Below are 144,179 nucleotides of genomic sequence, written 5' to 3' on the forward strand. Positions count from 1 at the left end.
CAATTATTTTTTTCTTCAAAGGGAGCATTAAAGAATTTTTTTGTTCTGCTGTTGCCTGATAACTGTTTTACCTATCCATACAGGAAGTAGGCTTCTCAATTACCAAATTGTTATTTTCAACAGAAGTGGAGTTTGTGATCAGTAATCTGTTTCATAACTGTGAAATTGCTTTCTTGTCCTTTCTGTAGTGTCAGATTTTTGCATACTCTTGAAGCTGATCGTCAACTCTCCTTCATAAAAAACAAACTGGAAACCCTTCCTCAAAATTTTTTTGAACTTTAGCAGAGAAGGTTGGAGATTTGGTGAAATTTACTGATTTTTTTTTTTCATTTGGTGTGGGAGGTCACTTTCAAATTCACACCAGCAAAACTCCCAAGTTTTCTGCTTACATCTTTCCTCACATTACACCAGAATCTATGCTTGTGCAGTTGGTCAGTGAAACTTTCATTACTAGACCTGGCTGAAAAGTAAAAAAAAAAAACCATCAGTCAGAAAAGAAAAAAAAAATTACCTATATTATTATCTCTGCACTTAAACCTGTCAATTAGCTGGACTTATATGGGAAAGTGTTGAAAAACATGTAACTTATACACCAAGTATAGGGTGAGTTTTCTTCCTCAGCTGAATTGTGTCTCACCTCAATCTGCCTCCAAGAAACTCATGTATCCACAAGACACCACTTGGAAAGCTTCTTACTTTGGTCTTTGAGGTACAAAAAGGATGTGAAAAACTATTCACAGGCAGGTCTTCCCTGACCACATGTTTGAGATGATTCAGTTGTGCTGTTGAGCTCACCACCAGCAAATGTGCACACAAGCACGTATCAATGGCTACTGATTTACATATCTTGGACCATGAAGGGAGGAGAAAACAGCATGTGCTTGAGGGAGATGCAGGGGAATAGAAAGTTTAATGCCTTTAGGATGTCAAGGCAATATGCTTGGAGGTCTCCATATGTTTGCAAGACACTGCTCATTTACTGCCCTCTTGTAACTCTGTGTTACTTCTTCTCTCAGGCAGTGATGCCAGTTGTGCTGTTTTTCCCTGATCTCTGAATTAGCCAGCATTTTCACCTCACTCACGGTAAATTGCATTGCCCTCAGCACCAGTGGGTGCATAACTTGGCACGTACATATTTTTTTAATATGATTCTTTAAGGTATTAATATGCAAATGAGCTCAAGGATGAAATAGACTGCAGGACTAACTTCTAGCATTACTAAGGACAGGTTTAGTGCCATATTTGGAACCCAAAATTTCATAGGACTGCATTTAAGATGCTCTTTTTTCCCTTTAATAAGATTACTTTTTCCACCAAGGTATCTTCCACTAATATACATTGTGTATCCCAGGATATTGTATTTTGGGCTGAGGGCTCAGTAATTGCATGGATTTGCTCAAAAGAAAGTTGAGGCCATAAATCCTAGCTGACTGAGAGCTAGTGTAGACCTTTAACTAACTCTATGATTGTGCTGATAGCAATATTACTTTAAACTTTCATCCTACAGAGGGGAAAATACTTAAAAAGTACAGATCTGCATCAGCTCATTGGCCAGATTCTCAGGAGGTTAAGTTAAAAACCACTCCTTTGCCATGTATAGTTTAACATAGAGTAGTGTTTTTCTTGTCAGGCTCAGAAACATATATGCTCTGCCAGGGTTTGAAGGAAGGAAGGAAAAATATGAAAAAAAATCTGATGATGAACAGATGTAAAGAAACAAAGCAAATTTTTTTCTCACAGCTCAGCTTAAAGATCTACCTAGATATTACATTAACTTTGTGACTCTATGTACCCAGAACTTGCTATATTGATGCCCATTCTTCTGTTATTTACTTATTGCCTCATTTAGCAGAGCTACATTATGTCCAGAACTACATAATGTCAAGATTTTTCAAGTTGTTACTGAAGTGAATCATGATCTTAGTTGGCCTGACTTCATTAATTCCTGAGATGTGGTTGTGAGCAGAGACTTTGTTAGAGTACCTCTTCTTCCTGTGAGACACTAATCTCTAGAGTCAAAACTCACCTTGCACAGATGCTGAAGCTATTTTTGTATATCCAAAGTTAATCCAGCTCTGAGCTACAGTAATGATAATATATCCCTTTAACAACAGGCGTGGAAACTTTACTCTGTTCTCTCCGTAGCATGTATTCAATTGCACATATTGGGTATCTGGCAGACCAGTATCTGATGAAGTGCTATCATTCTTCCTCAAAGTTATTTCACTTTAAATAAGACAAAGATCCAAATCAAAGATTTTTTTGCATAAGGCCAATTTGAGTTTTCATTAGTGCTTAAGCTCTAGTTAATGAACATTAATTAACAAGGATGATTATATTATAGACTGGACACATCCATTTTTAATTAGTCATGTTTAAGGAGCAAATATTTGAGTCATGGGACAAATATGTAAATAGTATTTGCACTATAATTTGTAATTGCATGAAAAATTTAAATTTAAATGTGAAGCCCAATATTCTAATCTCAAGCAACGATCAGCATTATTCACTAATGTGAAACATATAGTAATGCTTAGAATATTCTCCTAATCTTGTTCACTGGCATTTTAGAGACAGAGTTGTATCCAGGACTTTGTGTTTAAGAGTCTTTGATGAACTTTTTTTTCTAGGAACTTCTCTAGCTGCTTTTTGAACCCATCTTTACTTTGGGCCACCACAATGTCCTGTGGCAATGAGTTCCAATTTCCTATGTGGTGTCTGAAATGATCCTTCTTTTTGTTCATATTCAGAATGCTGCCTGGATTTTCACTTGATGCTCCATAATCACTTGGTGTGCACCTTTTCTGTGCTATTCCTGACTTTACAGAGATCTGTTCTTCCTCCTCACTCCCAGCTCTGTCTCTGAGTATTTAGAAACTTCTCAGATGGGAGCAGTTTCATAACTTCGATTATCTCTGATGTACTTTTTCACTCTTTCTGAGCTGGGTGAGGAGGCAGAACTGCCCAAAGAGTTCAGTACAATGACATTTTCTATTTACTCTTTCTTCTCCATTGATTTACCCAGGAAAAAGGGTCATTCTCCCATGTGAATACCATGGTGTGCCTCCATACCTTGTGGGAGGCTTGGCATTCCTTCTACCATACCTAGCATGGAACATCTGTTTTGAGCCATTATCAGCTCTTCAAAATCAAATGAACTCACATTTAATCCATTAAAAGATGGGCTTACTAGTCAATTAATTCACAAACTAGTAGTTCTCTGGGGCTGACCCAACAGCCAGTATAGGCCCTTGTTTCTAAATGAGGGTGGCCATATGCATGCCCTGCTGGAAATGGTTCCTGGTCTCAGACAGTTCCTTAGCTATGACTGGGAATTGCCTGGGAGAGGCGTGCCTGTGCAAAACTTTTCCAAGGACTCCTTCAACAATTTAGCAATACAGAAACTTCAGTTCCAATGCCCAGCAACAGTTCTAGGCATGGATTTACTTGTACAGAGAGAAGCTCAAGGGCGGTTAAGATTGGCACTGCGGTGTACGTGCTCAGTGGGTGCAAGTCCTCTCAAATCTCTGACGTTGCCTCCATGTGTATTTGCTCTGTATTTGGAGTGGAAGAAAAATGTTCAGAAATTAGATGAGTCCACCTCTTTTCCTCTGCAGTATATCTAGAACACTTAGGAGATATCATAGCATAAGCGAGCAATGCTTAGGAGTGAGAAAGTGAAACCCAGGTCCTATTTATGTAAAATATATATTTTAAAAAGGAGATGATTCATGTTAATAAGCAATTAAGTATTTATAAGGTAATCCAGGAATCAAGATCAGGTGTTGCAGAGGGGAGCAGAGGATTTTCTCTGATTTAAGATTAGGAATAATCAGGATTAGATACAGACATTAAACCTTTGGAGGACACAAGTTCTGCAGAGTTAGCATAACCAGAAATCAGATTTGCTTAGTAGCCTGTTAAAGAATTTTTAATATACATACTCATATACACGAGTATGCATAGGGATAGATACCTCTTCAAAGCTCTATGTAAATATTTATGTAAGGGCATAATTTGTAAGTAAATAGATCAATATTAATTCCTTCGTGGCTGGATTCACAAGGAATCTGATGCCCTTGCTATAAATGGAAAACTGACCAAAATTATTATTCAATATCCATTTCAGTTTTTTCAAGGAGATTGCTTTTAAGGACAGGGACAAAAAAAATAACATATTTCTCTCATATAAATATGGCTGCATGTAACTTCATAGATTAATATGTTTAGATGATAATTGTTGTTTCTTGATTAATTATTTAGGTACAGTATGAAAATCAGAGTTTCTGATTAAAATAGCTATTGTCTGTTTTTATGAATAGTCAAAAACTAGGTCACTGCAAGAACTGGAAACATCTCAGTGGTGTGTCATAGGTCTGTCATATTCTATATTTTTATGTGTAGATAATACAGTATATTGTTAATGTGAGATCTGGCATGTCTTATTCTAGCACACTCCAATTTAAGTTGTGTCAGCTGAGAAACTTGCCAAGGGAAGTAAAAGCCAAGCACAGTCTGTGGGTGCTAGGCTGCCTTAGCAATTGTTATGTGGCAGCTCAGAAGTCTCCTGCCCTCATGCCCTAAACCTCCTTGCATATGAACATGAAAGTTTTAAAACTCTAGGTTTCTGCTTTGTACCTCTGGGTGAGCTTCACAGAGCATGGTCCTGGTGCTCCATGTAGCCCTGCAATTCAGACAGGATGTGTGGCCTGAGAATGAGGCTCTTCTGGTAGTGTTTTGTTCATGGGAAACTCATTCCAGTCCCTGGAAGACAGTGGTAGGCAATAAAGTAAACTCCTCTGTAGTACTTATCTCCCTGTAGCCTTCTGCTGCTGCAGTTGCCTGTGCATCTCTGCCTGTTTGTCCCACAGGGCCACCTACCACCATGGGCCTACCATGTCCTTGCTCTGTGCTGTCAGGTGCCTTCTCTGGCACCCCATGCATATTACAGGCAGCAGCTCACTGGAGAGGGTCACTTTTCCTCATTTCTGTAACTCAAGTTACAAATAACCAATGTACCAGAAAACTTCGCCAAATGGTCAGTGGCTGTGTGGCACTCTTTGGCTATGGCTACATTTTCTGGCACTTTACAAAAGCTGTTTTTATCATGGCTTTATTTTCCATGAGTTTAATCTTTTTATACCTATGTTGTCTTCAGAAAAGCTGAGCCATAAATAGGGAGGGTTTGTCCAAAGCATACGAAACAGACCATTCATCTCACTGACTTCTCTTAGATGGACCCAAAGAGCTCAGAGAGGAAAATGAGAAAGAGCGTAAAATAATAGCTCAGAGTGATGTAAATAATTCTGCTTCTTGTCCTGCACATCCCTTCCTTTCTTTCCAGGATTCCTACCCTCTCCTTGCTCTGAGGAAGTTATTGAGATGATGACATAAGCAAGTGTGACAAGACTATGCTATTATTTTTCCCAACCATATATAGGTTTTAGAATATAAACTCTTCATTTACAAAGTTGCTTTCACTCATAGAGCTGAATTTTTGGCAACAGGCACAACCCAACAACAAACTTCTCTGAAAGATAATAGCTATCATAAGAAAGAAAAAAATACTATAAAAATAAAAAATAATAATGTTACCATTTATTATCATTATATACTTGTGTTCTAGTGCTCAGGGTTTGTCAGGTGTTTTGAAAGTAACAGAGCAGGAATGACCTTTCCTTCCAAATCTAGATACGTCAAATCAACCTTGAAAATTGATGCTTGTTCAACTACGCCTTGGCCCATGATCCCAAGCCATGGTACCAAACAAACAGCTACCTACAGGTTGTATCTCCAAACTAACCTGCATGTGTTTAGTGGCTCCAGAATCCCACAGACCAGGTGGAGCTGAAAACCCAACTAATCAGCTACATGGAGAAGGGAGGACAAGGGTGGCCACAAACATGAGGAGCATCCAGCAGTATATGCTGTAAACAGACTCCTGAGCTATTGTTTTGCCCCTTACCAGGTCCCTTGTTGCACAGGAACCTTGACATGTGTCCAAATTCAGGGAGAAAAAAAGTGACTGATGAAGATGTTGAGAGGTCTGAAAATTTCAAAATCCAAGTATGGGTTTCATGCAGTACAGGAAAACACATAAAAAAAAAGAAATCTGAAAAACCAGCTTTTTTGTGGTTTCTTTTGGAAGCTAAAACCGGGATAACACCCAGAATCCTATCCTTCCAATGTCTTGTGTGTTAAAAAGAAACCTTATCTTAAAGTACACAACATCCCCATTTGCATGGCTAGCTCTTCAGGCACACTGCTAAGCCATATCCTGCCCTCTGGGAAACACGCTAGTGCAAGGAGGAAAACTGGTAACACTGCATTTAGCTCATCAGGTTTGGGTTGTTTGTTTTCTGCCTCTAAGTGCGTGTTTGGAAGGACCCAAGAGATACTGGAAACCGAAACAGGATGAGGGTAGTGGTTATGGGTGGGCAAGTTTTTAAAATAAAAGTGGCAGAATAGGAAGATAAGGAATGTGATGGGTAATCTTAGGAATGCAGGGCAGGAAATGCATTGTGAATTAATGTCTTGCCATGGGGGAAGGTATACATCATCTATCATCTTCACTGTCAATGGTTAAAACTGATGTTGAAAGAATCATTGCTCTATAACTTTGTCTTAAAACAGTAAAACTAGAAAATCATTCTGAGAACGGGTGAGCAAGTGAATAACATTTAAGAAGCTGATTAAGCATCAGGCAAGGAAAGAATACTCTTTTAATTCAATACATTAACTCTATTAGCTGTCTTCAATGAAACTTGAACTCGGATTTTATTGACTAATGTAATGATACCCATGAAACCAAGTGTTTCAGGAGCTTCTAGTGTAAGAGTTGGTGTGCAACACTACTTGATTTTGTGACATGAACAAGCTCTTTAAATGGCAAATTCTAATAGACTGTGGTTATAAATGTTGAAAAATATAAATATAATTGACTAGTCTGAAAAATTGACTTTTTTTTTAATATTGGAGCAGAAGTATCTATGTCAGATATATTTTTAGATAAGTTCTGGTATTTCATTGTCTTGCTGACATTTTGTATTGCTTCAGTGGTACTCATTATAAAATAATTGATGATTATTAAATCGATGTACCTTAACTCCTGAGTCTGTGATTCTATATCCCTCATGACTGTGGTAGTGGCCAATATGTCTAGTTGCTTTCCAGAGTAGAAAGTACACCTGAATGAATTGATTATGTACCAAAAACCCAGATAGATTCCAGGTAAATTACAAGATAGAAGTTGAGAGAAACAAGAAAAAACAGATTTTCATCCTTTACCTTTTTTCTTTTAATATTTGCAAGGATTATTGTAAGTAAAGGATACTGTTATAATAAATGTATCAGGAAAAAGCTTTAACATCCCCAAACATTTTACCTCCTAAATTTTGAAACATCCTGACATAACACATTCATTTTATAAAGCGTAGAACATAGCAGAACATGAGTCATCTTTCAGCGAGGCATACAAATAACTTACATTTGCAGCCACGCTTGTCCCAGATGGCAGGTGACTGTCAGCCACGGGATGCAGATTTAGGGTACTGGAGGTTCCACATGAGTGCATAATCTCCTTCTTGCCCTGTATGGGTGCATTTTGTGTGTCCCTGTTTTGAGATTAGTATTAGGCAGTTGCAGGGTGGTCTCTCTGCTTTCTGTCCTCTTCTTACCACTGGAAAGACCAGAGCCAACAGCACCTTTAATCTGCATATTAGGACGCCTGCTCTCTTCAGAGATCAGAAGCAAATGCCCCAAGGGAGACTGCCAACCATCAAACAGTGCATTATGAAACCTGAAGACACAGAGAGTGAATTAAATTTTAACACAGTAACTTTAGTAAAAGTGCTTTCACTTAGTAGCTGAATGCCAAGAGTCAGTCAACTTCAGTTAAGTTGTTTTGTAAGGCTGGAGGTGTGAGGTGCAGGGGAGGCTGACAGCCTGTGTGAGAACCCTGTAAGATGGCCTGTCTGCAGCAAGCCAGTGAAGGAACCAAAGACTTAGGGTTTAGTTTCCTGGTAAGTGTTGTGGTGCCTTGGGATATTTCAGCTACCAGATGATTTCTAAGGGTTTTAATTGTGTTTTGGGCAACCTACCTGTGATTGCCAAGGAAGCAAATGCTGCAGCTTGCCATTGCATCTCACAGCAAAAGAACCAAAAGCAAATCTGGGTCAAAGCATCTTTTGGTGTTTTGTCTGTTTCTTTTTCAGAGCATGGCTAGGATCCTGCTGGGAAATTGCCCATTTTGGCAAGGTCTCTGTGCAGATCCTTGGTATCACTTCAACGTTCTTAAGCACAACTGAAAGACTGTACAGACTGCAGAAATAAAGGGTTCAGCAGAGGCACAGAAGCAGTCAGCAATGTTGCTGCAGAACAGAGCAGAGCAAAGCAGCACAGCATGAGCAACCAGCAGAAAGAAGAACGGGAGGTTGTGACTTGATAGCAGTAGCTAATGGTAAACCTGGTGAGCAAACTGGTAAGAAACACAAAAATAGTGCTGCTGTGAGTAGCTAGAGGTAAATAGAGCATCCCTCAAAAAAAAAAAAAAAAAAGCAATGGAGAGCACAACTCCATTGTCAGGTCTCAAATGGTGAACTATGAGGAAATGGATTGCAAAGTGTTCCAGAAACAATGATCAATATCTGTCACTTGGATGTCTCCAAATCTGGACTGGAAATGGAAATTGGACTTTCTTACTATCTTACATGCATTAGAACATGGTCAAGAATATCAGGAAAATAAAAATAGCTTTACAGAAAAAAGCACAAAGTCCATGTAGTCCATATTGAAGCTCTGACAGACGATGCTCAGAGAAATAGTGTGAAAAAAGGGCAAGTGTGGAGTGACAAATCCCTGCCATGTCCTTCCTTCTAGTCTCTAGCAGAAGGATTAAATCTTCAGCTTTTTTTCTAGCAAAAACAAATATTCATGGGGGCTGTATTTGGATGTGATCGTTCATATTTCCGAATATGTTTATGACTAGGAATATTATTCTTAGATTACTTTCTCTACAAATACTTCAACATGATGAATACCTAGTTACTTATCAGAAAGGAGCCAATCAGAATAATCTACTGTAATTCATTAAGACTGACATCTTGTGGTTGCTTTTTGTATGCCGCCTTCTGCCCGAGTTTCTTAGGAAAGACTGAACTTCTCTCTTTTCTTAAACGGCTACTGTACATCCTCTTTATGTTACTGAGGGCGTATTAGCTACATGATTCTGAAAATTATTCAGTAACCCCAACAGGGAGCTGAGAAAAGAATTAATGATGAAATCAAAATTTAATTATCCTTTCTTTTTTCTCTTTTCCTCCGGAGCTTTATGGTGTTGAATGTACAAAAGCACTTTACCACTGCAATCACAGCCCTCTTAATTGTGTCTCTGTTTACATGCTAATATTTTTCAGCTTAAATATTTTTAAAACTGTTAGCAGTCTTATCCTAGAACACTAAACAAACTTTAAAGCACTGGTTAGAGTAACAAGGGAGTCTAGTTTGAAAATCTCTTTAATAATGTTTTGTCTTTTGTGAGTTAAAAGTTACAGCATCCAGCAGAATGTGTGTAGTGACACCTGCCTTTGCATGTATTTAATCAAGACAGTTATTGGGCACATAGCTGTGCTCCCCAAAGTTTCATCATGTATTTTAATGTGGTGCAAGTGTAAAAGACACACCTCCTATGTCTGCAAAATAGAGAATACTATTATTGCCAGTCCAAAGAGTATAGCGATTTCCACATCATTTTTTTAGTCTCAGGGATGGTGTTATGAGACTATAAATTCACATTCTTCTGAATTTAGAAGTAGAATTTTCTTTCTTAGACAGCAATTTGCAATGGGCAATGTGTTGATATAAAGCTGGAAAGTAATTTGGACATTTATCTGAAACTTTTCAGTCTTCTATTAGTACTTGGTTAGCTTTTCACAGGCATCAACAACTCCTGCAGCAATGCTTTACACAAGGTCTGGGCTATCCAGGGGAGTCCACCTGTGTAGCATCAGCAGCAAGTAGCAGAGAAACGGTAGAAAAAATATCTCCAATTATTTTATCAAGTAAGTATAGAACAACCCCGTATTTTCTCATGTGTGTGTAGTTAATTCATTTATTTATTTCCTTGAGAAAAGAAAGGAAATTGCTTTCCTTTGAAGTTTTCTGAGTGATGGAATGCTTCCTTGTCTCCCAACAACTAAAAATAGCCCAGTTTTAATACACTTCCAAAATGGACATTAGTTACTCAGGACCAAATTAATAGATTTTGCTTGTCCTTCAAAGGAGAATCAGTTTTAGAATGAGAGCAATAGTGTCAGCCTGAATGCAATTTTTACAGAGTTGACAAGGACCTGAAACAGGGAGAGAGAATGAAAATCTCAGAGTATCACAAATTTGCAGCAAATGCAACAAAATAACTGGTTCCACTGTTCATTCAACAGGTTCAGGTTGTTGTTCAGGATGTAACATAGTATTTCAGCATTTTTGACCTTCCAGGTTTCCTCACTGTGATCTCTGCATGAGAGTAGGGTTGGTGACTTACAGGACCTTAAGTCATGATTACTGTGGCAGAATTGTAAATTTGCATGTTCTAGAAACATGAGAGAATATAAAGAAATTGCCAAAATGATCTGGAGAAAAAAGACCCCTAACATCTGTAGAGAACAGTTGCTGCACAGAATAAAGTTGCAAACACAACTAAACAGAGAGGTGGTAGGAAAAACATGACAGTCAGAAAGAATCTTGCAAGAATGGCATCACCAACATTAGACAGACAAGGACAGAATGATTATTGACTTCTTACTGGCCAAGCATGCGTTTAAATAGTTGGCTCTTCCCTGACTCCACCTAAACTAATACTGAGATGAGCACAATGATTAGCAGAAAAAAGGCTTATTTTTAGGTCTTACACAGCCTTTGGTATTTTTTCCCTTAAAAATGCTTTGTGCAGAAGATAGATTTTACTAAAAGAAGAGTGATGATGTTTTTTAAATATGAGACATATTTAAAGCTGTAAGCTTTTCAAGCTCCAGTAAAGACAATGCAAACTTAGGGGCTATGACATTATGAAAATAGTTCAAACTATCTTCACTCTAATCCTTGAGCCCTGTGGATTTGTTTTGAGACACAGTAAAGCTTCCTTTTGAAAAATTAATACAAGAGAAATGTAGCACAAATATAGCAGAAATATAACGGAACTGGCAAGAGCTGCTTCAGACCAGGGGTATGGATGAATTAGACAGTTTAAAAATACATCTTTAAGCCTGGACACATTATTTTTGAGACATTTCAGCAACTCAGCTTTAAGGAAATGCAGGTAGGCATCAAGCAGCACTAACTGCTCCACAGAGAATAGAAATGGATGCTGCACAAAACTGTAATTGATGGTCCTTTAGTTTAGAAATGTTGAGAGTCAGTGTATGTCATGTGGTGGTGAGGCACTGGCACAAGTTGCCCAGCCCCATCCCTGGAGGTGTTCAAGAGCAGGCTGGATGGAGCTCTGAGTGACCTGGTCTAGTGGAGGTGTCCCTGCCCATGGCGGGGGTGGGGGTGTGGAGCTAGATCATCTTTATGATCCCTTCCAACCCAAACCATTCTATGATTCTATGAAGAATAGTCCCCTCAAGAACTGAGGGAAAGCAGTTGTTTTCTGTGAATATCTTATGTTCTTTGATGGTAACACGGGGAGGAAGAAGGTAGCTGAAGTAGGTCTCTGTGAATTAAGTTGATCTCTACTATAATTCTGCAAAGGTACTCTTTTATGTAACATCATCTTCATCACAGGCAAGTCCCTGCACAAAATATGTAGGCAGTTTCCAACCTTAGTCTGCTGGCATGTCAAGAAGAAGCTGATTCAGCCCACAAGGAGCACATGGCTATTGGAAATAATGGCTCTAAGCCATATTCTGAAGATATGCTGACTCTCAGCACTGCAATGCAGTGGAGAAGAAAATCTCTCTTGGCAGAGCTGCTTCCAGGAAGAACTCAAATTGCACTTTGAATTCACTGCTAGGGAAGGGAATCAAGGCAAATGGAATTGCAGGGGGAAGCACATTGGATCATGCCTGCCTGTCTGGAGTATCCCATAAAAATATCATGATTTTTTCATATTTTTAGTTCATTTCTTGATAAAAAGTGGACTACCATACTATCTTGGCTTGTGTCAGAAACAGTGGGGCCAGCAGGACTAGGGAAATGAACATCCCTCTGTACTCAGCACTGGTGAGGCTGCACTTTGAATCCTTTGTTTAGTTTTGGGCCCCTCACTACAAGAAGGACATTGAGGCACTGAAGTGTGTCCAGAGAAGGGCACTGAAGCTGGTGAAGGGTCTGGAGCACAAGTCTTACAAGGAATGGCTGAGGGAGCTGGGGTTGTTTAGCCTGGAGAAAAGGAGGCTTGGGCTTATTCCTTTCTACAACTACCTGAAAGGAGATTGTAGTGAGGTGGGGGTTGGTCTCATCTCCCAAGGGACATAGTTTAGTGGTGGACTAAGCAGTGCTGGGTTAATGGTTGGACTTGATGATCTTAGAATTCTTTGCAGACAAAAAAAAAATGATAGTCTTTTACCTATTTGTAAATATTTAATGATATTTGTCCTTTCTGCAGTGATTCGATCTTTTCTTAAAGGAGTCCTCATAGTTTCCCTGTAACTGAATAGGGTGTGTTAAACTGAATCTGAACTTAAGCAGAACCTCAATTTTTTTTTTTTTTTTTTTTTTTTTTTTTAGGTAAAAGAAGACAACAGACTTTAGATTAAATGCACTTTCCCACACGTTGAATTTGTTCCTACATTTTGGTGTCCAGTGATGACCAAAGGTCCTATTTAGGACTGGATGCTTGGGCTCAGCACTGGTCAGAGAATATTTTTTGTGAGTACCTACCAATCTAATGATAGACAAAATACAAGAACAAACAAGATCCAAAGTTTACTGAAGTCCTTATGCCACAAATTTCTCTGGGGATTTAAAAGTGGAAAAATCAATATCAATTTCTCTCTTTCTTCTATGCTCTAGGCTAACTAGCATAAAGTTCTTACAATTTTTTATGCCTGTGTGAAGAATGTACAGAGGAAAAAAACAGAGTGAAAGAGCTGAATGTTTTTAGTTCTACTTAGTACTGCATTCCATTTCTGACAACAATCTGTATTTCTCCCAATCCTGAAAACAAAATATTTTTTATCTCTAAAGAAGACTTTTCTTGTAGCATAACAAATGCCATGAGCTCCACGGTTTTAACTGTTTTGACGGTATTATCTTTTCTGAAAAGAAAGACAGCTTATCTGCCGTGAGAATGCTCACACCAACGAACTTCCTGCATGAGCCAAAGACAGGACTGATAATTGACTTGACTTCATTCACTGCGAAAGACAAGTTTGACCAACTGCTTGTAGGCAGTTGAACGTGACATTTTTAGACATGTAAGTGCATCAGACAGACATATTAGGGTTTCCTTATCTTATGAAGGGAACTCTGCTGACTGCATTCAGTGAAGAAGTACCTTAAAAGCTGTAAATGGTAAATTGGGAATCTTAATCTTTTCTTGAGATGTCTGTTTTTTCCTTGACACCAAGGAAATTAATAAAATTTGAAAGCATTGATGATACTAGTAATTGTGGAGCTAATTATACTACTTGCAACTAATTTTACTCACTTAAAAGCTTTTCATTTGAGACCTAGTCTTACTACAGGTGTCTTATAGACACCTGAGAAGGTGTTTCATCCTAGTGCAATACCCATTTCTAAACTAGATGGAATTAATTACCATCTAGAGGTGCTTATTCTCCGTGTCAGTCAATATAGGTGTGGAGTGTAGCAATACAACCGGAAAAGCACATCGTTCAAGTAGGAATTTCCCAGGACATACTGAAAGCTCATAGGGTCAAGATGAGATTTTTTTCAGATGATGAAGCCTATTATAGTCTACTGAAAAGAAAAACCCCTAGCCATTTATGCAGCCCTCAAACCAGCTGGGTAGATCCTGAGTTTAAGCCAGCCTCTGAAAGTGATACTGAACTTTGTGACCATCGACACTGACCACCGAGATCATGTCACCCCTACCTGAATTGCTTTTTGGCCTCCACTGGATTTTCTTTCCTCGAATTTTTATATAGTCATCAATTAAGGGAGTTGTTGACTGTCAGGGGATCTTTTCCTTGAAGACTTCATGCTGCAGCGGAAAGAATAGGGCTACAAAGCTGCAAATGCCCATCGACGCGTCCTGTCTGTTTGGGAAACTTAGCGCGCACGGGCGGGATCACCCGGCAAGGGCGGCTTCAAAAGGCGGCACTTTTTTTTTTTTTTTTTCTCCTCAAAACCCGTAACAAGCAGATGTTTAAAGCCCCGTTTTCCCTGGGTTTTGCCAACTCGCCCGGCTGTTTCGCTGCCCCGGTGAGCGGGCACTCCGAGCTACGCGGCCCGCCCCCGGGTCCGCCCCCGCGCATGCGCGTAGACGCCCGTGGCGGCGGCGGCGGCGGCCTGGGCGGCCCTGGGGCTGCCTCCGTCGGGATGGGCTGAGGGGAGGTGGCGGCAGCGGGGGGTGTTCGCGGCTCCGGGCTGGGCGCTCCGAGGATGGAGAGAGCCATGGAGCAGCTCAACCGGCTGACGAGGTCCCTGCGCCGCGCCCGGACCGTGGAGCTGCCGGACGGTAGGAGAGGGGCCCTGACGTGGCGGTTCGTCTCGGCTCCGCGGCGGCCTCCGCGCCCGGCCCAGCCGGGGTGAGCTGAGGCACTGGGAAGGATGGGAACGGGCTTCCTCCCACCGCCTCTGAGAGGCTGTTTTTATTTGTGGTGGTGATAACAACAGCGGCTTCCCCGTCCCCTTCCTTCCTTCTTTCCTTCCTTCTCTCCTTTCCTCACCCGGTGCAGAGGGTCCTTGCCGGCTGCTCGCCCGGGCGAGCGGGTGCTCGGGAGTGCTCGCCACTCTTTTCATCTGGTTTTAAATCCTTCGTTAGGTGTTTCTTCGATGGCAGACTAGCGATGACAAATCTTTGTTTTTTTAACAGTGCTGAATTTTGTTTTAAAAGGTATTATAGGTGTCACCTATCACAGCCTAATTTTTGGCTCTAGACTACTTACCATGGGTGCTAGTCCCTAGTATCGGGATGGATTTGAAAATACAGCTTAAGGCTCTTATGGGAAGTGGTTTAGTGTTCAAGGCAGGTCCAGCTTTTGGGGAGGGCTAACTCTGTAAAACTTTTGGATGTGCAAAATTTCTGACTGACATATATGCAAAAGTCCATGACACACATTCTTGTGAGTCATTTGCTGTCATTGTACTTTCTTCAGAGTTTAGTTTTATGGATGGGTCTTTTTCTACCTGTTTGCTAGCTCTCATCTCTGGTGGTAGAAGAGAGGGAGTAACGTTCTGTTCTCTCTGTGCATTCCCTGTTTGGACTTCCTGTTGTCCTCCTGCACTGAGCTGCTACACCCTTCACTTATTGTCACCTGTCACAGTTTAGGTGTTTGCCAGTGCAGTCGCTCATAAATTTCACAAAATTGACAAGCAAGCTTCAGATGGCTTTTGCTGTTGCTTGTAAGCCTTTGAATGGCAGCAGTGAAATTGGTGTAATGCTCTTAAGCTCAGACTTACAGAAATAATGGAGTAGCACCAGTTTAACTAATTGAAGATGGTAATACAAATAATGCTTTGTACAACCTATGTCAGTTGGAGCTGCTTTAAATTTACTCCAGTACTAGTGTAGGTGAATTGATTCCGATTTTAATCTTCCTGTCTTGGACATTATTATCTTACACTTTGGAGGTAATTGTGTCTATGGTAGTGGCAGTGTAGGTGCAAGCCCTGAGACTTTTGAAAGCAGTACTTCTGTTGTCTTGTACTGCAGAAGGAATGTCAGTTCTGTGCATTCTCTAGGAATTGCAGTTGGACTGATATAAGGACATAAATGGGTTTAAGATACTGAAGTTTCAAATTGCATTCCAATAAGGTCTCTGTTCAATGGCCATCAAACTTTGGATCGGTCTTAGTTCATTTTGTATCTTCTTTTCTGACTGTGGTGTTCCTTAGGCTCGTGCAGGTCTGCCCAGACTCTTCTTGAGAAGCAGGTTTGGGTTACAGTATTTTGCTCCAAGCACGTACTGACAGGATCATCCTAGAATATTCCACACCAGTCTGGTATGGTTTGTAGTTTCGTGGCTTTTTGTGTGCTGTGTCTGGACTCTTGTATTATGATTTCCCCCCAGACTCCTCTACATTTGAATAGCTTTAATGTAAAAGATACATAATTTACTCCTCCATCCTTAAAGTAAGAGTTATGGTACTCTCTTAGGAAATGGAGATGTATGTTTGAACTTTCCTTGTGCTGAAGAAGGTGCTAAATCTAGGTATTGAACTTCCTTTGCATGTGCCGTAGCCATTAGGGTATTATGTGGACAGTGCTGACATTTCTTTAAGGTTGTGATCTCTGCCAAATTCATGACAATATCTCTGATGAGATGAATGAAGGATTCTAGATGATGAATTTCCAGTGATTTTTTTTTTTCTTTTGTTTAAAGCAAGTCTTACCACCTGAGTCCAGTACCAGTGAATATCTTGAGCTGACCTTGCAAATAGAAAATAGTATAACTCTTTTATCACTCTTCTGAAGTGTCCTTCAGCAGCTGCTTTCTGGACACTTGAGAGCTTGACACAGATTTCTGGATTGCACTGTTAAGGCTCAGTGCCTGAAAACCAGGTCTTGCAACCCAAAGCTCTGACTGCATATTGTGTGCCTTTTTTTGTCTTTAGATATTCAAAACTGGAAACGCAAGCAAGTTAGATAACAACTAAGTTCTCTAAGTGTGAGAGGTGTATAATGCTTTTTCTCTACCTACTGTCATGTAGCTTAAGTCAATAGGAGTTTGTTTGTTAGTAGGGGCAATATTCACCAAAAATAGCCACAAATGCTCCTTAGTCCCATACCCTTTTAATAATTTCTGTACAGAAAAACTCTGGGAAAATCTGCATGTGCTCCACAGTGTAATTTCTGTTAATAGAATAGCAAATGGCTTAGTTTTGTAACTGTACCGTAAACGCCTTTTATGGCCCACGTACACTCATATTTAACTATTATCTTTTTCTAGATCACTATACCTGAATTACAGGTCAATTTAATTAGGATGAAGTATTAAGTGCTTCATTTAAGTGTGCTGGTATTTTTAAGTTTGGGGTTTTTTTTTTCCTCTTTAATAGGGCGTGATTGTGAAAATATATGTAAGGATGTCATGCTTAAATTTAGATGATGTTCTCAAGTTCTGTTTTTTTATTTCATTTCGGAAGTTTAATCTTTCTGCCAAGAGATCTGTGAAACACTCAAAGAAGATTTTTCTTTTTTTTAAATTTGTGTATACTGAGAGCTAATCATGGATACATTTTTAAAAAGTCATCAAGTATTTTTCACAATTGATATCTTTATGTAGCATCTGTTTAACTGTATTCAGGACTCCCTCCCTCCCAGCAGTCAAATTCTAGTGTTGTGTGGTGGGGATGGAGGTATCTGATGCTCACAGAACTCTGCCATAAGGAACAATCTGTAGAGAGTTTGAAGTCTTGAACTTGGTAATGGTTAGAGTGACTCTCTACAGCTTTTAATTGTGATTTGGTGTTTTGAGAGGTTTGTGTCTCTTGCGCCATGTGCTTGCTGTAAGCAACATTGAGTTTTTTGAATTTATTTTTAAATTTTTATAACAGATGGAATGTAATTTAAATTCGAATATGACTTACCTGTGTTCAGCGTTCAAAGGTAATAACAGATTAGCATTGCTTCTTTCTTTCGTTAGCTATGGACAGACTGCTTCCAAATAGCAGAGAGCAGCACTAATCTTGGAGCATTGTAGAATGATAATAGTGAATAGCACAGCTGCAGCATCATAAGTTTATTTGATTCCACTTGATAACTCTGAAGAATCTGTGTTTAATATTCAGTAAATGTCACCTTACCTATCTGGTGGAAGTAGTGCATGTACAGAGGCATGGTATGTACAAGGCATGACGTGCTATACTTGTTTAATTCTTCCTGTTCTGATTGCTTAGTAACTTTGGTATTTGGATTAATGAAGGTGATGAGGAAAAACCTCAAAATAAAACTTTTATGAGAACAGTCCTCTGTTTCTATATCCTGAATCCATATACCTGGGTTCTCAAAAAGCATAGCCCCTTCTGTCATAAATTGGCATCTGTGTGAACAATCTGTGGAGATTGTACTCCCAGCAATGGGTAGTTTGCTTGAAGGGGAAAAATATAATAATTATACATAATAAAATTAATAACTATTACACATTAATATTATTTGTAATTATTATACATTAAAACCTTTTAAATTATGTCAAATGAATTCTTTAAAAATAGTATTTTACTTCTGGAAGTCTGTAAGTGACCAAACAGGCTAATCACATCCATGCATGAGCTGGTATGTGCAGCAGTAGTAATGACAGAGACTGTATAGGTGAATGTCAGTCTGTTCCCACCACTGATGTGAATCTTTGTGCTCTGGCCTTTTTTTATTGCCTTCAAATGTGAAATGTGAAACTGATTAGAGATTGAAGTAAAACCTACTGCCTTCAGGTGATCAAGGATAGAGACAAAAGTGAATCGTTATGAAGTAACTCAATTCAAAGAAATCACTATTACAAACTCAATATCAGGACTGTGGAATTCACCTTGGAACACAGGAAATTTCCTTATTTTTAAAATGAACTATTCAAGTGTTATAGTTTTGGTTTTTTTTCTTTTTTTTTTGTTAATGCACATTTCCTAAAAACTTTGATTTAGTTAGCAGAGTTGTCAATTCAAAAAAAATGATCCTCCACTGAAAATTCTGTAATTTTTACTTTGTAAAAGAAAAAAAGCCACACTGAAATTTCATGTATTGAAACTGTTGTCTCCTTTATCTAAGTATGATGGCTTTTCCTTTATAATGAAACTTCATATGTGAATGATCTGTATAAAAAGAATGATCTGTTGAACAGTGGACACTTAAAAAGGTAAATAAGTGTTACTAGATAAGTTTTATGTAAAAGATTTCTTTATAGTAATGGAGTAATTTAATTTCTTCTCAGATAATGAAACTGCTGTCTATACACTGATGCCGATGGTTATGGCTGACCAGCACAGGTGAGAGCTTCTTTAAATGTACCTTTTTTTTTTTTTTTAAGGTCTGACAATCCCAGCATGTTTACTAAAGTTGTAGCTTCTGAATTGCTTAGTTATCTTCTATATCTGAAGTGAGTCACTGACTGTGTGTGTCCCAGCATACTTTTGCCTGAGAAGACTGTTTTGTTTTATGCCACAAACTGGAGCTGGGATTTGTTTTGTTGATGCACATAGGGAAATTCGCCCTAGGATTAGTACAAAAGTGTTATTTTGTAACTGTATCTTAGCTCTGAGTGTGTATTTATTGACAACATAGAAACTCTTAGTGTCATCAGATGTCTCAGAATGACATGGAATAAGAGTTGGACAATGAGATAGATACTGCTGGGATTCCTCAGATGAGCAGCTGTTTCTCTTGCTCAGTTGTCCTCAAAGCGGTTGGGATTGGAGGCTGCATAATGCCAGCTAAGTGGTGCTAACTTCCAATGAATTTTGCAGGGAAGCAGGTAGTAATTCTTACTGAAACAGTAAACTATTTATCTGATCAGGATAAACATTTTTTCTGCTGCATAATATTTTGTTGAGATTCTATGTAAGGGTTTAAAATTATGTGATTGGACCATTACTGGAAGTTGAAGGGTCCTTCAATTTTTTTGTCCTGTTGGCATATCATGTAACCTTCTACTTCATTATTGTGATTTCACATACCAGTCTTCCCTCTGAACTTTAGCTATGTTTGTGAAAGCTGCTGGATATCTGGTTGGGGTGTCTGTGGTGAGATAAGGAGGAAAACGTGAATTAATTTTTTTTCAAACGAAGCTATTAAAATGCGTGTTTTCTGTATTTGTAAAGAAGTGATGTGGTTGTCTGCTCTAATTCTTACCAGTTTACATTTGAAACAGTTGCCCACTATCACAGTTCTTTTTTTTTTTTTATGTACAAGGAGGAAGTAGAAAGGTGTTGTTAATCAGCAAGTGCTTGAAAACCGTTTGATCTCTTGATCAGAAATCAGTTGAAGGGAAAAGAAATAGCGATAAGTAAGAAACAGAGTACTTGTGCACAACTTACAGTATAAACTTTTTGGCTACTGTGAGCTATATTTTAAATTAAAAGTGTGTTTCTGTTTGAAGGTCTGTCTCAGAGCTGCTATCAAATTCAAAATTTGATGTGAATTATGCCTTTGGACGTGTGAAGAGAAGTTTGCTTCATATTGCAGCAAAGTAAGACTTACTTGAGTCCAGTCCAGAAGTTAACAATGAAAATATTACCACAAATCTAAGGCACCAATGTAAGCTGGAAAACACTTTAGTATCAGTTAACATTTTCTTTTCATACTTCCTTTTTGCATTTTGTTGTTCTTCTAGCAATGTGCCCGACTCATTGAGAGGACAGATTTTACATATGATACCAAATGGCTTTCCAAATTTTAGTGAAGGAAGTCTTGCTAGATACTTTTTTGCCTTTCTGTGAAGTCTCAAGTCTGTGAATAAATACAGCCATGATACGTATCCTGTGTAGCTGGGTTAATCTTACCTTGGTAGAGTTAGAGAAATCTTCTCTGCAGATGCTGATTGTTTTTGAAGTATTTTAAAACAGTAGGGAGCACTTGGATGTTCATTGGGAAGCAGCCGTTCCAAAGTACTTCATGTGACCATAACTGCAGGGAATACAACTTGGGTACTCACTTCTAATAAGTTTTTGTATCCTGGATAGTGGGCTTAAGTGCAAATTTTATAGCCTTGACCGAGGTTATTTATTATTAATGTAGCACTTCAATGGGGATAACTCTGTATTGCCAAGAAACAGGTTAACAACCTAAGTAGAAATGAACCAGATCGTTTTTGACTTGACCTTTCATGAAACTAAACTTTAAACTAATGAACAAATGCTCTATATTTGAGTACCCTTTTAAATATCCTGAAAATTCTTACATTTAAATTGTTGAAAAAAAAAAGGCAAAAATAAAAGAAATAATAGTAGTATTGTGTATAAATAGGTGGCATTTGGTCACAATAAAGGTAGAAATTCCAGCTTCCTGAGCAGACTGTTTTAGAAATATCTGTTTCCCAAACATTTAATTTCAGAATTACATGTTGCTTATATAAAATTTACTTAAGGAAGTACTTAAAAATGCAAGCAAATTTTTAGCATACACCTAAGTGTATTTGAAAATATACTGTGTATTGATTCTGAAACACAAGAAATGGTGTTACACTTAATTTCTGGATTGTCTTTTATGTTGACTAGTTGTTGGGTCACAAAGCCATCATCAAGCTGCTGGTTTTGCAACATATTTTACAACTAGTCTTTGGTTTCTTTCTGTTGCTGTGTTGCAGTTCTGACACTGGGAAGATTTGTAACAATGGATAAACTGGTCATGACGGACAGAAAAATATGCTTATTTTTTCAGTCAGCTTTTCCTCTTGTAGAATTCAGGAGCCAAATAAACATATAATGCAGAGTTTCTGTCTTCTTGGTGGCCTTGGTTATCCTGAAGAGCTGTCATATTACGAAAAGTAAAAGGGAGTTACAGGTTCAACGTTAATAGCAAAGAAATAATTGTACGAGTTTTAGATATTTAAACTTTAAGATGTAACTTCCAGACCCTGAAGTGTAACAAACCCCAAAATACTGGAATTGTTATTTAAGAGAAAATATTAATTGATTAAAGATAAGGGATGTGAGAGAAAACAGTAAGCAAAACTTTTAAAACAGTTTATAGTTACAGAGTTACCAGTCTTAAAGATTCACTGTTGGTTTTTAAAGCCATTAAAATCACGTAGAAGGCTAGCGTCTATTAATTACAATTGATTGTAATTTAAGTGACTTACAGTCATTTAAGTGACTTTCTCACTCCATTTAAGTGACTTTCCTTTAGCTTTGTGTAAGTTGAACTATGAGGGTGTAAAACAATTTTATGTTAAGATTTTCTACTGAGTGTAATCTGTACATGGTATTGCTGTTGTATTTATGTCAATGCAGATTTGGTTTGTAAATATCCTTGTTACAGTTTTTCCCTTTCTTATTTTGTTCTTAGCTGTGGATCAGTTGAATGCCTTGTTCTATTATTAAAAAAAGGAGCAAATCCAAACTATCAGGACATTTCAGGATGTACTCCTCTCCATTTAGCAGCAAGGAATGGGTAAGAAAAAAGCTTTTAAAACTCTTAGAAGATTTTATGCATAATGCACTTAAGCTGGCAGGTTCTGTAATATTTTTGTGTGGTTCAAACAAAATACTTTGGTTTTCACTTTGGAAAATAGGGATGATACACGTATAGAGAAGATGGAGGTTTAAATCCATACTTTGAGTATTCAGAAAATATTTTTTTTATAAATGGCAAGTCATGTCTGAAATACCAGTTTCAATGCTAGACATTTTAGTGTTTTCTGTTAAGCAGGGGCATAATCATTCGTACAACAGTGATCGAACGAGGGACGTGTTCTCCTTCCAGTTAGCTGAGAAGAAAAGATTTTGGAGGTCTTGGAAGGGTTCAGAGACTTCAGATTTTTCTCAGATAGTGTCTCCAAGGAAAGTTTTACTGCAAGGAAAGGAATATAAAGTTGGCTTGCACGATATTAGGAGAGGGTGAAAAAAACCCATCCAAACCAGTGAGCATGTACCTTTTTAAGATCCTATTTCTTGAATTGTAGCATGTGAGAACGTGCAGCTGTAATGTTGCCTTTCTTTTTAAAGCATATATGTGTTACAATAACTGAATTGTATCACAGCTGGTACTTCAAATGAGGAGGAGAGAGTGTTTAGTGGCTTCTAGGTATGTGGGAAGACAATTTGCAGAAGAAAGAAGCAGCCAAGTGGTACCTGATGAAATGCAGAAATACACACAGGAGACAGTTATGTGGAAATGAGGTATAAGAAAGGTGTGAGAGGTACCAAATAAAAAGGAAAAGTAAGAATTCTTAAGGGTAAAGCACTTAAAGCATTAAAGAATATTAAAAGACCAAACAAAACATGAATTAGGAAAGCATACCTCTACTTTCATTAAGACAGTAATTGCACTGCCAAAGATTTGCATAGTGTTACAATGACTGTTTCATTAAGTAATGATTTAGTGTTCACTGAAGTGTACAGATGGTGGTGAACTTCATGGACTTCTCTTAGCTAAACTCTGACTTCTTGTCTTGAAAGTGTAGCTCATGCAGAGCTGAAGCTGTTAAAGTAGTGGTTAAGTACTTCTGGACTTTCCACAAAAACAACTGTAGTTTTAGTCCCGTGCTGCTCTATGCTACTCTTGCACTGTAGGAGTCTCTGCTGTGATGGTCCACTTCTCTTCTTGACATGCATAGTACTGTACTCCTTATAAACTGAAACTTAACTGCTATACTTTGCACATTGATGAATTAGAGTGAGCAGAGCTCTAAGAAGGTATTTAGTCTTTGTAAGTGATTTTCCCTGGCTGGGTTTTAATGTATTCTTTTGCTTATAGCCAGAAGAAATGTATGAGCAAGCTGCTGGAATACAGTGCAGATGTCAACATTTGTAATAACGAAGGCCTGACTGCAGTAAGTGCTGTTGATTATCATGATGTTCTTAAAAGGCATGAAGAGTTTGAAGATGCTCATTTTTCAAGCGTTTGCCATCTTACTTTTAAAACAAAACTGCTGCGTGTCCAGTACCTTCAAGGATCAAATGATGTGATCAAAATGCCTAAGCATGTGATAGTATTCTTCAAAACTTCTCTTTGTGAAAGTGTTGACAATAATACAGTCAGGTTTAAAGTCATATTTATGAAATACTTGTATCATTGCTAAAGAAAACATGTATATCATAATTTTGTACTTAGATTCATTGGTTGGCTGTCAATGGACGAACAGAATTGCTTCATGATCTTGTTCAACATGTCAGTAATGTAGATGTTGAAGATGCAATGGGACAAACAGCCCTTCATGTAGCTTGTCAAAACGGACACAAGACAGTAAGTTTCTAAATTCTATGAGCACAATGGATTTTTTTAAGAACTTTGTAATGCCTCAAAGTTGTTGTGGTTTTTTTTATAAGCTTCAGACTAGTAATGCACATAATAAGGTTAGAAGGGTGAAGAATGCTGTTGTTTGTCTTAGCGTCAGCTACATACACTTCCATGGGAACAACTTACTTATTCTTGTGGAGATGATGGATCTCAGGGTTTATGGGAGTTTAGGTGACTTACTGTTCAGCTGTTCTGTACTACTATTATTGGCTTGTTGATAGTAAGTTTTTATGTAATGTTAAACGTTTGAAAATGTTCTTCCTTACTTTTTGGAATGTGTTTAATTCATAATTGTGCCACCTATTATATGCTTTTGAAGTCTAAAATGATCGTAATGTACTGCGAGTGAAAAATGAACGAAGAGTTGTGTCAGTTAAATATTTAACATTTGAAGTACACAAGTTCAAATAAACTCTTCTATTATTGATACATGTGAATAATTTTTACACCTGGCCTTGCATTAGGGCTGACTATTTATATACAGAGTACAGTTCTGGATGCTTTACTTGAACTGCATTAGAGCCATATAGAGTTATACAGGTTGTCTCCAGAACTATTTACTTAAAAAAAAAAAAAAAAAATCATTCTACCCAGATCCTTTCTGTTGTCATTGTTAGCACTTGATTTCGGAAGACCAAATTCTGAGAAACCATTATCTATAGACTTACCTAATTCATGTGACTGGAATATAACAAAAGTATGTTTGAGAGTCTGCTCAGTGTTTTCGTGTTTTAGAATTTGCTTACATATTTCTTCTAGCCTAGTCTGAGTTTGAAACTTCAACTAGTGATAAGGCTGTATATGGTTTACTTCTCTAAAAAGTGTCATTTTTATTTTTAAATAGCTTGTAGATCCAGGAATCTTTGGTATTAGCTGAAATTCAATAAAAGATATTGTTATTAAAGTAGGAAGTTCAAAGGAAGCTTTATGAGCTCTGATAGCCGTGATTTTCCATTTCATGTTTAGGAATTTTGGTCTTGAGGTTCATTATGGAAAATTAAATCCTTCAGCGTAAATAACATGCATGGTATTAAATAGTTGGAAGCCAATAGGCTTTTCCATTGCTCTTTTCCTAATGCTGGTATTTTCTTCTCTTCTAGACAGTGCAGTGTTTGCTAGACAGCGGTGCAGATATAAACAGGCCGAATGTTTCTGGGGCAACTCCGCTTTATTTTGCTTGCAGGTTGTATATTCTTAACTTTTGAATACTGTGCTAAAGGTGAAATAATTTTTTTCCTGTTTTGCAATAACAATCGTTAGAAGGCACAAAATTTAAAAAACATGAAAGCTAACTTTTATTTAATCTTGCCTCATGTTTGAATGTGATTTGGTGTCTTATCTATTTATCTTAGTACTGCAGGCTTATATACCTCTTTCTAACAGACATGTTAAACACACAGCTGTGCATGTTCTAGCATGAGTTATAAATCAATGACTGCTGAACTATTTTCTGAAAAATGAGTTGTACCAACTTAGGTTATTTTGAGTACACTAAAACCACAGTCTTTATAAGGCAAGTTTGTCTGTGCATTAATATACATTATGGTATTACAGTGTACACAAAATGGGCATATATATATGCCTTAAAATTACAATATTGAATTAGAATTATATTGTTGCTTTGATCAGTTCTGTTTTATTCACAGTTTAGTTTAATTTCAAAACTAATCACATATGATAAATGACCTTCTGTTCTTATGAGAACATTTCCGCTGTTTCGTAGAACATTTACAATTTTTATAATCCCTGTGCTTTGGATACAGGTTAAATAGTCCGCTTAAGATTAAATGTTAATAAAAACAAAAGGAGAAATGGACTGACCTGCTGGCCTGCCAGGAGTTATGTTCTAGGAGCTGTGGTCTCTGGAGATAGTGTATGTTGATGCTTGGCAGTTGAGAAGGAGAAAATAAATAGCTGTTATCCTTGGTGCTTGGTTTAGGGCCTGGTATTGGCACCTGCTTTAAAAGAAGTAGCCAGCTTGCCTCTGCTTAAAGGTTTTTGGTAAGAAGGGAATGTGTTGAAAGTACAGCAGTGATGTTCTTTTAGAAGTTAACAGTTGGAGCAGCTGGCAGGGTACAATGAACAGGATGTGTACTACAGTGAACCTTGGAAGAAAGGTTATAGACCCCTGACGATAGAGCAGGACATGAAGATGTGGTAGCAGTGGCTACCTCCAGGTGATAGCTGGAGAAAGGGTATCAGTACTCAAAGTTTTTGAGTCTGAAACACCTATTTTGTCAAGATGTTGGGTTGTGCACTTAGCATAGAGAATTACAGCGAAGATGGTGCCAGTAGGTCGTTAGTCTTAGCTCCTTTCTGACTCTGAATGTTTATTTGCACTGGAACAAAGTCTGGTACTTTAGGTTAACCTGTTGGTATCCTGGGCTGGAAGGACGGAAATAATAACTCATCTGGGAGCTTTTGAGAGATCAGTGAAGCTACCTCTTGTTCCTCAGCTGTTGATTGTCACTTTTCTTGTGCCCTTTCTGAACTGATAGTGTAGGCAGCCTCAGTGTGTTCCAGGATGTGTAAAGAGTGTACTGCAAACTAGCTTGAGATATAAAACTTCACTGAAAAAACTTGCATCTGTAACCTTAATTGCTGTGTGTTTTGTATCAGTCTTTCATTTCACCCCTTAGATGCTTCTGTGTTATATTTGGCAGTATGTGCATTGAATACTGGTGAAGGCAATAGTCAGCTAGTCTTTCAATGTGTTTTTAATGAAGTAAACATCTGATCATTGCTACCCAATTTCTCATTTTCATCCAAGAAAGGATTTGGGAAAGTGTTGAGAGATATAAATAATCTTTGGTCTTATTTTCTAGTCAATGGTGGCATGTTGGAATAGTTGTTTGTGAAATTCTCGACTCAAGGAAACTAAGTGTCCTATACAACCTATAAATAGATGAGTGAGACTGTGAAATAGACTTTGACTGCAAAAATAAAACTCAACACATTTAAAGGCCAGGCAAAATATTTACAGGTATTGGTTAAAAGAAGTCAGAACCACTAGAGTGATATATTGAATTCTTATGCAAAAAAAAAAAAAAAAAAAAGATTTTTTTATCAATAAAAAAGTGTTACTAATGTTTTTTTGATGGTTAGAGCACAATTAGATTATTTTTCCCCAAATCTGGTAGAAGTGAGCAAAGAACTCAGTGAAGAGAACTTTCTCTGTCAAGTAAGTTAGAGTATGAATTGAGGAAGAGCTCTCTTTTTGCAGGAAATGCAGCTCATAGATATTTATGAGGCTAGACTAAGATGAATCATTTCTGAATGAAGAGGGTGACTCTGGCTTGATAAATGGCCCTTACCTAATTTTGCACTGTTCTTTTGCAGTGGCCTTGACAGGCAGTAGATGAATCTGAGGCATTATTTTCCATCCTGTGTTCTGCTCAGTTTCATAACTATTTGTTTTCTTCTAGCTTATGTTGGTTTTGTTTGTTAGGTGCAGATTTATGACTAATAATGGGGCATAAATGCTGTATTAACTGTGTTCTCTTCTTTTGAATAGCCATGGTCAGAGAGACACTGCACAAATTCTTTTGATGAGAGGAGCCAAATATTTACCAGACAAGAATGGTGTGACTCCACTGGATCTCTGTGTACAGGTGTGAAGTTAACGACACTCTTTTTCTGTGAACTTCTGTGACTTACTAAGGTGTCATCTGATCAGTGTTACCATTTCAGTTTTTAAGGCCTCTGAAAGACAGTTGTCCTTTGGCAAAACAAATGCAAACCCCATTTTTTCTGTCACTAAATTGATCCTGCAGGCAGGTTCCTAATTTGTACCCTTTGCATAAGTCTAATGCAAGAATTGACCTAATGAGAAAGAGTTTACTGAACTCCACTTGGCTAGAAAGTTTGGGAATCCTTGGTATAATGCTAACAGACTATTTAGGTGCTTAAATGTTTACAAGCAAGAGGTAAAAGCAAGCAGAAAGGGCTAATTTTTTTTTTTAATTTCAACTAATAGATTTTAATTTCTCTTGAAGAGATATTAGTAATAAAAACAAGCACAGCTTACATGATACAGACTACTGCTTTTCAAAGGTATGACTATATCTGGGCAAGGAACAAAAATCTTATGCATTTTCAGCTAACCCAGCATTTTCAACTGCAGAACTCAGTCTTTCTTGTGTGATACCAAATACTGTTTGTACTGCCTGCTGAAGTGTTTTTTCTTGATTTGTGGGCACTTGCACATTTTTCTGTAGAATCAGTTGAAGATCAGTCTGTCAATAACACAAATAAATGGAATCTTTTGAACCTTTGCTAGTAATCAGCAGACTAGAATACTGAACTGAAGGCTGAAAAAATCACTGGACTCAGTGGACATCGTACTAACTTGATGTATGTTATTAGTTTGTCAGATAAAGCTGAAGTTTTCTGGGTTTTTTTCTGTATTTTCAGATTATTTCCAGCTCAAGTTATTTAATTTCTGAAGATTGCTTATATGCCTAAGACCTGCAATTGAAGTAGTTGTGTGTATGTGCTAGAATGCTGTCTCCAGTACCAGTGGGACATTTTTGGAATGTTTAACGCTGGAAGATTTATATCATAGACTCTCTGTGGAAGGCCTTGATCAAGTTAGGTTACTTATAGCATTTCTTTTTGGATATAAGAAATCCTAGTAAGTCCTTAGCTCTGGTCATTTGGAAGTGCCTGATCACTATTCTGTTTCACAACCGACTTGATTGTGAAGCTCAGATTTTTTTTTTCTCGTTATTATGGCAAAATGACTTACCATTACCATAAAAGCACATGAATTCTAGTCAGTTTTGAGGCTTTCTGCAGCCACAGACCTGTAAGACAGTATATGGCAGGGCAGGTTTAGATTAGATATTAGGAAAAATTTCTTCAAGGAAAGGTTTGTAAAACATTGGAGAAGACTGCCCAGGGAAGTGGTGGAGTCACCATCCCTGAAAGTGTTCAAAAAATGTGTAGATATGGCCCTTGAAGACAGGGCTTACTGGCACATGTTGGTGGTGCTAGGTTGATGGCTGGACTTGATCTTATGGGTATTTTGCAACCTAAACAATTCTATGATTCTGTACCAATGTGTGGTTATCGGTACTATTCTTATTTTTTGTGATTAGTGTTTTCAATTTCTGCTTCAATCTGCAGTTTTGCAATCCTTATGGCACCACTTTATACATAAAAGTTCTGTTCACTTTTTTTAGGTGTGAGTAGTGACACCTGGTGTTCGCTGTTTTGTAGTGATGATCTTGCTCTTTTCAAGATCATGTAGTTTACAAGTTTGTGATGCCAAGTAAGAAAGGAGAAAACAAAATGTTTTCTTTCCTTTTACATCAAGGGTTTTATTCTATGCTTACAGATGTGTTTTTTGTAGTAGATACATATTTTTAGAAGACTGAAGTTCATATACTTGCCAACGTGGTGTTACCTTGATCTTGAAGATTTTACTTCCATTAGTTCTTTGGGTTCTGGGTGGTTTTATTTTTTAATACTTGATTTCTTGGTACCAGAAACAAATTAATCTGTTTAATGAATCTGTTATAACTGAGGTAGGTTGTCAACTGTCATTCAAAGAGAAGGAGTCCCTGAAGTTGCAGCATTTAACACATTATATGGTCATCTTTCCAGTGTAGAATTTGATATGTATTCAGGTGTTAGGTGTTTGCTTAAAAATGCAGCTGTGTTAAGTAAGAGTTGATGCAGATAAACCACAAATTCAAGTTCTGTTCTTTTCAGAAAACATTTTTTTCTCAGAAGGGTGTGAAGTTAGTCTAAGGCACAAGTGGAATCATACTTGTGTATTGATTTTAAAGTTAAATAATCCTTTCATGGGTTTATCCTATTTCTTCCAATAACAAGTCAGATATGTGCCTTATGAATCTTTAGAAAATGTTTGTTCTGGAGGGCTAGATTAATTAAGGGTGTAATTAAGTAGACACTTCAGCAAGGGGAAGAGAAGTGAAATATTGCACTGTTTTTGATCTTTGGTCATTGTTAGGTGAAGTGTTGTTCAACTGTAACTTTGGCTTGGTAAGTAGGAAAATGTTTCGAAAAGCAGAGAAAAGGGAGTGGATATATGCAAACCAATATATTGAAAAAAGTTTGATTCTGCCTTCTCCCAAAAGGTTTGTGATACCTAACTTTGGTTATTGAAGTTCAATTTATTTTAGAATAGAATTTCTCCATTCAGCATTAAAAAAAAAATGTTTCTTTTAATTAAAATATTTTTTGAACGATTGCTTTTTAGGGTGGTTATGGAGAGACTTGTGAAGTCTTAATACAGTACCATCCTCGACTTTTCCAGACAATAATTCAAATGACGCAGAATGAAGATCTACGGGAAAACATGGTAATGCAGTATTACATGTTTTATAGCTAAGGGATCTGTCTGTATTGTGGAGGTCTGATTGCTTAATATGAGTGTCGTGGTTTAGAAGACGCTACTAGCAATTGACTGTCAGTGCCACAGTAGCTGATCACTACATATTTTTCTTTCCCCATGGAAAGAGTCTTTATATTATTTTAAACACAAGAATTTGGGATTAAAAGTAGGTTCTGTTTTCAGTTAGTGTTCTAACTTTGCATATTTGGCAAAGTGTTGTAGACGATTGAAAGAGCAGACTTGTTGCTAGCTTCAGTACAAAGGTGCTGGTAGAGCATTCTATAGATCCAATTATTTTGTGTAATGGGGCCTATTTAGTCATTATCTGCAGACATCCATTCTAGGATGTGTCTTGAGGCTTGAATCACCTAGAATGAACTTAAACATTCATAGTATGAGTATTCATACATGATCTGTATGAAGTTGCCTTGTACAATTAGAGTGTAAAAGATTGCAGCTGAAATTTCATTTGATTATTATTTCTGTAGATGAAACTACTCTTTCTTTTTTAACGGTTCTATACCTTGGGTTTTTTTGTTATTGTGGGGTAGTACAATCTAAAGCAAGGAAAAAATTTTGTTTCTTTTTGTGTAGTGGGAAGGAAGCATGGGGTGCTTTTTCCACTTCCAAATCTAGGTAGCTGTGGGTTTTTAATACATTATTTGTTCAAAAATGACCGCAAACAATTTTGCAGACTGCAAATTAAAAAAAAAAATAGAATAGATTTAGTAAGGTATTGGCTGCCACTTCGCTGAACTTAGCTTGCTAGATTTTTGATGTTTTCATTTTCTTTCTAACTCCCATTACTTCCGCTACAAGACTGAGGATTTATATATAGAAACAATGTTTAATTTTCTGAGACAGGGTTGAGTTTTACAGAGTGAAATGACAGAGGTGAGAATTCTCAAAGTGTATGTTAGATGCATGGGGAAATGATAAAGATTATTTAAATTAAAAGAGAAAGTAAAAGAACTAAAACAATGGAACAAAAAACCTGTGTATTGTAGAAATCAAGACAGCGAGAAAAACGGATTTGTCATCTATCTGAGTAATGGTGGAGGTGTGTGCAAAAACAATATCTTAATGAGAGGATATGCAAAACGTTCACAGATTTCACAAATTTCACAGAATATTCTGTGTTGGAAGGGACCCACAAGGATCATAGGGTCCAGCTCTTAAGTGAATGACCCATATGGGCATTGAACACATGGACCTCAATGTTGCTATCACCATGCTCTAATTAGATAATATGTGGTATAGTTTTGTGTCACTGCCAAAACGTATTTTGAAAATGGTTTTCTGTGGCCAAGTCTGAGCTGTTCTGCTCAAAGTCTTGAATGATGACCAGTTCATATTCTCTGAAAGTGATGACATGAGGAGACTGGGTATATGTTGAAGTCACAGTTTAAATGTCATAAGTTGTTCTTATGAATTAATAATACATGGCTAAGCATTCAGTGTTGGTAGATTCTCTAATGTTAAATGTCCTGCAGTACATGCGTTGACACTAGAATGTATACCTTTTCAGTAATCTTTGTAAATCATAATGAAATGTTAACTGAGGTTAGATTAGATAGGTTGGACAATATACATTATTATTGCTAGATATTAGTGCAAGGGTGATAATGTTCTGAATAATTGATAAATTATTGTTGATCTGATGCTCCTTGATGCTATGCAGTTCCTTTTGTTTTAATCCTTCAGTTGCGCCAAGTTCTGGAACACTTATCTCAGCAGAGCGAAAGCCAGTATCTTAAAATCCTAACGAGTCTTGCTGAAGTTGCTACAACAAATGGTCACAAACTGCTTAGGTAAGTGCGAGAAGATCAAAACCAGGTTGACAAACTACCTGGTATTTAGTGCCACTTAGTGGTTTTAATAATCTAACCTGTCTGGTGCTCAGCACATGCTGGAGTAGATGGACCTCAAATCTGATTTATAGGGAAGTGCCTGTTTAGATCACTGTCTTCACAAAGGCTCCAAGAAAGTAAGTTGATATCCTTGTATAGCTGCTGGCACCTAGAAGCTTGAGTTGCAGAGAAATGTATTTTTTTGATTGGTTTGGCTGTGTCAACTCTAGGCAGGGAAGGTTTTTAGACTAAGTATCAAATAATTCCCCCCCCCCCTCCTTTTTTTTCCCTTCCACATTTTTAATTTTCTGCATGCTTTCTTAGTATGCTTGAAGAGAATTTTGTTACTTCAGACACTTTCTCATGTTTGCTAGTTTTGATTGCCTTCCATGGCTACTAATATAAATGAGGCCAAAAATTTAATCTACCAGTGTCCTGTCTCAGCAGCACAAGCAGCGGTTACTTGGGGAGACACATAAAATAGGTAAGCATATTTATCTAGAATGCTATCCTAGTTTTTTTGGCATCTGTTTGAGGGAAACACCTGATCTGTAATTTGTTGAAACACCAGTAACATTTTACTTTTTTCAAAAGCAAACAGATTTTGATCTAACCTAAATGCTTTACTAGAAACTAAGAGAATCTTTACTGAAAGAGTTCGAGTCTGAAAGCATGAGTGGAAGTTCCTTACTAACGTGTTCTGGATGACTTCTTAGAAAGAGGTTTAAGAGTGTTCTGTAACCAGAGAAGCCTCTCAGCGTAGGTTGTAGAGAAATATGACTGAAAGTTTCTTTTTCACTGGGGCCAGGGGGCGAGAAGCCCATCAGTTAGGTGGAGAATAAATGATATATTCTTACTTCTAAGTGCCTTTTCTTCCCCATGAGTCATGTTACATTTGGATGGAGCTTGTAGATAGCAGGTCAGAACTCCTAAATGATGCTAGGAAGTTCATTACACCATTAGCTGTGTCTTATTCTGATAGGTGTTCGCTTTGATGAATTAGTGCAAAAGTCTTAAACCCTTTAAATGTTTGGGATTAAAGTGCATAGACATATTAATGACATTTTGTTTCTGCAGAGATGACATTTTGAAGGACTTCAGCCATTGTTGAGCTTCAGTGTGTATCAGCTTAACTTGTAACATATTCCTTTTTGTCTGCAGACTTCCTTAGAGCCAATAGATCTCCCACAAATAATTTTGGATAAAGTGTAAAACCATTATGCAGGAAAGGGCTTCAAACTTGTTCTCTATAGGTACGTTGTCAGAAGTTGTGGTAGATGGATTAGATCATATGAGGCAGTATTTGTTTCTGTTGGTGTCTTCAGAGGTAAACTAATTGTTGTCTAGATTTGATTTATTACTGTTACTGCTCCTCTCTATTGAGCTTTCTTAGTATGGCTGTAGAAACAGTATCTATGTGCCTATACTGTCTCTCAGTTTGAGCTGCTGTGTGTTCCTGTATTGCTGCGTGCAGGTGGCCCAGCGATGGCTGAAGGCAAGATGGAAGTGTTGCATTGCATTGGATGAGGAGTCGTTTCTAGAGATGCCTGTAGAGTGTCCTGTGGACTTTTACTGGCCCACTTCTCTTTGGTACTTTGTAATATGTCACAACAGAATTGTAATACAAAAAGAAAATAATTCCAAGACACAGTTTCAAAAAAGCTGTGTCTCTTTTCTCTCCAGTTCTGTTTCCTGTCAGAAGCAGTGAATTTCTACTTTAAGAAAGTATTTCTCAGTTGCTTTGTTATACAGAATGAGGATTAAGGTGGTACTTGGTGAATATAGGTACTCTGAGCTTGGGCCTCTTTCCTCTGTCTCCTTCTTCTGACAAAAGTATGGAAAATGTACTCTGTACCTGAAAACCTCCAATAATGATATTTTTGCATGGCTGAACTAGTCTCATCACTGTTTGTTTTCTGGATTCTAACCTGCAGTCCATTGCTTTTGGATTTGTCTTTATTTAGTTCAAAAATGTCTAAAGTTTGTTTTTGTAATGCTTCTAGCAAGTAGCCAGGGATGCCACTAAGCTTCTACTTGAGGACTTCTGCCCTGAGTACCAGCAAGGACCCTGTTCAGTTAGAATTACCTTCATTGTATATTTCCTCTTTCCAAGAAATAATTGAAGTGTGACGTGATTGGGTCTTGCTGGTGCAGGTTAGGCCTAGCTGAATGTTTACAAACATTCCAGTAAAAGCTTCAGTAAGCTATTAAAACACTTTAAGGTTTTTATATATACGTGGGTCCTTTTCCTGGAGACCAAACTTAAGTGGAAATTTCACTAGGAAAACACTGCTGCTGAGAGATGATAGACTGCAACTGAAACATTAGTTTTGTATTTTTTTTTTTTTTCCTTTTTAAGTTATCTTCTTGAGTTAGATTCTTGTATTCACAGATTCTTTTGGTGTATAAGCAGAGGTTTCATAAATGCTAATTTGTGGCTGTGACCAGAGCTGCTGGTAATTCAATTACAGGTCGCTAGTCAGAGGATTTTCTTTACCTGGTTAGAAACTTAACATTCCCACTGCTGCACTCCTTACTCTTTGTGTTCCTTTCTTATACTGATTTACTGAAAACTTTGCTGGTTAAAGTGTAGATTGTGACAACAAAGTCATATTTTGTTAGTTTAGTAAAATTCTTAGTATATTGCTTTTTAAAATTAACAACTTCACTGTCAGTCATTAAAATGTAGTGCTGAAAACAAGTCTCTTACCGATGACATAGGGTAAATAGGTCATGATAAATGTTACAACTAGTTACATTTTGGGTTTGTGAATTAACAGGTTAATTGCATCAGAGGCTTACAGCATCCTCTAAGATGTCAGTTTTCTGGTGTTTACTGATTTTATGGTTAGAAAGCATGCTTTTAAGTTGTAAGTACTTTAAGGATAGATTTGAGTATATGCTCACTTCTGTAATATTTATAAATTAGTAGATTTTGATAGAAAAATAATTAATTTCTTGCAGGCATAAAACTTTTAGTGTGTTTATTGGATAGATAAATAACATACTGGTGCTTCTGTTTAGTGTCTTTTAGGTGAATGTTTTTCTTGAGTAGAAATAGTAGCGTCTTTACCATCGTGATCCCTTAGTGGATTGAGGTAGTTAAGGGGCATTTAGAATAACAGCTGATGAGGATGGGCTGTGGCAGCATATCTGATTAGTCACTATGCTTTTACCATTGGATGCTCTCTTTTCTAAATTGAAAACCGTTGTCATCTGGATATCCCAACTTGTTTCATACGCTGAGATCCTTACTGTAGTAAGGTGAATTTCCTGGTGGCGGTTCATAAGAAGTGTACGTGTGTGTAAAAACAAATGAAGTGTTTTGCAAGATCTGGAATTTGCTGTTTTAACTACTAGTTAAAATTGTGTGTACATGTTAGTAAAATTATAGTGCTTATATTTGATTTTTGGGGCTGGTGCAGGAAATAGAAGTTAAAATTCACTAGGGTTTAAAGCTTAGGGGTTTTTTCCAGCGTGTGTATCAGACCCTACCATTAGATTGCTTACTCCTTAATATACTAAATTGTTCCATCTAGGAGAAGAAACTTAACATTCCATTTTTTTCCCCCAGCTTGTCAAGTAATTATGAAGCTCAAATGAAGAGTCTCTTAAGGATCGTGAGGATATTTTGCCATGTCTTTCGCATTGGCCCATCCTCTCCCAGTAATGGAAATGACATGGGCTACAATGGAAATAAAACTCCAAGAAGTCAGGTGTTCAAGGTCAGAAAAGTATATGATGTTGTTAGGAAGATAGACGTTAAAGAGATGAATTTCACAAAGCATGCATTCATTAATCAGACATCTCATGAACAGGAAGTAAGTTTGGTTGATGTCCCTATCCCTTCTTAAGTTAAACCTACCTCTTTTCTTCTCTTTTATTATTTTTTGCCCACTACATTCATTTAACCCCTGATGCACATCTCATCTTATGATCTCTGTCTATTTCTTATTTAATAGGTTGTTTATTAGATATTGAAAGTTTAGTTGCTCAGCTGGTTTTCATAAACTTTGTTTTTATTTCTATTTAAGAGTGTAGTAATCTCTAAATGTGGTAATATTAATATAGTAGACTATATTCATGTAATTCCAGAACGATAGTTGGAGATTCACTGCAAGTTCTGATCATTCGGTTTTATCCAGCTTCACAAGACAAATGGAAACAATTGAAATCTTGATCTGTGTGTTGTTTTCACTGTGACCATGAAGTCTTTATTATTATGTGCTTTGAAACATATCAGCTTACTACTACCCTTGCAAGGTTATTGATTTGTAGCTGTTTTCAAACACATGCTTTAGGTGCTTGCTGTTTAGTTGTTTAATTTCTAAAAGTGTCTGGTTTTTTTATGTTTGTTTTTATGTTGCACTCTGGATTTGAGCTATAAGCTGCCCAGAGCAGTTACATTTTTATTTAAGACTTTTTAAAAGCCTTTTGGTTCGTTATAACCTCTAATTACCATCCGGAGAAAGAGTCACACACTCTTCTCTAAGAGAAATTCTTTTTAATTTAGTGAGGAAAATAAGATATTTTGACAAAAGATTTTTACAAGAGTAAAATACAACCAAGAAAAAGCATTTCACTAAAACATTCAGCACAAAGACCCATTCCACAAGAAACACCCACTAAAAACAATCAGTATACTAGCTTTAGTAAAACACAATTCATTGGTTTTAAGTTACCCACGAGAGAAGAAAAAAAAGTAAATGAAGAAAACAGATTGAAAGAGTAAAGAAAGAGGGAAGTAGAGAGGGGAAAGAAAAATGGTCATATGGTGCAGGCAGCAGGAGAAGAGAGAGAGAGAGAAAAGGAAAAAATAGTTAGCAACAAGATCTGATGGTTCACATGGTAAACATGGCTTTTCAATTCCACATAATTTCAGAACTCACTATGAAACAAACAAAACCATTCAATTGCAATTTGCAAAGGAAATGGTATTTCAGCAGAATCACTCATCTCTGTGCCCAAACTACTTTGTATGCTGAAAGAATTGTTTCTCAATTTAATGTGGAGTTAAGTCTTGTGCAGTAAACTTATATTACACAACTACCACAGTTGTCCCAGAAAATATCAATAATTCTTAAGTGTGTGAAAACCACACCTACGTTTTTAATAAATAAGCAAAATGTATACTACTGTTGCATTAGCTAATGTTTCAGGATGATTTAAAAGTTATTATTGCAATTATTATAATTTACTTATTTAGAAGTGTTAAAACCTTCATTAGGGCCACTGTTGCCTCCATGATATTTAAAAGATTGATCTCAATTTCAAGCTCAAAAATATAAAACTGCTGATGAGAACTTTTTTGGGCACACAGGTCTGGCAATGCTAAGGTAATCAACAGTTGTGGCTGTTAGTCTGTTCTTTCGTGAATTTTACAGTGACTGGGAAGTGGGAGATCACACATAGTGCTGCATGAGTTGGGTGACTTCCAGTTCTCTCTTATTCCTGCCTTTCCTTTTCCTTTTTTGTTCTTTCCTTGAAAACATGGTTGTGATTGTCTCTTGCCTTTTGGGAGGAGGGAAAAAAAACCACTATATGTTTAGATTATTGCAATGGTTTGCAAGCTACTTGAAGACCTGACAGTTGTATCTCTTCAGTGGTACCAATTCTTGCATGTGTGACATGCAGGTTAGTGACACAGAATTCCTTTTCTAGTTTTTGTTTTATTTACATTTTCTTGAATATAGATAGTCTAACTGGTTAGTATGGACTATTAAGGAAACCGCGGAGATTGTTGCTACAAAATGGGTGTTAAATCTGTGTTAAAGAAGTCAACATGGAACTTCAAGATTTTAAATTTGAGATCTGTATTGAAAACCTTAGAAGTCGGTAGCTTGAAATTGGAGTTTGCTGCTGATCTTAGAATTCAGTTGTGGATATAAATGTTGCAGGTAACTTGACTTTTGATACAGGTTTCTGACATAAACCATCAGACTATGGTTCATGTCCCATGTAAGGTGCTGACTACTTTCCAGAGCATAAAAAAGTGATACAGTTCTCCACTCACTTCTTTGAATGCTGTTTGAGTGCTCACTAGACGTAGGCTTGCAAAACAAGCCCTTACACCCCTTGTGGCCTTTTTTTGCGCTCAGGCCTTCTTCTCTTCCATACACCTAGGAACAAATGTGTAGTGATGGAATTGTACCAGGTTTTAATGTTATTAGTTTTGGGCAGGGTGTAGTGAATAAAGAGGGCCTTTGTTAAAATAAAATGCACAGCTTTAAAAATTGATTTGTGATTCTGATGATACTTGCTTCATAAAGCTAGATGTTGGTGACCCTTACTCTGAGACATCTGGGATACTGTCAAAATGAGCTGTATGATCTCACACTCTACGTAAAGCACATTCCTATTAGATACGTGCATTGGTTTGAATCTCTGTGGTGTTGTCTGGAGTTCGCTCCATCTTCTTGGTAGAGGGAGCTTCTTTGTCCAGGTCTTTAAAAAAGAACTCTCTTACTCTGGCAACTCAACCTGTATATTATTGTTTCTCTGCTTGACTGCAGCGGTCAGGCAGTAGCGTGCTGTGTAACAACCGTGAGGCCAAACTCTGTTATGTAGTTCGATTCTGTAGTTCTTCTATAGTTCTTTCTAAATTACTTTATCTTTCTTCCATCTGCTGCTTGATTATTTTCCTTCTATATAAAATTTTCTTTGTGCTCTTTGGCTACAAGTACAGAATTTTTTATGAGTATTTGACTTACCTCTAACATGACCTCTAAAGGATCACCTAAAGCTTTAAAATGTGCCTTGTACCTACTTGCCCAAACAGCATTATCACATTATTATTATCTAATGTCAACGTGTTCCTTTTCTGTCTGTTTTGTCATGTGTTTATTACAGCCACTGGAACTGCTCTGGCATTCTCTAGATGAATGGCTTGTTCTTATAGCTACGGAGCTTATGAAAAACAAAAGGAACTCTGCCAACATTACTTCTATTTTACTGAAGCAAAAAGGATCAGATCACCAGGATGCTGCTCCTGCGCCTTCCTTTGCCACTGCAGGAACTGAGGGAAGAAAAGACTTATCCACTGATGCTGTCGAGTTAAAAGCATATGATGTTGCTGGGAAGCAGGAAGCTTGTGCTGATTGCCAGGATGTTATCTCCATGACAGCAAACAGGCTAAGTGCTGTCATTCAAGCCTTCTATATGTGCTGCTCCTGTCAGATGCCTCAGGGGTAAGGAGAGGATTCATTTTTGTTATCCAAAATATTACCATTTTAGAATCACACACACTTTCTTGGAAGAATGTTGGTGCTGACCACATGATATTAGTGACAGTCAAGGCAATGTTTAATGCTTTCACTAGTTCAGTTATTTGAATGCTTTTTTTTTTCTGGCTCTAATGGCACCAAACAGCACTGCAAATTTTCCATAGTGCTGCTGCCTGTGAGTGTAGCTGCACTGGGACAAATTTTGTATTAAATGTCTAATGGCTTTTTGTAGTCATGCAGTATACTTGGAGGTAATAGAATTTTGATCTCTAGAAACTGAGCTGTATTTGCTGTTGGTTCTTAATGTGAAATTATCCCTGAATTTAATATGATTATCCAAGAAGAACAGCTGTAAGCTCAGAAAGAAAAAAGTGAACTATCTTTGTGTGTGAAAATGATGACTGGGGCAAAACTTGACTATATTGCAGAAGTTTATAACAAGGAGAGTTCAATCTCAAAAATAACAGTCATTTGGAATCCAGTCCCAACTTGACAAACATGTAGTTTTGTGTGGAACAGACACTGCAACTTAGGTCAATTTAGTGTCTGGTTTAAACAGAAAACGAGTGTGTCCACTGTAAGTGAGGTCTTAGGCCAAGATTTTTATGGATTATATTTGTGAACTTGCGAGGAAAGGATCCTTTGGTCCTTGTGACTGCAGGATTAGATAAGTATGGTGGTATTACAAGCTCTCTGAGGAATCAAGAAGCAAGGTTCATACTACGTGACAACTCTTGTTTATTCCTGGCCACTTTGAGGGTTTTTCTTTCTCTGACAAACTGAGTGGAATAAAAGCATTCAAGTTGGCCAGTAATGTTTGTCTGGGGCATACTCCTCTGTGGACATTCTGGAAGACGATTTAGGGATCAGCATGTTCCACAAACACCTCAGTACTATCACTTTTAATTTTCCTCCATCTTGAAAAAGGAACTGCTGTTTAGCCATTTCCATTGATATAAGTTAAAATGCAGTTGAGTATTGTTTACAGCAGCCAAATGAAGAGCAGAAATGTTTACAGAAGTGATTAAGTACATTGCCCCTACCACCATCCATCTCTTTGTACCAAAATTCAGTCATCAAGGTGACTGTTTCCCTGTGTCCAGGGGACTTACTGATATGCCTTGCCCTGTAGGTCTGTCCCAAAGTATAATTTCTGCTTCATGTTAAGAACTACTACAGATACTACATAAGTTTGAGAGTTACTGTCATGGAAGTCAGGAGCGTAAGGACTGTTTCAATAACCACTGAGAGAGCTCCCTGGGATGTGGGAAAGAAGGCTGAATTTTGTGTAGCTTTAGAGCTTTTCAGAACTGTGTAGAGAATACAAAGATCTGAGACTTGCTCTGTTTTACTAAAGTTTTTATATTAATAGTGTTACCTAAGATCAGGAGCCAAAAACTTACCAGGCAATTAATAGTAGAGAAAAGGTAGAGAGCAGTTTCAATAGAAGGCCTTCAACCATCATGGGGGTACAGAGACGTCCCCCTCCATGTCCAGGGGGGTTCCACAATTTAAGGTGTTAGTCCATCCAATCCCAGATCGATCTGCCCCCCAGATCATCCCAGTTCTGCCCCTTGGCACACCCCTCTGGAGATTGAGTTAGGGGTCTCTAACAGCCCCTCTTCCTCATCTTCCTCTTCATCACAGCACGTCCAGTCCTTGGAGCTCCTCCAGAGTTCTGGGATTTCGAAGGATGCTTTGACTATGATGTATCTTGTTATTCAAGCCAGGGTGCAAATGTTCTTAAACAGAAAGAAGGCCTACCTTGAGAGAAGTGTAAACAAGATAAGGGAATTTAGAAAGTTAGATATGAAATGGGGTATTAGGGTTGCGTAAATACGTAAACTACTGTGCTAAAGTGTGAGCTAACTACAGCTACTTCTAAAATCTACAAAAAGCTAAAAATCAAAAAAATCCATAGGCATAAATAGGAGTAAATGGTGTAACTCAATACCACTGCCATCTTCAAATAACGTTTGAAATTATAACAAACTATGTTTTCAGACAAAATGTTTTAAAATGGCTCTAAATATAGATTTGAGTGTTGTTATATTTAGTGGAAGAGAGTAAGCAAAGCTCATAGCTTTCCATTGTTCCTGATAATCATACAACAAGGATGGCATTTCATGTTGGTTAACATTTGAAATATTTAGGTTATTTTATTTTACTTGCCACAATTGCTTTTCTTGTGCAGGTGCTGACATTGAATCTAGGCATTGTTAATTAATATACTGAAATAAAATGTTCCAAGTTTTCAGCATCAAAAATGACAAGTGTATGCTTTTTTCCTCTTCTCCATATATTGTATCTTACAGCTTGTGTGGCAATTTACAAATGGAGTTAATTTCCTTTTAGGGAAATTAATTTTTAGGTTGTTTTTAGTTGTTTAATGTTTTCAAATCATCTCACAGACCAGGAATCTGTTTAAAATGTTCTTATTTGGTCTCTGGAAGATTTTACTTGCTTGTTTGTTTTTTGTGCAGATGAGTGAAAGGATATTCAGAACAGAATAAGGAAAATACCTCAGTTTTGGATAAAATTAGCAGCTTTCGTCTAAATTGGTATGGGGAACAGGAACAGTTCTAGGATTGTTATCCTGGACTAAGTAAAGTACTGTTTACTTGATGAGAGGGTTTTAACTGTGTTTGCAACTATTCATTAGCTTTTACTGAAGTTGAAGGATACAATTAAGTTTGTTTGTTTGTTTGTTTTTTGTAGGATAGGTGTAAATAAATGTAATAAAATTTGCACCCATTTTTATCTTTCCCTCGCTCTCCAGATATATGTATAGGAGAAAAAAATAAATTCATGCTAGTGTGAGACTCTTGCCTGACAAGTAATTTTGTTTTTGTTTTTGTTTTTTTTTTGTTATGTATATTTTGCCATTAAATAACCCGTTGTCCCCATTATTAAGTCTGCTAAGCTTGAATTGTATTTCTTCCTGGTTCTCTTTCTCGCATAGCACAATTTACAAGATGCGTGGTGGGAGTTTTATACAATGAACAAGAATATAGAACAGCCTGCATATCGTATACATTGTGCGTGTAATATCAGTCCTTCCATATATGTGCTTCCATTGAAAGCTGGAAGGATTCAAAAGGAAAATATGTATCTCCCTTAGCTTGAGCTTTTCTTGTGCATATAGTTAGTAACAGTTAGTAACAGGTAATGTTGTGTGACCCTCTTGGTTATTGGCATTTTTGGCTTTTCTATTAGTTTATTATGAGATCTTAATGCTGTTGAGTATTTAGTTTCATGATGGCTAGTTAAACAATATCAGTTTATAGTTGTGCAGTATTTTATTTAAAAAAAAAAGGAAACAATTAATGTAATTCAAATTATTTTCAATTTCACTAACCGAAAGCATCGTATGATTTTTGAACAGGATGACGTCACCTCGTTTTATAGAATTTGTTTGTAAACACGATGATGTCCTTAAGTGTTTTGTTAACCGGTAAGCTTCAACAAATACGGGTTTTGTAATCCACCTCTCTGCCTGGCCACCTTCCCCCTCAATAAATCAAACTGATCTTTTCCTTCTTACTGAGTTGTATTTTTAGGTTTTTGTTGTAACCTATGTACTATATGCACTTTAATGGTCCTGCCAAATTCAAGGGAGTGAAGATTAATGATTCAGAGCTCAGAATTAAATGAACTCTTTTACATATTTAAATGATCTATTTGTAAGATTCTGTGGGATCTTGTGAAAAAAATCTATTTCACAGAGCAACAGAATAATTTCTTTAATAGATCCTTTCCTCATATTTATTCCAAATAAAGGCGTCACTTTTTTTGAGGCAGATGAAAACTTTCATTCTTCCTCCAATATGTGACTTCCTAAAGGAGTCTAAACCATCTTTTTACAGTTGACTGTTCCCAGAGTTTCTCTGGGACTGCTTCTGTTTGGGGAGCTGCTTCTAATCCTCCCATATTTTGCAGATGAGGTATTTGAAAACGAGAAAAAATGACAAAGTAGAAGTGTCTGTTAAAACCTTTTTATATGACTAATTGCATTGTTTCTTTATGTGAAATTTTTGTATCATGAAGCATTATTATTAAATCTCTTAACAGGCTTCTAACCTATTTTTCTTTCAGAAACCCCAAAATAATTTTTGATCACTTTCATTTTCTTCTCGAGTGTCCTGAACTGATGTCCAGATTTATGCACATCATAAAAGCTCAGGTAAGTGTCAGGACATGCTTAGTTACAACTTCTGTGAATATACAAAGGGTGTTTTGTTTAAAAATAATATTTAAAGAAATTCCATTTGTGGAGGATGGAAGAACTAAGTGTGGCCTCTAGTGCTTCTGAATGTGGGATGTTGGAAGATCAGATTAAACAGACATGGCAGCCAGATTTCTGTACTTGTAGTTCTTTAAAATACATATGTGAATCCATTTGAGATAACTGATGTTAGATATGCCTTACAAGTCCAACTTTCAGTTAAACAAAGCTAAATTTCTATTTTTAAATCTATTACTGCACATCGAATAGATTGGGCTTTAAAATGCTGCACTTTTCCCCTAATTCCCCTGATGTAATCTTACATTTTGAGACAAACCAGAGGATAAATATACCACTATTAGTTGATTTGGCCATAGTTAATTAGTGACATCTCTGTTTCCTACCATTTCTTTTTGTTTCTTTGTTTTGTCTCTTTTCTTATTGAAGTAAAATTATAAACTCAGTTTGACATTGGACATGAATTCAAGATTAGAGAGTTACTCTAGGGGAGACCAGTGTAGTTTCATTGAAAAATTAGCACACAAACTCCCGTGTGGAAGTTGGCTCGTATACATAACGCTGTAGTCTTAGGCATCTGCCATGTTTTCGTTACTGTGCTGTGCATGTGCTCTATTACAAATGAAGGTGGTATTTGGGTGATAATGAGCTGGTTGGAACTCCTTCATTTAGCACACACTAGTTTACTTTTGATCTCCATTAGAAAGATTCCTTACACTAAAAGAGTTTTGGTCAACTATTTTGGTAAAATACCAAATTTTCTGAAAACAAAGGTAAAGTTCCTCTACCCAACCATAACACCCCCTTCCCCAATTGTTGTGGAAAGTCTGTTCCAAAAGCTTTATTTTCTTAGTCGTGAACAGTACAGTGTTTTATTTTTAAAGGTACACTGTTTTTAGTAATCCAGTCCCATTTGTGGGACAATAGTGTTAGATGTATTGTTTATTCATTCTTTGGTTGAAATCTGTGTTTTTGAAATTCGTTACCTGTGAATAATGAAGAGATCCTGAGAACTGACACCCTGTTTGTCAGGTCAGCTAAATGTACGTACTGTGAATTGCAATGGATGAGAAAGATATGAGACGATGTCCTGTGTTGGAAGAGCTGCAAAATGTCATCTCAATCCTGAGTCAAACAAGCTAGAACCTTTTCACCTAGGAGTTCCTTTGGAAGGTTTCTGGTTCCTTTGAGTTGTTTTATACTGCCAGTGGACTTTACTACAAGTAGGGCTTGTTTATATCCCTTGTGCTTCTGTGCTCAGCTGTGGTTGATTATCAGTAGTATTACAGAAGCCAGTGACTTATTTCTTCTCTAGAGTCCTTCACACCCACTCCTTTCCTGTAAGAAGTTTTGTGCTGTTTTTCTCTTGTGTGGAGAACTTTGATAGCAATTTCTGCATAACTGGTGGTCCAGTCTTCCGCATACCCAGCTTCAGCATACCAAACTTCATCAAGCACTTAAGGGCACGTCTATTCTTTTCCCAAAACACTGTATAACTTATTGAGGTAACTCGGCACATCTCAAAAATTAATGGAGAAGTCTGCATAACTATTTTCCAGTCATGCTTATGAGAGATTAATTATTTGGTGAAATGCATCTATATAATATGGTGTACACTTTGTTTTGTAGCCATTTAAAGATCGCTGTGAGTGGTTCTATGAACATCTGCATGCTGGGCAGCCAGATTCGGACATGGTGCACAGGCCTGTCAATGAAAATGACATTCTTTTGGTTCACAGAGGTATTGTGTTATAAATGGAATTAGTATATCTTTGAAATACATTGAAATATAACAAATTAAGATGAAAAAATTAATTGATGCTTTGTATTTAGATTCTATTTTTAGGAGTAGCTGTGAAGTTGTATCTAAAGCAAATAGTGCGAAACTAAAGCAGGGGATTGCTGTGAGATTTCATGGAGAAGAAGGCATGGTGGGTAAAACTACATTGTTTTTTATGGTACTTTCATATGGAAACATTAATTCTCTTTCACAAGTATTGTTTTGAACTAAACCCTATTTTAAAATTACTTTAAAAGAAATATGTAGTTATTCAGTATAACTGCTGGAGCAGTGAAACTTCTTTGTACTAATACGTTTTATTCTTTTGACATGCAGGGACAGGGTGTGGTGCGTGAATGGTTTGATATCTTGTCCAGTGAAATAGTTAACCCGGATTACGCCTTATTTACCCAGTCAGCTGATGGTATGTTTCTGTGGTTTTTTCCCCTCTAATTTTAGAGTATTGTCTTTCATAAAAGCATCATTTCAGAATATAAGATTATTACTTTTTAAAAGCAACAGCGACAGAATTGGTCTTGTATACAGAGAAATGATCTATTCATTGTTTGTTTTTACAAGAACGTATGAAATATTTTCCTTCATTTGAAGTTTCATTCTCTTCTGTAAGAGGAGAGTTGTTTGTTTTAATGGGTCCATGCTATCTCTGCCTGGTTGTAGAAGGACATAGCACTTTGAGAGTTTTCCTTTCTTCTGCATCTGCAGGAGAACTGTGGAGGTATTCCTCTATTTCCTTTTAGAAATCAATAAATTCAATAAGCTAGTTTTTTTTATAAAAGCAGATGTTGATCTCCACAGGTCTCCCTTGCATTTGACTTTTTGTCTTTCGAGTTTTTCATATAAAGCAAGTCTTTATCAATAAAAGATTTCACATCATCATCAGTGCTAAGCGTTTTGTTTTCTACCTTACAAAGTCTTGGAAAGTGGCAAGGGATTCAGTCTACAGTAGATTATTTCATGAAAGCTAAAAGGAAAAGTTCAGGGATGTCTGTTTGAGGTAGTCTTTTCCAAGGAGACCAGAACTGGACTGTGTCCTGCCTGCATCTGGCTGGAAACAGGTGAAAGGAAGTAGTTACATGCTGATCCTTCCTTTGAGCATGTTCACAAGTTGATAGAAGCAAAGCCCATTAGAGTGAGCAAAAAATGCCCATAGCAATATACTGAGATGGAGGATGAAATGTACAAGTTTATAATTCCCTTTTTGTTGATGATAATTATTTCAGAGCGATGCCTTGGAAAGTGACTAAGCAGTATCATTGTAGTAGTAGGGTGTCACTACATTCTAATCCATTTCTATCTGAAGTCTTTTTTGTGTAAGGAAAAAGCCCCAAACTTCCAGAACCCCAAAATAAAACTCTTGCAGTGTTTTCAGGTGTTTAGTGTATTTGACAAATAAACACTTGAAAAAAAGTGTACCGAAATATGATAATATTTTTATTTTATAGGAACAACTTTCCAGCCCAACAGTAACTCTTCTGTAAATCCAGATCATTTGAACTACTTCCGTTTCGCAGGCCAGATCCTGGGGCTGGCTCTGAATCACAGGCAGTTGGTGAATATTTACTTCACGAGGTCATTCTACAAACATATTCTTGGTATGTTTTATTAAAATCCTGTTTATTAATTGTAGTAATTGTCTGAGCACTAAACCTTTTTCTTTTTTACTTTTGTGTGTGTGTGTGTTAAAAGTGAAAAAGTCTTGGAAATTAATGTCTTGCAAGTCTTTTATGTACATCAGAGTCACAACATAATATGGCAGTAATTGCTATTCTAGTCTGTGCCTCACTTAGGAGCTGTTGTAGTTGCAAAATATAGAAATACATGAGCAAAGCTCTGTGGGAATTTTATACAGTTAACAACTTTCTAAAAAATAGCTAATCTTTATATTTGAATATGAATCTTAAATTAAAAGCAAGGAAGGCATCATTACTCTTTCTAAAGCCTTATCATGTAATTTGGCTGTCTTTACTATTGCTGACTAGGAATACCTGAAAGGCAGATTAGTGCAACCAATTGCTTTTGTGGTATATGCAATTCTTTGCATCACAGTTGTGAAATTCATCTATCCTGCTGTGTAGTGTCATTCTTGAGAAATGAAAATAATTGTTCCCTAGTTAACTTCTGACAGACTTACAAAGTTGAGAATGTTTGTGAACTCTGGCAAAAGTCTATCAGGCATTCTTTATTGTGCCTGAAGTTCATCAGTCATGTAAGGTTTTCAGGAGCTGAATCCATACTGTTGCAAACTTATTTCCTGAAATAGTGTTTTGGAACTAATGCAGGTTCATCCTGTCTCCTTAACGAGGCAAGTTAATTCATGTGCTTATACTGTAGCATTCAAGGGGATTGGTCAGAAGTCTATAAAAATGTAACCTTTTTTTTCTTTTAGTGGAGGACAACCTCTGTTAACTGTAGTATCTATTGTCTAGGGCTCTTCTTTGAGAACCTTTGTGCCTTTTGATTGTTGAACATGATGCCCCTCCTCTGCATTGTCATGAAAAAAGTTTTCTTCTTGTGTGAAAATATCATAAGAGGGTAAATTCCCTGTATATTCTTATTACTCCACTAAGTACATAAATTTATTTGCTGCTGCATGGAGATTTCCTTTGTGTTCAAGCACTATTCTTTGATCTTCTTTGGAAGTGTAAGATAGCTTGAAGATTTTCTGTAATCATTTTGTCTACCTGCAGTCTTCCTGTGATGTTTGCTGAGGACAGATCAACTCTTAACTTCAAGTTTACTGTTTCTCTTCCCTGAAAGTGTTCAGGGCACTCTGTTGCAGTTTGTTGATGGTGCAGGCTCAATCATCTTTGTCAAGATCTTCTTCACAGAGGAATGTATTTTACTTCTTTGCCTTAGTACCACTTAGTACTTTTCTGCTGCAGGGCAAGAGGCAGTGTAGGACAGCCAGTCTGAAGCAGCACCATGTAGGCAATACTTCCCTACTCGTTGATCTTCATATAGGAAAGTGGTTCTAAAGTATCATTGTGTGGCACAATTTGGACTTAAGGCCTGGCCTCTGACATCAAGAGATTCCTCTGAGTGAGCAGAAGAATCGTGAATGGTTTGGGTTGGAAGGGATCTTAAAGATACCTTGGGCAGGGACACCTACCAGACCAGGTTGCTCAAAGCCCCATCCAAGCTGGCCTTGAACACTTCCAGGGATGGTGCATCCACAGCTTCTCTGGGCAGCCTGTTCCAGTGCCTCACCACCCTAACAGTAAGAATTTCTTCCTAATATCGAAACCTATTTTCTTCCAGTTTAAAGCCAGTCCCTCTTGTCCTATCACTACTTGCTTTTGTAAAAAGTCCCTCTCCAGCTCTCTCGTAGCCCCCTTCTGGTACTGGAAGGTGCTCTAAGGTCTCCCTGGAGCTTTCTGTTCTCCAGGCTGAACAACCCCAACCCTTTCACAGCGTGTTTTTATAGGAAAGTGACTCCAGCCCTCTGATCATGGTCTGGACTTGTTCCAACACGTCTATGTCCTTCCTATGTTGAGGGCCCCAGAACTGGATTCAGCACTCCAGTTGGGGTCTTATGAGAGCAGGGTGGAGGGACAGAATCGCCTCCCTTGACCTACTGGTCACACTTCATTTGTTGCAGGCCAGGATATAGTTATGAATAACGCTCACAGGCTAATCTTCATGTGATGTATTCACAAAAAAGAAAAACTTATTTTTCTGCTGTTCACTGTCATTTTGAGAACAGTGAAGTGTTGCTCTTGTCAGCTCTTTTGGAATTGAGTACTAAGGAATTTGGGTTCCTTACTAGTTTGATTTGTGATGATATACCTGATTTTTTGGTTTCTAAGTTGACAAGATGACCTTACTTTTTTCATTTTTCATTTTGCTAGAGTAACTGTTGCAAACCAAGAAGCAGCAGTCATTAGTCTCTGTTAATAAGATCTCACCAGTCTTAGTAAGATCTTGTCATTCTGTTGAACAGGCATTCTGGAAATTTCTAGATGTTTAGACACATTCAACTTGTTTAAATTTTCAAAATTGTTTATTGCTTCTTACTTATCAGACACAGAGAACTGGAAAAACTACACCTCCACTTCCCGAAGTAGTTGCTTTTTCTGCCTCACCTTTCCAAGGCCTTTTCCATCAGCTTTGTTCATCTCCTGTTTTCTTGCTTAAGGAATCGGAGTTGTGCAGCAGCAGATGCTCCTGAGGGGTTTTCGTTTAATTTTTGTTTCAGGTTCAGCTGTGGGTTATACTAACTGTTATTCATGCCAAATACAAGTTATCAGGTTACAGAAATATGAATTTCCTTCAACTACTTGTCAGGCCTTAAGTGAAGGAGTATGAAATCTTTTGCAGTCTGAGAACGTTTCCATTCCTTTGGTTTTTCACCTTGCACTGAGATCCTTGTTTTCCCTTAGTTAAAGTATATCCATCTGTTGATGGCACTAAAACCACCGGTTGTGAGGTAAGCCCTTCTGTCTCTGAGGAACAGTGTGAACCTTTTTCAAAGGAACTCCTCTTTTTTAGTCAACACACATGATGTGGAAATGCCTTAATTAGAAGATGAAACCTGTATGAACAAATGTGGCTGCTTTTTTGAGACTCGGGTGGGTGCATCACCTTTTTCCACTGTGGTGAATTGAGATCTTTCTGCAACAATATCTGGTAGGCAAGGAAAGATCACCGGCTTAGGTGATGACCCAGCTAACACACAACTAATGTGCTTTATAAGGTGTTAGATATGTAGCATGCATAATTTTTTGTGTGTGGGTGCTGTGAAATCAAACATTATTCCATAGATCTGCCTGTTTATTAAGGCTGCTCTCTATTACAGATGTAGCATGGGCAAAAATACAGTCAGAAATTAATAAGGCCTCTTAGGTTTGTTTTTCTCACACTTTGTCTGCCTTCTGCTTAAGCAGGGGAGGAGAAGATAGTTCTCTAGTGCTCTTTTCCACTTAATTTGTGTTTTTTTAAGAAACCAATTACTTTTCTGTTTATAAAAGAGAACTTCCACCTCCAGCCCACAAAGACAGATAGCAGATAAATTCTTTACTATACTGTTTGCTGTTAGACTTCAGTCTATTGTTTAACAGTATAGTCGAAAGTAGTCCTTGAAATGGCATAAACAGAAGTGAAAATTAATTTCTAGGTCAGTCTGTTTTGAAATGGAGGCCTTAAATTCTTGAATATTAAATGATGTTGTCCCAGAGCTTACCTGTAGTATCTTTTTGAAGTTCTATGTTGCATGGAAATACCTGCTAATCACAATTATGCTAAGATAGATTTCTCTTCCTTGTCAAACTACAGGTACCTTGAGGGTATACAAGAGAAAGATACATAATATTTCATGGGATTCAAGTTTTGTCCTGATAAATCTGATAGAGTTTCTTTATAACTGCCCACTTGAGTCTGTTGATTGGTAAAATATCTGTCAAGCAAACGAGTGAGCTTAGTGCTTTGGTCTCGCAGTGTGCTGACTATGACTGTTACTCTCATCATAATGCTCCAGTTAAGTTTCTTCTCTAAAGTTGGAATCTCTGATTCCTACTTTTCAGTCTTTGCTTATATCCCTCAGAGACATTATTATTTCATGTGTGAAATGCACATATGCTTGCTAGTTGGCAAAAATGAATGTCCTCTAGTAAGTACTAGACAGCTGTTAGATTTTTTCTTTTTTTTTTTCAGAGAGAAATGACAGTGATATTTAATTAGTAAGTTACCTATCCCTGTCTTAAACTCGACTGTTGCTTGATTTTATTAGAAAAACAATACCTTACAGCTTCTGTACACATTTCAGCTCTAGTCAGCTCTTCCATGGAAATACTGTAACAGTTTTTGCACTTAGATGTCTGAGTGGCTGCTAACCTTTGAATTTTGTGTTAGTCTGGGGTACTGCATCCGCAGTCCGTGTTGCCAAGGCTCACAGTAATTAATGGGCACCCTTATGACACTGCATAACGCACAGAAGATGGTGAAGCAAAGACAGTACTTCCCAATAACTTGCTTTTCTCTAAACCTACTGCCACCCTAATCCCCTGCCCCTTTTTTCCCAGAAGTGTATTTGTCTTGGTAGAGTTAGAGGATCTATCATGGCAGAGTTAAAGTAGTTGGGGGTTTGCTTTCTTGTGTAGTGAAGAGGGTAGTTCTCCTTCATAAACTCAGGGTCACCTTGTTCTGGGCACATTTGCTTAAATGTGTCTGAGTGCCGTGTCTGTGAAGGGGCTGTAAACAGTAGTTCCTGTACTTGGATAAAAGTCAAACTTCTAGCAACTCTCCTTTTAATGCTTCTAAATGACTTGCAAGTTCAGGTTGAAAATGTAAAATTCCTATAAATAATTTTTTTCAACTGTATAGTAGATCCCATTTCAACCATGGTTAATAAGAAGAAAACTGAAGAGCAAAAGGGTTTTCTGACTACAGGAAGGTTCTTTCCTCTCCAAGTAATGTTCTGGGGGCAAAGATATTATTGTACAAAAATATGGTATTTGGGTTTCTAAAAGTTATGTAGAAAACTTTAAGACTTTGTAGGAAACATTTAACATTGTATGTTCAAGATGGTTAGATGCTTTTACTTAAATCTGTTAGCGAGTTAAAATTGTGCAAATTGTGTTTGCCCAAGTGGTATGTCATTTGCCTCACTGGGGGGAAAAACACACAGAGGAAACTTGATTCTGTAATATTTTAAAAATGTAGTAAGTACAGTTCTGATGTAGTTTTTAACTGTGGATTCCTTATTGCGTTTTTCTGTTACTGCATTATTCTGGTTTCTCTCTAGAGGGCAATCTTCTGCCATATATTGTTATAAATCTTTTACCTTTATCCTACTTATTTGAGTAGTTTTGTCTCTTTGTTTTTTGTTTTTTTTTTTTTTTTTTTTTGTTTTTTTGTTTTTTTTCCCCCTTCAGGTATACCTGTAAATTATCAGGATGTAGCATCTATTGATCCAGAGTATGCAAAGAACTTGCAGTGGATTTTAGATAATGATATCAGTGATCTGGGTTTAGAGCTGACCTTCTCTGTTGAGACTGATGTGTTTGGAGCAATGGAAGAAGTGCCACTGAAGCCCGGGGGTGCAAGTATACTTGTTACACAGGAAAACAAGGTGAGTATACAGGTTTATTCAGAAGTTGATAGTATAAGAAAAGTGACTGGACCGACCTTCTGAATACCTGGGAGGATAAATGGTATACCCATTTTGAAGGAAATACAAAAAAGTTAAAAAATTATCAACACTCTTGCCCCTTTTTCTAGCTTAGCATGTTATATAGAAATAGTGCTTTTTGAAATTTTTAAAAGAGTTCAGGCTTGAGGTTTTTCTTTCTGAGAGAACTGTGGAAGGGAAACTTCAAATGAAGGGTTTATTTTAAAGGTTGTAAATATTCCTAAAGTTAAGTCATGGGTATATATACTGGAGAAGTAGAACAGTAGCAATTGATAAAATTAAAAATTGTAGTTAACGTTGCAAAGTGTGCTGCTTTCTGGGGCAGTCTGTGGCACTGGATTGCTCTACATTAACGTGCAATAATGGATGGAGTAAAAGGCTGCAGGAAGCTTTTTCAGCAATTTGCAAGTCACTTCATGTGTATGGAAATAATGTACCTTTATAATTTACTGTAATAGTAACAGGTTAGAAAGCCCCCAGTTCTCTGCAGCATTAGTTAAAAAAAAGAAATATTGAAAAACACAGCTGGATTTTGAAAATAATCTAAAATTAAAATCAACATCAGTCTGATTGAATTCTGCAGTTACCAACTGAACAGCTTCGAGTAACTGCAGGAGTGTCGTGAGTAGACCTGCAGTTTTTTGTAACATTGACTCTTGATGCTGATGTCTGCTTTCTGTTTCGAATTTCATTTGTGTTGGGCTGGCCTGGCCCGTTCTGTGTGCGAAGTGAGCGTTCGGCTGCACCAGCGGTGTCAGCAGCTGCTGCGCTGGGAAACGGCCACTTGGTGTCAGTGTTTGTTGCAAGGACATTTCGATTAGTGTTGGAGCAACTGGCACTGGATTCTTGTATGCTTAATCCTCATTTTCATTAAAGCAGAGTGTCATTCCAATAACAGGAATACATATTATTAGCCTGATTCTGTAATGTTTCCTGTAATACAGTCATTCATGAAAGAAAACAGATGGTAAAATAAGTCTAATTGTGAAGGCAGGACATGTTTAATTTTTTTTGTTATCTGTTGGAGAAAGTAAGGATATTGATTCTTGTTTCTGGTCAGTCTTAGCTTCTCAGTGTATAAAAATGATATATTTGACATAAATTTTAGCTTCATAACAACTATTTAAAACCCGTTCTCAATTAGCATGAAATTAGAAGTTTACCCACATGAGGGTACTACCCACCAGTAGCTTAAATTGCTCTGTTAACTTTGGAGTTGGGGCACAGACTACAAAGGGTGGTTGAAAATGTGTAGAGCAGATGCCTCCATATTCAGCGGAGCCACATAACCCAGCTGTGGCAGGAGTTTGTGTAGCATTTATTTTAAAGTTGGTAAGAAATGGATGACTCTGGTGGTAGGTTTGAAACTATTAATATTAATTGATTTTTTTGAATTTGCAGCTGCAAAATGTGAAGTCAAAAACCATCTGTAAATGGCACTGTCTTTTGTTCAGTGGCAAAGTCGTTGATAGTGACCACCTGGTTGAAAACTGTAGATTTGTGTTTTAATGGTGTTGGGGAATTTTTTCCACTTTCTTTCATGTGACGTAGTTTTGCAGTATGTTTTAGCTTAGCTGTTCTATCCTTTTAAATAAGAATGTGTCTACTTTCCTTTATAAAAAAAAACAACAATCTTTTTCCTACAAGACATATCTTTTTTTTTCCTGCCTTTACCCAAGGAATAAAAGATCACTGTTTAAAACTCATTGTATTTGCTATGCCTCTGGGAGAAGAAAATTCAGCTTCTAGAAGAATGTGCTATGTATGCACACTAGCAGATTACTTGTTTGAAGGAGAGCTTTTTTTTTTTAAATGAAATTGACTGAATCTTTATTCCTTAAAAAAACCCCAAACAATAAACCCACAAAAAAACCCCAGCCGGAAGCCAAAACACACCCCACCCCCACCCCTGCAGAAATCACCCAAACAGTCCATTTCCTACACTGAAAACTGAAACAGAGTAAATGCACCAGTATTGAGAGCTATTTGTAAAAAGTTATTTTCTTTGAACAAAGGAATTTTTTAATATCAGCTCTGTAATAGGTGAATGGTTGTGGGACGATTTGATTCAGATATTCATGTCTTGCAATGTCCATGTAACAGGCAGCTGAAGTATCAGTTGTAGCTGTGGTTCAACTGCCTTTTGTCATGGTAAAGGAGAGACTTCAGAGGGAAAATTCAGGCTGTGTCCAGTGTCATAATGTGCATTTATCTTTGTTCTGTGCTGTGTGTTCTTTGCAGCTTTCTGCTTTCTAGAAAAAAATAAAATTAGAGCTAGTCAAAGTATAACTATGTTTTATTAAAGAATGGTGCAAATCTCCACAATCATATGGCTTTCTCTGTCCTTCCAGGGCTTGTCTGTTTGAGCTGGCTGTGCTGTTTGGCAGTAAAAAATTGTGGGTTTTTTTTCCAGGCAGCTTTGGAATGGAGCTGCTTTCTGAATCTGAGCATGATAAACATTGATCCTTGTTTCACAGTATATGTGATTGTGAAATCGAGGAAGCATGATCTCTGCTTTATTTACCTCAAAGGAAAATACAGAACAACCCTCACCCAAACTAGACTTTATCATCATATTTGTGATGCCCATCTAATGTGTGTTCAATCAAATCTCCCTTCTTAAAAGAAGTCTGGATTGTACCTTTTGTGCACTGTGTGGGGATGCATATGTAGATCTGAAATTGTATGGGTATTTCTGTTTTCTAATGTGCTCCTAAGGCTTCTGAGAGAGAATAAAATATAAATGAAGTGAACAGAGAAAAAACCAAATTGACCAATTTTTACTGACATACACTGTGTAAATTCTGTGCTACAGGTCTTTCATCATGTGCCAGTGCTGATAGTCAGGATGCTCAGCTGTTCAAGGCTATTTAAAACATTTCTTGTTACACCTAAAGCACAGCAACTGCTTTCTCTCATAATTAAAGTGTTCAATGTAGTATTTTTGTAATACAGAAAATAAGTCGTATTCTTTTTCTTAAATGGATTTTTTAAAACTAAGGTTGTGAATTTTACTTTCTACTCTGTTTTCTGAATAGCCTAGTATATGTAACAGCAGTTTAAGAGATGTAAAACAAGCATTTCTGATCACTGAAGAAGACCGATGTTAACATGATTTCAAATCCTGGTAATGCGAAAGCTTCTGATTTCTTCTGTATGTGCAGAGGCTGACTTTTGTCTAATGCAGTTAATCTGCTTTGGCTACCCCCCAGTCCTTAGAGAAGAGAGGTGTCTTCATCTCCACTGATAGTAGAAGCAACCTGAGGAGATTTCTAGATTGAAATTATATTTTTTGGAACAGTTCTGCAGTTAAAAATATGATTAGGTCATGTTTTTCAGAGCACTTCACAAATTAATTGTCTTTTTACTCTAGTAAAATGGTGCTAATGTATGTAAAAATACCTTCCAACTGCAAAGCAAGTGACAATCCCTTTGTACCTCTGTGAATGTAAGGAGCTGCCTTTGAAAAATATTGTTCTGTTTTGAAATATTTCATACTTCATTCTGTTTTACTGAAAGAGAGGAAAGAAAAAATGCTTGATTGCTTTTGTGCAGGTTCAGAACCTAAAAGTTTAGACTGAAGTTTTTTTAAAATTAAAAATCGAAGTATTTTTGTAAGATTATTGTCTTGAAGGAAGCTGATAGTCAGTTTGATTGGGAGATACATTTCATGATTTTTTTACTAAAAGTCATTATTAGGAAGTCAAAGCATTTCTTTGAAACTGAGTACCATAAATAATGTAGGAAGAAATTTTGTTTTCAGGTAGGAAACTTTCTCTACTTAAGAAAAAACTTTATTAGATTTGTGTACCTTTGTCAGAGTAAATGAGACATATTCATAGAGCTTTACTTTTGCCTATCTCCTAGAAACCTTCCTCCATTAACGCCTCCTAGGCTTTTGTGTTCTCAACAAAAGGGAAGTTCTTCTGGTGGATTCCTTTTCTAGCTGGCATCTTTTAAAGGGAACAGAGCCCTCAAATCCCTAAAGCATGATATAGTCTATTCCCATGACTATGGTAGAAATTATTTTCTGGTTTGTTGTTTTTTTTTTTTTTTTTTTTTTTTTTAGTAAACTAAGGAGATTTTCAAGGCTTGCTTTAAAAAATTGAAATTCTTATTAAGATAACAAAGCTTGCAGAGGTAAGTAGTATATTCTGTTAGACTTCTGGAGATAGGGGGAAATCTAGGAAGCTTTTTCGCTCACCAATATTCCTTCAGAAGTTTACCCTTTTTCCTGAGTTAGGTCAGTTTTCTTAATAGAATATTTTTGTTTACAAACCTTGACGTGTTTATGTCCTTAGTTGAGCACAATGGTGGTTGTATTAGATGGCAGGCATAACAAATTAAGTTTTATTCACTTCCTTTATCTTGTTTGAAGTCCCTGTTTTTTGACTGGGTTATGTAACAATTTAAACTGTTCTGGTTTGGAATTGTCTTTGGAAGGAAGGAAGAGGGAAGACTAGAAGGGGCTCAGAACTTGGAGGAATCTTCTTAATTGTTTTGGGTTTCTTCAATGTGGAAAGTGCATAGGGATTCTTATCTTGCAGTGGATGAGATCTGTAATATATGAAGGACAGCATTTGTGTGAATGCGTTTTTACAAGCTTTGGGGTTTTGCTGTGCTATATCTTAATGTCATTTTCTACATTGCAGGCTGAGTATGTCCAGCTTGTGACAGAGCTCAGAATGACAAGAGCCATTCAGCCTCAGATAAATGCCTTTTTACAAGGCTTCCATATGTTCATTCCTCCATCTTTGATCCAGCTTTTTGATGAATATGAACTGGTAAGCAGAAATGCCTATGTATTTTTAAATACTTTGTTCAGCATACTTTCTTCGGCAGTGTAATGATGTAGAAGTAAAGCTCAGTAATCACAAAATAAACATTTTATAGCTTTCACTTTGGTTTTGCTTCCCAGCCATCTATCAGTTAGGATCTCATTATGTGTATTCCTTCTTTTTCTAATTACTGAGAATTACCAACTTCCTGGAATGTGATAGCTTCACATGGCCATGATAAATGCCTTGAATTGTAATTTCAATATGAATCAGGATGTTGTGGCCTTTAAGTCTTTTTATATTTTCCTTGAGGAGGACAGAAATCCTCTAAAAGTAAGGAGATGCTGTCAATTGTCTTTAATTTTTCTGAGTCACAGTATCAAATTTCACTAAGTTTTTGTTGGCGGTTTGATCTTCTGTAACCAACACATATCAAGTTTTGTCCTAAGTCATGCCAAAACTCAGAGCTTTCTTCTTTCAGATTCTTTGGCAATAATTTTTCTCTCCTGATACTGCATACTGAAATTAAATAGATTGTGTGAAGTTACCTGAATTCAAAAATCTTGAATTAAAATTAAATGGTAAGTTCTATAAGGTTGCAACTAAACAGAAAAAGCACTATAATTTTCCTACTTCTTAAAGCAATGCTTTATAAGATAGCATAAACTCTTGAAATTAATGGTTAATCAGGAGGAGTAATCACAACCTGTGTGCTTCTTCTGAAGGAGCTCTTGTTGTCTGGTATGCCAGAAATTGATGTGAATGACTGGTTAAAAAATACAGAATACACGAGTGGCTATGAGAGAGGAGACCAAGTTATTCAGGTAAATTTGGTTTGGCTTTTTTTTTTTTTTTTTTTTGAATAATGTAGTCTGTTTCATTTTAATCCAAGAAAGGTGATTTTGTTGTTGTTCTCATTATCTGTGTGTGTTTATGGAAGCTTATTTTGGCTGAAATTTGTGGATTTTTTTTAATATTGTATTCCTACATTAAGTTACTTAATTATGTATGAATTTCATATGCAAATTTCCATAATTGGCACATATTCTGCTTATTGTTTTACCATTATATTTTCAAGTATTACAAGTATTTAATGGAAAATACAAACTAACTTATTTTTCATCTAGTGGTTCTGGGATGTGGTGGAGGAACTAACTCAGGAAGAGAGAGTATTACTATTACAGTTTGTTACTGGCAGGTGAGAGACTTTTCTGTAAGAACAAATATATTGTCTAGATACTCTGAAATAAGTCAAGAGACTTGAGATTGCCATGAAAGATCATCTAGCTAGAAACTGTTTTGCAGACTTAGGCATTCTGTATGTTTATCAAAGTAGACAAAGTGTGTGTTAATACCTTTGCTGCCTGTGTTGCCAGCAAAATGATTGATTACGTATTTATTATACTTGACTACTTTGCAAGAGGCCTTTGTTGCTGTCCAGGCAATTTTTTAACAAGGCTATAGCGAATTTAACTGCGCTTTATATTCTTCCTGTTGCATATTTATGTGACTGTTGGTTTCTCCAGTAATCAATAGAGGCTGTAATATATGAGATAACTAGGTATCACTTCAGTTAGTGTAAACAGAACATCCTTCTCCTAAAGCTGAGTTGAATTTAACATTAGTGCAATATGTCAAGGTAAGTGAAGATGTAACCTTATGCAGGACTGTTTGCTTTATATAGGTTTTCTGTCCTAAATTCTATTTGTTCTCTAGGGAAAGCCACTTTTATTTCCCTAATGGTTTGGGGGCAGTGAGGGAAGGTTTTGAGCAATAAATGCCCCTTGAGTTGCTGAGCTTGTGTGTACAGACATCTCACAAAATGGATCTGTAGGCATATATGTGGCACCTGAGCTGTTCAATCCAGTCTTTTTCTGATGGCAGGCAGAGATCCCACTGTCTTTTTACTTTGATGTTCCCTTCATATTCTAGAATTAGTAGAGTAGCTGACCTTTTGGGTATAAGTTTTGTGGCTAAGCAATGATAAAATACAAATTAAGATCTTCAAAATTTGCCTTTTATATTAAGGAATTTCATAGTCATGGATGTATCATCAAATGGCAGAGTCTTCAAATTCTATTAGTTTCACTTGATTTATTATGAATTTCCTTGTTTTTAGGAATCATGGACAATCTGTGTACACTGATCCTTTTGTCCTCTGAAGAAATGATTTCTGCAGTTCTAACTGCATATATGTTGCATGCCAACTGCTGGTCTTTCATTTTTAGTGGACTAGTCCATTTCTAAATCTAGAGAGCAAATAAGGATCTTTAAGATGTAAGGTCATGTTTCAAATGCTTCTTAAAACATTCCAAATGGTACTGAAAACAGTGGCATTCACTGTTTTCATGGCATTTGCAATAATCTGCTGGATTCTAAGGGACACTTCTATCAAGCTAACAATTATGTTGTCTGATTAATACGTGCTTCAGTACCATTCGTTTTGGTCACAAATCACCTATTGTCTTTTTCTTACCCATTTTGTTAGTAGGAAAGAAATTTTTGCTGTGGCTTTTAGGAACTGTGGGCTGGAATTGAAAAACAATTTGCCTTTTTCTTTTTTTTTCTGTATCAGCTAGAAGGAACCATTTATGTTTTTTCTTCAGTGAATGCAATGCAGTAGGTATATTTTTCCATAAAAATTTAACTTTTTAAAGTTACCTCTAATGCAGCTCACATTTTTGCACATAAATCCCCAGACAGTCCTGGTTTCTGGGCAGGGAAGATTTAGATGCTGACTTATCTGTGAGCTAAAACACAAGTTAGTCTAGTACAGGCTGGTATCGTAAGTAAAATTATCCACTAAAAGTATATCTGATTTCCAACTATGAACATCTTCTGGCTTGGCATTTCCTTAGTGAAGAATTTGCTTCTGTGTAGTGGTTGCCAGGCTATATTCAAAATCTTCATTGTTTGTTTCCATTTCCCTTTAATCTCTTCTTCACATTCACTTACTTGATTTTCTGTGTCTGTGTGAAGCGCAACTGTTCTTTATTTCCAAAGACTATGAAATTAGTCTAGTGAATTAAATAAAAAAAATATATTTATGATTATGTCTTCAGTGTTTCTCTGACATCTCTAAATATTTCTTAAACTTTTTCTTATGTCTTCTTTTCCCATTCTTACATCTTATTCTCTTCAATGTAATGAAGTCTTGCCTTGGGAGTTTCAGTGGAGATGCCATTGCATTTGTCATGAATACCAATTTTAAAACATCTTTTAACAGTAAAGTAATTGTCGTGAGCAAAGTTTGAATGTGGTTGGTGGTCTTAGCACACTCGAGAAAAAGCCTAAATATTTTTGTGCCTCATGGTGGGGATCTGAAAGTTTACTTATGCACCACTTACTCTTTCTCAGCTGACAGCTGCTTGAGATGGTATTGCCAGTTCTACATGCTTTTGCTTATTTTTTCCCCTTCTTGATCTGTTTAGTATTTATAATAGTATTTGGGTAAATTATTGGTAATTATCTATTGACAACTTTTGATTAGGTTTTTAGTAAGCAGTTGGAGGGAAGTGTTGTCAGCTTGATAAATTCTGTATGATAAATTCTACTTTATTGGTATTTTACAAGTATAAAGATTGCTGTTTAATTTCTTTGGGGACTGTAGTTTTCGTTGAGCAATAAGCAATATGCTTCTGCTATTTTAAGGGAAATTCAGCATAGCTGTTAAATGTGAAATACGTATTTGCCTACTGTTATAGAAGTATAACAAAACATAAGGAAACCAGCTTAAATTATCTCTTCTACAGTGTTTTCATTTCAAGTAAATTTATGCAAAACCTGTCAGTAGAAAAATAGGTAGAAATGTTAGGATTCAGATATAAACTTAAACATTTTAAATGTTGAAATTTCCAAAGCCATGAAATTGCATTGTTGCTCTTGCTCAAAGCTATTTGCACATGCAGTAGAAGAGGTAAGATATTGTGATATTTTTTTGCATGTATTTGGAAGGTTTTCTTTACTATATTGGCAGTGTGTTCCTTGGAGAGAGAACTCATTTCTTGAAAGCATAAGTTGGCAGCAATCTGTTTCTTTAAAATGTTCAAAGCTGTGATCATACTATACAATTTTGACCTGTTGTAAGGAAAAAATTATAATAAGTTACATTGCAAAAACTTTTAGCTAATAGTCGATTGAATGAAAAATTTTCAGCAGTTAGATCTGTGTTTTATCACTGATTTGAATGTGGAATGCTAGAGGGGAGAAGAAAGTCACTGCAGGGGAGGCAGAACTGTAGTGGAATATGAGCCAAAACTACAGTATAACAGTATGGCTGTAAAATCTTTACAACTCTTCTGAACTGTTGCTGTGAGCACAATTCCATTTGTGTTAGAAATAATATGCTGCCAATAATCAGCACTTCCCTCCATAGTGGTTGCCTTGTATAGCAGTGTTAGAACTATATGCCCAGCATTGCTGTTATTAAGCTAAGTGATACAGATTTATATATTAGATACTATAGGTAGTTCTTAAAGGTACGTTTAGAAAGTATTACAGTGAGTTGTGTCCTAGGTCCTTCACATTTAGCAGTGGCAACCTTTACTCTTTTGCATTTTTGCCAAGTAGTTTTATCATGAGTAAAAACATTACTTCTTTTCTTGCTCCTGTTTTTGTAGTCACTTGATTTGGTGAATATGGGAGCATTGTTTTTAATATAGATACCTGTAATCCAGAATTGTAACAGCTGATATATATTTTATGGAAAGTTTATTTTGTTTCTTTCTTTGCTAGCAACAAAATCACAGATGAGCTGAGATTGGCAGGGACCTCTGGAGATTAAGATTTTCACAGAATATTCTGAGTTGGGAGGGACTCACAAGGAGCACCAAGTCCAGCTCTTAAGTGAATGGCCCATATGAGGACCAAACCCATGACCTTGGTGTTATTAGCACCATTCTTTAACCCACTGAGCTAATCTCAGATTGTCTAGTCCAGCACCCTATTCAGAGCAGAGTGAGGTGAGCTGGATACTCAAGATCTTGTCCAGACAGGTTTTGACTGTCTCCAGGAGTGCTGACCTCCCAGTTTTCTGGGCAACTTGTACCAGTGTTTGACCACCTCACAGTAAAAAAGTTTTTCTTGTGTTTAAATGGAAATTTCCAGGACTTCCATTTGTGCCCATTTCCTCTTGTCCTGTAACTGGGGACCACTGAGTGCTTCATCTTGTTTATTCCTTCCTTCAGGTATTTATACATATTGATAGATTCCCCTGAGCCTTCTCCAGGGCTGAAAAGCCCGAGCTCGCTCTCCTCCTGTGTCGGGTACTCCAATCCTTTACAATCATCATGGTCCTTTGCTCAACTTCCTGCATTATGTCCCTGTCTCTATTGTAGTGGAGAGCTTGGAGCTGGACTCCAAATATTTTTCCCCAAGTACAGGGAAAGGATCACCACTCCTTGCCTTCCTGGTGACATTGTTCCTAATGCATTCAACTTCTGTAGTCCTTATCCTTTCATTATAGTGGGTTTTTTGGGGGATTGAGGGTTTTTTTGGTTTTTTTTTTTTTTTTTTTCTGATTGTGTGGGCTGTACTAAGAACATGTTATCTTGTAGTGCATTCCAGCTTAAATTGGTGTTATGAATAAATATGAATATCTGAATTATGTTCTATTTGTTAGTTTAAAATTATAGGGAGGGACTTTGAACACTCCAGGCTATTGCCCATTTACACCTTGAGTAATCTTTAAATAATACACTGGTAAATGGAAAAGAATTTAGTAATATGATTAAGTGAGAATGCATTCCTGAAGATGCTAGTGATTTTTTTTTTTTAGTGTTCTGGTTTTGCCATAGTTTGTGATAGTGTGACTGATGTAATGGTTTTATTAGTTACTTGTAATATTTGGTCTGAAGTAGTAAATGAATAGATATATCAAGGACACTTTGGTCATTTGTTCCATAGGTGTTAATCAGAGAATAAACTCTTTTATGATGTAGTATTTCTTAAACTGTAAACATAAATAGCCATGTTTATCTTAATTGAGATAATGCCACAATATAAGGAAGATATAAAGCTATTAGAAACTACCCAAAGGAGGGCTACAAAGATGGTGAAGGGTCTTGAGGGGAAGCAGTATGAGATCACTTGATTTGTTCAGTCTGGAGAAGAGGAGACTGAGGGGAGAGCTCATTGCAGTCTACAGGTTCCTTATAAGCAGAAAGGGAGGGATTCTTCTCTCTGGTGACCAGTGACAGGACCCAAGGGAATGACATGAAACTGTGTCAGGGAGGGTCAGGTTGCATATTATGGACAGGTTCTTCACCTGGAGGGTGGTTGGGCACTGGGACAGGTTCCCCAGGGATGTGGGGAAGCTCACCAAGCCTGACAGAGTTCAAGAAGTGTTTGGATAATACTCTGAGGAACATGATGTGATCCCTGCAGGGCCAGGAGTTGGACTTTGATGATCCTTGTGGGTCCCCTCCAACTCAGGATATTCTATGATTCTGTGAACATTTTGTTACAAAAACTGGTTGTAGAAATGAGTCCTCCTTGCAAGCAGAATTATCTTAAATATCATTCAAACAATTTGGTGCCTAATTTAAGTGGACTAATATATTATTCAATCTTGTAATTAAAAGCATTTAGACGAAGAGAATTTTGATATTACTAAGAGAAGGGGAACCTTGATAAAAGTATTAGTAACTGTCAAATTGCTCTAAATAAGAGATATTTTCAGTGTAAAGATTATATTTTTTGCTTTATAGCATTATTGCAATGGTCTAATCTCTGTGAATTTTCTCAGTTCCAGGGTGCCTCATGGTGGCTTTGCCCATATAATGGGTGGCAGCGGATTGCAAAATTTTACAATTGCTGCTGTACCATATACTGAAAATCTTTTACCAACATCAAGCACATGGTATGTTAACTAGGCTTATTGAAATATCTTAAAACAGAGCTTTTTCATGGCAGTCACAGTCAAAAGTACAGTTCTTTTTAATATTAAGAGGTCCCAAAGAAAATTTGACAGTTTTTGGAGTATTCACTATCCAACAAGAAAGCCGTAGGTTTTAATCTAGATGATGTTACATTATGTTTGCTCATTGTTTTTTACTTGATTTTGCCTAATTGAAAGCAGTGAAATTAATAAAGGAATTTTAAAGTTAAATTATTCTTTTACAACTTACTGAAGTGAAAAACCACTTAATTTCCTGCAATATATTCGAATGCTCCGTGGTACTATAAGGCAGCACAGGTTTGTTTTCTACCATAAATGTGGTCTCTTCAGGGGTTTCAATCAGAAATCTTTACTGTTGAGTTTCTTGCTGAACTGTTATGTGGCTTTTTTTTTTTTCTTTCTTTTCAGTATCAACATGCTCAAGTTACCTGAATACCCAAGTAAAGAAATCCTGAAAGACAGGCTTCTTGTGGCATTGCACTGTGGAAGCTATGGTTACACAATGGCATAATGAAGTCTAGGAAACTTATCTGACTGCTAATGTGCAATTTTGAGTGGCAGAAGTCATTTTGGAAACTGTCAATAGTGAAGCAGCTTAGATGCTGCAGCCCATTGACAGGGCTGGGCTTCAGAATTCGCACGGGATCATCAGCTTTCCTTCCATTATTGTGTTGTCAAGGTAGCTTTGATACCATCACAACAATCTTCTCAGTATGCTGTATTTTCATTTTTTAAAATTACAGACCTGTATGGAAATCAGTTTACATGCTTTTCATTATTACTTCAGTATGAGAAAGTTTGTCAGAATCTCTTTCCCCAGTTTACTTTTGATTTCTGACTATGTGGTTGAATGACATTTGCATTGTAGTTTACTTTGCACTCAGATGGAATACTGCTAATGGAGAGAGTTGTACTTTATGCCTTGTTGCATGTGAAAGTGCCATTTATTTTTGCAGAGACCACTACAGAAATTCAGTTCAGATATTGTACAGTAAGACAGAGCTGATGTATTTTCCATTTCTTTGCATAGTAACAAAGAGAAAATTTTATAACTTTTTGGTATTTTAATGTATATACTATGTAAAGATTAGGTTGTTATGACTGTAAAAAATAACAGATTGAGTTTATCTAATTTATATTAGAATTTACACTATATTCTAGCAAATATTTAAAGTATTTGTGACTTTATAGTCAATTTGCAGTTAGAATTTGTAAACATTATTTAAGATCTATATCCATTGTTTGAATGCCTTTACTCTTTCCTTGACATAACTGTATCTTTGAAAGGTATTATTAAATTTTAGTATTTTAACCAGAATCTGAATGTGACAAGTCTGTGTGTCTCTGGGTGGATTATTCTTTTTTTACCTCTGGATGTTATTAATCTTTATGTAATTTAAATTATCTTGGAAGCAGCATTTAAGTCATTATCAAAGTGTATGGATGGGCATAAAGAGATGAACAAGGAAGAAAATTGAGCTTATGAGGTTAACTGACAAGAATATAATTAGTAGAATCTCATGTCAAAATTTGTGTAGAATTAAAATATATTACTCAAATAATATACAAAAATACACAGCAACGGCTTATCAGCATGTGTTTTTGATAAGTAGCTGCACATGTTGGGGTTGATGATGCTATTGCATAATTGCTTTTCCAGGGACCCTGGCATAGGTCTACATTATTGTTTTGATTCAGGCTAGGAGTGCTTTTTTTAGTTGTCGGTGTGTTTTTTCGTTTGGGGGTGTATTTTTTCTTTGTAAATTAATCTTGTCATCCCTACTTGTCATGCTTTTGCTTCAGAGAATACAAACTGAAATCTGTTTAGACAAAACTAAACGAGAAAACACAATCCAAAAACGTACTAAATGCTAATGGATGAACATCAAATTTGTGTCTGCAAGACTTAAATAATCTGAGGAGGTGATCTGAAGAGATCATAAATTAATTCAGACATAGCAACCCCCCCCAAATGCATATATTTTAAGTTTCAACTCCACAGCAGAAACTGTCTCTTACTGATCCATTCATGTTTTCCTACACTAAGTTCTAATACATGTGTAGTCTGAGTTCACCAGCTGATCTGTCTAGGCTGCTTACTTAATGTTGGTTTATTTCAGATTTTATTTATTTTACTCTAAAGCATGCATAATCTCTCCAGAAGTGCGAGAGAGAAATCCATGGACCATCTGACTCAGTCTTGCCACAGTAATATTCCTTTGGGCTAAGCCTTTCTGATTCTGTTTGTGCACATGTTTTATAAATGTTGGTTTAAATTCTTAGGTGGAGTCTGTGACTGCAACTTAAGGAGAATACTGGTTTTAGTGGAAAGAGCAGACTCTTCCAGCGGGGCAGTCCAGTGAAAGCTGGTTAACTGTTCAGTCAGTGGAGAAATGCTGTTCCTCTGGCATGCTCTAGGAAGCTTTGTCTATGTAGATAGGTTAGATGTTTGAGGCTGTGTGGGGTTTTAGTGTTAAATACCAGTTGTCTTGGATCCCTCAGTTAGCAAAAGTACTTTGCTTTTCTGCGCAGCTGGGCCATGCTTGGTTCCCTGGTTCTATTGCTTATTTTATTACGTGCCTCTGCAAGGTAGATTGATAGCAGGACAGTGTTTTGAGCAGTACAAGGTATTTGTCAGGAATTAGGTATTTGTTTTCTCTGTGTAAAACTGGGATTTTTGTCTTTATCTTAGGGTTTTACTGTAAACACTGTTGTTTATTAACTGCTATGCAATCTCTGATTTTTAATTTTTTTTTTTCCATTTCACATGTTCTATTTACAGTAATATACAGCAGTTTGCGGGAAGCCAAAACCTTGCATACTCCTGCATAGTGTTCAAAACATGTCATACTGTAAGGCTGAGTGAAGGGAAAAAAGAATCATTTGAGGGGTTTTTTTTCTCTTCTTTGTTATGCTGTAGGTGACATAAATATTAACAGGCTGAATTTGGTCTCAAACAGTACATTTAAATGCTCGGAAGCTGGTTTTGAAATGTCATGGAGCGTACAGTTTCATTGTTCTCAAGTTTCCTGTGACAGATCTCCCTCTTACAGCCTCACAAATGGTGACACAGATTACTCCTCCCCCCTCCATGCAAATGTTAGTCTTGTCCTCTATGAAGTATCTTGTAGTATTTCTTGTAATGCTTGTACTACTTACCCCCATATTGGGTCAGAATGAAGTAATTTTAAAATCCTCCCATAATAAGAAAGCATGATGAAATTATGTAGAAAGCGGGAATAGAGATCTCGATACTGGACTCTTGGTATAACATCAGCCTTGTTATTACTTGTTCGAATAGGTTTTTTTTCTGCTGAAACTCTGAACAGTGCTGGTGGCTGCAGCTGACCATGTGAAATTGGCAGCATTTAATTACTGCATTGAAAGACTGTTTTTAGGACACCTGTGCCCTATTAGCAACAGGGTGTGAAAAGCCTGTTGAGAAACTATAACTTAATATAGCTTATAGTTTAGAATGATTAATTAGTTTATATTTGTTCTCTCCCACTGTGCCAGAACCAGTCAGGGTGAATGTTTTATCTCGGAAAGAACAGAACAGATGTCTTGTCAGATCATAGATCATCAGTGCTCATTAACTTTTATTATCTTTATGAAATGTTAGATAGCAAAGCCTAGTTTTTGATGCTTGAAAATGTGTTGTGCATCTAATGTTGCAAAACCATTAAAACCATAAACTGTAAAATGTAGCTTAATGACTTTTACTGTATGTTCCATAGTCACATAAAATTGAAAATGGAATGAGAGGGAGAAGGTGGTTGGCTTGGAGACTTCCACATATATAGTAGAGAAAAATATTAGGATCGCCTCTGCTTTGGAAACATATTAACTCTTTATTTAGGAATATAAACTCAAATTTCTAATTTTAGTTTATTTGAACTAAAGAAACCAATTTAGTTTATTCAGTTCCAGTGAGCTGATTCCCCTCTGCAAGTACAGCTCAAGTAGTGTCTCAGAAGCATTCCTCTTCCTGACCTGAGCAGGAGCAGAAGCTCTCTTCATGATGTCCAACCTCCTGGCTGTATGGGGCGTAGAAGGAAGGGGGAGAATATTGCTCAGAGTGCTTTTCTAAACCTTTTGAAAAATAAATAAAACCCCCCTATTGTCACTCACAAAATGCAGACATGCAATACTCTGTAAATGTTCTTCCAAGTCTTAATGTGTAGGTGGTTTTCCAGTAACACCTCTGTGGTGCTGCACAGGAACCAGGCATAGAAATTGAACCAAGTGACTTGTTATTCTTTCTGTAATTGTGAGTTGACCTTTGGCTCTGAAAGAAAGTAGTCTTTGCAGTTCTGCTCCCTGGACACAAGAGCATCCAGTAACCATTCCAAAGAGCTACTAAATAACTTTATTATAAAGCATTCTATTAAATACACGTTTTAAGCAGTTATTAAAATGCTAAAAGATACTGAAAAATATTCTAGCATATCTCACTTTTTAATACAACTTTTGTCTTGATAATTTAAAAAAAATCCAGTGAATTTACACTGGAAATTTTTTGGTTTTAGGCACCTTTATGAAGAAGGAAGACAGCTGTGAGAGTGAATCAAGGAATGCCTTGTCTTAATAGCTTGTTCCTGTTGTAACATCACCGCAGTCTCCAGAGTGGAGACAATATTTAAATGGTTTATAGTCGGTAAAAATAAGGGTGTTGTCTGAAGTTGCTATTTTGCTTCTATGTCTTACCTTCTGGGGGGTGGTTTTCATCTGGGGGAAGGAAAGACAAAAGAGGAGGAGTGCTTCCTGGCCTGATGATGAGGGAAGCAGAGGAGGAAGATTAGATCAAATATGGTACTGCTGGTAGTTTAAAAAAGCAGTCTTCTCTGAGGGTAACTCTTCCCCACCCTGGGGTTAGGTTTCTCGCTCTTCATTTGAATAAGTGAGCAGCATGCGCAGTCCTTTCTTCTGGACCTTTCTGGAAATGGGTTGGGGGGCTTTGAGGGTCTTTTGGCGATATTGATCCCTCTCTACTGGTCTTGCCCACTCCTTGACCCCTTGTGCTCCTCTCTGTTGTACAGTCTCCATGGACCAGAACAGGGAAGTTGGCCCACATCCTGTTCTAACTTGCCCGCTTGAATGGGCATTGGTGTTTGAGGCATAGCAATGCATTAGCTCCTTACTGCCCAGGCTTCTACACTCAGCACCACGAGCTTTTGGAACGTGACACAGCTGTTGAAGAGGGAAGAACAAGAAGGCATTTTCAGTTTTTCAGATTTTGAAGGGTAGTTTCTTTTTCTCTATTGCTTCCATGCTCTATTTTATAAAATATATAACAATATTTAAATAAATATAGAACAACAGTATTTATTAAATACATACATTACATAAATCCAAAACACTTTACTTATATATATTTTTATATATATATATGATTTTTATCAGTACTACTACAGTAAAGTGCTAAATACTAGAGTGTTTTAGGCTGTGGAGATTTTGTTTCCCTTTATTAATGCTACTAACTGGATGATTGGGTTTTTATACATTAAATAAAAGTTTCAATTTTAGCCCTGTAGTTGCGGAATTTGCATGTATGTTTGCATCTTTCTTACCTTCATTCTGAAAGAGTGGGTAAGTTTTCACTTAGGCTGTTGAAATTATGGACAAATCAGTAGTTTGTATATGCAGCTGTTGTTACTGAGAATTTTTAGCATGTCCATAGAAGAACATTTGTCCAGTTAAGAAGTAAAATCAGTCAACTACTGAACTGATGCTAAGGACCAAAGCTTTAAATCAACTAGATTAAACCTCCTCGGGGATTCTTGAGTTGTAAAGATAAGTGCTTTCCAAGTCAGAACATCTGTTTTTATCCAGACTTACTATAGATAATCGTACAGCCAATAGACTAGAGACTGTGATATATGTTTTATAGACACACTTGTCAATTCAACAACTTTTTTACACTCTAAGGACAATAACCGAATTAATGTACTTCTGTGGGACTAGATGTTGTTTAGAGGCAGCAGAATCAAACTGCATGAGGAAACCTAGTGTAAGGTTACTGGATTACTCTTAGGTTAGCTCTAAGGTTAACCTAAGGTTACTGTCTCTATACAGTTAGGTAGATTGAAACGTTTCTAGTTATGCGTATTAAACAGTATTTCTAGTTTCAGTTTTAAAAATCTGCATGTAATTTGAACTAAGATATTAATAAGAAGTGAATTAAGATAAACACACCTTTAGTTTTGGTTTAAATGTGGCATTATCGTATGTCTTTACATACATGGCATATAATTTAGTCGGAGCATATTATTTTTAAAATGCTCACTTAATATGTTTGACGTGCTACAGATGGGCTCAAAACACCAATGAAAAGGGCTGCAGTAGTCTACTGAAATATTTCTTTAGTGTCATTTGTATGTCAATCAGTGTTAAAAAGTCATCAGAAACATTTTGACTACTGTATTGACTACAGTATATTGATAAATTTTCTCTTAAAACAGAACTCTCCCAGTTTCTCACCCAGATTTTTCCCGATCTTTTTCTCTGAATGTGATGTATAAGCATTGGTAGGAACAGCAAATAATATCCCTAAATATGTGTCAGGTTTTTTCCATGGGAAATTGTTTAAAAACAAGAAAAGCTAATATGATTAGAAACTGCTTAATGCTGAAAGCTGTAGAAATTGAGCAGAAGTGCAAACACTATGAAGGCACATGTCCCTGAGCTCACTGTTTGCAGCTGTATATACTTGGTGCATTAAGTGCTTGTGACATTCTGTGCCAAGAGTTCAACTATTCAGTTTCATACAGCGCCAAGTGATTCATCGGGATTATTAGGATTCTCATGGGATGGGTTCACTGTACTGATTGCCTCTGACAGATCAGTTTGCTTAGATTAAAAAGCAATTGTTGCTGTCTAGTCAAATTTATAACCTCTGGTAAAAGGAAACTGAACTCTAGTGCTGTCCAGTGTGTAAAAACACCTTGGTCTACAAATTACATGGATTGGAAAGAAAGCTGAATACTTGAAGAGTGATACTAGTTTACATGCACAGAGGCAAAGATTTTACAGGTATCTAATACACAGCTTGTCTGTGCTAGTAAGTTTATTCTGATGTATTTAGGTGAATCTATAAGCACTATTTTAAATTAATTCTTCTAACTTTGTGGAAATAAAGTAATGCAGCTATTGATTGGTATTTGGATGCCTGTGGATGTTAACGGCAGTGTGGCTTTTAGGTGTATGTCAGCTAAAGGATGGGATTGTACTGTAGGGAATCTAAATTCCTTAATAGATTAGATGTGGTGAGGTGGCCTGGAGACAACTACTGTGCTTTAGCCTTGATTTGTGGCACATATTAGCGATGCTCTTAGGTGTAAGACCATAAGTGAGAGAAAAGAGAAAATAAATGGTAGACACACACCTCTGAAAGTGAAGAGTATCTTCAGGGAAGAGCTGAGTCGTGTCCCGGGTATAAATGTGAAATAAGAGGGGTGTTTTAACAACAGATATGTCATTCGGCTGGAGAGTGGGAGAAGTGCCTGGGCCTCCTAGAGATGTGATCCTTTTTGCTTCCTCACCTGGTCTGAAGGCTGCAGTTTTCTGCCACTGAGACGGGGAAAACTGGTTGCACTCAGCTGAGCGGGTTACTGGAAGATGGTGAATTTTGTTTTTCATGTTTAACGCTATCTCAGAATGAGCCTTCTGGTGACTTGTCATCTTGATATATCTCTCCCCCTCCCGACCCCCCATACCTTAAGGTAGATTTTCTTGGCATGCTAAAGGAAGTTAAGCTTCTGCTGAAAGGCCACCACTTCAGATTTTATGTGAGAAGGGGCTCCCTTCTGTGCAGAAAAGATTCTTCCTATTAAGCACAGTGACATGCATTACTGCTGAAATGTGTCTCTAATTTAGGAAAACTCCATGAATATGAATTCCATGGTCAGGGCACGTGGAAGTTAAATAGCCATATCAGTGCTTTTGGTCCTTAACTCCTTGACATCATTTTGAAATGCAGCTTATTTATGTTTTGAAAATAGTCTATGTGTGCCTCTGTGTGCATTTAAAAAAAAAAAAGGTTCAGAGTGTTAGTATTGTTTTCCTTGCTATAATCATTCTCCTGGCTTGGAAGTACTTCAAAAGTACACAAAATTGAAAATCCAGCTGGGTGAAAGTTAGGTAGATGTTCCTTTCTTTGTTTAGATTGGGGGTCGTTGTGGAAGTGTTTTTATTTTAGCATATTTAGAATCTTCACCTCCAGTCTTGACTGGATTGTGGCAGTTTGAGAACTGTGTTAGAAAGACCAGGCAAACATACTTACAGTCTTTGCTATTCATTACAGTTTCTTTCTGTGTATTTGGTGACAATTTCCTGTGTCTTCACTGGTAACGTTACCAGAGAAATGGACTGAAATAACGGAAATGTGTGAGTGAATAACTGTGATAAACTTCAGTGTAAAGCTATGCTTTCTATGAGATGCAATAATACTTTCATTAAAGCTGTCCAAGAGTCTAGCTGTGTGTAAGTAGAGCTCATAGCTATGTGCACTTTGTGTGTGTGTGTGTGTGTGTGTGTGTGTAAACGCCTGAAGAAATGCTTTTCCTTACTGTCTTCTAGAGAAAAAACACCCCCACCTTTGTCCATGTCTTGCACTGTTGGGCTGTATGTTTTGTTTCCACTTCTGCATCTGCCTTATCTCCAGTACCAAGGTTCTCTGTTACTCAGTCTTGACTGGTTGATGTGAGTTCACCAGGGGCTTTTGCTCTGTCATGTATCTTTGTGCTTAACAGACAGCAAAGTTCAATGGACAGGCAGATGACACAGAGACTGCCGAGGCTCACGTTTGATGTCTAAGTCTGCCACTGACCCCCTTTGTAACCTTAGTAAATCTCTTTATGTGTCTGTACATAGGCCCATGCTATTATAGTTACACTGTAAACTTCTGAAGGAGGGAGACAGCCTTTGTGTATCTCTGTAATGCCTCACAGAGCAGATGAGTTTGGTAGGGATATGTCGAAGTGTCCAGATGTAGTGTCTGTATTTTTACTCAGGATTTATTTCCGATCCTTGGAGACAGTCCTGGAGTAGGACCTCAGGGGTCTACTTGCTCTTCTGTCTTGCCCATCCTGTTGAGCCCTTCTGGCAGCTGGAGCAAACTGGAGCAGGTGGCTGTCATAAACATGTGGTTACGGAATCTCTGTATCTTGGAAATGCTCTTGAGTGCTTACTGGTCGCAAATTTTGAAAATGGTAACAGAAAGGCTTGGGATCAACCAAACACTCTACAAGGCTTGTTCCTGCTTCAGTGTCTTGTCCTACCCTGTCACCTTGACTATATGCTTGGTAAAGTGTGGGCTAATAGATGCATTCCTGTCATCTGTCTGGAAAGCAGTCATGTTGGATAAACAGTGATATATGGGGATGCTCTGTACGAGTGTGACTTTACTTGCTTTAACTTGCACTAGGATCATCATCTTCTCAAGAGCCTTTGATGCCCTGTTGCTGGAGGCTTTTACATCTGGAAATTGATGGTTTGAATGGATAGGTGCTTTTGATAAAGTTTAAAGCTGATTCTTTAACTATCAGATAAATAAGGAAGTAGTTGTTGCTTTCAAACTTGGGACAAAGTTGGAAAGTTGCTTTTAAGCAGTAGGGTTATCCTACGGCAAATTGTACTTTCTTCTTGAAGCAGAAGTGAATTTCATTTTCAGAAGCCTTGATGGTGAGCATCATGCTCCTCTTGCTTGAGGGTCTTTTTGTGTATCCATTCGACATCACCTGGCTACTTCTGTACCAAGACTAACCACCTAAAGTTCAACACATCCCAAGTCCATCTTGTGTTGATTCTACCTCTTTTGTACAAGCTCTCACTAGTACAATTTATACTTAAAGCCTGCATTTTTTTTCTGTTATGTAGACTCTGACTCTAAATCTAATGTGTTCCTTCAATATATATTTGCTATGAATATGATTTTTAGTTTAATAAAGTAAAGCCCAATACCTGTATTTTAGCAGGTTTTGTCAAACTCCTCAGCTGTTTTTCTCCAGTAATGCATTGGTGTCATGCTTTAAAGCTCACTGTTAGTGTGATTGGTGTAGCTACATGCCTCCTGCTTCTGTAAAAATTTTCATGGAGGACAAAAGTGAGTCGGGTTTTGGTGTTCTCTACAACTTGGAAAGCAATTTCTGGACAGTGTAAAGATAAGCAAGTGTTGTTTTTGCTGTTTTGTATCTTTGTAAGATGAACAGTTACATACATGAAAAGACTTTAAGTCTGTTCTTGGAGTAGGGATCAGTTAAAGAAAAAAACCAAAATATTTTGGGGAACAAGGGTGGAGAGTTCCTTGATTTTTCCAGAAATGTGCTGATCTCTTCATGCAGAGTGCTATCCTGCAGCTCTACAGAGATGCTGCTTTTTTAAACATACCTGTTTTTTCTGGGACTCTGAAATATCAGATCTTTAAATTTCATGCCATCCTCCCCTTCAGACAAATCAAACTTCACAGCATCAGGAAGGCTTCTGAGCAGGATAGAAGGCAGGATAAAAAGCAGTAAACTGGCAAAGAATCTACAGGGTCTGAAGGTCTCTAGTTTTGAAGGTTGAAGTTGTGTGGTGATTTATGCCAAACATCAGCCTCTACCATCCCTAAAAAAGGAGTGCCAAGTATCTAAAATGTTTTCATTGATTTTGCTGTCTTAGGATAGCTATTTACTCTGATCCTGAACCATAAAGCTGTGCTTGTTCAGTATGTCTGAACCTGCTTAAGTAAGGGAACTTAATTATTATGACATTTTTATCTGGTTCTTGTCTTTGTAGGATACTAAGCCTTAAAGCTGTCAAAGGCCAAACTAAATGTGGACCATCCTGTTCATCAGGCTCATGTAACTTGGTGGGTGAGGGGAGATCTCTAGAAACCTTTGCTGATCTTCCAGAGGTGCTTGACTTTTAAGTTTTGGGAAAAAGCATAATTTTTATCAATGATTTGTTTAAGAAAATCATCTCTTGCTTGTTAATTGATATAAGTTGTTGGAATTGGAGGATTTATGGCATATTATGGCAATATGCCTCTAATAAACAGTATTTAATACAGAGATAATTAATCTGACTCTTCTTTCCTCTAATGAATTTCATGTTTGTATATTAGTCTTTTTTTCATAGACAGCTGTCTATGGAAGGTGTGGGTTTAAATACTGAATAATGTACTTTGTCATTTTCTCCCATTTTTGATTACTGGCTTTACTTTTTATTGACAAACTACTATATTTATGTTTTGAGCAGTGACTTATCTAAATCTTTACTGAATTCAGGTAATACAAATGAGGACACTTATCTTCAAGAAGCCTTTTACTCTCTTTAGATTCTCTTTCTCCATGTATAAGAGCACTTTGAAATATGAGAGTTAACATCTGCCCTACATTACATATTTTCACAAGTAGTCTTGAGGAGTTCTTAAAATTCTGAATTTTAGAGGAGCATGTGTTTCTCCTTATGTTGTCCTAAGACCATATTTCCTCTTTATCACTGTATCTCACTTATGGTAGGAAGAGACTCTGATCAACAGTCTCCAGGGAAAACATCAGTGTTTTAAAAAGTCATTTCTTGTCCTACTTATCAGAGAGTACCTATGGCAAACTGTGGAAGAAGTTTCCACAGAAATGTGGTGGGTGCAGGCTGCTGAATGCACCAGCTATTTGCTTCAGAGCTGCGGCTGCAGACATCTCTCCAATGTGTCAGCAAAACAGTTTTACTTAAAAGGGGATAAAATTAATGTCTTGAGGGAGTAGCTTGAGGGGCAAACAAAGGGACTATAAAAACTGTTGAGGTCCCTTCAGATGCATTGACAGGAACAAGCTCCTTTTATTTCTAATCATTTGCAGAAACTGCAGGAGAGCAGCTGTGAAGCTAACCTGAGGCTTGCCAGCTCTGGGATGTGCTCTCCCTTTCTCTCTCAGTGGCTGCAGCCTCTCTTCTCTCTTTCTTTTTGTTTACTCTCTCTCCTCCCCCTGCTCTCATCTTTCCATTCTATTGAATGAGAGAATGATCTTTCTGTTCGTCACAAAGAAAGCAGGTCAAAAAGAAAGAGCTCTGTTTTGTGGAAACACAGTTATATTTTTTACTCTGCATCAAATCTTATTTAGTTCCTTCCACCAGAAGTAGCCAGTAGTCTGAGAGATGTACTTCACCACAGCCTTCTCAGCTGGCTCCTATGGCTTGTTTTGTATATGTATGAGACTGCTCTCCCTGCATATACATCACACACATGCCAGAACAATTAATGAAAGTCAGCTAAAATTAAACTTGAGGCAGCAGTCACTTACAATGCTTCTTGGTCCAATCTTGCTGTGGTCTTGGTTGTATTCAATCATTACACCATGTTTTCCAGCTGTACTTAAAGGTAGCACCACCCTTCCCACCCCACAGCCTCTCCCAAAGAAACCCTTATCTCTTTGTGGTAAGGGTTCTGACTTGCATTTTGTAAGAAAAATCTAATTACTACAGAGAGAGAGTAAATCCATAGCAAACACAGGAGTGGTGGGGTTTTTTTTAAACATAAATTGCATCTGAGTGAAATTGAACCCGTCTTACTCACCCGAAACCTGATAAATCAGGGTGATTCCTTCCTGTTGTACTACCTGGATTTGGGTTTGGCTACAAAGCTGATATGGATTGAGTGGTGGTACCCAGGCCATGTGGTTTGAATACTGCCTAATGTGAATCCCAAGACACTGATGTGTAACAGTTTTCTGCATTTAGTCCTGTGTGACCATGCAGGTAGTATTTCTGATCTAAGCCCTGACCAGTGCTGTTGCACTCAGTGTGATGGTAATGGTAGGCAGTAGGTAAGATTCAAATAAGACTGTGGGACAAGTCTATCTAAACATTACTGAGATTGTGAGATTCTTCTTGGAAAGCAAAGGTCATAAAATTTATCAGTGCTATAGTTATGTTGTGCTGCCTCCTACCACTACCCACCCTGCAGCACTATTGCTGGCCATAAAATTGTTATTTTGTCACCTGTTGTTATTAATTTTAACTTTACCATAGTAAATTTAATGCAGAGACATTTACTTACTGTGAATTTGTCTCCCACGAAATAAAGGGCACTAACTTTGCAGACTTACATAAAGAGTATATGTTTCTGTTAAAAATAATGGAGCCTGCAGGTTAGGACATCTTGTAGAGTAAGTGTATATACTAAGAATCAATAAGCATTTTATTAGTGCCTGGAGATTGTTTGACTTTAAAGGATTTTTTTTTTAATCCAATTGCTATAAAAAGATAAAAAAGTTAACCATCTGTTGCTTCACTTTCATTTCAAATCCTGTGTTTAATTTCTTCTTTGTAGGTAGCCAATTTGTTATTTTGCTCTAATGTTAGGGCTTAGAAGAAAGTGGCTTAAAATTATAGCTTTTATTTATTCAAATGTATTGTCAGCATCATAGGTTTTGCACTTCCTATTAGAAGTTTGGAAAATATTTCTTGCTACACTGAAAGAGAACAAGATTCAATTTAGAAATATAATTTCCTACAACTAAGACACTTGATAACTTGGGAGAGATTAATAGAACCTTATGACAGAGACTTGATTTAAAGCAGGAGATTAACGCTGCTTTATTGGGCCCATACCACGAGTGAATTAGCTCAAGAAATCTGTTTGAAGTTGCTGAGTTGTCTGTTAGAAAAAGGTCTCTTGATATTTATTTGATTGCTGCTGAATACTTGGTATAGGCTTGTCTATCTGACAACACAGGAACAAACTTCATACTAACTGTGCTTATTTTACAGTAGTGTATTTCATATTCCTTGTTATCCCACAAGAAGCTAGAATGCTTTGGAGGTCAGCTATTGGCTCAGGGGGATTATTCCTAATAAATTATGCTAAAATTAACAAACAGAATTACATTGATGTTCTGATTTCATTGATATTGAGGATGAAAAAAAAGGCTTAGGTGGTGTTTTTAACTGGAAAGGTTTTGTCCCAACACTTGTTATAAATCATATTTTTATTTGCAAAAGGAGCCTCATTTCCTGTCCTAAATACAGAAGTGTTTAACTTTGATGCACATTAAAGCTGTTCAGAAGCTGGGCCTGACAGGTTGATAGATATACAGATATACACAACTAACAGAGGAAACTGGGAGCTAATGTGCTGGGGCCACAGATGACTGCTGGTCCAGGTTAGCATTCCAGCTCTGCTTCTGGTATCAATTATATCATCATCAAATAAGAAAAAAAGTCTATGGCAATCAATCCATTTCTGTGATTTGGCAGCTGTGCTCTATATCTGAAAACACAGACATCAAATTAACTGTTAGTCCTTATTTGGAGTAAAAGAGAAATCACACCATGTGCATGAATAAATATAATGTATGTGCTTGTGCGTATGCACAAGATACGCATGCATGCACACAAATGCTTTTTCCTCCAATAGCTATCAATTCTCTTGGGAAAACGCCTGAAGCAGCTGTGCTTGTAAGTTCAGCTAGTCCAAAATGAAGTCTGCACGATTTTGTAGCTTTTAGTTTTTATTTATCCTAGATTTGTAGCATCCAGGGTTTTATTTCTAAATATGTTTCTTATAAATATTTTTGCTATGCTGACTATGAAAATGAGTCTGCTGAATTGACCTTTTAACATATAGATTGGATGATTGTAAAAATGATATGATTTTAACACCAAACTTGTGTTTGTTGCCCCCACAGTAAGGTAATGTAACGGTACATTCTCAAATGCTGCACTGCAGAGGTAAGTGCAAATGGCAGCATTTTGTATGCACTGTGTATGCAATGACAAATGCTTAAAGGGTGCCCTCCTGGGTATCTCAAGCACCACCCCGTTTCTTTAGTACAGACAAAAATTAAGAAGTCTGGTAAGGTGTGTAGCTTTTGCTGGTGTGAATTATCTGCATTTCATAAAGCCAAAAGACTCTGTGCAGACGAAAGCGTGCACCTGTGTGCAGGAGACTAGCGTTTATGTGCAAGCAGTTTAGAGCCTGTTTGTGAGAATTAACAGGACATGGGAGTCCTCTTAGGTAAGAGGGAAGGGGACAGGCCTTTCTGCTTCCAGGCCTCCCTGGCTGGAGCGGCTGGGCTTTGCCCCATGCCTGCAGCAGGCTCATCACACACCATCAGAAGTTCTGCTCATCACAGTGAAGTACCAAACCAACTTGCTGCTTGGTGGTCAGGACAGTAAGCTGTTTAGAAGGGGCTGATGCAGGTAGCAAAAGAAGAAAGCTAAAAAAAGGATTGCTGAATGTGAGCAAATGATCAGAGACCTGAACAATAAAGGACAGGTGCCTGCCGAAATACTATCCTTGTTTGTTCTTGCTTTTGGATTTCTCCAAAATTTCTGATACATTTCAACATAGGCTTAAACTACCTTCATAAGCTCAGTTGATGCAGGCCAAAGTCTCTGAAGATTGCAAGGAGCAGGTGACAGCTATATCTATCTTCACAAGGTTGCCACATCTGTTTCTCTTGATGACCTCACACCCAGCCAGGCTTTACCTCCATGTAAAGGGCAAACAAAAAAAGCTCTATTACCTTGGGAAAGTTACAGTCAGTGGAGGTGCTACCTTGTGAACTCCCGAGGTTTCCTCTGTGCTGAGTTTTGAGGGGCTTCCCTTCCCCTGTGTGCCATCAAGGAGACAGGTTGCCATCTGCTCCAAAGTGTTTCTAAAGTTCATCATTGCAATAAATGTCATTCTACAGGAATATAAACAGGCTGTTGCCCTACTGCATTACTGGTGTATTCATACCAAACTTTGTTGGAATTTATTAATGTGAGTAAAATTAAAATGAATATTTTCTAGCAGAAAGCACCTTAGCAGCAACACTGGCTCTGATGCTGTTGGGGACACCTCTGACTTGTATGGTGCTCACTGATTAATTTGTTTGCTGTGTGGGTGGAATGAATAAACTATGTGACTTATGCTGATTTCAATCTGAACATACAGGTCTATGCATATGTTCTGATCTGACCTTTTGTATGAGAGGCCACAAGATATGGGTTTTTTTTCAGGAGTTAACTATTTCTGACCTATTAAAACACATTTTCCAGAAAGACTGCCAGCAAAGATAATTGAAGATCTGGAGATTCTGCCTTTTTCTTTACAAATGTGTTTTAGTAGTCAGCTGACACACTATATTAAAATCTTACAACTTACAAGGAACTTAAATTTACTTGCCTTCAACAGCTGTTAGAGCTTGACCATTTCTATTCCATTCAATTAAATATTCCTTTTGTAAGGTGTGATTTCCATGTCCATGGCACTTGGACACCATGGCCAAAATCCTTCTTGCCTCTAATTAATTCTTGTGACTTTTAAATACTTTGAACTCTGTGCTCAGTATTGGAGAATACTCTTTACTATTGGAGAGGAATATCAGTTCCCAAGAATACCCAAGTGTACATCCCTTCTCTCTTCCTATCTGTCCTATAACAGTCCCTTCAGACTTTATTTCACTCTCTGCAGTTTATCTGGGTTTGGAGGCTTTGGGGTTTTATTTTCAGATTATGGACATGGGAATTACAGCTAATGTCTGACTATTGAATTTATGCAATCTATATATAGGAAGCTTTTAACTTACTATTCCAGTTTTTAAATATCCAAGAACTGTGATAGCATTGGTATGTATATAGATAAACAGAAATTCCAATGAGAAGTATTAAAGAAGAATTTGTTTGCTTATTTTCTGTAAAGGCAGACTCTTGATCAATCAAGTGTTTGTGCAGGTATATATGCAGCACGGAAAACAATTAGAAAGAATTTGAAGTTCACCTGCAGCCTCAGACCTACATCATTGTAATTACAGAAATGTGCTGAGGTAGTTTGCATAATGGGAGTGGACCTAGATCTAGTTAAGGGCAACAAGAAGGGCTTCTACAGATACACTGGCAACAAAAGGAAGACCAGGGAAACTGTAAGGTTGTGACTCAACAGGGCATAAGACCTAGGCATAAAGGATATTAAAAAGGCAGAGATATTCAATACGTTCAGTTTTTATTAGTAAGGTTTGTCCCGAGGCCTCCTTGGGCTCTGCATCCAGTGGTAGAGGCTGGGAGGGTGATGCTTGATATATGGGAAAGCTGGACTGAGTTAGGGACAACCTAAGTCGACAGGGCAAACACAAGACTGTGGAACCACATGGACTACATCCAAGGGTGCCAAGCATTGGCTAATAAAATTGCAAAACCCCTCTCTATCATCTTGGAAATGTGATGGCATTCAGGGAAGAGGACAAAGGCCAATGCCTTTTTAATGCCATTTTAACAAATGGCAAGGAAGAGAATCTGGGGAACCGTTGACCTATCAGCCTAACCTCAGTTCCCAGGAAGATTATGGAGCTTGTCTTTCTGGAAGCCATGTCCAATAACATGAAGAATGGAAAGGTGACTCAGAATAGCCAGCATGGGCAAATTGTGGCCACCTTCAGTGGTGAGTAGATGAAGGGATTACAATGGGTGATGTTTACACCTTAATAATGTTCTCTGAGGTGCAGAGGGAAAGAATGTGAGAGAACAGAGATTAGCTACAATAAGGGAAATTCCAAATAGATATTAGAATTTTTTTACCAACACATTCGTGGTCAAACACTGTAACAGGCTGCCCAGAGAGATTTTGGTGTCTCTGTTCTTGCAGACCTTCAGAACTAGACTGGGCATGGCTATGACCAACCTGATCTAGTGGATCTACTTTGGAAAGAAGGTCAAACTACTGACCTTTTGAGGTCCTCTTCATGCATACCTGAGACTGAGAAAGACTTTAGTCTCTGGTTTGCGTACCTGAGAGTAACATCTCAAATGTGGATCTCCCGCTTTCCAAGTTGGGAGTTATCTATTTCTATGCCCTGTTTCATCTAAATCAAGCTTACTCTTGAACAGATTAAACAGATAAAACCAGTTAACAGCATTACATAATTTATTCTTTGTTAATATATTTTTGTATACTGGTGGAAACAAATAATTTCGGGGGGGATTTTTTTTTTTAAAGCCTTTTGTTTCAGACATCTCTGACACTAGCCAGAATAGCAATTTTCACACACAGACAACAACAAACAACTAGGACTTGCTTTGTGATTAAGGAGTCTGTGATTTTGCTATTCATGTTGTAAACTGCATGAAAACACCTCTGATAGAATGAAAAAATATTCAAGGTTACATGTCATAAGGTGGCATCATTTTGTTTAAGCTATTCTGCTTTCATTTGCCTTGGAGAATATATTTTCAATAAGAGCTCTAAGTCTGCTGGTTCCTGCAGTCGTGTTGGTGTGTTGCTATTGTCATCTGACAGAACAAATTCTGCTTTTCCCCTCAGCCAATTGAAAATATATTCCAGTTGGAGGAACAAAGTGCGGTGACAGTCACTACCCTCTTCCCTCCATGTTCCTCCTAGCCCAAAACAAGCTATTCTTTTAGCAAGAACGATCTCTTCCAGTGCAAAGGGCTGAGAAAAGATCCTTGAGCAGGAGCGAGTGAGTAACTGCATTGCTGTGTCTGTCACGGTGCTGGGTGTGTGGCTGCTGTACCTCCTGGTCTGGCAGCAGGGAAAACCACCACTTTGTTGCTCCTCCTGCTGGAATACACTTTATTCCTTAAAGACTAGAGAGATGAGACAAACTCCAGGTTGTTGAAATTTTGCTCGATGAATATTTTGCAGACGATCCTAAGTGTTTTCCTGCAACCTCTCTTCCACTCTCCATCTGGGATTTGGAAGTGGTATGCAACACCTCCAGCAATAAGGGGAAGACAACCTTCTCTTGACTTCCTAGGCAACAGAATAAGCTTGCTTGACTGGGGACCACAGACACTGTCCCTGCACACCTAACCAGTTGTCAGAGACTTCATGCTGTTCACAGCCACAGATATTAAAAGATGGCAAAGAAAAAAAAAAAGAACGAGAGTGGAAGAGTTCAGAACTAGGTCAAGGTGTTTTATATTTTGAAATACTAACTTAGAGTTGAGATAGGGATGAGATTTTTTGTCACTTACTCTTGCTGAAAACCTAAGGGCGGGTGCCAAGGTTTGTTTGGGTTTGTAATGCATCCATGAGGTCAGCAGACACGAAGCCAAACATTTGAGGGATTTAGAGACTTCTGAAACAGGATGCCTTGATATGGACTTGTTCACTCAAATGGCGGTATTCAAAATTGGGAGTGAAGTTTTTAATTTTGGGGGCAAAGTAATTTCCTTGGGGGTCATGGAGCTCATCTATACCTTCAGACAAAAGTTCAGGGATCAAAATTGCTTCTCCCTATTGTAAAAAAGGGGCTGTTGTTCAGCACAAGGAGCAGGTTTATGTGAGTCGCATTTCAACTGTTCTTTTTGTCATTTTGTACTTACATCTCCGATCCATCTATGAGAGTAAGAAAGTTATTGCTAGAGAAATTGGAAACTGGTAGGTGATTAATAGTGCTACATCACTCTTCAAAAAACAGTTGATGAATGTTACCATTGTATGTGAAATATTTCTTTTTTTCCCCTATTCAATAGCAACATTTTAAACTATATTGTCCCACACAGGGGACTGCTAAGTAAACCAGAACTGACATGATAAATGTAAAGCTGTGCTTACAGCTCCAGAAATCAATGAATTGCATGTTTCACATGTGGAAGGGCAGTCATGCTGTTGCTGCTTGCAGAGTGATAAATGTAATTCAATCCATGAGCAGTAAAACATGAGTGTAACTTGCTAACGCAAGTGCTTGCCTCCAAGTGGAAAGAAAAGTTTGTGAGAAGCTATACTGTTCTGCTGTGAAACCTCCTGCAAAATAATTAGTTTTGCAAGGAATGCTTAGTTTTTCCTATGCTTTGCAAGGAATGTAAGAGAGAAATATGTTGGAGTATAAGTCAGTAACCCGGGCAGCGTTCCTCTAGAAAATGTGGTTCAGTGCCTGTGAGTATTGTTAATCCATCTCAGGCACAGGAGCACCAAGCAAAATGTCACTTTGAGAGATACTAGAACAGGAAAGTTAATAATGCTGTAGATGAAGGCCATTATTTATGGCATTATGATGCAAAGATGGACCTCTAGAAATGATCCTCTACAACTCAGCAAGTTAGAAAGCATGTTTTAAAAGTGATTAAATAAATTCTAGAATAACGGGGAAAATACAGGTTAAATATATTTCAAGGATGGAAATGAAGGTGACACACCTCAGTTCTTGCTGGGTACCCTGATTTTGACGAGTGCCAGTGGGCTGCTAATCATGGTTGATTTCTGATAAAGAACTTAGAGCAGCTTCCTGCACAAGCTGCTTCATTTTTATTTTAATTTCATTGTGAATGAATATTTAATAAAGAATTTTTTTTCAGAGCAATTCAAGGAAATTCAGGCAGTGTCACAGTTCACTGAGCTTGTGCTAGGACACTACAGTGTTTCTGTGAGATGCAACAAGATAATTTTTTGTGTTAAGTTGCTGTTAAACAAGCCAACCCTAGCTGTCAGCTCTGCCACAGCAAGATTTTATTGGAAGGTTGTTGTCAATAGGCCAGTAGACCATGCAATTATTGAATGGGCATGCAGGAGTTGATAAATTCCTTGTGTAGTTCTAACATATGGAGGGTTTAATAACAGCAGTGTCTTAAAGCATATGGAGCTGCTCTAGGAAAAGTCTAACTCTTCCATCCCATGAGAAGGAGCTTGGGAGGATCATTTCAGCAACTGCTTTTCTCACAAGTTGGGATAATGACATGAGATATATCCATTTTGAACAAAAGAAAGTCAGAGGTGTTTAATTTGGGAATACAGCTCTACTGGCTTTTGTATTTTAAATGAAATGCCTTGCTGTCCACAGAGCTTTTTTCTAGACTGTAGTTTTATACAGGGCAAATGTGCAGACAGATGCCTGCTTACCACCCTGTGGATTCCCTTTTACGGTTTCTAGAATTTACTACAAATTTAACATTGTTTTGATGGGCTGAAAAGCAGATGTGAGACAAAACAGACCATGTAACTGAACTGAAAAATGACTTGGTAGAGGTTTTTTTTCATCTACTCATTTTGGTATAACACATTCCACCTTAATACTTTGTATGGGGAGTCTTCCACTGCCCTTTGGCATTGAACTCCGTGCACTCCTGATCTCAGCAGAATACAATCCTGCTTTGATGCTGCTCACCAAGACATACTATCTATGCAAGTAAGGTGCAAATGATTATGGCGAATAATGGGAACTTGTACCACAGAAGTGCTTAGAGATCCATGTGGAAGAGGTGAGTGGGGGTCTGAAGAAAGTGCTGCCCTACCTTACTGATTGCTAATAGTGTAAAACAGAAGTATTATCTGTATAGCTCCAAATATGTAGGAACTTTCAGGTAATCATTACATACAGTGCATCTAGCTGGCAGTATATTTTGAGCTTCTTGAAAGGGAGATAGGATTGGATGCAAATGAACAAGCAAAGGTTCATCTGGTTACTGCCATGGAATAGAAAAAATTAGAAATGAAAGATGTATTTGTGATAACCAAGATTGAAATTCCCTGCGAGAGTGCAAGTGTATTTATTATCTTAACATGAATGTATTTGTTTTTTGTCAGAATAAATTGCTAAAACCAATCATGAGATACTGAAGCAAGGAAACACAAAGAAGGTCTCTGGATTATGGTGCAAGTAAATTCACAAACCCCAAAACTCTCTCTAAAAATGCTGATCAGAAGTAAACAGCATCAAACTATGATGTCTCTTAATAGTGTCTCAGAGATTCCAAATAGATATATCAAGAAATGAACTATGAATACCTCCCCAGCTTCTATCAGATTGTTTTACAAGGTGTTTTATGTAGAAGTTGATGTCTTTTATTTCTCTCTTTGGGATTTAAAAAAAAAATATTTTATAACAGCAGATGACATTTCAGTCTTTGATATCCAGGCTTACTCACAATAAATGTCTTCTCTACACTTGTTATTTTCACAGATGCTTATATGTTTTTCTGTTAGTCAGACTCTCTCTCTGGGTGTGACTATGATTACCCCCCCAACTTTGCTGGCACCTCAGTTTTTGTGGTTTCACCTCTCAGACAATTTTACAACAGATAAAGGGTATGCCTGGTGCCTTTCTAACCTTGCTGGGGTTTAAAGGTAGTTATACTATCTCAAAAAAATTAAACCACAGCCCAGATAACTGCAGTGTTAATGGTAGTTAGAAATCAAATGCTTCATTGTGTTAAACTTCATTCTCTTGTCTTTAAGAGCTCAAAACTGTTCACCTTAAAAAAACAAAACCAAAACCAAACTAGATTAAATTTTTGGAATTGTAAATGTACTTTTATCTTTTTAAAATCAAACTGCTTCTAATGATAACAATAAGTTGAAGAAGTTGCAGCTGGTTTCTGGCAGACCCATGGTAATCTGCAAATTGACATCATAGAGTTTAAAAGTAAAAAAAACCAAAAAAACAAAAAAACAAACCAAACAAAACACCTCATACCCCAAACCCTTATCAACTCAGGGACAGAGGTCAGTAGCAGTTCCCCAAAACTAGGAGAATTTTAAACTTTTTTCCCCTGCAGTTTATTTCCAGAATGACTGAACAGTTGCTCATCCCCTGTATGAAGTACCTTCCCTTCCTCCCTCCCTCCCCAAGGCAAGTTGAGATGAGCACACTGGATGAAAAAAGTACCTGTGTAGTTATTCCTCCTTATTCTTCTGTTGATACTAGAGCCCTTGCTTGCAGTCTTCTTCCTCTAGCGCAGCAGTAAGTAGACGTCAGGACCCTAAACTGACAGCTCTTTTTAGTTTCTGTCTCTTTACAGACTTGCTGTCATGTTTTTAAAAAATGCTGGTAGGCTACAGAGAGCTTGAAGCAAAATGTGGGGGAGCGCTTCATGTGGCATTGCCTTCTGAACACCACTGGATATGCTGTTTGAAAACAGGTATTCAGGTGAAGTGTCCAGGTCTCTGTTTATCACTCAATCATATTTTATATGTTCAGACTGGGGAAAATATTCAGTGAATCTGAAAACCCAGTTTGCAGGGTTTCAGAAGAAGAAAAATGAAAGTCTTATTGAAAGATCCTGGGTCTAATAACCTCTTGCACTTTACCCAGTAAGACACTATCAATGGGACTTGTTTAAAATGTACTTTCTTTCTCCCTGCAGCCCCCAGACCCTGTGGCACAGGAGTCAAGGTTCTGCCAAGCAGGAGACTGTTGAGAGTTTCTGACAGAAAGACCATGATTGTCTGGAGCGACTGTGCTGCAAGCAGTTTTGTTGTTTGTTTGTTTGTTTGGGTTTTTCTTGGGTTAAAATCCACTTGAGAAGTTTTGGCCCTGAGGTGTTTTGTTTTGTTTTGGTTTTTTGTCAGACAAGTGAAATGAAATCTTACTAGAGTGTGAAAGTTGTTGTGCTCTAATTGTGCCAGAATAATGGTAGGGGCACAAAGTTCCCTCATCTCATCCAGGACAGACCTGTGAGTACTTTTTTGATAGTGGTTCCCATGTCTTTTATGTGGCCCACCTACGACTGAGCCATGTGTAGCCCATCACTACATGATGCCATTGCTAGATGATGCTGAATGTTGCTGGGGCGACCTTGGATGTGGCTGGATATTTTGCTGAGTCCCATCCTGCCATGGAGCCCTAGGGTCTGAGCTGCTGTTATCCTATACCCTTTCTTGCCCTCTATTCTCCGCTTGGATTTCTGACATAAAAAATGTTTTTAATGGCTCTTGGTCATAGGGGGTTTGTAAGCTGCTTACAGGGTCAGTAAGGCTGTTTGTCTAATTGGATAGGAATGAAAAGAAATCATGTTCATATATGATACCATCATGAAGCAGTTGGTGTCTGCATAAAGGGTTATGCTGATAATTAATCAATAGTCACATCTGTATCTGGCATAGCTCTATTTTTATAACAAAGTCTGCCCTGTGAGTATAGAAGAGCTCTGAGAAACTGTTTTAAGAGATGAAAGAGCTGAAAAATTCCCATGGGCACCTAAATAATAGGTTGCAGGGGCAGAGAGGAGGAATAGAGGCTCCTCCACTCATGGTTGAGGCTAAATGTTCAGCATATCAACTTTGCAGCATCAGTGAAGTGATGCGGATCTGTTTCTCTGACCTCCTTCAAGACAGCATTTTGCTTTCTGTATCTGAAATCATTCCTGGCTCACCTTCTGAGGACCTTTCTAGCTCAATCTACAAAGCCTTTTGCAACTTACTGTTCCTCAGTGAAAAGCTATTTGGAAAGGCAATGAATCGTGAAGTGCTCTGATAAATAGTTGGCAGAGGAAAGATGCTCCAGTGCCTGGGAGACTAGCCTGGGATTTAGATGATCAAGTTGAATTTTTTTTTCCTCTACAGCAGACTTCCTAAAGAAGCTTGGGCATGTCTTTTAGCCTCACTTTACAGCTCATGAAAATGTTGTGGATATGGCCTCTGAGGTGATCAGTGATCATAGCAAGAAGGTATCAAAAGAAAGGTTGGAGCCTGCTCTATTATTTTTTCTTCTATTTTTTTAATACACTGCCAAGTTTAGTTGCTTTCATAGCATTTCCTGAAATATATTAAAAGAGGCTCAACTTTTATGGGAGAAGGCCTCCTCTTGTACTCCTGTTTTGACACTCAGAGGATGCAAATGTAGATTGCTTCAAGATCTGGAAAAGTCCTTTGAACATCTTTCTTACTGCTGCATTCATGTTAGCTTTGCATGGCAAGGTTTCACCAAGGACATGATTGTGTTAATCTTTGCAGAGTGATGGAACAGACCAACTATTTCTGTTTATTAATATCCAATCTCTTGAAAGAGCATTCGAATCTATGGAAAATGATAATAATAAAGGAATGGTGCTTGACAACTGACTCCCTTCGGTGCTATAGATGGTGAGTGGTACAATCAGATATCATGCATGACAACTTGAAGAGGTCAGTTGTTGATAGAGAGCTTTTGGTGTACCACATGTATTTGCAGAAGTACTGTTTGTCTTCATGCTGATTCATTACTATAATTTTCTTTGCAATTTCAATGTCATTTTACTTGTCCTGATTTCATTTCATGATCCAGAAAGGTATTTGCTATTAGCACAGGTAAGAGGATTTTTCATAGCACTTATTTGCTGAAAGTCACCCTGAGCAAACACATGCCTGAAAGCAAACATGCCTTCAGACAGCATTTAGCATAGGCAGCCAGGCTCACACAGGGTGAAGAGCAGAACCTGCAGCAGATTTATGCAAAGCACAGCAGCGCACAAAATAAGGGATGTCCTTTTTTCTCAGTTTCCAAGGGGGATCTCCTTCCTTTCTTTGCTTCCCAGGAAGCAAACACTTCTTCCAAGAGGCACTTCTCAGCAGAACTGAGAGCTTCGTAACAGCATCTGACAAACAGCCTTTTGTTGAAGTCCTGAGGTCCCTCTGTCTTAGCCTGTTTCTGCTGGCTTCAGGAAGACTGACAGAGGTGCCATGTTGTTGATGCTGCTCTTCTTCCTCTTTGGCCGAAAACTTTCTGTTGCACTCTTGAAACACAGTGAAACTTGAGGAGAACTGGCCAGATTAGCTGGAGGCAGGTAACCTGTTTGTACAAACTGTCTTGTGGTATCATGTTGTAGAGACCTGGAGGATCTGTTCATTGAAACAAAAAGCTAGGAACATAAGAAACCAGCAGTGTAGGCTGTGCATGGGTATCTTCTAGCTGAGCTCATGGAAGAGATTACTTGCCTTGTTAGTCAGACTATGGGGACTTCTGTGCGAGCTTTTGCTCTTGCTTCTTCAGGAACAAACCACCTGTGCTGTTATGTGAGCTAATTCACATGGCTTGGCTTGGAACATGATGAGAGTGCTTGGACAGATTTCTCCTACAGACTGGCAGGGACAGTAGACTCCAGCAAGAGAGAAGGATGATCAACAGATAGAATGGTTGCCCTTTTTTCTGGCATAGCTGAATCTAGAAAAAGATAACTATTTAAGGTTAATCAGAACTAACTTCAGTCTGTGTCTTTTAACATAGTTCTGCTGCTAGAGAACAGCTCAGGACATGAATAGCGGTGGAGTATTTCCACTGCTCCAGTGCGTGGGCACACTGAGTCATGAGTCACCCTTGCCCTCTCTCAGCATCACACCCACTCGTCTCTGGCCATGACATGCAGGCAGTTCTGCATTCATGTCCTTGCCACATAGCAAAGCCAGAAGGTGGCCCTCAGGGAAGACAACTTTACAATAGTGCTTGACAACTGTAAGTCAAACTCAGGCTGATCACAGACCTGACACTTGATTAAAGACCACACAAAAGTAGTGGGTTCACAGCAGAACTGCTGTGTTCTTTCTTGGTGATGTTAATGGGTTATCCCCTTTTTGTCCAGTGAGATTTTAGCACCAACATTACTAAATCTGCAGATGCGAAGCCTCACATCCTAAACTAGAATTGGTAACCTGCTCCTTACGGATACAGCTGGGCACACTCTGGGCTTGATGCTCAGTCTTACTCTCAGTGTGGAAAGCAGAGCACTGAGCCAAGGATCCTGGGTGTTTGTTTCATTAAGGCAGCAGTCTCAGACTTTCTTGAAAAACCCATTTGCTATCTAGCAAACTAAATCCTTGTTAACATGTGCTAAAATAACTTTTTGGTTTAGGTACTCCAGCTTCACACTGATGATATAAATCAGGCTGGTTTTCCTGTATCCTTCTGAGCTCCCAGCAAACTCCACTCTCTAGGATGGATACCAATCAACACATTTATGGCTTTAACTGTTGGATGGGAGAACTGTTCACATGTGAGATTCATACACCTCTGATCACTGAAGCATGGCAACTCTGAATATAATTATGAAGAAAAAAATGATACTAAACCAGCTAGTTTGTAGCTTACTCAAAGCCACAATTAATTGTGTATCCTTTTCTGTAATTTGGTAAGCTTTTAAGAAGCTGTCTTGCTGAGACAGGATTTTTACCACTTTACTTGTCTGATGAAGATGGCCATTTTCAGGAAAGCATTCAGAAAAACAGATTAGTACCTAATAGCACCAAAACACTTGAAATCTTCTGGTTCAGATGTCAATCTTATTATCTGTCTGAGCCTTTTCAAGTAGTAAAAAAGCAATTTATTTACAGACTGACACACAGTAGCTTGCTTTATTCCTTCTTCCTCCCCTAAAAAAGATACTATTTCCTCAAAACCAGCTCTTTTCTTTGGTATAAATGCTAAAGAGTACTTTCTATCATCAAAGCATTATAGACATTTTTTTAAGCATTGACTGCTGTTATTAGCTATTACTTTAGGCTTAAATGGTATTGAATTAAAATAATTTCTTAATGATAATCTCCTTCTCACAGGACTTAATGGTTTTTAAATTGTGTTTTGGCAAATATGAGACTAAGCAGGGATGCAAGCCTGCATCTTATCCAAAGGCCATTTAAATCAATGAAGTCATCAGGTCCTATAAATGCATCATGCCACAGCATGACAATTAACATTTAGTGGAATGGTTCCAGAATATTACAAAGTCTATAAAATATGGATTAAATGTACCTGAGACACAGCCAGTGTCTTGACAAATAGAAGATGAAAGCTTTTTTTTTCTTTCTTTTAGGTTGACTCTGCTAATCTAACTTGCTGCAAACTGCAGAAAATGCCAATTTTCAAGCAGTAATATTCATTACAGCAGGCAGTCCAACAAGTCTCTTCAAAATGGACTTTTCTATATAGATGGTTTTTGTTGGATAAATGCTGGAATCTGTAAAGAACTCCAGTGACTAACATCCCTCTCTACTCCACACGAGTGGAAGATGACATGCACGTTCTTATTCATTCTACTGTCCATCCCTGAGTGGTCTATAAACTGTTGCACCTTGTCATGGAGTGGTTTTTATGAATTTTCTGAGTTTTGTAATTTGTAATTACTTTATATTTCTTTTCACATTTCTCAAGATTTTGCAATTCAAATGAATATGCTGCCTTTAAAATGCCTAAGGCTCAAATCAAAATGTGGTCTCAACTACCAGGAGCTGGTATTGTGTGGTCTTTGTTTCTCCTGCAGATATATGACTGTTGGGTGAAAAGGTACATGGTTTATTTGGATAATCTTAAAAGTAAAGGAAACCAAACCAAATCAGCTACTTTGGGTCCCATGTCCTTTGTGTTTAAATTCTGAATTAATGAAAAAATTCAACAAATTGCCAGAAAAATAATCCTAAGGGTGGTTTGATGACAAGATAAGAAGATATCAGAGAGAACAGGAAGATCTGAGGTGCTGAGGAGAAGGGAGTTGCTCTCAAAGAAGACAGAGTCTTGAGCTCGGTAGTTTTATATGAAAATTTTACATCCACACTTGCTCTTCTGCTGTATGTGTCAGGCAGTCCTTGATACAGAAAACCATAATTTTGGATGAGTAACATGTGATTTCAGAAAATGATGATGTTTATGTGGAGGATTTGCTGATCCCCTTCTCCTTAGTGCTCTGAAGAAGCCATATTTTGTGGGAAAACGTGAAAATCTTGTTCCAGAAGAAAGTAACTGCCCTCTGCAGGAGTTGATAACTAGAGATAACAAAGGTGTACTGCAGAATCTGGGCAGGAAATGCCTGAGTATACCGTGCTTGGGTTTTTTTTGTGGACCCTTAAGCTGTAGTGTGAGAGTCCCCAGGATTTACTTTCAGTTCTTTTGTTTTGGAACAAAACACACACTGTGAAATGCCAGTCATGGTGGCAGGAGATGCAGAATGAATTGTTTGATTGTTCCTGGGATGCGTTGTTGTTCTGTAAGCAAAACCAATGTTTCTGTTGGAGCCAGAGAAGGAGAAAGGACTGCCACCCAAAAAGGCTGTAAGTAGCCTAATTCCCCACAGGCAGTGGAAGGGAGACTGTTTTGGAAAGATTCCTTATTTATCTTCCTTTCCCACTCTGTTTTTTAAGAGCAAGTTAATTATATTTGCATATACAGTCACTGTTTACTCCTGTGACAAGACCATAGGGAGTGATGATTTTGGCTAGGAAGGATGCTTTGTGTGGGAAGGAGGGTGGGATAATTGGGCAGAGCTGAGGTTCCCTTTTCCCTTGTTCCCAGATGCTATGTTAAAGCTTGCTGTTGAGTGCCCCCTGTGTCCTCTGTAACTTCTCACAGAAATTTCTTGTCTTCTTTGAGGCTTTGTGCTTTGTTAATACTCGTGGTTACTTCCCTTTTGCAACCTTCCTCTACTTTAGCTCAGGAAAAAATATTCTGTCTATTGAAGATTCCCATTTCTGCATCAATAGAAAAAGGTTATTCTTAATTTCCTTTATAATAGCTATTGTATAATGCTGCAAAATGGCTGTTGTAGCCAGCTATAATTCGTCAGTGGATGAGCAATTCTGCAGTCTGAAAAGCATCCAAAGATCTTATGTGTTGAAAAGTGATATAATTGTTATTGGTAGCTCAATTGCTCCTGTGACATCTCCTATAAGTATTAGTTGAGAATTGGAGGGTTATCTGGGCCCAAATGTTTCTTCAATCAATTATCTGTGCATTTTCCCCATCCTATCTGATGATTGCTTCTGTTGCTAACCACTGGTATCCCACAGTGTCCCTCAATTGAACTTCAGTCTACAGAATTTTTTATCTGGTTCCCTGCTGCTTCCCAGTCATCTAATGCCCCTGTACAGAACTGGGCCCTTGAGGTTAAGATTGCTGGTTTCCTTTCTCTCTCAAACAGCTGCCATGTCATTGCATTGTTTCTAGACATTGAGCAAGCTAGCCTCCAAAAGCTGGGATGACATCATCTGATGTGTGAAGTTATATGCCTGATGACAAAGAAACTGTTGAAGCAGTCTAAAAATTCCGTTCTGATGATACCAAGCTTCTGCCTTTTGTCCCTGAAATAGGAGACCTTCTGAGAATCTTAGGCTATGGATCAGAGTGTTTTGTAGTTAAAATGCTAGGGTCAAATAACAGAAAAAAAAAACCTTTTGCTGTTGCATGACTTTGTGAAGCCAAATATGTGCTTCATTTTCTATTAGCACGTTGCATTGAGCTGGCACCTATAGTGGTTCTGTCTCCTTAAAGGGTTTGGCAGGATGAGAGACAGTAATCACATCTTGAGCAGAGAATTATGCCTGTGCCACTTGGAAGGGCAGGTAGAAATGTTACTGGGTTGTAACACTGGTATGTAATACCTGACTTCTAATGGTTGAAACAGCTGCTTATGTTTTGGGTAGTGACAGTAGCCTGGCCCTGTGATTTTGGTATTTTTAAACACCGTCTCAAAGTTGCACATCTCCTAGTGGAACCTAATGTGGTGGTACTAAGCAACCTAGCTAACAGAAAATGAGAACTGGGAGGACTGGTAGCTTACAATGGCAATGTTCAAAGGAAAAGTGTAAAGGAATGTGTTGTTTTGAGTCATGTTTTCTGAGGAATGTGAAATAAATTAACTTTTACTTAGGAAATAGGCAAGTGTCATGTTGTGAGGAGAGGTGAGGAAAGAGCAGAATCAAAATTTGGAAGCCTGAGAGAGTCATGTTCTCTACAGTCATTAAAAAACCTGAATTTGTCTTGTACATTACTGTGATAATGAACAAAGAATTCTCCAGTCTTTAAATGAGCTACTGCATGGAAAGCATGTTTATAAAGCAATCTTCTTATTGCATCTGCATCACCATAAAACATTTTGGCATAACCTTTTTATAACTCCTGTCTGCATATGCATTTCATGCAAACTATTTGCTTTTGAGTATGATAGTGAGGTCTATTGAAAACATTAAATAATAAATTATGCAACTTTCTCGTTCCCTTTCAGCTGAAATGCTTAATAGACAAAATTCAAACACAGGTTTAATTCACCTATAAAGTACTTGGGCATCTGAATTACCATTTTAATCTTCAGCAGCTGAGTTATGTCCTACTCTTACAGTATATTCAGGGAGAGAAGCCTGGACAGGTAGAATCTACTTATTTTACAGATTGTGGGATAACTTATGCAGACAGCCTGTTCCTACTAGGTGGAGAGAATTTATTGGAAGGGCTCAGGTTCTTGCTCCTCCTGTCACTGGTGGGTTATTAGCTTGTTCCTTCCCCTGCAGAGCCGATCCGTTTGTATTCAGTCTTGAGCTGACTACAAGTACTGCCTTTTGGAGAGATGGGCTTGCAATGTGTGAGGAGGGTTGTGGCTGTTTGGGAAGGATGCTCAAGTGAGTTAACTTGCTTTTTGTTTCTGCTGTTGGCTAATATATGAAGAGATTTGGCAGAATATGTGTCAATTTATATAAGCATGAAGACTCTCATCGTCTGATATTTCTAAGGCTTGAACGTGCAAATCTTTCTCTGAATACTCAGGAGGGTACTAGGCTGGAATGTAAGATGCTAACTCAGCCTCCTGAGGACAATAGGTATCTGCCCAAACTGTTAGATGTTCTAATCTCAATTACCATGAACTGAGTGTCTAGTAAACATATTGTTCATCTTACTGGGTGAAAAACAATATTGCTCTTTTCCTTGGGGCAAGGAATCTTGCTGCTGATCAGATTCCCACATCATCTACTGTGAGTTTTACAGGTAAGCAAATGACCTCCATTTCCTGGGCTAACCTACTTGCTCTCTGACAGACAGAAGACAGAGGCTTGAGATATAACCAACTATCAGGTACTTTTGCTACAAGTTGTTCTCCAGCCCCTCCAAACTCCCAAGGAAAAGGTCTGGGGGTGGCAATCAGAAAGGGCTTCACTTTCTGTAAATATCAACAGATCATGAGGGTCATTATGTCTGTTAGCATCTCAAAACAAGTTGGGGGAACACTCCTTTGAACAGACTTCTATAGCTGGTGTAGAAAAAAACCTGTGTTTGGATTCCAGCCATACAGGGAACAGAAACTCAAATGGATTAAGAACAGAGAAAAAAATCTCATTCGATAGCATGTTAACCATTTTTGGTTAATACCTTAATACCTCAAAAGCCACTTGAGATTGTCAGATGAAAGACTATATGGAAAAAAGGTACTAATGCACATTCTGTAGTGTGTAAGAGAGTTACACTGTTAAAACTCACTCTGAAAAATGGCTTTACTGAAACTTCTGCATTTTGCAATATCTTCTGGTGGAGTGGAAGATGCAACATCCAGATTTTAGGTTGAGTCCATGTTATTCCGTGTAGTATTTGCCTTCACTTATCTAATATTTACTAAAGAAAAGCTATATAATTACCAGTTGCTTTCCAAATTAAATTTACCTCAGACTGGGCTGGGTGATTTTGGTAAGACAAATTACAACTTATCCCTAGGACAAGTGAACCAGATATTAACCGGGAAATATAAGGCTGGAAATTAATAAAATATTTGTCCCTAACAGAGCACCTTAAAAGGGGTGCTCTTTATGGTCTTTGAGAAACATTTTCAACTCAAAATTATTTGCTTCTACTGCTCACAGAAGCTAAATAAATAACTAATATTCTCTGATAAAGGCTCTATCCTATTAAGGAGTCAACTTTGCAGTAAAGGCAGAGAAGAATAAAAAACATTGCAAAGACAAGGTAAAGCTATTAGCAAATCTCCATTCCAAAGTTGTTTCCTGCTTGTTGCAAAGCATTTCTATCAAGGGAGCAATTTCCTGTGTGCTGCCATTAGTGCATAATATTTTCCTTCAAATAATGGGCTATGGATGGTGACTAACCACAAACGGTAATATTCTCTCTTTTAAAAGCCTTCACATCACACTTAAATGTTTTGCCATGGTGCATTAAAACATAAAGTAGACTATTTCCAATGTGAAAACTCATTTGTTTAGAAAAATCTCTCTCCCTCTCTCATTACCCCTCTCAAAACAGCTGAATGAGAGTTGAGGTTCCCATAAAGTTTCAGTTGTCCTGGAGTTCGAATGCACATTCCATAGTTAGCAAACCTTAGAAGAATATTTTACATGCAGCTTAAAAAAAAAGACAATAAAATTTGATGAACAAGACAACAGGATCTGTGCCTATGCCATGAGATTTGTTACCAGTGACATCGCTGGGCTGTGCAGACACACACGCAGGATAATCTGGGCTGGGATTAACCAGGTGCAGTGTAACAGCATTCTGTTATCTGTCCTTGACAAATTACAGGCTGCTAACTGGAATTGCCACTTGCAGATAGTAGTCATTTAGTAGTAAACTGTGCTTGGTTTTTTCCCTTAAAAGCCTGAAACAAGGCCATGTTTATATAAGTATGTTGAAATGTTAAATGCTTTGAGTGCATGTAAAGGAAATGTAAACAAACCTTCCTAGCCTTTCATTTCCTATCAAACATTTACTGCATTGCAGATCTCCAGCTCAGTAACAACGCCAGTGTAGCATACCTCATGTACACCATTCTTTATAGTGTCATGGTAATGTATTATTTGAGGCCTTCTTTAAATCTGTATTGTGCTTTTATAGAACTGATTTTGATTAAATAGAATACAGAAACATTTTTTAATGTTTTCAAGTGTGACAATTTATGAGGGAAAGTAAATGCTTTATGCTTGTGTGTTATTGCAGGATTTGTTGCTCTGGAGGAAATGTCCCTGCTCACAACTGTGCTCGTTTGGTGGAACAAGCACAACCAAAAATACTGAACTCACTGCCTTAATTTTAAATTATTCTTTTTTCAAATAGTTTGATTTTTATTTTCTGAAAAGTGAAACTGCAAAACCAAGGCTATTGTTTTGCACTGCAATGCCACAACACTTTCTTTTCTAGAGTTTTCTTAAAGGAAACCAACTTAAATCTCATGTCTTTCCATTAGGGCATATATTAGGGGATCATTTTACTCACCATCTAGAAAAACAAAACCTCCACAGCTGCAGGATAAGTAGTGATACTACCAAATCTAAAAGGCATTTACAAATAAATTTAAAGAGAAAATATAACCGGAACATGAGAGCAAATGCATTTCTTTTTTTTTTTGTAAAAGCAGTGTAAGTTATTGGTTTAATGGATTATCAGAAAGCTGCAGCTTCGTTAATATCCTGTTCCCATGTTCCTTGCTCATTGCAGAACATGCTGGGGAAATTTCATTCTGAATCACCTGAAATTCATAATGAAACATCTTAGTCAGCAGTTACCAAGACGTTGGTTCATGAATCACCTTAGAAAGAAAAGTGTGATGTCACTTTCATTTTCCCGCCTCCTTGTTCACTTCTTTTATGTCTCAATAAGCTAAATATTTTCTAGAATATATAGTAAAATAATGCCATGGGAAATCTAAAATGTTCAGTTAGTGTCTTTTAAAAATATGTCAGGTTTTTCAGGCAATGTATCGAAAAGGAACACAATGAAACAGTCATTATTTTTTCTCTTCTATTACTCAATTGACAAGAAACAATAAGGCCATAATAAGTGTCTTGCCCCATTTTTGGTTTGCTGCTGAAATACCTTCAGTGATCTGACTTCTGAACTTGTGTAATTTAAGTGTGTTAAGACAAATTCTTACTTGTTCGGTTCACTTCCAAGTATGTGAGGCAAAGTCTGTAGTTGTACAGCACACAGCCTTAATAAAATACCATTTTTTTTTAACTGTAGCTCTTGAAATAGCTGAAAAACTGTTTCAAAGCATGTGTTATGGTGAGATTGAAGAATAGCAAAGCCAAAGGAATTCAGAGAATGTGACATATGTGACACAGCCTCAGTTTCACCTTTTGTCTCAGCACTTGGGATGTCTTTCAAATACATGGAGGCTAAACACATGCAAAGGACCTCCCTCTGTTGTAAGGCAGCACCAACCCTAGTTAATTATGTCAACCAATTATCTACCAAGGAGCTAATGCAACTTTTTGAACTGTTGGCTGAGCCTCCTAACAGTATGTCTGCCTGGCCCATGCAATACATGGGCTATTGCACAGGGAGAGCAGCAGTCAGACTGGGTTGTGGCAGCAGTTGCAGTGACACTGACCAGCAAATGAAACATGTACTCAGCCCACTGGAGAGTTTAGGCTCTGCTTGCTTTTGCTGAGCTGAGGCACGAGATATGGAGTGCAGCATTGTATACTCACCTGTTTGAGACAGTAAATGAGACCAATGATTTGTTCTGGCCTTGAACATCTGCCCAGCAGATCTCTTGTGTTACTCTCTCTAACTTATTAGCAGGATGGTTGAAAAGATGCTACTGTTGGTGGTTTCCTTTTCTGAATATCGAAGGCATCATATGGGTTATAAAATTATGCAAGAGATTTCCAACAGCTAATGTAGGAATATGGTTTTTTGAGGTCCTTTGACATCACAGTCTTGTTCTTTTTTGCTGGAAAATAGCTTTTAACACTTTTATACCTGTTTGTTTCAACAGTTACAAGTATGGACTCAGGCAATAATGCAGGAAAGCAGAGGTGGGCCGTTCTTTGCTTTGTGACACCTACTGCTGCCTTTGGAGTGTCTTGGGTATTAGTGTGGGGCAGATTTTACTTCTCAGCAAAATTGAATTGACTTTATTAGGGCTACCTGTAACACTGCAGTAGGCTCAGATCACATGCAGAAAGCTGCCTTATGGGGATGTGTGGAAAATTTTTTAGCAGCTGTATTTCTAAGGGATCAGCCACCATGTCCTTTACTTCTCAGAAGTTGTTACCTTTTGCTGCAGTGCCAGCTTTGCTAGCATCCCGTTTCACTGTTATCTGTGTCTGGCGACACGACGCTGGTTCTTTTGGTCATGCCTTGTAAGCCCTTGAGTCATAACTACAAATACCAAAATTGTTCCCTGATACCACATGTCATGGGCAAAATTCTCTGTTCCTCCTATATTCCCCTCCAGCACCTTTATTGCAGGTGGAACGGATTGAGCCCTTGCTATATTTAAAAAAGGTAGATGCCTAGGAGATGAAGTCTGAGAAAAAATATTTTACCTTTGAAATAAATGATTTTAGGATTAAAATCTGGAATAGTTCATTTTTCCCCTGGTTTCAATCATTTCTGTTTTTCAGGTACCCTTCCTAGCTCTTAAAAGTGTAAACCTTAGATTTTTTATGTGTCTGTAAATCAAAAACTGCAGAACACATTCCAACCTCTTTAAAAAAAAATCCACATCTGAACTAAGGACTTTGGATGCCAAGGTTCAGCATCATGCACATACAGAGATGAGTTAAAATCTTTGAAAAAGGGAGGAGGTTTATAATTGGAATGCTTTTTGGAGTGGAATTGTGAGAGGGCACCACTTTAATAAATCTAGAGAACAGAGAATAAATGAGATCTTAAGATGCTTTTACACAGTTTGGCAAAAAACAGTTTTGCATCTGAGCTCAGCTGATTCTGCCCAGAAGAGGCTATTAAAGATGTACTTTTCAAATGCATATGTTTTACCATGTCTTTCTTCTATATTTTTTTTTTCTTTCAGTGCAAAGAAAGTCACAAAGTCAATGACCCAATGTCAAAGCTATGCTCAAAATGTGCTAAAGATTAGATATTAGGCTTCTCCTCCTCCAACAGTCACCCCCCCACACTTCTGGCTTTGCTCTGACATGTGCCACCTCCCTGTAGGGCTGCTGAGCCACAGCTGACCCTGAGCCAGGCACATTTTACAGATGTTTAGGTGGTTTGGTAGTGAAGACCCTTTGGGAGCTGCCTCTAAATATGCAAGGAGTCAAAGGGATAAAGAAAGCAACTCTATACTACTGTGTTGGGAACATCTAGGCAAAGTGCCAGAGTTGTTTATGGAGACTTTTTGCCCTCTAGAAACGCCTGGTCACCGCTTACCCCTGGTTTTGGGCTCAGCTGTAACAGCAGAGGAGTCTAAAGTAGCCTTGCTGAGACAAAACGACCCATTCTTGAGAGGTCCTGAGTAGGATCATGGATGTTTTCAGAGATCCTAATAAGGACTAGAGTCTTACTGAATTCAGAGGAGTTTGGCATCTCCTGCAAGTGAGAGTCTAATTTTGTGGTATATAGGCTTTTTAACCTTTGTGACAGCCTGAAAATGTTTGATTTAAGCTTTTGTACACTGGACTGACCAAAATAGAAGGATTAGAGCAGAATGAGAAGCAATGTGCCCTGGAAAGTGCAATTATGCGGAAATCCATCTGAAAACAGCCATCCACAGGAATAGACCAGAGGAGGCATTTTTAATATATCACCAGGAAATGGGGGAGCTGCACCTGTGGCTCAGCAGTTTGACCCGTGATCACATCAGCACCCATGTCACTGTCGTTTTAGTTGCTCGTTACTCTTCTGCATGAAAAGAATCAACTTGACTATCAGGAGACACAAGAAACAGCAAAAAATCAGTCTTCAGCCATACTTCCTGAATGAGATTATGGCCAAGGAAAGGGTTTATTTGTTGCTCAACAGAGCAGGAAAAATGTGGACCAAAAATGTCATTGAAAAAATGCCTAAAGTCTTTCACATTTTCATTTTTATTGCAGGTTCAGGTATATCCTAATCAAGTTTGGGAAGGTGGAGAATAGCTACCTGAAGTTCAAGCTTTTGAATTCGCTGCTCCTGCTGGGCAGTAGGAAGTTTAGCACTGTGGTGTTTAGAGCCCAAAATGATCCTTGAGCCATAGGATTTTTTCTCTGCAAGCTCAGAGAGTGTAGGTGAGGTTCTGGGAGAAGGGCAGGTAGTCTCTTTTCATGAAGGATAAAATGGATGGAAGAACTACTGAAGGCCAGCCAGTTTGAATTAAATTGTAGGAAAACACAGGAGTAGATGAACTACATACAAGTACCTACAGGAAAAAAAAACAAATCAAACAAAAAAAACCCTTGAAGTTTTTGAGGCTTCTGTGTCTGTCTTTACAGCATTTGTGGAAGCACACTGAGAATCATGAAGGGTAGAGGCAAAACTCCTTAAAAAAGTCATCAGACAATATTTCACTGACAGAATGGAGGGGTATCTGCAGGGGTCTGTTCTTGTTCAGGTGCAAGTCAATGCTGTTATTAATGTTCTATGTGAGGGATAGGAAATATCCTATTAAATTTCGAGTTGAAACAAAATGAGGAGGGGAGAGCAGCCACAAGGTGAAGGACAGGTTAAATGGTGTTGACAACCCACAGAAACAGTTCAAAGACAAAAAAAAAAATGGCAAAGGCAGGACTCCACATTTCGTGCAGTTGTTTACTGCTGCCAAAACCAGGATTAGGAACAACTGGCTGGGAATCAGTTCTGTGAAAAAACCCTAAGACTCTTGTGGATTACAAGCTGAATGTTCTTTAGGCAACATAGGGAGTTGTATAAAAGGCAGAAAAACTTTATTCCCTGTTCTGTTCATCACTAGAAAGACCTCAGCTAAAATATTGGTCTTATTTTGAATGGACCCATGAAATTTCTTGCCAAATTGTGTGGGTAGTAAAAGTTTACATGAGTTTAAAAGATAACCTGATGAACTAAATGTTAACAATATTTCCTGTTCAAAAACCAACATTTTATTTGGGGTCTTGAATAAATCCTTGGAAAATATTACTATGTGTTTGCTCTGTGCTTAAACCTTCAGCAAGTCTGAGCTAAATGACCTTCCAGGTTGCCATACTATGTCCATTCTTCTGTTCTGCTGTGTTCTTGGAGTCTGCAGTGGTTGAAGGTTATACCTGAAGATGTTAATGGCTGCCAGGAACTACCCAGCTAGTTCTGGAGGACCTGTGCTGAGAGACAGCTGGGCAAACTGACTTGATGGAGTGATAAGTTTCCTCTGCATATAGTTCTCGTATGAAGTCCACACCAGACCTTCTTTAGTGCAAGTTCTTCTCTCCTGTCCAACATGCTTTCTCTTTGCCATATCCCAGGCTCTACTGACACTCCCTCTGAACATTGCTATACTGCAATAATACTGCTTTTAATTTTGTTCCTGTACATGGTTCTGAGGTAATTTGTTAACCCAGGCAGGCATCTGATATAGAATTTGGATTTATGCTTAAAAAATCTGCCTGACCTGAACAATAGATTACTGTGATTGTGAAGGAGATGTTGTCCTTTCCTGGGTAAGTTCTCATAAAGTTTTATGTGACAGGTTAAAAAATAATAAAAGGAAGAGAAATAATAAAGAAGGACATTATAGTAACAAAGGAGCATCTCAATCGAGAAGATTCAGACTCCAGACAAAAGCCAAGGACAAAAATCCATCTTACTCTATGAGGTTAGTGCTGCTTTTTTGGTTTTAATCCTTTTGCTTTGGTGCATTTCACTCCTACCCTTTGCAGGGTGTGGAAGCTAAACATTATACTCTGGTGGTTTAATAAAGCCTATCATCTTGTTTATTTCAATCATTTTCTCACTGGGCTGAAAGCTTTAGGGATTTTTTTTACAATAATTCCCCAGATCTCATTCTTGGCCATTACAGTGTGGCTGATTGCCTCTAAGCAGATAGTTCCTCCTTTTTATTCTTTGCTTTCAGTCTCATAATTCTGTGCTTATCTGCACTGAACTTCATTTGCATTTATTAGCTGTGTTGGTATTTAAAATATCTATTCTAAGACCTTCTTTATCTGTCTGCATTGTTTCTTATTATTTGCTGTCTCTCGCAATTTAACTTTAAATGCAAACTCAAAATGTTTGTTCCAAATGGTTGTCAAAATTCTTTGCATAAACTGTTGAGTGGGGACCTGTTCCCATTTCCCAACTACTGAATTTTTTCTGATTGAGAGATTACCTTTTCCAATTGCACTTTCATTAATTTCATTATAGCTCCAGCAAGAAGTTCCACCTTTTGCTTCTCCTTTCCTCCCTGTCTGAGGGCCATAGGTCTCAGGAGTGCTTGACAGGGCAAGGCTGCCTCTTATTCCTACTGATATGCTCATCTCCCTGAAAGTGCACACCTCATTGTTCCCCCCATGCTGGTCCCCCCCCTGCTGAGGTGAGCATATGGTCTTAGTGTTCCCACTCCAACTCTGCCACAGGGTGATACTTATCTTTCAGAGAAAATGAAACCCACCCTGATGGTGCTGGATTGAGGATTTTCACATGGTGCCATCACTGTTCCTGATGCTGTCTCTGGTATCACAGTTAATTTGGTAAGTAACTGAAAGCATCCCACAGGATGCAGGTAACATCTAACCGAGGATAGGCTGGTTATGGTCAAAGCACAGAGCCTGGTTCCAGTTTTTAGTTCTGGCATTGACTTTTTCCACAATTTCAGGCAAATCAATCTCTCTGCCCTAGTTTCCCCTTGCGTGAAATGGAGACTAAAATGCTTATTACCAGAACTTCTCTTTTTTCTTTTTGTTGTTGTTCTTAGTCTTTTTTCACTTTTTAAGAGATCCACTGTTCCCAAATAGAGCAGAACTAAGAAGCTACAAGTCTCAGGATGGTCGTGGGACACTGAAAGGCTGCAGGATGCGCCAGTGTAAATACAGCAGTAGTCACCTGCAAGGTATGACAGGCAAGCAACGACAGAATCTCTGGAAGGATACTGGCTGCAGACTGAGGCTCCAAAATTCAGGTATTTAAGGAGTAATAAAATTGTTCTTACCTGTAGCCATAGCTTCAGTATCTCTTCTCCTCACTCCCATCAGAAATTCCTTATTGTTTAGAGTTTGCCAGTGCTGTTGAATGTGACAGTTGTCCAAAAAGGCGGTGTCAGAGGCCAGAGCCACAGGGAGTATAGGCTTTCTGCACTAATTTCTAGACCTCATGGAAGTGCATATGGCAATGTCCACTGCTTCAGGCAATGGTTATCACCATTTCCTTTCATCTGAGCCAATTGTTTGGAACTGAAACTGTATTTTTAAGGTCTTATTGAAAGCCCAGAAAAGTCAAAAGACCATTTGTATTGGCACTAGCAGGCTGCAGCAGTCTCAAGAGCATAGTGTTGAGGAATCTAAAACTGTTCTTCAAATTTCTTCAATATTTTAAAGCTTAAAGGTATTTTGCCATGCTGTTTAAGGCAGAGTATTATAGTGATAGAAAAGTACAGAAATATTCTGCAGTCTGTGGAAATTTAAAATGAAGCAGCCTACTGTCCCTGATGTCACCATACAAAGCTCTGAAAACACAAGAAACCATAAAATACTATTTTTGTTGCTGTTAGCTGTAACATCTGTTTCTTGTGGCTCACACAGAAGGTACACACTGTCCCCCACTCTACATCCCAAATTAAAATTTTCATAGTCTTTCCCCCTTTCTTTTAAATTGTAAAAGAAAATTATAGTCCATCCAGAAGATAGATGTAGAAAGTCTGAGAATTTTTTTTTTGGAAAAGCAATTAGATACAAATTCTGGAAGCAGTGCTGCAATTTCCATTGCCAACATTTTGAGAGCTGCTTTCTGAAACTGGGAATTGTTTCTATAATATCAGGTCTTTTGAACCTTTGTCTTCAGATAGGCAAAAAACAAGTATATGTTGACATATATATATAAAGCACACTGTCAGTGAGTTGGAGAGACCAAACTGAAACTCTGTCAACTAAAAGAATTAAAAATACTACCATAATTTTTTATGTAAATAGTTTCCTAACATCACTCCTCTTGTACTTTCTTTGCCAGTGTGAACATCTCCTTGTTGCTTGCTCAATTTCTAGGGTGGAATAGGATTTTACTTCTTAATGAATATCCTGCTATTATGGGGACCTAAAAATTGGTGACACCTGCAATCTTGCCTTGCTTTGGTCCCTTGTAGTTTATTGCAAGGTTTGTTTGTTTGTTTTGGTTTTGGTTTTTTGATTGGGACTTCTTGTCCCCCCCCTTTTTTTTTGTGGCACAAGTTATGGTTTGTTAGCAACATTCTGTGACTTATAGTGCATTAAGAAGAACATCTGTTAACTGTTTAGGATTTAAATGACCGATCAATGATTTGCAAATGTTTCATGGAATTGGGCTTGGAAGAAGCTAAAGATAGCACTTCATTCTGGCTTCAAACAGGTCTTTACTAGTTTGTTTAGATTAGAAGACTAAGGTGACCAGGTCTACTTTCTTTTTTTTCACTTGATGTAATCTGGATAATAAGAATAATTGTCATAATGAAAAATAAAACTATTCCATAATTATAATGTTAGTGATACTTCTAATGAAGTAACAACATCCACTTTTTTAAAAAATATAATAAATCTACTTATTAAGCTGTTCCACTATGTGTATTTTCTCATGGAGGTTAATCTATTGAGCGATATGTCAGCACCTGTGTCTGTATTTAGTATATTTAACATTTTGCGCAGTCCTTTTATTCTTTTACTAAAGATGTCCACAACCTTCTTAGTGTTATAATTCTGTTTACTTCATTATTATTCCAGTTATAGTTATGTATTCACTGTTACCTTAAATTATTGATAAATGTGTCTACACACATACAGATTTCATGAAGATATAAATTAACTGTCAAGTGCGGATTTTGAGAAAGACTTCTGGGAAGGCTAGCACTTAATTTTTTGCACTTTTCTTATTAGCATCTAGACTGATGTCACAGCCAAAAGCATTTCATACCAGGCTTATCTCACATTCTTTTATCCTACAGACATGCCTGTGCTGCAGCCCTAGACTTGTGCCCTCTCTCCTTGGCTTCTTGCAAGGCCCTGGACCATCTGCCTTGTCCTCATCAGATTCATAAGTTTGTTCTGAGGCCTTCTCAAGTGTAGTGGGAAGAAAAGGAGGTGATGTGCATTATTTCTTCTCCTGCAGTAATGCAGGTCCAGTATATCCATGCTACTTCTGCACCAAAATTTGCAGAAGGTTCATCCTTTCTGCATCAAGAAGAAAAAGCAAGTGTTTAGAAAAAACAAGTTGAACAGAAAAATGTTCTTACAGAACTCATGAATTCCACTAAAAAGTAATAGCAAGTGTAGGAAAACCCCCCCATAAATTACGAACTTCAGAATTTATAACCGTCTTTTATAATTTGATTGTCTTGATATATGTATTATTTCTCTCAATTCTGCAATTAAATATCAACAATATATTCATGTCAGGTCCTGGCTATGAAAACTGCATGACAGTTTGCACAAAATACTGATAATCGACTTTCACAGACACAGCAACCTTTATGCAGAAAGACTCTTTTAATCTATTCCATGTCACAGTATTTGAAAATTGTCCATCTATTGCCTCAATTACAATTTCATGAAGCAGATTACATTTCTTGGCAATTTGAGACACAATGTAAAAAAAGAAAGTAAGTTCTTTTTGTTACTGGAAGTTGTTTTATTCTAGATATATGCAACTAAATCCAGTTCTTGGTGCTAATGATCTTTGAAAACTTCATTGAGCTTAATCAGTGGAGTATTTGAATTTATGTCAGGGAGTTTTGAGGTCTGTGAAACTATTTTGGGTACCTCTGGTCTGTTTAGGGAGTCTGCAAGGGAAGAAGAATGATTATTTCAATGTGCAGACTGAAGCAGCCCTGTATGCTGAGTTTGCTTGAGGCTAGATTAATTCAGATGAAAGGGGACAGTATTTCTAGGATTTCAATAAGACTAATGGAGCTCTGAGTTGCTGCTCATCTTTTCCTGTGAAAATTTGGGAGCTACAGGGAACATTATGACTATCTGATTGCATAGCTAGAATACTACAGATACAGAATTTCCTGACATATTTTATCCTACAGTCCAGTAACTTCTGGTGCATTTGGGGCATGGGTGACTCTAGTAAAGTTTTCCTAATCTTTTCAAAAGTCTATTTCAAAATCTGAACTTAAGAATCTAATTTTAAACTACAAAACACACCTCGCTGACTGATGACCATCTCCCAAGAGGCATTAAAACATCTTCCTGATGATAATCGAGTACTTCAACACGTTTAATCGTAGCAGGAAGCAAGAGCACCCCTACATGATTTGTGCATTCAAGGGACACAAATAGAGCAAGTGACAGCAGCAGAGCAAGTTTGCAGTCTTTTAACTGCAATTCACTTTCCGAAGGGTTCCGCAAGGACAGATTTCTTTTTGGGAAACAGAGAAAAGTGACTGGGCAGGACTACTCACCCTGACAGGCATGAAACACATTGGCTAAACTTCTGTAACAAAGCTTGGCTCTCATGAGTTAGATAGTGGTTTCTTTCAGGGCCTTTTACTCACCATCAGTTAGTCAGCAGCAGGTCAGATTTTTTCTCTCTCTTACTAAGAAGTGAAGAGCTGTACTAAACTGTAAGGTCTGGTTGATGGTGCTCTTCCCTTTTCTTCTGGGTTATGAATGTTTAAAGGATACCCTTTATTTTTTTTTCTTTTTTTTTTTAACATAAACTTCATTTTGTTTAAGTCTTCATAGTTTTGGTCTTGTGACAGTGAAAGCATTATTTGCTATATGTTCTTCTAATATGACTAAAGTGCACGCAAGGGTGGCAACTTCCCACAACTGAAAGATAATAGGCAAACCCCTAAACTTTTATGGGTAAAACATGTCCTTGGAGATCTGAGCAGGGGAAGTCTTAAGCTCTTCATCATGGTTACAAGTGATTCTGGTTGAAAGAAAAATATCCGTTTTTTGACAAAACAGAGACAGAATCATGAAAAAGACATCTCATTTTAAAAATAGCTTTATTCATCAGATATGGCTCATGAATCCTATTCGCATGAACTGGGAATTATATAACCACAGCATGAAATATATATTAGACGTGTTGTATAAATTTGCAGCGTGTCTTCATCATAGTACAATAAATGACAACAAGATTAATGCACATAAGATACCCAACAGCAATTGGATCAGCCTTCAGACATTTTACAATGATTCAACATGCTTCTGGAGGGGACAAGAGTCAAGTGAAGGCCTGGATTTGGGATTTATTCCTTACTTTGCCCTGGTATGGAAGACGGGGTGGAGATAATTCCGCTAATCTGTTCCTGCTTCTGAACAGATCTTGGTAAGGCTCTGCTGTCTGAGCAGTGCCCAGCACAGCCCAGCCCTTGGCAAGCCAACTAACTCAAAGCACAAGAAGAGAGTCAGAGTTTTTTTTCTTTTTTTTCTTCCACTTCCATTTACCTAAGAGACCTCCATATTTATGTCCTGTGTTTTTTCTAAGATAATCTCTCTCTCTTAACATCCTCACTATTTGATTTTTCAGTTTGGGAATTGTAAACTTTAAAATCATTAGTCAAGTTCATGAAGTCTGCCAACTTCTTTACTTTCTTCTATAACCCTGAGGGGAAAAGGTTCTGCTGAAAAAACCTATCTGCTCTCTTCCTGTAACCTATTTGTTAATCATGTTTTGGTGATTGACTTTCGGGCACAATCCCAGGAATTTTTAAGGCAGTCTTTAACAACCACTAATATGTTTGCATACAAAACCAGATAATTATTATTCATGGATGAGATTACGCAGAATTAAACTTTCCAAAACTGCAATGAACATTCAGCTAGACATGAAAGTAAGCTGAATTTCCATTTGGTTTGCTTCTTGCTGAGCCTTCAAATTATAAAGTGAAGTAAAGCCAAAAGATTAATACAATGAAAACAAAGATTGGGAAATTAAATGACACGATGCAATTTTCTGCCTCATTGGGCTGGCACCAATAATATGCAAAGGAAAGCCTGCTTAGTGTTGGTTAGCTGCTGTATAAATGCGGGATGATCAGTCTCCTTCTCCAGGGAAGGTATTTTCTTGAATCATATAGCCATTGACTCTTCCAATTACCAGAGACCCAATGAACAGCCTGAGGCCTATTTTTTTCTTTTTCTGTTCTGCTTTGCCATATTACTCCTATTAGAGTTTACACAGGTACATGATTTCTCGTTTTATCTAATATTTTAGAGACAGATAAGGACAACACTGAAAAGAAAGAAGGAAAACCCTGCAGCCTGCTGCCACCTCCATAATTAAATATTAATATTTCAGAAAATGTTACTTTAGGGAGCTCATAATGGACTGTGTGTTAATCATCTCTTTCAATGTACTTTTAATCTATTACATATTCAGTCTGCTTTAGGGTATTATGGGAAATATGTCATTGCTTATAACTGTCCAGGGAGAGGCATCATCTCCTAGTCTTTGCATTATTTAGATATTAAAAACTAAGTCCTCATTATTTCAAGATTTGAATAATGTTTATATTTCTGTTACATAGCTATAAGCCCAAGGCCTGTTTCTTCCCAGCAGGTCTAGTTTGCTTTACCACTAAGTTTGCAAGACTTGTGACCTTGGAAGGAAGGTTTTATTGTCTATGCCGGTGTTCTTGCAGTCAAACTCATAACCTCATCAGTGGCTTCATGGCATCCTATAGTGTGCCCAAGCTATTGGTCAGTGGTTGACTTTTCTTATGATGCAAAACCTAAAGAATAAACTCTCAACTGGTGTTCAGGAGGACTAGTGTTGGTCCCAGTTTGAATACTGACATGCTGTAGGACCACAAGTAAGTTTCTTCTGCCTTTGTTTTACCTTCTGTTCTTATTAGTTTGGTCACTTTAAACTCTAAATCTTTTATAGTGCCTCATAACCGTGTGGTTTGTACAGCACCTCTGGGTCCAATCCCTTTCTGCAGCCCTGGTTTTACCACTTTTGTGTGGAATAAAAGAAACACTTTTAAGTTTTTCAAGACGCTTGTACCTGCTGGGACAGAATGAGGCATGCATGAATTAATGTTACCTTGGTATTCTCTTAACTACTGAATGCTTGAAAATTGATGTACTTAAGGCTCTTAAGATTCACTCCTGTGTTATTTTATGTTTAATTTTCTGTTAATCTGGCCACTATATGTTAGAGTGTGGCATTTGTCTGGGGATATCAGCAGGCTTTGTAAAGCAGATTTGATCAGATAACAGAAGACTCCTCAGTTACAAGTGTGAAATATGTAACCAGAGGAAACTGTGCAGGTGCATTAGGGAGAGTGAAAATTTCTCACTGATCAGCCTGGTTGGTGGCTTTGGTAGATTCTTTGTGGGGTGCATCTGACTAAGAGCTGCTATTTACTGCAGATGAGCTAGTGTTCTACATTATAGTATATATCTATATCTATTACAGTATTTTATATTGCAGAAGAACCTGAAATAGTCTTATCCTCCTGTTACTGGACCTTATTGCCTGGATGTGATATTATGACACTGATGTTTCTTGTGATGGTTTTAGCAGCCTGACATTTCACAGTGAAATTTCCACTATCTTTTTTCCACCATGCTCTGTTGTATCCAGTAATTTGCACCTCTAAGTGTTACACCTTCTCTTAGATGGTGCTTCTTGCATTTTTAGCGTCGGTACTGATAAAACTCCACAAAGTGTTTTGGGTAGTGTACTAAACTGAAGTATGGATTTCAATCCCTCTTCATTTGTCTTGAGTAACGTCAACTCAGTTACTGTTGAGTAATGTATGTTTTCAACCATTCTATTGGACTGCAGCTAATACAAACCGCTTGTTGTGTGTATGAAATACTGCCCTTTGCAAATTTTCAGAATTCCTTGCAAGCCATTATTCCAAATTAGCTTGCTGTAAATACTATGCCTGCTGAATATTGCTGTGGCCTGACTCATTGCAGTGCTGTATAATGTGTTTCTAAGTTGAGTTACTTTGACAAAACGACTGTAATAATCAAGTGTCAGCAGGCAGTGGTTCTGCCTATGCTTATATAAATCAGACACCAATTGCTGCCAAGCCTCTATTAGGTGCATCATGAACTATCAGTGCTTCCTTGCTGGCTTTTTTTTCAGATACTTTACAGAAATAAAACAGTCTAGGAGAAATTATGTTACCTGTGATGCGTTTCTGGAAAGTTCTTGTGCACTTCTTTGCCTTTTGAACAGTGCCACAGCTTAGCGTCCCTCACAGGCTCTCTTCCAAATGTCTGGAGGAAATATCCTGTAGAATCCCTTGTTGTTTTTTTTTCTTTAAACCACTTTGGACTTGTTCATATCCCAATGCAGAGCCTGAAATTTTTTTTAATCCAAACATCTCTGATGCCTGATATCCAGGCCTCAATGGCTGTATTAAAAAGAAATCAATGGCATCTACACACTGTGCTTCTCTTCCCAATTTCCCATTTCCCCATTTCTGTTGGCAGATCATGTGTGAGTGAACATCTGTCCCTTCTTTTTTGTATGCCATCATCCTGCTGCATGAGAGGACAGCTGCTACAGGATTTTTTTCTATTTCTTTGATTTTTAATTCTTTTAAGTCATTTGGGTGTGATTGTCACCTTTTGTATTTCGGATACTCTTGTCCATCTCCTTCACTACCAGTTTCTTCTATTCCTCAGACCTCATGAAAATGCTGATGTTTATCTTTGTGTAAATACTAACGGGGATTCCACAGTCTCAGTGTGGCTCAGTTCTTCTGTGGATGTTGGTGCTTTAAATCCTTGCATGTTTTCTCCTTGGGCGATTAGATCAAAACACTCCCCATCTCCTAATCTTATCATCTTTTCTAAGACACAAAGTGCTTCTAATGTATAGAAATGCTTTCCTTCTAATGCAGTAATGGAAGTAATGATCTCTCTGCTTCCCGCAGCAGATGAGAGTAGACTGTACCTGTTCCTGTGCACTGAACCCAGCCTTTGTGGAATTCTTGCAAGTTACATCTGGGAGAGTGGCTGTGGTACAATTTTCCCCATTTTAGCTGTGTGTGAGTCCCAAAAGCCTTTGCACATTCAGATTGGCCCAGCATGTGTTTGGTTTTTTATTACTTGTAGCAATCAAGCTAACCCATTCTGAGGATTCCTTCACCTTTCCAATTACACTTAACTATGTTGTGTGCTGGAGCTGCTCTCCCACTTTGGCCATAATGCTACTGACATGAGCTGCTGTGCATGCACCACTAACACTGCGTTCAGTGATAGCTTGAGTTCTTCATTGTCTTAGCAAATGTCCCATGCCTTCCAACATGTCAGTAAATCTCTTAATTTCCTCTGCCTTGAGCTGTCCTTATGTGGATTCCACACTGTATATTGCCAAGATTATTGATTTTTGCAGCTTCCAGTCCTGCGGCTATTTTTTTTTTTTTTTTGGTTGGTTGGTTGGTTTCTTTTTTTGTTTCTCTTCTTCCTATTGTGCTAATCTGAGTGAAATCTAGACACTTGACAGTTTTCCTTTAACGCTATATTCCCACACTATGTGTATAGCAAATGACTCCCGTATCCTGCTCTTGCCATTCACATGGCTGTTGCCATGCAGTACTTGGGTCTAGAGCTTAAGTTTTTCATTCTCTTTCCAGGATACAGTTTACTAATGCCTTTCTGGAAGTTTTGAGTGTGGGTAACAGCTTTTCTCCATACATTAAAGTGCTTATTTAGCCATAGCCCTTTATTATCTTTTTTCTTACTCTGTTTCATGGCTTCGCAGCCACTCAGCTTTGAAGGCAAGGGTGGTCATACATAGACTGGTTTTGATGCATTGTCCCTCCCCAGGCTGCCATCAGTGTTGCAGGTGGGTGATAATGCCCCTTGAATGGAAAGTCCACCAGCTTTCCACAGAAAGGATAACTACAGCCTATTTTCTGTAGTCAGAGGCCTCTCTCTGCTTTCCCTTCCTCAAACTAAGTGGGCACTGCTCTTACAATGGTCTTAAGAGCATATTGACTTGTACTAGATTTCCTTTGAGGAGATGTTTCTTTACTACTAACTTTTTATTCACATAGCAGCAGAGCCAGCTGCTGGCTAGCAGTTCCTGGTGGTTCTTATTCTGCCAGACCTTGTGCTCCTATAAGGAAAACTGCCTGCTTGTGCTGTGGGAACTGCTGTCCCAGAGACAAGGGCCTGTCACTAACCAAGCAAATCAGCCCCAGAAACAGAGCAAACATGGGCATTTTCAGTTCCCGTGTGTCACATAGATACAATTTTAATTGTTATTCAGAGTTTCTTAAATCCCATTGCAAGTTCAGATTACTTGCAGTGGGTGGACATGAGGATCTGCAGCTACATATGCCCAAGTAGGTCCAATACTTAAAATACTGAGTTTTTAATTCTGCTTTTTGTCTCAGGATTTCCCGAATAGCAGAAGACTGAGATGGAGAATGTTTGCTCATCTGCCCTAACTGTGAATATATTTCCCTAGCCTAGAAAATCTTCACATTTACCTTATGACTACTTACAAATGCTCTTTGCTACTGTTGCATTTCAGAACCTCTGAAATTTGGTTCCTTGGGTAAACAGATAATTCTTTTTTTTACAGCTGTTGTTACAGTGTGTGGATACACCAAAGACAAGAGTTTTTATGTTTAAATCTCTGACTTTCTAGCCACTGTAACCCTGATCAGTAACAAATAAAAAATAACTTTTCTTCATAAATTGACACATAATTAAGTGATAAATTAATTTAGTTCCACCAATTAAAATGATGTCCTGAAATTTGATAAGGGGTCAGTGGCAAGACACTGTGCCTGTTTTATGTCACTTTCCTACAGCTGCAATAAGTAACTAGTTTGGCATGTGTTTTCCATTAGTAACTACAGTAAAGGCTTTGTAGCTGAACAATATTAAAGTGTCCAGTAAAGGTGACTCACAGCCAATTCCACAACGGTCGCTGGGCTTAGCCTTTCAAGGACTGGTCTTGTCAGCTTGGTAACTCGAGAATTTCTGCAGTATAATCAGGCTAGATAGGCTCCCCTGTAGTGCACAGGGAGGCAGAACTGCAGACAATTGAAGATTCAAAGAATCGAGTGAAGAGGTTTCTGTGCTCCCAAAGAGACGGTACTGAAAAGCTTCCTATTCTCTAGCATGGATAGGAAAGCACCCAAAACTTGACTGGAAAGAAATGCTTTGCTCTTCCTTTCAGATGAGAGGTCACAAGCCTGTTTCCTTAGTTAGGGGACTTGATTTGTTCTTGAAACGACTGATTTGTTTTCACTCTTTGTTCTCCTTCCCCTACATCCAAGATTCCAGTGATGAGATCTCATATTTACTTTGGAGCAGAAATGTGAAATGTTGTGTTGGATCTGAATTCCCTAATGGCTAGGCTACGGCGTGGGTCTTCCCTTGCTTACTCATCTGAGTCAGAGGGAGTGATGTTTTGGACTTGATCTCCAATGTCTGAACACTCTTACAGGACGGGTCTTCCCTGAAGACTTGAGACTACTGTACAAGAGATTTTTGTCATTTCAGTGACAGTGTAATCTGTGCACTGGAAATTGTACAGTCAGCATCTGATAATTTGTTGAAGATTAAGTTTTAGATTAGGTCACCTGAAACTTCAGTGAGGTCATCCAGCTGCATCTGTAGACTTAACTTTTTATCTTGCCTCTTCTCTGTGTGTTTCCCAGGCAAATGTATGCCTACTGGCATTTCGGATCCCTAAAGTTTCTCTGTCTTGGTGTGCCAGTAGTGTTGCCTACCACTCAGGTGTACAGGCTCAAATTACTTGTTGAGCAGAGCGCAAACTGTTTCAGCCTCTGGAATCAGACTTTTTAATAAGATTAGAGCAAGTATGTCTGCTTAGAGAAGTGCTGGCACTAGCTAGAACAACTGAGTTCTTGTCTGAAACCAGCTAGGAATTGCTGCTATTTATTCTTCTGTGTAGTTTCTTTTAAATGTCTTTTGTTTTCTCTGTCTCCCTCTCTCCCTTTAAACAAACCTATAATCTGATACTTTCTTCTTAACCACAGTTGGTTGCCTTCTATTATTGGCAAATGTCATTCCTACTCATATAGGCAATTGTTACTTAAATTAATAACATCCCAGTGGTATCTGGAAGTTTAACATGAATTTCCTGATGGATATTCATTCTACCCTTACCTGTTGAAAGGGTTACAAAGAACTTGCATGAAAAAAAATTCTTCATACTCTTAATAATATCTTCTCAATTCCTCGTGGAAAGTGTGAGTCGGTAGCTTTCCAAAGTGTGAGAAATACTGGTAACTGGGGATTTGTATTGCTCCTTATACCATGTCCTACAGGATGTCACTAAAAGTAAGTAAATAAATAAATACATACAGACAAGATGTTTCTATAAAATAGGTTTGGTTTTGGTTTAGTGCTGATCCTAATATACTTTGCTTTGTCTATAGCAGATGGTCAGTGCTTATTAGCAACCATTTCAGCTATAGATGTTTAGCTTTGTGTTTTTTATGTCTGAACTCACTCTCTTAGTCTGACATGACTAAGATTTTTACAAATGATTTTTACAAATTTCCTTGCTGGGGTGAAGGTGGAAAAAAACTCCCATGTGGAGATGTCTTTGTTTTTTTCCTTCTGTATTGGAATATATAGAGAGAGGAAACCCGCAAGTGTTAAGACTGATAATAATTTTTACTGATTAATTTTGTCAGTTGAAGCATCATTGCCTCGGTACAGCTGGTGCTGGTGCCTTGCAATGAGTGAAAGCGTGGTGAAGCTTCACATCCTCAGTGGCATTCAACTGCTATGCAGTTCTACTTTCCTAGTTGAAGTGTCTGATTGGACTTTTCTGATATCGAAGCAGACTTCAATCAGTGTCAGGCATTTGTGAAAACAACAGTGAAAAGCAGAAAGTTTGCCGATTGCGGGATAGGAGTATTGGGGGATTTCCTTGTATCTGGAAAGCAAAAAAGAAATAATTTAGGAGGTCATGTCCATTTTAAGTATAGACACTGCTTTATCTTCAAAAACCAAGGCAGTGTGAATTTGTATGCAAACATATTCTGCAATTACTCAGGATGGAAATATGCTATGGAGCTTCTGACAAATGGTGACCCTGGCTTGTATATATTCTCTCTTTTCATGCGACAACTGTAATAACTCCTTTTTTAACATAAAATCCCATATCATTCTCTTTGCTCAAAGCTTTAAAAAAAAAAAGTACAAACATAATGAACAGGGCAACCTTGTCCTGAATCCTAATGGCTTTCTGATGAGGTAAACAATGACTCTTAATTAGAAGCTAAAATTTTTAATTAAGATGATTCTTCAGTAATTATCTCAGTTGTCTGCTTCACCGGATTTTAATGAAAAAGATTGATTAGGTATAAAACCAGTAGCATAATTAAACATTCAGGGTCTACACTGGTTATTGAGGTGAAAGCAATGTGATTAACTTCAAAGTGCATTTTTCAACAAATGGCCTGAGACAGCAAAGCCCACTTCAGGTGCTGTGCTGCCCTATGCCAGTTCCCTACTTCTTTCCCTACCTGCCTTTGTTTCACAAAGAGAATATACAGGAACATCATTTTTGGGTAATAGTTATGTTGTATGACAGATTATAATGATACACTTTTAACTAAAGCTGTCACAGTGGTTATGAATTCCATATGACAAGGGTTTTTAGTAAATAGACTGGAACTTGTCACACAAGACTTCAGACCCAAGAGTAGATTTGATTTTTGTTCTTATAATTAGTTCAGCGGTTTTGTTTTTACATGAACATGTTTTTACAGAATACCCCATAGGACCCGACCAGAGAGAGATGCCTTTCTGTGATTGATATGACTACAAGGACAGTGCCAATCACAAATCTCATTTCTGCTTCCTTTACTCTCGCTGAGCAGCCCTTCACTTTATGAACAGTGTAACTGAAAACATCAGTAAAAGCTTATTGAAGTGCAAAATTTGTTCTGAAGAATAAATGGCTGCTGTGCTTCTGATGGTGATTTTATAGCCTTACTACACCAGGAGAAACTGTGTTCAGCATCCTGTTAGCTAATCATGATTAGACCTTGTAGCTCAGTGTCACTGTGAGGCAAAATTGTGATTTCTTTTTTTGGAAATTGTAGCCATTACAGCTGGAAATAAAGACATGTTGTGGGTTGAGGTGGCTGGGTCTTTTGGTAGCAGGGGGGGCTACATAGGGTGGCTTCAGTAGCCTGTCCTGCCCGAGGAGCTGAACAGCACTGACAGCACCAAAGCCCCCAAGGTGAACTGCGAGGGGTGGGGGTGGTTCCCTGTGGGTAGGACAGGGCGGCAGAGTGGCCGCTGCTGGCGGGCACTGCCCTCCCCCCCTCAGCCGAGTCAAGCCGGGCTGGGCTGGGGCAGCCCTCTGTGGTGCCGCCGAGCCCATGCTGGAGCAGATGGATGCATGGAGGAAGGCCATTACCCCCGTGGAAGGCCCAGGATGGAGTAGAGTCCTTCAAGAGACTTGTAGCCCGTGGAGAGGAAAATCCACGCCGGAGCAGGTTATTCCTGGGTAGGACTCGTGGCCCTGTGGGGGATCCACATCGGTACAGCTCACCATACAAAGGACTGCATCCTAGGAAGGACCATCGGGGTGCAGAGACCCCGCCCTGCACCCCATGGAGAAGTGACCCTTCGGACAGTAGATATGAAAGAACTACTGCCTGAGGGGTGGACCCATGTTGGAGAGGTCCATCAAGGACTGCTACCTGTGGGAGGGACCCCACGGAGCAGGGGAAGGACTCAGGGCCAGAGCTGTGGCCCCCCCTGTAACCTGTGGTGAGGACCATAGTAGAGCAGGCTGTCCCCCTGCAGCCTGTGGAAGAGTGACCTACGGGATAGCAAATTTGGAAGACCTTTTGCCTGAGGGGTGGACTTGTCTCCCTGCACTGCTGTAGGGGGAGGAGGTAGGACATGGAAGGAAGGAGGGGTGGGTGGACAGTGTGTTTAAAACTGTTTTATTTCTCACTCTTTAGATCTTATCCTGTTAGTAACAAATTTTAGTATTAACCCCATGTTGAGTCTCTTTTGCCTGTGTGACCTCTCCTAGCTCAGAGCGACTTTAGTGGGTGCCTAGAATCCAGCTAAGGTCAACCCACGACAAGATGTCTATACCAAGAAGATGACCTTAAGAAGACATAAAATCAAACTTCCAAACATTCAAACATAGTTGTAATCTCAGTGAGAAAGCAGCAACTATAGACATATATGGAAGGAACCTGGTTACCTGCTTTACTTTTTGCTTTAAAATAGAGAATTCAGAAGCCCTATCTGGAATTCAGGATGTTTTCCAAAGCCTTTAGTTTATTTGGAGTCATACAACAGTGTTATGCTTCTTGCCAGTCGCCAGAAGGAGGAAACGCGGTAAAAGTGCTGAAAAGGTCTCTATGCACAGTCATTCCAACGAAAGACAGACTTGCATTGATTCACATTCAGGTTTATTTTCCCAGCATGAAGGCAAAAGTTGTTTTTCTATAATTGCATTGGTGCATCAGAGAACACGACTTTGAACCATAGGATTAATTCTCCTGTTTTTTCACTACATCAGCCCACATCAATTACTGTTAGATTTAATTCTTTTCTCAAGTTCCTCAGCTAACGAAGAAGCCAGTAAATTACATTTCACACTTTCCCCATTAATTTTTGGAATATTTCCCTCAGTGCTAAACAGTCTTAGTTAATCATTGGTCACATTGCAAAAGGGGTAACACTTCTCTTTCTGTTGATTGCTCAGACCACCAGTGTTAATGTGAAAGGAGTGTGATGAAAGAGCTCGTGTATTTCACAAGTTCTTGTGCTTAGTCTTCTATGACATACAGTAATATTCCCCAATCACATGGTTCTAACTAGATAGGCATGGAAGAAATTCTCCCTTGTCCCCTCCTTTCCACACCCTTGAGAATATATTTTTAAAGGACTTTTAAAAAAAAAAATAAATTAGATTCTCTGTCTCTGTGGTAACCTGAGTGAAGATCTGGAAAAATGCCTGGCTATCCTACCCATATGGAAAGGAAAGGGAATTCCTTCAAGGACAATTCTTTGTCTTTATCAACAGATAATCTAACAAATAAACCTACTTCTGTGGGTTTCCCCCTTGTAATGGAACAATTTGTCAGAAATCACATATGCTGGTATAAGTACTCTCTGCTTGGGAAGTGTTGAATTTGAACATACTATTTTTACTTCTTGTTTCCTTTGTGTTTGGAAGGTCAATAGCTCTTCTCTGTTTACTTGACATGAAAATCTGGGAACTCAGAGACATGGAAAAACCTGCATGTGTTTCTGGAAAGCACCACACACCAGGTGTCACTATTAGTGTCCACAGCAAGGAAAAAAATAACTCACTGAAGATCCTTCTCTGACAAACGTGCCTACTTATTAAAGGGAGATCCCTCCATAGACCATGGTACCACTCAGAGCAGTTTCAGGTAGCAGACTGTGCCATGCATTGGCAGTGGATAACATTCCCTTTCACCATGTTTGGATCATAGCCTGGCTGATATAGTTTCTTCCTCCTATATGATCCAAGTGACATGACCCTCAGATATTTTGGTTCATTTTCTCAAAGATACTGTTTTAATTCTTACTTGTGGTGACGACATAACAAATGAGTAGAAGTTCAGATTTTTTCAAGAATGTTGCAAAGACTACCTCTTGGAGAGCTGAACAGACTAATCAAACAAAAGACTGGAAAGAAAATAAGCCAGTGTTTGGTCATGTAGCTGCTCAAATTTTCTGTTGAAGAGTGTATTGTGTGCTTAAAAAAGACCAGGGTATACAGTTTTGTGTATACCAGATTAATCAAGACCTGAAATCTGTCGCTGCCCAGCTTCCCGGAATACATTTGTCACAGCAGTCCTTTGAAATCAATTGAAATGTATCTTTTCCTCCTGCTAACTGACATGATAGATTGGTAATAATCAAACACCATTTGTGCAATGTCAGTCTAGCTTTTCTGTCATGAGTGATTGAATATCCTTTAAATACCATTGTGGCATTGCTCCTGAATTGAAACCTAATGAGAAAACTTTATAAATGGACTGAAGTCATGTTTCCAGCTCCCAGTGGTGCACTCAGTGCAGACACACCTTGCTTTATCTCTGTGCTTAGCAGGGATTGTTTAACAGGCTGCTCCTGCAAACTGTCAAGCCAAATACAAAGTGCACATGCAGTATTTTAATTAATGTTTAATGATTCTTTTCTGATCAGGCTTAAAATCCTCTCTGTGCAAGTGATTATAGGTAATTCTATAGCTGTAACAAGATCATTTGATAATAAGGCTGATAAAGAAAAGCAATTACTTAAATATCAGCAGCTTAATATCAGTAATGACTATCTCCTTCTTGTTCAGTCTTTGTGAAAATGTGTTAATACAGTGTAATCTTAATACTAATTTTCATGACACTTCAATAGAGCATAAACACAAGTAGAGTGGAGATTTCCCAAGGGATAGGGATTTTCAAAATTTAGTTCCTATTCACTGTTACACTCCAGCTGATGATAAGAGGCAGCACATGCATATTCATAATTTACCTTTACTGTAATTGTTAGTAAGAAGCAGTTTTTCTTGCTCTGTCTGATCAGACCAGCTTTAAGGCTCTGTTTGTATACTTGCCATGGATTCTGGCTCATGGGTAGAAATAGTTTATTTGTGGAGCTTCGCTGCTCTGAGGCTTGTCCAGGGCTACATCTGCGTATGCAATAGGGAGCAGCTTCAATAATTTTGATGGACAAATTACTGTAATGTTTTTCTCTGAAACCACTCAAGTTAGAGTCTACTTACAATTGATTTGTGCTCTGGTAAGAACTATGCTCATTTATAAAAAAAGTCCCATAATTTTGCAAGACAACCAGAGGAATCATGTTCCCTCTTGGGAGATTTGATACCAATTCACATGCACTTAAGCTCTTTGTCCCAGGATCAATGCCTTGCACTAATGCTACAGAATTTGATCCTGGAATGTAGATGGAATTGAGGGGTAACTGCTTTTCCTCTATACTAACAAAAGTATTAATCTTCAAATAATGACTGCAGACTTGAATTATTGTGATATTCAGGAACATGGAAATGGCAAAATGCTGTTGTGTTGGTTTGGATTAGGATAGAGTAGCTGTTCTGGGGGCGTGTTCTGGCTTTGTGCTGGAAACAAAGTCAATAACAACAAGGATGTTTTCACTATTGCTGAGCAGTGCTTGCACAGAGTCAGGGCCTTTTCTGCCTCCCACCCCACAAGTGAGGGAGCTGAGGGCACACGAGATGTTGGGAGGGGACACAGCTGAGACAGCTGAACCCAACTGACCAGAGGGACATTCCATACCATACAGCATTCTGTTCAGCTATGAAATCTCCAGGAGAAGTTTTTCTGGGCTGCTGCTGCTCAGGGACTGTCTGGGCTTGGCCGGTGTTAAGCAATTGGTTTTTTTTCCCCATCACTTCCTGCCCCTCCCTCCACCCCTCCCATTTTCTTCCTTTTTCTTATTAAACTGTCTACCTCAGCCCATGAGTCTTCTACCCTTTGATCTTTTGATTCTCTCTCCCATCTCACAGTGGAGGAGTGAATGAGTGGCTTAGCTGACTACTGGGGTTAAACCAAAACAGCTGTAAAGAAACAGTGTCACAAATCCCTTTAGAACTTTTTTCCTTGGTTGCTCCAAATTATGGCCTACCTGACTGGTCCTGCTATTCACTGGTGATCCTGAGACTGAATAATAGCTTGCTTGACCTGGCTTGGGTGTTTCTTAAAACTGAAGCCTGTCCAAGTCAATAACCAGAAGACAAATCTCAATTACAAAGGTGAGGAAAGGAGGGGAAATAACCTCTTCTTCATTTGCAAAATAAAGCAAAACCAGAGATAACACAGCGTGCATACCAGAAGACTATGCGGTGAAAGTGTGATAGGGAGCAAAATGGGAACGATGGCCGAGGTTCTTTGTGTGAGGAAGCAGTGCTCCGCTCTGAAGCAATGCACCTGGTGAATCCTGCCTCCCTGCTGGGTATGATGGCTCATGCAAAGGTAGCAGTGGTGCTTTTGCAGGCAGGGTAGTCAATCTTCACACTGGTCAGAGGTCCACGGGAGATGGAGAGAAGATGACATGGAGCTCAGCTCTGCTTCCAGTGACAAAGCAGAGCAAGTGAAATGATGTTCAGTCATGCTTTTAGCTGTGGATCATAATGCTCTCCTTTTAAAAGGCAAACAGTCAGATATTTTTCCTCCTTTTACTCAGGTATATATTGGCATATATGTAACCATAGCAACTATGGCTGGAAAGACTGAGATTTAGGACTTTTTAAATTATCATCAGCATAAGTTTAACAATAAAATTTGAAAGCAGACAATATAGCTCATGGAAAAATATATGACAAAAATGAAAGGTAATTTTATTGCTAAACTTACTCAAATCAAAAAAAGGTCCAATAAGTGAGAGAATAGCTTCCCTCACTTAAACAGGCATTTTTATTCATTATCATGACCTCACCTGAGCTTCATTCAACTGATTGTTGGCTGCATGGTTTACAGATTTAAACAAGGGCTCCTTCAATTGTATTGTTCATCCTGCTTTGAACCCCACTGCCTGTGCCTGAGCAAGTTTCTGAGCCCACATTTACAAAGCAATGTACAAATGGGGTCCTCTGGTTTTCTGTACCTGACCTAGAGCTTGGGAGAGATGTACAAAGTGGTGAACACCCATGGGAGCAGTAGATGTGGACACATGAGAAAACAGAAGACAGATGCTGTTAAGATTAAGGACCCCTAATCACCTGGAGTTGGTTGCTTTTAGAAATTTAAAGTCAAGGCACCCTAAATCACTTGGGTGTTTTTGGAAATTCCCACTGAACTCTACAAAATGAAGCAGTTTATTGCACATGTAATAGCCATAAAATGCTTCCTGGAAATGAAGTTCTAGTAAATGAAAGTGCTATGTCTTTCTTTATCAAAAGCTTGAGAAAATCTTCAAGATAATGAGTAGATGAATTAAACTTGGAAAAGGTTGAATGTATGCAATGCATTCCTACTCCTTATTTAGAAGACTTTTTTTTCCAGGAGTACAAATGAATCTTTGTCTATCTCCACAGAGGATCTTTGCACATAAAAAAGAAGAATGTAGCTGCTTAAGACTTCCATCTGCCAGAAACTGGGCTTTAAAAAAAAATCAGTCAGTGCAGAAGAATGCCACACGTATATGCATACACTGGAAATGAAAAGCTTTCTAAAAGCTTTTATAGTTTTGTGTGCAAGCTCACTGCTTTAGCTAGGGCAGAATCCAGGTTCTTAGAAAAACAGTTCTGGGGCCTAATGTTGATAGGAGGATAAGAACACATCAGTGTATATGATTATTAGGCAGTGAGAGAGGCCTCCTTGTCTTGATACCTTACGGCATCATCTGGTGATCCTGGAATGCTGGATACAGCCATACTGAAATCTGATCATCTCTGCTGCATGGCTGAGGGGCTGCGATGCCCTGGCAAAGGGAAAAGGTTGTGATAATGGTACAGCTGTTATAGTTTAAGGGTGTAAAAAAGACAGAGTTTATAGCAAGAGATAATAGCTTTTTTAAAAACAACTGATACTAGTAAAAAGTAAGCAGAGAAAAGAAACTCCTTTATTCTAATGTCAATCAGGGTTTCAGAAAATGGAAGGCTCAGAAGTGAATCACTGGATTTGGGGCTACCTAGACTAGATAGAGTCTTAAAGGGGCTTCACAGGTCTTAGCTAATCTAATTGTTAATCCTTGGTGTCAAGGCTTGGTGGAAAAGGGTGGATTTGCTGGTAAAGGAGTCCAGGTTTTGCCTCCTCTGGATGAGGAATTTACATGTTAGTGGCAAGAGGGACGTGTTAAGTTAAACTTACTTAACTATAATTTTGACAGTTTTAAAAAAGATTTTAATCAGATAAAATTATAGTAATAAATCAGAATTTTGTAGTCAGATATTAAATATATTAGTTTTAGTGTTTCATGGTGGTTGTAGTTGTAAAGTAAAATTAGATTAATGACTAATATATCCTAAAATTATTTATAATGTGATACAGGCATTTTTAAATGGTATTTTTAATTCTTAGATGGCTAAAGTTAAAGGCAATGAGAACTGGAGCGTAGACTAGTGCATTCAGATCTGGACCCCTCAATGCAGGACAGACATGGACCCGATGGAGGTCCAGAGGAGTGAAATGAAGATGATAGGAAGGCTGGAGCACCTCTCCTGTGAAGACAGGCTGAGAGAGCTGGGGTTGTTTGCCTGAAGAGAAGGCTCTGGGGAGACCTTTGAGCAGACTTCCAGTACCTAAGCAGGACCTGTAACCAAAATGGGGACAAACTTTTTAGCAGGGCCTGTTGTAATAGTACAACACATAAAGGGTTTTATACTAAAAGAGGATAAATTCAGACCATATATGAGAAAGGAATTTTTTTAAGTAAGGGTGGTGGAACACTGGACCAGGTAGCCCAGAGAAGCTGCAGATGCCCCATCTATGGGAATATTCAAAGTCAGGTATAGAGCTTTGAGAAACCTAATCTAATTGAAAATGTCCCTACTCCTTGCAGGACTAGATAACCTTTAAAGGTCCCTGCCAACCCAAACCATTCTATGGTTCTATTCTCTACTGATTCAGAGCAGAAGTCATGACCAGTAGTTAGATTTCATGCACAAAAATAATTTTAATTGTAGGGAAGCATTCAAACATGAAACATTAAGTTCCTTACTTTGCCTCTTGTATCGTTCTTGCCCAAACTGTGGGATTAGAATCCACAATTTGGTTTGGTACCGAGGTAATTCTCAAGGAAATGAAAGATGGCGCAGACGGAATACTGCAGCGCTGGGTTGCTGTAGCTGAGCAGCAGCTGTTCTCATTTTGGAGCATAAAATCTTATAGATCTGGAAAGCAACCAGTGTGCTCCCGAAGGAAATGGGAAACCTCCTGAGCTACATGATATATTTTGGGATGGAGAACAAGATGGTAAATCTTTGATGCATTGTACCTAATCTGTGATACTGAAGCACTTTATTTTGATACCTTTAAAAATGGATCTTGATATAGAATTCTAGACATCTGTCTTGGATTGTTGCCTTTTAACATTTGTTCCATTTATTCCTTCACTCTACGGACAGATTAGTTAAAATTTTGTCATATATTGGACCTCTTTCACTTTTTAGTTGTTACTCAGGATGATGTCAGACCACACTGGATCTATGGTTGCTCCTGCTCCACTTGTGTGCTGACCACAGCCCCTTGGGAGCTCCTTGCTCCTGTCTACCCTTATGGGGTTTTGCTGTAGCTCCTCCTGGGCAATAGGAGACAGCAAAGAGAGAAGATACAGCAGGAACTGAATTCACACAGTATGAGTTGCATGTCAAAAGCAAGTAACATGGTGTTTGCTTAGTGGAAAGCCATTCTTCAGTGGGTATTTAAGGAAAAAATATTCTTTGATGTATGATGAAAAAATATTCTTTCATGCAGGGCCCTATGGATGTCTAAACTCTTTAAGAAATGCTTAGTACTTGATAAAATGTGACAATAATAAATATATTAGTTGATTTTTGAGGAGAATTGAGTTATACATATTGAAGCAACAAGTGAAGAAAAACACGATAACATGATTTCATGAGGTTAAATCCTCTTTCCATTAGTGACTAATATTTTGATGTGAATCATTGTCTCTTTCTTCACAGAGTATCTGTGCTGATATATTTTGAATAATATACCTTGAGAGTGAAAAATAATGCCAGATAGGAAATCAATAGGAACATCTATTTTTATTGTTCATGTCAGCTATTGTTTAGGGGACATTAAAATAACTGTAGTGTTTATAAACAGCACTTGCTCTCAGACCATTTCCAGTAGTGTCATATTTTCATGAGTGATGCCTACTAATATATTCTTAGTTTGTTCCTCAGGAGAATGAATGAGAAAGTGTAAGAATTGATTCATAATTTGAGTAACTGAGTGAATAGGCTGAAGTGGGATGAGTGTTGTCAGAACTATTTATTCCAAGGGCTCATTCCAAAAAGCTTTTTTACTAAAAAAAAAGGGTTCTAAAGCATCAATTCATCAAAATGTTCCTGGTTTTCCTCTAAGATGATACTTAAGTCTCTAAATGTGGATCTCTTTCTTTGTGGATTTCTATCAGGCTGTACTAGCCAAGAAACAATTCCCAGGGAATGTTTTGCTTCTGAAATGTCCAGTTGGGTAGTGACATTGCTAATGCAAATGGAGGAAACATCACGTCAGTGACTCATAATGTCATTGCTGGCTGAATGATGTAAAGTGCCACCGTGATGACCTGTCCAAAGTACTAAGACTGTGTGGCTTTTTCTTGTGTTGATCAAGGGCACACACCAGAAAGAGTTTTTAGCTCTGTTATTGGCTAAATCCCTGGAGATGCTGAGTGGTAGAGGCACTTACCATGTCAGACCTTGACTTGGATGGTCTGCAAATCACTTTTATTCTAAGAAGGCCATTAGAGAGAGGATTTTAGGCCAAGTAGTCTGTCACTGGCAGCACATTTGCATGAGGAACCAATGACCGAACCATAAAAAGTAATGCAAAGAATAGCTACCACAGTGTGATTTAAAACTCCCTAAGCAGAGCAGGAGGAGATAAATGAAGCCAAGAAAAGTGTCTTTGGAAAGATAAAAGTAAGAATGTTGCAGCTGAGGTAGAAAAAGCAACTTCTGAGGTAACTGCAAGTGTTACCAGACTCAAAAATCTAGATACTGTAAAAGATGACAGCAACGAAGACCCTGTGATCATTTTGAATGTAAAGAAACTGAATCTGCATGGATTTCTCACATATACTATGTCCAGGTTCCCAATACTCCCCAGATATGTGCCCAAAAGGCTGATGACATCTTGTTAATGCAGACTACAAAGCTGCTTATTTTTGCACAACTACATATGTTTTAAATAAAGTGCCTCTGGCAGTGATGGTTTCACTGGCCTGATTTATCATTTTGCCAACCATGCTGGTAGAGCTGCAATTCCTTTTCAATAGTGTTTCTTGAAAGTTGGGTATCAATGTAAAATGATAGCAAGCCTTACAGCTGGACTGCAAAGTTTTATGTTTAGAACTACATTTATCGTTTTGTTATTTACTTCTGTTACTGATATCCGTTGAGAAGTTTTGCATACTGAGAATTGCACCAGACTCTTATTGTAACTGATTTTTATACTATATTCATTTGATTAGAGAGCTGTGAAGCTTCTCAATATTTCTGAGATATAGGAATACATGAAAAATATTGAGCTTGAAATCCAAATGATGGTGAATTTTGAGAGTGAGTAGATTTTCAAAAACTCCTCCATGACTTGCCTGGCTAAAGTTACCTCATTCCAGATATAAGTATGTAGATAATTAGGACTTTCACTGCTTACTCATTTAGGTTCAAATCATGATACTAAGAGCTGTGAAGGTCTGTGTTGCAGCCTTGTTCTCAGGTAGTGTTTTCCTTGAGTTCCCTGAATTCTCAAGAATCACCTCCAATGCTTAGTTACTGATGTGTAGTTAGAAGTTCTAGCACTTGAACAATTAATTGATTGCTTCCAGAAGAATCATTACCTGTAATTACACAGCTGCACAGAACTTACACACTGTAGCTTCAGAGGAATGATGCTGTCCTGGAGTTTTGTAAAATGGCTAAATATAATGAATGAGCATGCTAACCCACTCATTAGGATGGAAAAAATCAGCTTACAAGCCCAAGATTTATTCTCTAGAAATATCAAATATTAGAAAATGGGTGCAATACAGCATTCTTGGAGATATTTTTGATATTGCTGCTGGATGAAAGACCAACATTATGCCAGTAAAAACTCCATGGTCCTTTCTAGGAAAAACATCCACCAAAATTTATCTTCCCTCTGTCGCATAAACATTTTTTACTTTTAAGAATATATTAGATGGTTGAATTTCCATAGGATTTGGCAATGATTAGCTTGGCTGGCCACCGTTTTTTGTACTTTTTAAAAAAGCAATGGAATATCATGCCTTATGACACTTTTTCTGGGATAATTTCAAAGTTGAAAGCTCTTTGTTTAACAATTTTCATTTCACAGCTGACACATTACTGCATTGCTTTATTCTGTTCCCTCAGTGACTGTAATCACAGAGCAGCCATACCATAGTTTCTGAAATACTGACAAATCTTATATTAGGATAGAAAATTTTGGAATGGGAAAATATAAACTTGGTCATATACCCTGCTTAGGAGCCCTTTCTAAAGTAAATAGCTTATTTCTTTTGCCTCTCAGCTGTCAGTACTTGGAGGGATGAGAGAAACAGAACCTGATGGTGTAAACCAAATCCCCCATGCCTGAGTATTTACATGGTGATAGTGGAAATAGGAGGTTATGCAAGATCATTAAAATCTTGCTCGGCTCCTTGTGATAAAGAACTCTGAATAATACTTTATCATTGCTATAATAGTCAGAGGTTTGAAGGTTGACTTTCTTAGGAGTTGAAAAACCAATGGTGATGACAAGAAATACTAAAAACCCCATGTACTTATAGAACCTGTTGGTGAAAGTTCAGCTTCTCTCTTTAGAGATGGCAGAAGATTGTTCCTTTTTGCTTATAGTACACCCACCTGCCTGTTCTTTGTCTTACACACTCCACTTAAGGAGTGTGTAAGCATTTAGATTATATAGCCTATACGAGTAGATGAAAGAATAAAACTTGCATAGGTGGCTTGAAGACTGCTGCTTTTGTTAGCCTCCCTTTGTTCAGGCCAATTGGAGGTAAAATCCCATTTTTTGCAAGGGAAGAGTTGTATTTGATTGAATCTCCTGCCCTTGCATTTGTTACAAACTCTTCATGGTCAATGTTTGCTTGTGATCTAACCCACAGGCAGTTTTCCATTGTTTAAGCTGAAGCAAAAGTTATGTTTGTGTCATGCAGCTGGGATGCTCCAAAATTCCAAGTCAATCTGTTTATCCAAATTTCAACCTACAGAATGACTATAAAGCTTTTGAAAGTGCTAATGTGTGAAAACCTACAATTTTTGGACAGGTAATTTTAATGGTGGTTAAAAGACTGGAGATTAGAGATCATAGAATCATAGAATCAGCTGAGTTGGAAGGGACCTCTGAGATCATCAAGTCCAACCCTTGATCCACCACCGCCGTGGTTACTAGACCATGGCACTAAGTGCCACATCCAGTCTCATCTTAAAAACCTCCGGGGACGGAGAATCCACCACTTCCCTGGGCAGCCCATTCTAATGTCTGATTACCCTCTCTATAAAGAATTTCTTCCTAATATCCAACCTAAACCTCCCCGGCACAGCTTAAGACCATGCCCTCTTGTCTTGCTGATAGTTGCCTGGGAGAAGAGACCAACCCCCACGTGGCTACAACCTCCTTTCAGGGAGTTGTAGAGAGTGATGAGGTCTCCCCTGAGCCTCCTCTTCTCCAGGCTGAACAATCTCAGCTCCCTCAGCCTTTCATAGAACTTGTGCTCAAGTCCCTTCACCAGCCTTGTTGCTCTCCTCTGGACCTGCTCCAGCACCTCAATATCCTTCCTGAACTGAAGGACCCAGAACCAGACACAGTACTCCAGGTGTGGCCTCACCAGCACTGAGTACAGGGGAAGAATCACTTCCCTGGTCCAGCTGGTCACACTGTTCCTGATCCAGGCCAGGATGCCATTGGCCTTCTTGGCCACCTGGGCACACTGCTGGCTCATGTTCAGCTTCCTGTCAATCCAAAATCCCAGGTCTCTCTCTACCTGGCTGCTCTCCAGCCACTCTGTCCCCAGTCTGTAGGGCTGCATGGGGTTGTTGTGGCCAAAGTGCAGGACCCGGCACTTGGCCTTGTTGAACCTCATCCCGTTGGAATCAGCCCAACTCTCCAGCCTGTCTAGGTCCCTCTGAAGAGCCCTCCTGCCTTCCAGCTGATCGACACTCCCCCCCAACTTAGTGTCATCTGCAAATTTGCTAATGGTACACTCAATCCCCTCATCTAAACAATCAGTAAAGATATTAAACAGAACTGGGCCCAACACTCATCCCTGGGGGACACCACTAGTGACTGGTCGCCAACTGGATGCAGCACTGTTCACCACCACCCTCTGAGCTCGGCCCTCCAGCCGGTTCCTAACCCAGCAGAGAGAGCCCCTGTCCAAGCCGTGGGCTGCCAGCTTTTTCAGGAGTATGCTGATATATGTATAGCCAAAGCCCAGTTGTTTATATCAGTGAAATGCCAGAAATACACTTCACAGTTTATGATACTGTAATCAATTTAACATGATTGTATATGTTTCATGGTGTTTTTTTTCCCCCCAATCCTAATACAATGCACTAAAACCAACCCTTCTTGGATGTAAACATGGTATAATCAACTAAAAAGTTATATTATACTTGGGCATTGAAAAAAATCATGTCTGAAAGAGTTGCTGAGAGAAGAAAGAATTGTTTTTGTCTCACAAGCTCTACAGTGACTTCATTACTCAGACAGGCAGATAAAGGGGGAGGGTTTTTTCTAATATTCCACTGATTCTGTCTGGATGCAATTCTGTGCAATGTGCTCCAGGATGACCCCTCTTGAGCAGAGAGGCTGGACCAGATGACCCACCGTGGTCCTTTCCAACCTTGCCCATTCTGTGATTCTGTTACTCTGATCTACCCAAGCAGGAATGTACATTTCCCTCCAGTATGTTTCTCAGTTTGCTTATAACAGCAATTTGGGTGAATGGTGATGGAGATGTTAATTAGAGGCCAACAGAATTAGAAGATGTGCCTGAAAGATTCCAACAGCACTGCTCCTTTGAGCAGAGTGCAAAGGATTTACTCTGCAAGGGGCTGTGGCTGGGAGCCTCTGTGAAACCATCTGTATTGCCCATAGGGGCTGTGCTCTGACAGGGTCTCGGGGGAAAAATGGAATAAACACATCTCCAATGTACCTTTGAATAGAGATAAAGTAATCTGTCTCAAGTTACCTGACTGAAGCTGCGCAGCCTGATATTCCCTCCTGTGGGCTATCCAACTGCCATAGAATAAAAATGGTGTGTGCAACCTCATTAGCCTAATCATGATTTGCAGATCATAGCCTGGGTCAAGAGGCATAGCCTTGGTCAAGAAATGCAACTCTAATCTCAGAGGAGATAGTGGATTTACCAAATACTTGTCTCCCTTCAGTGACCAAAGTCCAGCTCTCCAAGCATGTTGTTACTCTCTGTGCTAAGACAACACTCGTTTCTGCCAGGAAACAGAGATATCATTGTAAGGTGAGTGTGGAAAATTATGTACCACAAATATGGCAAGGTGACTGGACGAGATCAGACAGATTCATTTTTATTAAAACTGATGTTTGTTTGGATGAAACAGTGCAGCAAGTATGAGTGAACATTGTCACAGACACCAGTCTGCTAATAAACTGTGAAAAGATACTGAAATTCTTGTATTCATCTCTTATTAATAGCATCATAACCAGGCATAGTGACTTTCCCTCCCTTCCTTTGTGAAGAATATTTACTGATATCAATTTTGACACTTTCCATCTTTGTTCTTTATAGGCCATTTAAAAACAAAGTCTTTAAAATTTGATCAATTGTAGTAGGCTTACATGAACAGGTACTCAAAGGCACATGGAGAATAAGATTTTATGCCCTGATACCTATACATCACATAGTTTCCTGAAGACTGGGAACATCTAGAAGGAAATAGAGGTCATTAGATTGTGATGTCTTTAGGTTTATAAAATACTTGTGGATGTGCAATAGTCTATCTTTTTTTTTTTTTTCTCATAATTAGCTGATATTTCTCTTTCTTATTTGCCTGCCAAGAGAAATTGGATCAGATGTCTGGTTTTCTTTTATTTGAATTATTTCATTATTCATCTAAGAAGTGTTTGGCAGGGTGGGTAAGCAGAAGAATAATGAAATGAGTTGAGAAAGTTTAATAAACATAAATAAAACTTGAAAACAGCAGCTTAGGGTTTTTGATCCTTGGATGACCCTTTAATTACTTCAATTTTTCATTCCTGTATGTAAGTATGCACTGCAACAAATAGAGTGGGAGAGGTAGTGAGGGGAATAAAAAATGACGTGAATAAAAATTGGCATAAATAAAAAGGTAAAACTAGAAAAAGATAGAACTGGACTTGACCACTTGAGTGAAGAAACACCTTTTGCTCTAACTCATATTTGGCAAATGCATCTGTTGAAGAACAGGGTGAACTATATCCTCCTACATTTGAAAGCTTGCTGGTTTTTAAAGCTGAATAAAAAGTATGATCCAGATCTGTTTCTCCTTCCTGTGGGAGACTTGACTTTTTGCCCCCTGGGTGGAAGCTGTGGCTGTAGAGGGATCTCTAGTTGCTGAACCCTACAGACATGCACTGGCTATATTTTGAGAAGGTTTGGTTTAGGATGAAGAAGTTACCCCTAAGCTGAAGATCCACTGCATTATCCTGAAAAGATCGTATTTGTGAGGGGAGAGCACATTATGAGACTACAACAAAGCAAAATCATGCTAGCAATCAGACAAGGGAGAAAGAGAAAATTAGTATTGTTATCAGCCAGAAGGACCAGCAGTTGGGTGCTACTGGATTCAGTGGTCTCCTTTTTCTCAGCAACATACTTCTGGGAAACCTTTACTATAGTGTCTCCTATTCCTATTGGAAACATCTGCTTTGTATCTATTAGAATAAGGGTAGGAATATGGGCATCTTTCAATAGTGGATGGGATTCTGTTTCATAATTTCATAATTTCTCTTGAAGAAGCAAAAACCTGCTTACAAAATTCCTATTACTTGCAACTATGGTTAGAAACCCAAATCTCATGACATGAGAGTTGCATCGTAAAGGTTTTTTGCTTGTCACCTATGGTCTGTATTTCAGATATGTGCTAATGCTTCCACTGTTTGCCTGCCAGAGGAAAAGTAAAAAGAATAAATATTTGTTGATCCTGATGCCTTGGGTTTTCCAGGTTGATGTACCCCTGTCCCTTCCCTCCAACAGAGTTACTACCCAGTAAGTGTTTGCTTTTTCACCAAGCTTTTGTTGTTGATTACATTTGCATTACTGAAAACTTTACATACTTTTTTCTACTTTTTATCTTTCCTTCTTTCAGAAGCCTGGACTATCTTTTGCCTATGCAGTTTTACCCCACAAAACCCAATCCTTACTTTTGTGAGACTACAGGACCAGTTATTATTGGGTCAGAACCAACTTGTGGGGAGAGTGTGTGTGTGTATTGTGTGTATATTTGTGTGGATGGGGAATGGATGGATTGAACCTCACAGAGGTGGGCTGATGTCATATCCCTCATGGCAGGCCCCTGGAGCCCACATGGGGAAGCCCTAGAGTAGCTGTCAGTCACAAATAGCCTGGGAAAACTGTAACACACCACACCTCCTGGAGACCCTCACCCTGCTCAGACTGGCAGGGACAGTGAGGACACTGCCCTTCACCCTGGGCTCGAACCCCAGAGTGGCTTGTTGGTCAGAGACCCCACCTGGAGAGGTTGGTCATAGGGACCAGAGCTGATAAAACCACAGGCATATGTTTGCCTCATGTCATGGCCCTGACACTTGGACGTGTGAGAGCTGGTCTTCTACAAGATTTCAATGGTAGCTATATAATCTGTCTCTCCCTCTTTCTCCTTCTCTCTTCTTGCTCCCTCTGCTTCTCTTTCCTTGCTTCTTTCTTGATGCTTGGGGTGATTTGGAGCTGGAGGGATTGGATTTTGATTTAAGTATTGTGGAATTGGTTGGATTTTACCTTAAGTGTTGGTTTACTGGATTTTGAGGTAGGTGTTGTGGATTAATAGTATATGCAGAATCGGTATTGTGGTGGAACATTTTGTCTAGCTTGTATGGTGTCTTTTTGAACTTTGGCCAAGTCCCCTTATTTACTTCCCCAAAATAAAAAAGATTTTCCTTGGGAACAAGCCTGTGGCTTATTCTCTTGATGCTATCTTGAGGTTAAAGAACCTTATGTCTATATTAAAGTAAAATTCGTAGCCAATCCCGTGAGCCACCTCCAGGGGCTGGAATTTTACAACAGGTGAATCGAGGGTTCTGACTGGCACATTTGAATCACTGCAATTTAAAAATTGCCAGACTGAGGGTAACCTTCAAACAGAAGGTGCAAAAGTTTCAGTTTTCTAGCAAGTTTTTTACAGACTTGAAGCCAAGAGCATTCACTGCAAACTCATTTTGCTCCCTCCATCTTCAAGGAAAAGCTGATTTGATACTTTGTGAGAGCAACATATATTGACAAACAGAGACCGCAATCTTCTTTATTAATGACTACAAGGTTGTGGTGTTAAAATTTGTCTCAGTCTTCAACATACTGCAAATATATTTCTGCATGACAAGCCTGAAATTGTAGTAATACTGTTTTCTATTATGTTGTAAATTGACCTTCTACAATAAAAAGGCAGCACAAGAGGAGAGCCTGGATAATACTGCAGTTGCTTCTTGGATTTCTCAGGGACTTGGTGGTTCCCACCTTTGGACCTTGTGAATTTTGCAGCTAATAAAGAAATAATAAATACTTTGTGCAGCTTAAGTTCAGGGTAGTTTAGATCAAAACTAAAAGAGGACTGTGACAAAATGCAGCTGAATTTTAAATTAGTATAAGACTATTATGACTACTGATGTCTTGAATCCTAAATTCTATATTAAGGTCAAGATAATGGCTTAGTGTTTTATGAGCCTTTGTATTCTGAGCGGCACCATCTCTTTAATCTTAACTTTGCCTCAAGCCAAAATAAATCTCAGTGTTGTAAACTGTATTGCAACATAACTGCCCTGTTCAAGAATGATCATTTTTTCTAAATGTCACTAATGTCTTGCTGTGGCAAAACAAGAAAGGAAATCTTACTCTTTCTCATGAAATGGCAAATCTGAAAGTATTGTAGCTTTTCTGTGTGAACTGAATCTTTATTTTTGAGCATTTTATCTCCAGCATTTTGAGCTGGTTCGGTTCTTTTCATCACTGCATAACTCAGGTTAAAAAGAAAACTGACTGCTCTCTTCAGTGGCATTCTTTGAATGTGCACAGCTTATTTGTTTATGCATCTGCCATACCCCTAGACATATTTGAATAAATCAAGATTGGACTTCATGAGCATCTATCTGAATGTTTGAAAAAGAACTGCCTTGATCAGGTGGAGGGAGAGAAAGTAGCAATAGGGTATGAATTTTATTCTGTGAATGTTGCAGCTCTGTAGTTTTGTTGCCTGAACCAAGAATTTGTAAGACTGTGCCTTTGCACAACACCTAGCATAACAGATATGTCAGGAGCCCTTCTGTAGTGCTGCTACAGTTCTGTTTCACAGAACTTTTTTGGTACTTCATTTTTTAGCTTTTTTTTTTTTTTTTTTTTTTTTGCATTGGCATGTATATATTCAGCATCTGTTCCTTCTTTTCAGGATCTTAAAAACTGGGAGAGCATTTAGAAATGCAGGTAAACTACTTCACTGTTACCAGTTAACTGTGATATAATTTGTAATCTCATGCAGCATTCTTTTATGAGACACAGGGTACATCCTGGATTGTTTTGCACATTTGATTTCTATGTTGCCACCCATTCCTTGAAAAAGCTGGTAAAAAAGTGCATGGATGTATAGGCACAATAATTATTTGTCAAAGCCAAACAAACAGTAGGCAATGTTTAATAGTCAATTTAGTGCTTTGGACTGTCATAAAAAAATATCATGGGGAGAATGCATTTTTTGAGTCTATTTTTTTTTTAGAAACAATAATTTTATATTCAGCCACTCTCATATCCTGAATGCCAGTCTAGTGAAAGATGTCCCTGTCCATAGAAGGGAGAGTGGACCAGGTGATCTTTAGAGATACCTTTCAACCCAAACCATTCTATGATCTTATTTAGTCTTAGGTCATCCAGTCTCCCTCCACAGCAGTAGAGAGACACACCACCAGAGGATGATTTTTTGTATCCTAAATTAGTCTTATGCTTGGTGACATAACGGAAAATATAACTGTCATCTTAGCAAAGGGAAATCGCTTTTGTAAAGTATTTGTTATGGGAACATTCAGGTATGGGAACATTCACAGAGGGAAGTCATGTTGGTGTCACTTTAGCACAAAATACTCTGAATCTGGAGGAAAATCTTACCTCTCATAATAACCTTCTTTGGTACATGGTAAACAAAGCTTTCTGTGTGTTTTAACTGTTGACTATTGCAATCAAATTGAGATCCTTGCCAAATGCCATTCAAAACCTTAATGGGAACAGCAATCAGTATCCATCTCTTGTTTTGGTTTTTTTTTCACTTGGAACTGATCTGTAAAACCCTGGCTTTTATCATCAATTCCTTGAAGCTCAAATCTGCTCTCTAAATGTTACTTAATGCTCTTTCTGATGTATATTTATATCTTCAGAATCTCTGTAGAGTGGCTTTGGTCATCCATGGCAGATATTAGGTCTGTCATTCTTCCTTCAACTCCTTCAACTTGCATCTACGAGGGTGTTAGGATAAATTGCTCCTTTTCTGCTGCCATGCTTTGCCATAATTCAACTTGTGGCAGGGCAAAAGTGCCTGTCGGTTTTGAATCATATATGCTTGTGAAAATGACTCATTAGAAGTGAAAAAATTATTCTGGTATGATGCACTGGAAAAAGTTCTTACCTCCATGGAGGTATTGCTCAGCAAATTTAAAGATGCTTTGTGTTTACTAATCCAATTCATTCCATTAAAGCAATAAGATTATCCAAGGCTATTTGATTTGTGCATATTAAAGAATTAGTTTTGTTTTTGTTTTATTGTTACAAGAGGACCTTGAGGTAAAAAAGTTTTTAAAAAGCCCAATAAAAATGTGTAGTGTGAAATATTGCCCTTTGGTCTGGAGTGCAAAAAACTGTGCACAGCAACACTCAATCTCAGCCCCTGCACCAAGTGAATTTTGTTTTATTGTGATTTATTTTTTTTTTTTTTGTGAAAATGGAAGTGCTTTCAGATAAGCATCTGGAATGCTGCCACCTTCCTCTTTATTGTCTTTCTAACCAATTTATGACATAAGAGCTTCTGGGTGCAGAGTGCCTTTTAAACAATTTTGTACAGTGTTAGGGCAATAAGATTTAGCCCTATTTGAGATCTGCTGGAGTTACTGTGTTGCTAATAATAATACTGTGGAAAAGCACTGTTAAAGCTTAAAGCCCCTGGAGACTTCATGTTAGTGATGTAGGCTGGCTGACAAGCTTACCTCTGCAGAGATTCTGATTCATGCTTTTAAGGCAACCTGAAGTCTTGCTGCCTTAGACATTTAAACCGTGTAACTTAAACCAAACTTATTTATGATGATGGATATAAATCTCTGCCCTGGGGAATAGTTACCATCAGGCCCCTGACCCAGATGGGCCAGTGCCTTAACTGATTGTGACAGCTACTGTACTTCTATCTATCAGGTATTCTTTCCAATCCAATTGCAAAGGGAACTGGTTCTAAGAAAACCTTGTTTAAAGTTTGTCTGATGGCAGAACTTAACCGCTGTTGACGTAACCAAATAAACTGGTAGTAGCTCACAGAGAATAATGCATATGACAAAATTAGCTGCCACCACTGAATATAGCCAGCTGTCAGGCAGCTGCTGGCTTCTGCCAGGCAGAGCTGCTGTGTACTGCTTTGTGAGCACCAGTTTCTGTTATGCTATGGCAGGAAAATGTTTTGCGGTGGCCAGTGAAAACCAAGACCAATAAATGCTCTCCTGTGTTTGTGACTGGTCATGAATTTAGAGGAAATATTTCTGTTTCCTGCTTGGCTGGGTGCAGAGAAGAACCTGAAAGAATAAGCACTATGAAGCCTGCAGTATGCCAGTGTGAACATTTACAAAAACTAGTGTAAGATGTGCTTTTTGTGCAAATAAAACACAATTGTTCCAGTCTTGAACTAAAGCAAATGTCAAAAGAACATAGAAATTCTGCCTTTCTTTCCCCTGTGCAAAGTAAAATGTTTAATAGTCAATTTTTATCTTTAGTACATGACCACCTAGGCATAGAGACACTGTTTTTAAAGTGACTGAGTGATAACTGTGTGTTATTCCCTGAGAAGTTTTGAATGTTCAAAATCAAATGAAATAATAGCTGTTAAGAGTATTCCTAGCTGCTTTTTAATGGCTGAGCAAGTCAATGGAAAAACAACCCAATGAATCAACAGTAACAACAATACCAACGGTGAGTGGAAAGACAGGGAATTACAATTTGCTGGACACTATTTTGGGTAAAATGGTGCTGTGCTTACTCTGTTCTTATGCTGTTCCCTTTGTAGGGAAGCAGTCACCCCAATCAAGATTGTCTAACACAGGCTGGAGGCAGCATTTTGGGTTTGGTGGACCTGGTGTATCCAATGTCACATTGTGTTGTCCTGTGGGCTGGCAGTAGAGTTACGTAATACCCTCACTAAGTAAATAAAGATGTATGCAGAATATAAGAGTCACTGTACCAGTTTGGACCAAAGGTACATCTACCCCAGAATCTGGGCTTCAGGAATGGCCCGTGTACGAAATAAAAGCAGCATATACGTATATATATGTATATATGATAGCTCCCTTTGATAGATTCCTATATTTCAACTATTTTCTGTTTAGAAAGTCTTTTGATTTTGCTGGGTTTTATCTATTTGGTAAAACACCTCACACACCCACTATACTGTGAGGTAATTCTATCCACTGTAGGAAGAAACCTTTCCCTTTGTTCACCCTGGCTCCTGCCAGCTTCTTCTGATATGGCCCCTGGTTCTTGTACAAGGAGAGACACTGAGCAACTAGTCCCTCCTGCTCTCTCCATGCCACTCCTGGCTCTGCAAACCTCTGCCATAAACCGGTTTGTTTCTGTTCCAGGCTGAAGAATCCTACACTAAGCAGCAGTTCCTCATTCCTCACTGCAAAGCTCTCCTTCATTGCTGTTGCTATCTTCAGAGATTTCTCCAACTAGATCTTCTTTGAGATGAAGTGATCAGAACAATTCATAATATTCAAAGTGTGGGCAAGCTATGGATACATAAGGTGGTGATCTGGCTTCTCTCTCTCTTTTTCTCTAGAGTCCTTCATTATATATGTGAAATTATGACATATTTTTCCATAGATTCATAGCTTTAAGTTTAGCTCTGTCAAATTTCACCTGCCATTTTATTGCACAGTGCATACATAGTGGGGTGTGTAGAGAGTCAAGGGGGCACCCATCAGCTCACTGGAGCTGCCTGTTGTGAAGGGGCCTTGGTGCCAGCTCAGGTGTTGCGATTGTGTGACTACCAGAGTGGCTCCTGGATGGTCAGACATGAAAGTTTCCCTAACACAAAAATCATAAGTCAGTGCAGAACTCCAGCCAATCTCTCTGTAGCTGACCTCTCAGGCAAGGAAAAGGAGGTTAGCTTTGCCTTTCCAGCCCTTTGCGAACCTGTACCTCAAGGTGGCTGGCAAATGTGCCTTAACAATGAAAACTTAATTATTTCATCATAGATTTGTTTGCCTATATTTTAATGTACAATAAGCCACATCAATTTCACTACGTTTGAAATTTCAATTTATAATTCAGTATAACAAATGACCACCTAAATAAAAAACTTTATAGTTGATATTCAAGTATAAATTAATTGAAATAATCCAAATCCCTTTTGAAGCCACGGATTTTATTGACTATTTTGAAAGGAAAACTGAATTTGAATATTTTAGGTCTTGTAATATCTCAAAAAAAAAGTCTATGTTTCTGTCTATTATACTTTTTACCAAAGCGACTATATTGCTTTTACACATGTTGATATTTTGGACAAGTTGCTGGCCTATTGCTCACTCTTCGGACTGGGAGATCAATTTACTATTTTCATGGTGGTCTCTTAGGCTTTTGGTTTGTCTGCCTTTAAAGACAACAAAGTAATTTGCCAGCCAAGAAAATAGGTAGATATATATCTATATATCTACACATCTATATCTATATATAGATATAGATATCTAGATAGGTAAAATCATGCCTATCTGTGTATGTATTTATGGTAGGAATCTTGTGGGATTTTTTGTTTGTTTTCTGTTTCTTTTTTATTACCATGACTTGCCTGCTTGTGTTTGTGTGTGAATGTGTATGCAAGGGCAGGGAGAGAACTGAGATGAATAGACAATATAATCCTTTCAAACATACTGTGCATACACATATTCATTTGGGACACTACTGCATCTCACAGGTAGGTACAAGAACCCTCAGTGCCTATAACTGGGGTAGTGAGATGAAGACAAAGGACCCTACCAAATGTAAATCTCAAGGGTGTTTATATTTTTACTTGTCCCAGCCTTATTACACACTCTTTTTAATTATCATTACTTAAAGATGCAATTAATTAGATGTATTTTAACTGCCTGTGTTAGAGGGGAATGATCCAGGACCCTTCACTGAGCTCAAAGGGGAAGTAGAGTGAACGGCCCCATGGGCAGATCCTGACTCTGTGCACCTCACATCTGCTTCTCACCACTGGAGACCCTCCCAGTGCTCGTCTCTGTTCTTCCTGTGGCCTAATATTATGAAACAGATAATTTATTTTCTTAGTTATTACTATTGATCAGGCATGTTGCTCTCTTCCTTTGAGGCTGCAGAGAGAAATGTCTTTTTTCCTTTGAGCTAGTGAGTGCTGCCTGCAAAGTGAAAAGAAAAGCTTTTTCATCTTAGAGACAAAAAACCTTGTTTGCTGTGTCTTATAGGATATTTAATGGTTATGAAGTCTGTGAAAGACAGTATAGAAATAATTTCAGAATAATATGCAAAGGGCTTTATAGAATTATTTTGGTACATACAAAAAATATGTGATTGTAAACAGTTATTATAGTAGTATTATATTCAAAGCAATTGTTTATAGTGGCACATGAGTCTATTCATATTTCTACACAGGTATTCGACAGAGCAGCGCTGTTACATGTGCAATGGTTAGAAAACACTTTCCTTGGGGAATATTAAATATGAGGTTACTGTCTAGGACACTTACAGTTCACAATCTCTCCTTCTTTCTCTTTAAACAAACCCACATGAGATACAGCATGCTCATCTATGCATTCTGCTGTGGGAAACAAATCATAAGCTGGCCATACAGATTGCATATTAAGGATTTTAGCTACCCAAACTGCAAGTAACATAGCTAGTCATAAACCCAGGTAAGATTAATGACAGGAGGCTGGAAAAATTTTCTGTGAAACCGAACAACTTTGGTGGTCCTAATCATTGTTATTCATAACAGGTTAGTTCTAAAAGCACAACAAACACTGTTGCCAAGCTTGCTAATTCCCTGAGCTTGTTTACCTACTTGTTTAAGAAGATTGGATGCTTAGTGCTGTTTATTCATGTTCTACTCTATCCTTTTCTAGGGTTGGTTTTGATTTTTACATGTTTTCCAGAGCAAGTGGATATGTTCCCTTTTTGCACCTCTTGACATGGCAAAACCTGCTAAGAAGATATAGTGAAAAGTTTCAGAAATATAAAAGAAACTCTGCAGCCTTTCGAACAAAGGAGCAATGCTGTAAGGTTGGAGATACTGTTGAGGACCAGGAATCAGAATGGGAACGATTTCAGGAGTGGAAAAAGATGTACAGCGATTGAAAGGACTTTATGATACGGACTTTACAGTTCTTATGTGTTTATAAATATACACATTGTATGTTTCCCCAGGATTTGTATTTCCCGGGCATGCCCAGGTACGCTCACTTCTCTGCTTCTCTACTTCCCTCTCTGATAGGCTGAAGAAGCTGCAGAGAGGAGACAGCCACCATTCGCCCTTTCCTTACCCGGTTCCTCCCACGTTCCTCCCCCTTTTGCCTGTGTCCCTACCCCGATTTGTCCCTCCGTTAGTCTGTCTCATGCTCCACCCCATGTTCTAGCCCTTTCCCCACCTGAACTCATAAAAATCCCGTGCACACCTCAATAAAGCCTTCCATCTGCCTTTACTCCGGAGTCGTCCGTGCTGTGTCACGGCCTCATCCCCCCTGGGACCGTGGCAAGATACCTTTTTTAGGAACTGAGCAGAGACAGTTATGCTTTGCTTAGCTTGCAAAGAAAAGTTTTTTAAAAAAGAAAAATAGTTTTGTGGGTTTCCTTTTTTCCCCTGGATCTTCAGGAAAAAAGTTTGTACTAGGCTCATTTACACTGGAAAATTCACTTCAGCCTTGAAACATAAATGATTGCCTTATGATGACTGTGTAGTACATTTATAATATATTTTCTGTTTTTATATTCCTCTTACTTCCATTTTTTTGATGATACCTGAAATCATAGAAGATTTATGAAATAAATTATATGAAAAATTAAATTGTGTCTAATTCCTCTAACTTCTACACATACTAAGTTTTTAGGGAAATGATGATGTTTCTTAATTATCATTTCCCCTCCAGTTTTCTTTTAATGTCTCCATATTATATTGCTATTCATATTTTCTGGTAACAGGAAAAGAATACCAGCAGAAAAAGATCATGATGAGCTAGGAGGATGGTTGTCTACTTATACTACTATAGCATTCAGAAAGCCTAACCAGAGTTTGGTAAAGAATATTTTTTAAATTTTGGATTGATTTCTCAGAATTCAAGATCTGATTTCAAGTCAATAGAAAATAAATAAATAAACCAAACCAAAATAAGGTTATTTCAAAAGCTGAAAAAAAATCCTTTGAATGCCGTCTGTCTTACCTGAAATTAGCTATTTCATGTAGGACTCAATGAATTTATGAGGATAAACAATGTTTAAGGAATGAAATTTTGAAGCATGAACCTTTTGAAAAAAATTGCCTATTGGAATATGTGAAAGTGAATATTTGAATTTGAATGATTTTATTTGAATAATATAAATATTTAGATCACCAAATCTCCCCTTTTCTTCCACCAGGAGGTGATTTATTATCCTAAATTCTAATTGTCTTTCATGTTTTTGATATTGAAGTAGACTTATTTGTCAGCTGTTGCTCTGTACTCCTGCCTTCAAGCTAGGCCCTCTTCAGTTTCGACAGGACAGCCATTTCCAAACTGAGTCACTGCCATGTTCTGGGCAGAAACTAAACCAAAGGGACTTCCCATGCTCTTTTAATAGTTATTTTTAATCTGACTCAGGAAATAATCCAAGTATGAGTAACAGACATAGCTGGCTCGTGTTTCTAGTCCTTTGATATTGAGCAAAGAGGCTGACTCAAAGACCCTAAATTAGCTTTTGCTCTGAATTGCTTCATGGAAGAGTCTGTCCCTCTACACTGGCTTAAAAAAATCCTATAAGACTAGCTGGATAAGGTAAAATATATGAAAGTTAGCCTCAGAGGACTTCATCTTCCTTTGTGTGTTGCCCGTAAACTTTAAGAGAGGGACTTTGTGCATACTTGAGTGGTAACTAGCACGATGGGAAAGGATTCACAAGAGGACCTCTTGTCTGCTATCATGGTAAATTAATAACAAAATGAGAATTTCACATTTGAAGGAAGTTGTTCAGATTAATAAGAATTATAAAAATATTTTGCTTAAGAAAATACAGTGGGCCCAGGTAGAGTTCTGCTTAAAATTCTGAAGAGAAGCATCAGTAAAAATCCAAAGGATCACGACCAAGCCACTGAAAAAGTAAAAGAAATGAAAGCTTGGCAGCAGCTAGAATAACCAGAACTGTTGTCCTTTCTTCAAATTCTGATCATATCAATAAATTTAATGTCCAACATCGAATACTG

The 144,179-nt window shown here is 38.1% G+C and overlaps 1 protein-coding gene across 8 annotated transcripts; it reads left to right on the top strand.

Moving 5' to 3' along the window:
- Positions 1 to 12,846: 12,846 nt before the first annotated feature.
- HACE1 (HECT domain and ankyrin repeat containing E3 ubiquitin protein ligase 1) lies at positions 12,847 to 65,668 on the top strand. 8 transcript variants are annotated; one of them, XM_064649875.1, is made up of 24 exons: positions 12,847 to 12,864; positions 19,047 to 19,101; positions 20,211 to 20,300; positions 22,118 to 22,222; positions 23,528 to 23,603; positions 23,885 to 24,016; positions 25,171 to 25,253; positions 27,585 to 27,681; positions 30,297 to 30,398; positions 32,136 to 32,242; positions 35,856 to 36,102; positions 39,131 to 39,468; positions 42,890 to 42,958; positions 43,600 to 43,687; positions 45,377 to 45,488; positions 45,581 to 45,678; positions 45,864 to 45,951; positions 46,991 to 47,140; positions 52,418 to 52,614; positions 57,327 to 57,458; positions 58,178 to 58,276; positions 58,580 to 58,650; positions 64,198 to 64,311; positions 64,759 to 65,668. In XM_064649875.1, exons 2-24 carry the CDS (start codon positions 19,073 to 19,075, stop codon positions 64,859 to 64,861), a joined length of 2,727 nt encoding a protein of 908 aa, XP_064505945.1. In that variant the 5' UTR covers positions 12,847 to 12,864; positions 19,047 to 19,072; the 3' UTR covers positions 64,862 to 65,668. The 8 variants fall into 8 exon arrangements, 7 of the variants coding, with proteins under 7 accessions (XP_064505945.1, XP_064505948.1, XP_064505943.1 ...); XM_064649878.1 differs by lacking the exon at positions 12,847 to 12,864 and adding an exon at positions 14,445 to 14,638 and having other exon boundaries at positions 20,211 to 20,368; positions 35,856 to 36,006; XM_064649873.1 differs by lacking the exon at positions 12,847 to 12,864 and adding an exon at positions 14,447 to 14,638 and having other exon boundaries at positions 35,856 to 36,006.
- Positions 65,669 to 144,179: the final 78,511 nt, after the last annotated feature.

Source organism: Pseudopipra pipra, chromosome 3, assembly GCF_036250125.1.
Source record: "Pseudopipra pipra isolate bDixPip1 chromosome 3, bDixPip1.hap1, whole genome shotgun sequence".
NCBI classification, from domain to species: Eukaryota; Metazoa; Chordata; class Aves; order Passeriformes; family Pipridae; genus Pseudopipra; species Pseudopipra pipra.

Coding starts and splice junctions, on each gene's coding strand:
- HACE1 (XM_064649872.1), top strand. CDS start 14,563: ATGGAGAGAGCCATGGAGCAGCTCAACCGGCTGACGAGGTCCCTGCGC. Junction 24,017..25,170: donor GTCAAAACGGACACAAGACA/GTAAGTTTCTAA, acceptor CTTCTCTTCTAG/ACAGTGCAGTGTTTGCTAGA. Junction 30,399..32,135: donor AAGATCTACGGGAAAACATG/GTAATGCAGTAT, acceptor TTAATCCTTCAG/TTGCGCCAAGTTCTGGAACA.